The following is a 115,260-nucleotide window of genomic DNA, read 5'->3' as shown; positions in this document are numbered from 1 at the left end:
ACAGGAATTTTGTGTTTCTCTGGAATTGCTGAGAAGAAACACAGCTCTATTTAATTGTCCATAAATCTGTTTTTAATGATCGGCTGCATAATGCCTTCCAAGATACCTTCTTCTGGACAAATTCAAAGGCAGCCAGCATCACATGTAAACAGAAAGTCAATTTTCTGTGCAAATCTCCAGAAAATCACACAAATAATGCAGAGATAATCAACTTTACAGTTTGGAAAAGGTATTATTCTTATTTTCAGATTAGAGATAATCAAGTCAGTAAATGACAAACACAGTTAGTCACATGATAAGATATAAATGGACAAACTTAGAAACTTGAAAGATCTTATTTTTTCTTAACATGATGTGAGAATTTCAAGAGTAGAACAAGAACATAGAGATAATAATGTTAGCTTGTTTCTTCTTCTTTCTTATTTCTCATTTGCGAGTTTATATCTCGCAATTTGGGCTTCATAACCTGCAATTGCAAGTTACATCTCAAAATTCTAAGGAAAAAGGTCAGTTCCGAAATGCAAAATTGTGTGACAAGAGGTCGCAATACATTTTTATTCCGTGCATAAAAGAGAGAATGACACACAGGGACGTGATAGTGAATATCATTCTAAAGCCTAATGCAGTTTGGACTTCATGTGGAAATCTACTCATGTATACATCATAATACTGACTAAATTGGAATGAATTCATTACATCATTTCACTCGCTCAGCACGCAACACTCATAAACTCCTTAAATGCATGCAGGAGATTCCAGTGATGGTGCGTTATTCTGGTATATCAATAATTACAACTTAATTCAAAGGAAGAAGAATTTAATTTGAAACTGGACCACAATCGTGTTTCTGTGAGGTTCAGGTCGCTTACCGTTCAAGACTAAACTTTTATTTAAAAGTCCGCTTCGATGTCGTGTAAGATATACTAACCACTTAAAAATGACCAGGGTCAAAAACAGAGCTCACTTGAGCCCGCTGGTCAATGATTTTGAACTGGACAGAGAGTGAGCGCCACCTGTTGGATCAGTGGTGTCATTACACATCCACGCCTCAGAGCAGGCCCTCATCAAACACAGCTACTGAAGACCTGTAAACGTTTACCAGGGCTTTACATTTCATTTTAAACTCATTAAGATTAATTTTAAGATTATTTATTCTAGGTCGCCCCATGTTCTGCAAAAATAGGTCAGATGGGAGCTAGGGCTAGGCCATCACAATCTGACAAGTCACAGCTATTTCTGCATTGTCTATCCCTGAATCATCAAAAACATAGCAATAATATTAATATGATTAGCATATGCTGCAAAAAGAAGAAGAAAAAGAAATCAAATTTCCTCAGTCATATTTAATATTTTTGACTGTTAATTGACCAGTTGATTTCGCCGTTACACAAACTCGTCGCTTTTCGGCAAAATTCGCCGTTCTGACATGATCGAAAGGCCACATGATTTGGGCAAATCCAAGGACTTTTTATTTGAGGTTTACGAATACATATATGAAGGGAACAGGCTGTCTTCAGTAAAGTTTCATTTCATCTTACCTTCATATGTGTACAGAAGTACTCTTCTTTTCCATAAAGCACGTCCTCCTATTGTCAGAGAGTGAATTTGCATTTTCATTCAGCCCGTCTGCCGTTTTTGTTCATACCACTTAATTATATATTACATACAATCATTTATGAAGCTGAATTCTCAAAATGTGAGGCCATTTTTTATAAAAATGTAACGTTATAGCTCTGAGCACGGAGAGAAAAATACATTGCAGAGCAAAGAGGACACTGGCAACACGTCGACAGACAAGACAGCTTATGATATTAAACAAAGTCCCAGCTTTCAATTTTTAAATAAATTTGAACAATAAAAACCGTTTTGTGGCTCTTTAATGTGCCGTGACCAGGGTTCGTACACATTTTTACCAATAAAATTCCATGACTTTTCCATGACTTTTCCATGACTTTAAGTAAAATTTCATGACCTAATGTTTCATGAAATGTCTATGTATACATGTTAAATAAGAAGAAAATCCATGTTACACCCAGCATATTTTTACTAAAATAAATGACAAGCTTTGTAGTGTACAGTAGAATATGAAATATTTATTTAAATAACGCTTGCACACAGAACGCGTCTTTGCGTCTAAAAACGTGAGACGCGGCGCTCAGGAGTGGTTTTTAAAAAAGCGCAGCATAGAACGCGAGAGTCTCAAGACGCGCCTTTGAGACGTGATGCAATGATGGAAATAATAGAAATAGGCAAACTGCAGAATTTACAGATACAAGTTTTGACATGGAAAAAAAGAAAATAAGATAATAATGAGCGCCTCCTCCATGTTGCCATTATATAAAACAGTTGTCATGCCAACTCGCAACGCTTGCCCTGCTTCCGAGTTCTTCTGATTGGTCCACTGCGTGTAAAAGTTGAAATTCTTTTAACTTGACATGGCGTCTTAAAAACGCGGCGCTCATGTGAGAGGCGCTGCAAAAGACGCATGCACATCCGTCAAGCGCGTGTTTACATAGAAAAACAATAGGAAAGTAGCGCATTGGAATAGAAAAACGCGTTCTGTGTGAACGGCCCCAACAAAGTTTCATAACATAGGCTACATAAAACCCTGAGAACCGCTTAGAAATGGATTAACGTAATCCATGGGAGAAAATTAACATAAATCAAGGGGAAGCAACAATGTTAAACTAAAAAATAAATAAAAGTGTCCAGCAACACTGTTCCTGCACAGTAGCCTACCTCTGCAGTTAGGGTTTCGTTTCTGGATAAAGCACTCAAAATGGTCCCTTTGTTTTACAGTGGATGAGAGGGAAGCACCGCAGCTGGGAGCGGGTGTCACGTCAGTCGCACGGGTGAAAAAGCCAGCGATTGGGTTGGAAGCAGTCGAGCACGCAGCTGCATACTTTTCATCATGAAGCCATACATTTTTAAATCTGCATTTCCCTGGCATTGCTACACAATACTATTAGCTGAAACTGCGTTACCCCACGCAGAGAACATCACGTGACGGATAGTGCGAACGTTAACTATTGTAATTTAACTAATATTATCAACTATATTCGAATATACGGAGATTGTGAAACAAATTTCCATGACTTTTCCAAAACTTTGTGGGTTAATTCATTTTTCCAAAACTTTTCCAGGCCTGGAAATAGCCATTTTAAAATTCCATGACTTTTCCAGGTTTTTCATGACCATACGAACCCTGCGTGACAGATCGCTGTAGCGCCTCAGCTCAAGCGGCCCGTGAACTGATCATCTATTCCTACTAGTTAATTTAGCATCAAATAAACATGAATGAACATCAGAAGGAATGTTGTTTCAAATGCGGAAAGACGTCAATACACACCATTTTTGAAGTTCAAGTCCACCGAGGTTAATCTTTCTAACTCCTGACTGCTTTGTCGACAAAATGGCGGATTCGGCGTTATGATTGGTTAGATCGCCTGTCAGTCAAACTCCCCGCGAAGGGACCATTAAACAAACACATACCTAATTTTAAAAAATCTTTTTTTATGGACTAACTGTTATATAAAAGCAATAAGACCCATGAAGCCGTTGTTTACAGTGAATTTAAGGGGCGTTGTTAGGCACAACGTTGTCAAAACGTGTATTATTTGAAATGTAAAGTTGTTCAAATCGCAGTTTTAACCGCCATTTTACCGTTTAGACGTCAAAAAGCGTGCCACACGAGTCCTGAAAAGTAAAGCCAAAGAGTCTCGATTGCCCCCAGGTGGCTGGAAGCAGTATAGGTCATAAACACCGCCCTCTCCACGAAATATAATAGGACGCGAGACAAACTAAATCAAATATAAAATTACACTTTAAACATTTTTTTTCCAAAGACGGCTTCTGTCATTTTAGGCACCTTTTTTTAGCACACTGGTGTTAGTTTTCGTTCTTTAAATAAGTTTGGTTTTTGTTAGTTATTTGATACTATATATCGGGGGCGAGACGTCATGATTGACAGCTGAGATTGACAGCTTCTCTGTATGAGATAATTAAGTCAGTAAATGACAAACACAGTTAGTGTCACATGATAAGATATAAATGGACATACTAGGAAACTTGAAAGAGCTTATTTTTTTCTTAACAGGATGTGAGCATTTTAAGAGTAGAACAAGAACAGGAAGAAGAAGAAGAAGAACAGAGATAATGTTAGCTTCTTTTGTTTATATCTCGCAATTTGGACTTCATAACCTGCAATTGCGAGTTACATCTCAAAATTCTCAAGAAAAAGGTCAGAACTGAGTTGCAAAATTGTGTGGCAAGAGGTCGCAATTGGGTCATACCTGTTATACAGTGACTTTTACTGTCTCAATGATTTATTTAGCTACTCATATTTTCTCTAAAATGAGTCACATATTTTTAAGAAATGCCTTAAATTGTATATTTAGGTCTTCTTTATCACTTAAACAGAGATAATAGACATTAAAAAAATACTATTTTGTATTTTACACACCTTTTTATTGATGTATGCAGACTGTCAGCGTACTCTCAATAGGTAAATTATTTATTTCTTAAAATTTTAACATTCAAATTGTAATAATAATATAAAGATACTCATTGATGAAAATAAACTGTTATTAAAAAGGGTATTTATAACACTAGGTCCTACACAGAACTTTCAAAGCACAGTTCTTACAGAACCTTATAAAAAGAGCCAAAAAGGGTTCTGCTATTGTTACAAGCCGAAGATCCTTAATTTTGTACTTTTAGAACAATTTTTCTTAACTTAAAAGTCATTTTTAAAGCCTAATAAATGTCGAAATTGATCACAGTTATACTGTAATGTGAATCTCTATAATGTAAACAAACAATTTCATTATTTTCAACATCAGTACCAGTATTAGTTAGTATCAGTGATACTGGCCTTCATTTATGAAAAGATACAATTAAACAAATATTTAAACTGTTGTTATTTAAAAAAGGGCACTACTGTTCCTTCTTGTGATGGTTTTTGTGTTTGTTTGTTAATCTAGTTAATCCAAATGAATTACAGCATCTTTATTTTTAATCAAATATAAAGAAAAAAATAATTTATTATATCTGTCCTCTCTAATTTGTAATTATTTCTCTAGCCATCTGAACAGAGAATTGTTTTGCCACCATGATTGATTGTGATAAGGAACCACATAGCTATTTTTTGTGTCCCTCCCCCAAAGGAAATCTGGATTTTTTTATTTATATTTTATTTTTTGAATTGTTTTGAAACAATATTATATAGGTGCAATTCCACACATTACAGATGGCAAACCATGCGGGACAATGACGGAAAGCTCATCCACTGTTAACGCTGGTGTTCCACCCTGTAATGCTCCTTTCCACCCTGTTAGACAAGTCATTTTAAATAATAATTTGACAGCAACGTTAAATGTTTGGCATACTTTTGTCTTATTTTGTGAGGTGAGGAGCACTAACAGCATATATATGTTTTTGAGCAATTTTTTATTATTATTTGCCATCCTATTGGCAAAAATGGGCACAAAAAAGTACCTGTTCTTAATAATCAAGACATATTCTATTCATCAATAATTGATTTGTTATTGTTTCAAGAATAAAAAGTACTAAGATGACATAAATAATATCCAAGAAAAGCTCATTAATGTTTAACATTTACATTATTAACATGTTGTGATGACTATATGCCCCTAACAGGGTGGAATATTTTCATGGACAATCTACCCATAATTATTATTTTTCGAGTCCCTGCTTGACCAATATGCATTCCTAATAGATAAACGTGTCACTGTTTTGGTAGAATGCTAAAAACTTAAAAATCGCACATTTTTTCCAGCACTTATGAAGCCAAAATGTTACCGCACATGACCCATTTACATTTTTATTCCCTGCATAAAAGAGAGAATGACACACAGGGACGTGATAGTGAATATCATTCTAAAGCCTAATGCAGTTTGAACTTCATGTGGAAATCTACTCATGTATACATCATAATACTGACTAAATGTGCTTGGAATGAATTCATTACATCATTTCACTCGCTCAGCACGCAACACTCATAAACTCCTTAAATGCATGCAGGAGATTCCAGTGATGTTGCGTTATTCTGGTATATCAATAATTACAACTTAATTCAAAGGAAGAATTTAATTTGAAACTGGACCAAAATCTCGTTGCTGTGAGGTTCAGGTCGCTTAACGTTCAAGACTAAACTTTTATTTAAAAGTCCGCTTCGATGTCGTGTAAGATATACTAACCACTTAAAAATGACCAGGGTCAAAAACAGAGCCCACTTGAGCCCGCTGGTCAATGATTTTGAACTGGACAGAGAGTGAGCGCCACCTGTTGGTTCAGTGGTGTCATTGGTGTTGAGGAGGGTTTAAAGGACTGTCTTCAGTAAAGTTTATTTTCATCTTACCTTCATATGTGTACAGAAGTAACGTGTAACCACTCTTCTTTTCCATAAAGCGCATCCATATTGTCAGAGAGTGAATTTGCATTTTCATTCAGCCCGTCTGCCGTTTTTGTTCATACAAATTAATTATATATTACATACAATCATTTATGAGGCTGAATTTTCTAATTTATACATTTCCATAACAGTTTATTTCACACCGAATTAATGAGCTGTTCTGAGTGTGGGCGGGACCTTGATCAAAGAAGAGTATAGGCTATATAGAAACCAAGAGGCGAAACTCTGATCCTTTTTGGGTAACAGCCACTAGATGGCGCTCCAGTTGCGCGGCCGCCATTATGGGGTGAAAATACTAACTGGACCATTGAATCCTTCACATCTTACGCACCCAAAATCGAAGTTCACTGCCAAATCAGGAGCGCAATAGAACAGTTTTCAAATTAAGTCACCAGTAAATTGTATGGCTCCTACAGTAAATGTTGTATTGTCTTATATATGTTTTATTTTACCAGTTGTGGAATCCAACCATTCAACCATCTGAGGTAACGTAGTTAGCCTACTTTATTGAGTATTTCCATTTTATGCAACTTTACACATTTATTAATAGTAAATTAATAATGAATACATTTAAAGGGTTAGTTCACCCAAAAATGAAAATTCTGTCATTTATTACTCACCCTCATGCCGTTCCACACCCGTAAGACCTTCATTCATCTTCAGGACACAAATTAAGATATTTTTGTTGAAATCTGATGGCTCCGTGAGGCCTCCATAGCCAGCAATGACATCATGAAGCATCGGAGCACAAATGAATCGGTGTATTGAATCATGATTCAGATCGCGTGTCAAACTGCCAACGGCTGAAATCACGTGACTTTGGCGCTCTGAAACGCTGATTCGATACACTGATTCATTTGTGCTCCGATGCTTCCTGAAGCAGTGTTTTGAAATCGGCCATCACTAAATAAGTCGTTATTTTGTTTTTTTTGGTGCACCAAAAATATTCCCGATGCTTTATAATATTAATATTGAACCACTGTACTCACATGAACCGATTTAAATATGTTTTACATTAATGGATCTCGAGAGAGGAAATGTCATTGCTCCCTATGCAGGCCTCACGGAGCCATCAGATTTCAACAAAAATATCTTAATTTGTGTTCCAAAGATTAATGAAGGTCTTACAGGTGTGGAACGGCATGACGGTGAGTAATAAATGACAGAATTTTAATTTTTGGGTGAACTAACCCTTTAAGATCATCATGTTTGCAGCAAACAATATAGATCCTAATGTAGTAATAGTAGGGTACAACCATAGACTGTAAAAAAAAAAAAGGTAAAACGGGGCAAAAGCATAGGGTAAAAGGCGCCTTTGATTTTATTTTCCTCTAAACCACTAGATGGCACAAAAACTTGCCGCAGCACTTTCCTAAACATCACGTGCAAATTTGTCTGATCCTTGATGCAATCGTGGTCAGCAACGCAAAGTTGATTCTGAGCTAGTTTAGTGTAATATTTGATGTTTTTAAAATGTTGTTGATTTAAGTAGCAAATAAGAATCCTTTAAATCAATGTTTGTATTTTCAGACAAAGGTCTTCTTAGTGATTTTCAGTTTTGTTCAAGGTAATTCAAGCAATAGTTTTTCAATAACGGAAGAATATGTAAAAGTATGGTTTTTGGGGTAAAAAGCGCCCCTGATGTTGGGGCAAAAGGCACAATAATTAACATGATAATGAATAGCTGACTGACTTTTCCATTTGTTGACATGACATGGTTAGATTCACATAACAAATATCATATATCAAATTTGCTATCCATCTTACAGATAATATCCATATTTATAATGAAACAATCATATTTAAAAATATTATATTAATCATATAATAAAATATAATTTATTGTTACTACTATAAATCTATAATAAATATTATGGGATCTCCTTCAATGCTTTAAGAATCTTTACGTTTTAAAGTAATTTTGTTTCTGTATTTTTTTAAATATATTTTTATATTAACATAGGCCTATTTTAATGACAGTATATTTATTGAACAAAAATGAATTCTTTTATTTATCAAAGTAAACTGAAAATAGTACAAACTTTGCAAAACGTGTACAAACTGAAAAAAACAAAAATTTTTCTTAAGGTGTGCCTATAGCCCCGTTGTAGCCTTCCCTATGTAATAGTATCACTCCACTATGTCTGAATTGAAATATAGCCTATATATTGTACGTTTTAATGGATCACGCTACAAACATAATGATCTTATAATAGCCTACATGATGCATTGCGTCCTTTTGGACACTTTTACTTTAACATACAACACTGCAAAAACAAGCTGTTATTTTCTCTTATATATTTATTGTCCAACATTCCCAATTTTTCTAATGCATGTCCTTAATTTAATTTCATATGTTGGTATTAATTCAGTGTTTATAACGCTAATACTAGATCTTTTAAAGAATTTTAACCCAAACTGACAGGGTTTGTGAAAAAAGTGGAAGGCTTAAACACAAAGTGTGTAAAAAAACCTGTTAAAAGTATTTGATGATCACTAGTGATAGTATTTTATTCTGTGTTGTCATCATTCAGGTTGGATTTCAGCTTTAATGTATGTTTTTTTTTTTTAACAAAGCAGCTGATATTGCCATAGAAACTAGTGGACCAATGAGTCGCTTTCCCCACAAAATGGCGAAAACGCAGGGCTGCTGCTGGGCGCCGGTGTTTCTATGGAATGTTTCTATTGAGTTTCACTTCTTGTTAGTGTATATTCTTTGCCTTGATTTCGCAGCTCCACTTCATGCTCACTACTGCGCAGACTCGGGCTCCACGTTCACTATGCGCAGACTCGAGAATCAAGATGTCTGCGCCATATTGCCACACTGGTGGCTTCACTTACCATAAAGGAAGCCTCAAGTGCGTCGTCCATCTTTTTTTTTAGTCGGTGCGTCCCAATTCGCGTACTTATGTACTATTCTATGATGTTTTTAAGAACAAATAGTGTGAGTAGTGCGTTCACACAGAAAATTCCAAAAAGAAAAATTGCACTTTAAATACCCGGATGATGCACTAAATTAACGGAAAAAACGAAGTGTGGAATGTTAGACACTTCATGCACTCAACTGTCGCAGCTTTAATTATGTTGCAGAGGGGGAGGGTGGATCAAAATAAACGTTTAAAATTCATACACTACACAGTGTATAGTGTGTCATTTGGGATGCAACTTATGTTAGACAATGGTGTTGATTCAGAAGGACGTTGCTACCTAAATAACATATGCCAGTTCTATTCTAACATCAGAATATTCAAAATGATTTCAACTGCTGATTTCTGGACATTTCTGGACATTTTTTTGGGGGAAAAAATCCCCCTAAAAAGGCAACCTAAAAAACATTTTATTTTATTTTTTTTACATTGGAACACTGCAAAAAATGCTGTTCTTACTTAGAGTTTTTGTCTTGTTTCTAGTCAAAATATCTTTTTCTTGGCATTTTCTTGACAAGTCATTTTTTTTTTTCTTGTTTTCAGGAAAAATAAATCAAAATTAAGTGAGTTTTTCCTTAAAACAAGCAAAATTAACTGCCAATGGGTTAAGCAAAATAATCTTAATCCAAACTGAAAACAAGATTATCTTATTTTTGGTTTAAATTAAGATTATTTTTCTTACCCCATTGACAGATTATTTTTCTTGTTTTAAGGAAAAACTCACTTAATTTTGATTTATTTTTCCTGAAAACAAGAAAAAAAAAATTTTACTTGTCAAGAAAATGCCAAGAAAAAGATATTTTGACTAGAAACAAGACAAAAACTCTAAGTAAGAACAGCATTTTTTGCAGTGAAGTAGAACATTTGCAATATTATGTTGCTTATGAACTAGAATAAAAAGAGTAGTAAAGACCTCATACTCATATGTGTTGTATGAGAATACAACATATGAATAATGCTGTTGTTTGTGATCTTGCACAATATAGGCTTAACCCAGATCTCAAATATTTCCTGTAAGTTCATGAAAGGTTTCCCTTTTTTCACTAAGCTTAACATTGCACACACATGCTCTTCAATACACTTTAAACAGCTCTGATGTATAGGTTAGTTTACTCAGCAGCTTTCAGAACAGAAATAAACAGACGTATAATGAAAAGTCATAATGACTTTAGGACATTTCATACAATTTGTTTGCAGTTTTCTAGCAAAATGCAGTTTAAAATATTATTATTAACAATCATCAGTTGAGAGCAAATACTATTAAAACAAACAACTGGTGTGTAATATGTTTATTGTTGGTTGAATAGAAAACAAAAAAAAATTACACTACAGGGGCAAAAAATATTTTTCACATAAACACAAAATTACATTTCTAGCAGCTCAGCTTCAATAATCCTTTAAAATCCCTAATTTTTCATGATGATGATGAAGATTGACGGTCAGAAAACAAGTGCTACAGTTGTGTAAAGTGAGAACAGTTGAGTAGGAAAGAGAAAAACAATTAAAGAGGCTTTAATTCAGCTGGCGTTCTGCCTGCTGCACTTTACTGACCTGTTATGGTTGTTTTGAATGAGAAATGGCTGTTAATCGAAGCCCTATCGCCTGTATCAGGCTTTACAGCATGTGTCGCTATAGTACACGTAAGCACCGTGTGGGACAGACACTCTCCAGACACAATATATACAAGAGGTCACAGTGTTTGACCCCTCCCCGACCCCTAGAGGTCAACTCTGGTTTATCTGTGTATGCATATATGAGAAATGCACTTAAATGCAAGTACAGTTTTTGTTGTGTTGACAACTGTAAACGATATAATAGAGAAGCCTGGTGGAAATGCAGTTTAGTCACATCAGAGGATTTTGTGTGCAGGCACATCAGAAAGGGCAGAACGCGGTCAAAAGTATTGATCCTAAAGCTAAAGAGACCTTTACTATGTTTGTGCATCAGTTTAACATTTACAGAAAAATAAAGTTTGTTGTGTCCCCTAGATTAGATTCCTTTTGCAATATGCAGGAAAACAAACAGATAAATAAAAGTATAATATAATCTGGCCTTGAAATGAAACCTTGGACGGGACAAAAAGGCAGTGTTGTGAGGTAAGAAAAAGTTGTTTTTAATGGTCATACACCAAAGAGGAAAACGGTCATCATGAAACAGCATTCGCAACCTGTTTTCCTCAAGTGAGATCAACGAGTGAAACAGGATGAAAAATTATTTGATGCAAAAAAAACGTAATTTAATGGATCATAGAAAGTGAACATTGGGTGTTTGGAGGTTTAAAAATGAATGAGTTCTCACAAAAGCCTTAAGCTTTAAATGTCTAGAAGGTTAAACTAAACTAAAGCAAAACCAGAATAAAAGACAAGAGAGAGACAGACAAACAAACCACATTTCCTACATACAAGTTTGGCTGAAACCGGACAAAAGCATTAATGGAAGACATAAGCGGCATGAGTCTGTATCTATGGCAACATGAGCATCTGAAATGACTGTGAGCATGAATGCCACTCAATTATAATTTGTTTAAAGTACGCTTATTTTAGGACAATCAAGATTTCTGCATTGACATTATTTTCATTTTCTTAAATGAAGCATTTTTTTTTTTATCTAACATAAAAGTTTGTAAATATATATGTGTATGAATGTGTATCATTATATTTATTGGATTTTAAATATGACCTAGATGTGTTGTTTCATGAGATTCACCCAAATATTCAGGCTCCTAATTCCATTACCAATAAAATGTTACATAACAGAGATTTATGAATCCAGCGTGCAATAATACGCAGGTGATGATGAAAAACGAAAACCTTCTGCACTCCCTGAGTTTCTGAATGCGTCTGTCTGTCTCTCCCGTTCTTTGTCTCCGTCTCTCACTCGTATAAAAACACACCCATCAGTAAAGAATGGCACGATCAAAACTCTAAGGAAGGATTACTGTTTGGATGAGGATTCATTTCCAGGGCCTGCTATCATAAGCACGGATAATCACATGCTGATCAGGTAGAGAGACACAGGAATCATGGCTTTCAGATCCATGAATCTGCACAAACAAACCGCTGCAGGAGGCAAATGAATGCAAACTAAATGCACCAGGGTCTGACATATATCAGTATGAAACCATAAAACAGACTTCTGAGGTATGCACGATTTCTTCTTTTTCCAATAAAGACATCAATCAAGTCACCACATAACACAGTACTACAGTCTGAAGAGGTGTCTTGTGGTCTAGTTGCTCCTGGTTAAACCTGCAGGACTGAGGCAGTTTGGTTAAGATCGTGACCGTATCTTGTTTTTAAACAGGGCATCTAATGAGTTCTGAGGAAAATGTACCAGACACAAGCTTAATTAGCTCATACAGACAGATCTCCATGAAAACAGTGGTTAAAGGGCTTCTGGGAAATAGTTGACAAATAGACGGAGGAAAGTACAGCATACGTGCAAAAGAGAGAAACTATAGCTCTGTTCCAAATACTAGTGAGCTGCCTTGTTGCCTACTGAGACGGCATCCTTACCATCATACCACATCACACAAGACTGATGTGAAATGCTAGGCAAATAGTGCTCAATTCACAACTGATTTTTATAGTTTGATGTCAGCATGTTGCTAAAGTACGGAAGAGGATTAGGGCCAAGCAATAATAAAAAAATAAAACCATCTCGAGATTAAAGTTGTTCAATTACGAGAAAAAAGTCGAAATAAAATGTTGAGAATAAACTCGTTAAATTACGAGAAAAAACTCGTTAAATTTCAAGAAAAAAGTCGAGATAAAATGTTGAGAATAAAGTCATTAAATTATGAGAATAAAGTCATTAAATTACAAGAAAAAAGTCATTAAATTATGAGAACAAATTCGTAATTTAACGAATTTGTTCTCGTAATTTAACGACTTTTTTCTCATAATTTAATGACTTTATTCTCAACATTTTATCTCAACTTTTTTCTCGAAATTTAACGACATTTTTCTCGTAATTTAATGAGTTTATTCTCAACATTTTATCTCGACTTTTTTCTCGAAATTTAACGAGTTTTTTTCTTGTAATTTAATGACTTTATTCTCAACATTTTATCTCGACTTTTTTCTCGAAATTTAACGACATTTTTCTCGTAATTTAGCGAATTTGTTCTCGTAATTTAACGACTTTTTTCTCATAATTTAATGACTTTATTCTCAACATTTTATCTCGACTTTTTTCTCGAAATTTAACGAGTTTTTTTCTTGTAATTTAATGACTTTATTCTCAACATTTTATCTCGACTTTTTTCTCGAAATTTAACGACATTTTTCTCGTAATTTAGCGAATTTGTTCTCGTAATTTAACGACTTTTTTCTCGTAATTTAATTACTTTATTCTCAAAATTTTATCTCGACTTTTTTCTCGAAATGTAACGACATTTTTCTTATAATTTAACGAATTTGTTCTCTTAATTTAACGACTTTTTTCTCGTAATTTAATGAGTTTATTCTCAACATTTTATCTCGACTTTTTTCTCGAAATTTAACGACATTTTTCTCATAATTTAACGAATTTGTTCTTGTAATTTAATGACTTTTTTTCTCGTAATTTAATGAGTTTATTCTCAACATTTTATCTTGACTTTTTTCTCGAAATTTAACAACTTTAATCTCAAGATGGTTTTATTTTTTTATTATTGCTTGGCCCTAATCCTCTTCCGTACTAAAGCCCAATGTATACAGCCATCAGGATTTTTGTGTTGAGCATGCACAAGGTGAATGTCAAGACAGAAGAGTCCACTAGGTGGCAATACGCAGTTGTGATGTATTGTGCAGTAGTCAAAACAACACGCTGTTCCAAGAACAGTAAACAAAGTAGCATATCATCCTACATTTTTGTTTTGGTTCTTGTTCTAAAACTTTGCACACAATGGCAATGTCCTGTAAAGCCGCGTTTCCACCGCAGGAACTTTCCCCAGGAAATAGGGACTTGGTACTCGACCACAGGAACCAGGGTCTAAATGAAGTTCCGGGTAAAAATTTCTCCCTCAGAAAGTCCCTGCTCACGAGGTAGTACTTTTTCAAAGTTCAGGAACTTTCAGGGGTGGGACTTGGGCGCTGAAGTTCATTCAGCATTTTGATTGGTTGACTCCACGCAGCATTTTATTTCAACCAAGTCTGTTGCGTGCGTGCAGTAAGAGTTGTTTGTTATTCGTATCAACAATGGAGTTTAAAAATTTTGACAGATGGGCCGATGACGCAGTTCAGGCTTTATTAAGCTTATATGCGGAGGACGAAATCCAGCGGGAACTGGAAAGTCGCGCAATCCTACATCACCAGACTAATCTTCATGGGACTTTAGCGCATGATGGAAACACAGACAGCAACAGGTCTGGGGGGAAAAGTTCCCGGGACAAATTGTTGGTGGAAAAACGGCTTATATGACACGATTCAGTGCTGCCCTCTGATGTCTTGTAGAGTATAGAAAAGCAATGTACTGGGCATGTGTCGAAATCGCGGAAAAGTGCTTACCCGGTCAGCGATACTCTAATAAGCATGCACACACAAATGTAGAGTAAAACAGTCCATTTCTCTTGGATGAATTGTTTCATCTCACTAGTTTTTGGAACAGAGATTGAGGAAAAGCTAATGACTGCTCTCACCAAACACGTCAGACATGTGAATGTTATCGACAAAAAGACACAATCAAAAGAACAAACAGCTTCAAATGACATGTTCTTGACATAATAATTCATCAATACTCATAAACATGGCCCAGTCTGTATAACACTACTGTGTTGTTTTGCTTAGAGCAATCTGTTCTTTCCATTCTTAAACAGAATCACAGATGTGACATTTTTATAGTGTCGTCATTCAGTTCAGATCACGCTTTGATTGTCTTCATAAGAATCTCAAAGTCCGTTCAACTCAAATGCCAGATTTTTTTTCCAATTTAACAAACGAGACAACACATATAACCAAAATATAAATTTTTAAAAAAATATAATAAATGGGAGTCAAATATGGGAAAAAAAGACACACATATTTAGATTTTAAAAACATTTCTAGCAAATGTAGTGATTCTGTCCTTGAGTGGATCTCACAAAAAACTGTTAAAATATGTCTAGGTCATATTTTACCCTAAAAATTTGAAATTATATTTTGCATAAATGGTGCACTGAATGGTGTAGGATTTACTTTGAAACAATTTTCACTCAGAAATTACAAAGAAACGACAAGTAACACATTGAATTAAACATGAATTTTTTTAAGTAGAAAGAATAAAAAGTATTTTCTCCAGTAAGAACACACTCCAATAATCTTAGTAGGGATGCACGATCAGCCACCATATCGGTATCGGCCGATATATGTTCATTTTTACTGTAATCGTTATCGGCCCAATAAGAAAATTTGGCCGATATATTAAAGCTGATAAATAATGGATGCGAAACTGTCCACCATTATGGCTTTTTGGGACGTGTGTTTTTTATTTCATGTCTATGTAATCAGACTCTTAAAAAAGATTTAGATTTAGCGCTCAATATATCGGTTATCGGCTTTCAGACATAAAGATTTATCGGTTATCGGTATTGGCCAAAATATTCATATCGGTGCATCCCTAAATCTTAGTTTAAGTTACAACTTCAATTTAATTTTAAATTTAATTTAATTTTATACTGATTTATGTATTGACTTAGACTACAGATTACTGTATTATGATGATTGTTTTCGCGTGGAAAATGTGCTTAATTGTAATGAAAATTGTCGCAAAGCCAAAAAAAGAAGTCTTTATGCAAAATATAATTTCAAATTATTTCCTTTTGCAATTTTTTCATGAGATTCACCCATCTTATGAATATTGATTCTGGCTCAAAGGTCATGGCACAGTTTGTGAACTCATTAGTGCATAGCTGATCACTGAAATAAATCTAGCAGATATTATTAAGGACAGAGGATTAGCTTTTTTAAAAAAAATCATAAAAATTATTCCTCGTTTAATGTGCATTTCTACATAATTCATAAGCGATACACTAACAGCTGCGGTACGTTATGCTAAAAAAATCACGGTTGAGGTTATCACTGTCGATAGCAGAAAGTGCACGAAGAAAGACGGATTTTTCTCATAAAAGTTTCTGAAATCAAGTCTTACGCTATGGAGGATTTTTTAAAAATCGTATTATGAAATCATCTAAAGCATACAAATCTGATTTGCATAATCTAGAAAAAAAAATGGAAATAAAGATCTATTAAGCTCTTTTTCTCTGTGAAACACGTCAAATTAATGAAGGTTTTGTTTCCTTTTTAAAGGTCCTAATTTAACCGGTGGCTCCCGCACTACCTGAGCTCTCCGTTCAGTCTCTGCTCAGCTTCCCGAGAGAAACACACGAGCAGGTGATCTCGGCACAAATCCGCACGCGGAAGTCGTTCAGTCACTCGGGAGCTGGTGGAAACGGCAGCGCGGGCCACTGGAGGAGAGATTGGGCTCTTGACGGATGATCACATCTTCTCTCCAGCACAGAAGAAGAGCAAGGGGAAAAGCCTTGAGACCTCGAGTTTGATTAGAGCCAAGCAAAGAGGAAATACACCATCTCTAACACACACCACAAGCAGTGCTGGTGAGATCAATCCCTGAAAGAGAGGAACAACAGACGTCACACACAGGGTTGGGTGCCAGTTTTTCATATCACACATCAAATATTAAACTTGAGCAACCCTTCATCTATAGCTGTCCACAGTCTGGATCCAAAATTCACTTTTTGGCGAGAGAAAAGAGAAAATCACAAGCCACACACATTTCTAAGCATGCATAAAAAGTGCATTTTGCAATTTATTTATTTAGCATATAGTGGGCCGCATTGAAAATCAGCTTTTCAAAAAAAAAAAAAAAACAGGAATAAGTTTCAGGAATAAGAATTTTTGAACAATTTTGAAATGTTATTATGCAAAATTAGTTGTTTTTTATAATGTTTTATAATGAATGATTATGATTGCACGTTTTTAATTTTAGTTAGTGTGTAATGTTGCTGTTTGATCATAAATACAGCTGAAATAAAAAAAAAAAAACATAAATATTATTTGAAAAACTTAAAACTAAATGAAAATTATAAATGTTGCCTTGGCAATAAAGTTAAAGCACTAAAATTATTGACAAAAAAATAATTGGAAAAATAAATAAATAAACCTAAATAACAATAAAAAAAAACTAATAAAATGACAAAAGCACATAACAAAATTACTAAACTAAAAATGTAACTTAATTTTAACATGAAAACTAAAAATATAAAAATAATAGCCAATTAAAAAAAACTAAAATAACAGCTGGCAATTCACATTTTTTCCACTGTAAATTATAATTTGATGGGGGTTTTTTTCACTTCCTAAAGTTATTGCAAAATGTACCATTACATTTATTACAGTTTTTCCATCGTATACAGAATGAAAGGAAACTTATCCTTAACCAATTTACAGTCTTGTACTGTTCAAATTCCCTTAATGTGTAGCTATACCTTTGTGTGTCTGTGGGCTTCATATGTGTGTCTCCATGTCGGTGTATCCTGGCAGCATGTCTCCGTTAGAGCAGTTCTTCAGCATCTTGTCCATGCTGGGGTCGTTGGCCTTTTTCCGCCGTCGTTGCATGCGCCGGTGCACCAGAGGCACAAAAAACATCACGATACCCCCGACTATTGGAGGAACACCAGCCAGATAAAACGCTATGTGGTAGCTTCCAAAATAGTCACGAAGAAGGCCTGAGAAAGAAGATGGGATGTAGAAAAAGAACATATGAGAGATGAAACGGCATCAACAATACATTTTAGACAGAACAGAATGATCACTGAGGAAAAATGCAGACGTTGAAGGTCTAGTTCAGACTGAAGAGCATCTTAAATAACCTAATGACAATATGTTTGAGAAGAAAATGTTGTTAGGCTACTTACTATTATTATACTTACTGTTATCAAGTAATTCCAGAGGTCAGTCAAATACATATATATTTGTTCCACCTCTGTATATGTGTGTATGTATGTATATATATATATATATACAGGTGCTGGTCATATAATTAGAATATCGTGAAAAAGTTCATTTTTTTATTGTTAATTATTTTAAAAAATGAAACTTTCATTTATACTAGATTCCGTACATGTAAAGTAAAACATTTCAAAAGTTTTTTGTTTTTTTTTCTAAATGTGTTGATTAGAGCGTACAGCTAATGAAAGTCCAAAATCCAGTATCTCAAAATATTAGAATATTTACATTTGAGTTTCATTAAGTGACCATCCCTACAGTATAAATTCCGGGTATCTCTTGTTCTTTGAAACCACACTAATGGGGAAGACTGCTGACTTGGCAATGGTCCAGGAGACAATCATTGACACCCTCCACAAAGAGAGTAAGTGACAGAAGGTCATTACTGAATGGGGTGGCTGTTTACAGAGTGATGTATCAAAGCATATTAAATGCAAAGTTGACTAGAAGGAAGAAATTGGGTAGGCAAAGGTGCACAAGCAACAGGGATGAGCACAAGCTTGAGAATACTGTCAAGTTAAGCCGATTCAAACACTTGGGAGAGCTTCACAATGAGTCGAATGAAGCCGGAGTCAGCGCATCAAAAGTCACCACACTCAGACATCTTCAGGAAAAGGACTACCAAGCCACTTCTGAAACAGAAACAACGTCAGAAGCATCTTACCTGGGCTAAGGAGAAAAAGAACTGGACAGTGAACAGTGGTCGAAAGTCCTCTTTTCAGATAAAAGTAAATTTTGCATTTCATGTTGAAATCATGGTCCCAGAGTCTGAAGGAAGACTGGAGAGGCACAGAATCCAAGCTGCTTGAAGTCTAGTGGGAAGTTTCTGAAGTTAGTAATGATTTGGGGGGCCGTGACGTCTGCTGGTGTTGGTCCATTGTGTTTTATCAAGTGCAAAGTCAATGCAGCCATCTTCCAGGAGATTTTGGAGCACTTTATGCTTCCATCTGCTGACAAGCTTTATGGAGATGCTGATTTCCTTTTCCAGCAGGACTTTAGCACCTGCCCACAGTGCAAAAACCACTTCCAAGTGGTTTGCTGACCATGATATTACTGTGTTTTATTGGCCAGCCAACAAGCCTGACCCCTGAATCTATGGGATATTTTCAAGAGAAAGATGAGAAACAGTCGATCCAACAATATACAGATGATCTGAAGGCTCAATAGTGCCTCAGCAGTGCCACAGGCTGATCACTTCCATGCCACACTTCACTGACGCTGTAATTTGTGTTAGGAGCAAGTCATTTGCTGTAATATGTGCTGCCGACCAAGTATTGAGTGCACAAATGAACATACTTTAAAGAACTTGAACTTTTCTGTTTTGAAAATCCATTTTTTGATTGATCTTAGGAAATATTCTAATATTTTGAGATACTGGATTTTGGACTTTCATGAGCTGTACGCTCTAATCATCAAAATTTTTAAAAAAAACTTTTGAAATGTTTTACTTTACATGTAGGGAATCTAGAATATATGAAAGTTTCATTTTTAAAAATAATTTACAATAAAAAAATGAACTTTTTCACGATATTCTAATTATATGACCAGCACCTGTGTGTGTGTATATATATATATATATATACAGTCAAACCAAAATTTATTCAGACACCTTGAACATTACATTCATTATTACAGTTTATTCACTATAGTTTAAAAAAAAGTACAATAATATTATATATATATGTGCGCCCTGTTTAAAGAGCAAACTCTTTTTTTCTGTTACATGATTTATATTTTATATATTTCTTGCATATCCTTGTCATACCACATACTAGACAATTATTTTTTTGTGTGTGAAAATGAAGAATCAAAAGAATAACATACACTAACCGTTCACAATAAGACATGGACGAAAATAAATGGGGTCAGTTTTGATTTCATGTCGACTTTAAATGAAAAGACTGCTTTGAATGGAACTAATCCGATAAATTCAATTGAGACTCCCTGCTATGACCGCCACATTCATCTTCAAATGCTCTCGTTTCAACATCCTTCTCCAGGAGGAATTTCAATGAGGCTTGCAGTCTGGAGCGAATCTCAAGCAAAACAACGGCACAAGCTGTTTAGACTTTGGTAAGATGCTCCCCGGTCTCCAATACAAAAGATATAAGATCACTTGAAACTTAAATAAACATTTAGAAGTCAGATCATGGTTACAAGTATGTGAAATAACAGCATATGGCAGCCAATCCAAACCTAGTTGTAACGCCCCTGCCGAGAAGCCAACGTTTTGAAAAGAGATCCTATAAATAATGCTTCAATTTCTGGGATGAAGACTCTGCGTTCCTGAAACCGACCCGGAGTTCAAACAGGTAACGTCAGTATTTTACAAATGAACCTTCAGACCTGCAAGTATAAGGTCCATTTATTGGAGTACGAGTGTTCTTGTGGGTCTAATTCTTCAAAATGAAAGCTTGGATTTGGCGACTGAGGCTGCGGAACTGGAAACATATGGAGACCATCGCTGAACTAGAGCATTTATGTCAACAGTCCAAACTAAATGTGCGCACAGGGAGACCTTGGAATTTACCCATTCAAAATAAATCTCATTCCTGTCCACCAGACCCGTAAACTGGAAAAACACTTAGTCTGTTGTATGTGTGTGAGTCTTATCTGGGCAACGCAGCCAAGATCAGCATGGCTGATTAAATCACTATTTCCACATTTGTATACAAGTTTTATGTAAAGATTTCATTGTGTCTATAGATGGAGGTTACGCTCCGTGGAAGAGAGGAATTCACTAGCAGCGCAAATACACCAGACAATTGAGAAAAGAAAAAAAAACTATATATATATATATACACACACAAACACATACAGTATACAGTACCGGTCAAAAGTTTGGAAACATTACTATTTTTAATGTTTTTATGCTTATGCTCATCAAGCCTGCATTTATTTAATAAAACATACAGAAAAAACAGTAATATTGTGAAATATTATTACAATTTAAAATCATGGTTTTCTATTTTAATATACTTTAAAATATAATTTATATCCAGTGATCAAAGCTGAATTTTCAGCATCATTACTCCAGTCTTCAGTGTCACATGATCCTTCAGAAATCATTCTAGTATGCTGATTTATTATCAATGTTGGAAACATTTTTTGCTTAATATGTTTTTTATAACCTGAAATACTTTTTCCAGAATTCACTGATAAAAAGTTCACATCCTTGCTGAATAAAAGTATTGATTTCTTTCAAAAAAAAAGAAAGAAAGAAAGACAAGAAAATTACTGACCCAAAACTATATATTGTTACAAAAGATTTCTAAAAATATTAAGCAGCAAAAATGTTTCTAACATTGATAATAAATCAGCATATTAGAATTTTTCTGAAGGATCATGTGACACTGAAGACTGGAGTAATGATGCTGAAAATTCAAATTTGCATCACAGAAATAAATTATATTTTAAAGTATATTCAATTAGAAAACCATTATTTTAAATTGTAATAATATTTCACAATATTACTGTTTTTTTTCTGTATTTTTCATCAAATAAATGCAGCCTTAATGAGCAGAAAAGACTTCTTTCAAAAACCTTAAAAATAGTAATGTTTCCAAACTTTTGACTGGTATATACACATTACTATTATATAGAAGAGAAAATATGCTTTTCACTACTCTCAAAGTGTATGATTGCCGGAAAAATATATATGTTTGTATTGAACATTGATGGAGCAGCAGATTTTGTGTGAAAATAAATCATAAAAGTGGTTAATTTTGTTTAGAAAATCTTATAAATGTATGAGGTGGTGAGAGGAGCCATGCAGTATTCATACAAATGCTTTAGCTAAAATAATATGTTTTTAATAATGACTCAGTTAATATTTGTTCAAAAGAATCACTTTAGCAAAATTTGGACTATTTTCTGTTTATTTTGATAAATAAAATAATTAATTTGTGTTCAATAAATATACTGTCATTAAAATAGGCCTATGTTAATATAAAAATATATTTAAAAAAATAGAGAAACAAAATAACTTTAAAAAGTAAAGATTCTGAAAGCATTGAAGGAGATCCCATAATATTTAATGTAGATTTACAGTAACAATAAATTATATTTTATGATGATATGCTTAATATAATATTTTTAAATATGATTGTTTCATTAAATATGGGTATTATCTCTAAGATGGATACCCAGTTTGATATATGATATTTGCCATCTGAATCTAACCATGTCATGTCAACAAATGGAAAAGTCGGCCAGCTATTCATTATCATGTTAATTATTGTGCCTTTTGCCCCAACAGCAGGGGCGCTTTTTACCCCAAATACCATACTTTTACATATTCTCCCATTACTGAAAAACTGTTGAATTACCTTGAACAAAACTGAAAATACAAACATTGATTTAATGGATTCTTAAATCAACAACATTTTAAAAACATCAAATATTACACTAAACTAGCTCAGAATCAACCTTGCGTTGCTGCCCGCGATCGCATCAGGGATCAGACAAATTTACCCGCGCGTCTTGAAAAGCAGGTATTTAGGAAAGTGCTGCGGCAAGTTTTTGTGCCATCTAGTGGTTTAGAGGAAAATAAAATCAAAGGCGCCTTTTGCCCCGTTGTACCCTATTACTATTACATTCTATATATGCAAAGCATTCAAAGGACCTCTAAATGATCAAGTCATTTGGTTATCAAATATGGATCCTCACCTGCGATTGGTGGTCCCGCTGTCATTGGTATGGCCATGAGGCCGAGGAGGTAGCCGATGGCTTGAGACGCCTGCATTGGCCCGACCAACTCGAAGGCGATAGGGGCCATGATAGTGATGAAACAGCCGTCACAAAGACCCATCAATACAAAAACCACCACCAGACCTTCGAACGTGGCGCACAGAGGTATCATCATGGACATCAGACCCAGTAATATGAACGAAGCCACCTACACACACATAAACACACACAATCATCTATGGGCGTGGACTAATGCTGCGCTCCATCTGAAGTTTGATATCTCAGAAGGCATTCCATTGGTTGATGCCTGCTAAATTACTTCCAACAAAACTAAATGGTGTCAGAATTTAAAGGGTTAGTTCTCCCAAAAATTAAATTCTGTCATTTTTTACTCACCCTCATGTCGTTCCACACCCGTAAGACTTTTGTTCATCTTCGGAAATACAAATGAAGATATTTTTGATGAAATCTGAGAGATTTCTGTCCAATTGACATTCCAATTGATATATCGCTTTAGCATCGATATTGCAATGTGCTCATCCGCGATCGTCACACCGCAGGTTGTGCGATGTCAAGTATAGGGATCGTGTTTGATCTGTACGGACCAGGCACCGTGGTTCAAAACCCACGTAATACATGGATTAATTGCAAATTTAAACATTATAGAGTGAAAGTTTATCGTTTGCACGTGTTTTAGGACATGTCCATTTAAACATTCAAGCATTTTTACGCCATTCGAGCGCAGAAAGAGAACTCAATTCTGAACTCACACGCTGTTTTCTGTACACACACACACACACAGAGCCGAATCCCGTTCTCTTCCGCGTCTGTTTGAACGGACACGTACACGCAAAATTATGTCAAAATGCCCGTCTCTGTGAGTATCCTCATAAACACAGTCAGTTATGGCCTATGTGAATGTAAACAACTGAGAAAAAAAAACAGATGCATATCATATTCGATCCATGCATTCTGTCTTAAAGTGACAGCAGCCTAACAAACCTGCTGCTGTCTGTGTCATTAATCTTAATAAAACAACAAAATACAAAGAGAAAGTCACTTTTCTAGCTTTAACAAAGATTAATTATATTTAATTTATACAGTGAAGACTATGCAGTGTTATTTTACATTTGATTATTCGATTTATGTACCTGAATACTTAAAGGGTTAGTTCACCCAAAAATGAAAATAATGTCATTTATTACTCACCCTCATGTCGTTCCACACCCGTAAGACCTTCATTCATCTTCGGAACACAAATTAAGATATTTTTGATGAAATCCGATGGCTTAGTGAGGTCTGTAAGCAGGTAAGCCGTTTGATAGGAGAACCGAGGCACTAATTTGATTTGTAAAGCTCCGAAGCAGTGTTTTGAACTATATTGTTGTTATTTTGTTTTTTTGGTGCAAAAAAAGTATTCTCGTCGCTTTATAATATTAAGGTAGAACCACTGTACTCACATGAACTGATTTAAATATGTTAAATATTAATGGATCTTGAGAGAGGAAATGTCATTGCTGGCTATGCAGGCCTCACTGAGCCATCGGATTTCATCAATAATATCTTCATTTGTGTTCCAAAGATTAACAAAGGTCTTATGGGTGTAGAACGACATGAGGGTGATTAATTAATGACATTATTTTCATTTTTGGGTAAACTAACCCTTTAACTGAAAACATAAAGCACTCTTTATTTCATTTGTATCTATGTTCTATTGTATTTATTTTTAATTTGTTTATTATTTTCTATGCAGATTAACTCCCCTACAAAATCACCCCCAATAAGGTCAATAGAATGCCAGAATTCCTCCAGTCATGGAAATATTAATCACAAACATAAACAGTTACTGTTTGGCTTTTGTACCTGCATGTAGATTTTCTTTACTCCAGGAATGAGGTCTCCGATCTTCCCGAACAGCAGTCGACCGACCCCAGACGACGCTCCGATACACACGAGCAGAACCCATTCCCTCTGAGTGTCTTTAAACTGCTCCTTCACATAGTTCATCTGTCACGAAACAGGAAAAACATCAGATGACTAACATTACACATGCAAAATTATATATCCGTATATCTCTGTCTGTCTGTCCTTATCTAATTTGAAAAATAAAAATATGAAGCAGCTGTTTTCAACGTCGATAACAATCAGAAATGTTTCTTGAGCAGCAAATCAGCATATTAGAATGATTTCAGGAGTAATGATGCTGAAAATTCAGCTTTGATCACAGGAAAAAATGACATTTTAACTTTTTTTTTTTTTTTAAACTTGAGTGGCACAACCAAACATTGGTGGGCGGAGTTAGTGTAAATAACGAGTTAGTGTAAATAACGAGTTAGTGTAAATAACGAGTTAGTGTAAATAATGCTCTGCAAAGGTAATCTTGACAAATTGTCATTTTCTAGCTAGACTTAGTAGTATCTTGTACAAACACATAAACATTAGACTCTAGTTGACACAGAAGTGCTAGTTAAGTGTGACTCCCGTGACTTAAACCACTGCTGGACTGACTGCTGGCTTTGTACGGCCATCGTCTTCATCAAAGCTCTTTTTCTTCAGCCTTATGAATGACTGCATTAATGCCGCTGTGTGGTGGGAACACAGGAAAGGCAGCTATAAGTTGAATATTTCCGCTCATAGACGCCCTTGTTTCTAAGAAGGGAAGGGGGAGGTCATGGGGTTAAAAATAAAAAATCCTTTAGAAGCATTTCCTGACCCTAGAGATCACAGGCCTGAGGATTGAACGTCTTTTGAAAACGGCTTGAATGAGAAAACCTTGGGGGCACATCAAAAGCCATGAGATTTCACATTTAGGTTTAATGTGAAGGAAGGGCTTTCCTATTTCACCACCGAGCGCCAAGAGTCAAACGCATACACGCACACGTACAACAAAAGCCGGGACAAAGTGTTTACTTCTGGTCCGAAGCCTGAAAAAACACGGCTGTAGGTGGAAGAGTGAGACTGAGGCGAGGGGGGAAAGGTCTCTCTCATCAACTTTACACACACACACACACAAGAGCTCAGAAACACATCCGAAACACACACATGCAAATAAAGCAAATAAACACTTGCTTCAAACACATACCGACGTTTTGACATATATCAGCACAACACAATTGCAACAAATGCACACATAAACACACACACACTTCCAGTTTCCTTATATAACATCTATCTAAAGCCTGCAGTATATTTCACTACCGTAAGAAGTCTCTTCTGCTCAACACGGCTCAATTTAATTGATTAAAAATACAGTAATAACATTAAAATTGTGAAATATTTTTACAATTTAAAATATCTGTTTTCTATGTGAATATAATGTAAAATGTAATTTATTTCTTTGATCAAAGCTGAATTTTCAGCATCATCACTTCAGTCTTCAGTGTCACGTGATCCTTCAGAAATCATTCTGATATGCATTTCTGATTATCAATAAATTATTTCAGGATTCTTTGATGAATAGAAAGTTCTGCATTTATTTGAAATAAAAGTATTTTGTAAGATTATAAATGCCTACTGACTGTAAGTTTGCTGCTGCCCAACACTGTTAATTTGAGCACATCTCCATGAACAATTAAAGGTCTTGAATTACTGTTTGACAGTGAAAGAGAAGCACGTATGATGGATCCATTTGTGTCATGCTTTTCTTTCAGCAAACACCGAGACATCCTCTTATATAATCACATTTTATGCCCTGTTTACCACTAACTGTGACCCAACTCTATTCATGCACTCAGTCCAGCAGCTGGAAACTAATTCTAGCTTAATTTTGCTTTGAAAAGACCGTCTCTCCTTCAAAAACAAGAGACAGCGAGCAGCATTATGGCCATGGATGTCGGGTATCTAAGTAAAAGTATGTCCATCACTATGACAACAGAGAATGAGCGAGAAGGAAAGGTGAAACAAGGACAGAAATCCCCAGAGTCTGACCTGAGATGACACATGCCGAGTTAATAATTCATCATCAACATGTGTGGACTCATCACATAGACTTTCTGTCATGCAGAGTGCAGTAAATATTTCAGCTCGCAGAACCCTAAAACATTATTTATGCATGGGCCGAGCGCGCCGCTCCTATAGCCTCCTCTGTTTTCTGAATGTTAAACGCACATCGGCTTGACTCACTGTAAATCGGAGGCGTTTTGTTCGTTTGGTCTTTATAAAATGGTCGTCATCTTGTAAACAACAGCCTCTGCAATATAGCAAATGTCACGTTTCACATTCAGTTCAGAAATTAAAATGGACTTTTTTTATATTAACTAAGCTGCGTTAGCATGCCAACGAACAATAACTGCCAGAATTTTTTTTCACTCATGATTTATTGACTGCACTAATAAGGATTTGGCATTGTAAATATGCTAACTAGAAAAGAAGTAGAGCTACTGCAAGTTTTATATATAAATTATGTGCTAAAGCTGAAAAGTTGGTTCACTCAAAAACAAAAATTGTCATCATTTAGTCATCCTTTAGTCATTTTAAAACAATGTGGCACAAACACAAATGTACGGAAGAGGATTAGGGCCAAGCAATAATAAAAAAAATAAAACCATCTCGAGATTAAAGTTGTTAAATTTCGAGAAAAAACTCGTTAAATTTCGAGAAAAAAGTCGAGATAAAATATTGAGAATAAAGTCATTAAATTACGAGAAAAAATTAGTTAAATTATGAGAACAAATTCATTAAATTATGAGAAAAATGTCGTTAAATTTCGAGGAAAAACTCGAGATAAAATGTTGAGAATAAAGTCATTAAATTACGAGAAAAAAGTCGTTAAATTATGAGAACAAATTCGTTAAATTATGATAAAAATGTCGTTAAATTTCGAGAAAAAAGTTGAGATAAAATGTTGAGAATAAAGTCATTAAATTACGAGAAAAAAGTTGTTAAATTATGAGAACAAATTCATTAAATTATGAGAAAAATGTCGTTAAATTACGAGAAAAAACTTGTTAAATTTCGAGAAAAAAGTCGGGATAAAATGTTGAGAATAAAGTTATTAAATTACGAGAAAAAATTTGTTAAATTATGAGAACAAATTCGTTAAATTATGAGAAAAATGTCGTTAAATTTCGAGAAAAAAGTCGAGATAAAATGTTGAGAATAAAGTCATTAAATTACGAGAAAAAAGTCGTTAAATTATGAGAACAAATTCGTTAAATTATGAGAAAAATGTTGTTAAATTTCGAGAAAAAACTCGTTAAATTTCGAGAAAAAAGTAGAAATAAAAAGTTGAGAATAAAGTCATTAAATTACGAGAAAAAAGTCGTTAAATTGCGAGAACAAATTCGTTAAATTATGAGAAAAAAATCGTTAAATTTCGAGAAAAAATCAAGATAAAATGTTGAGAATAAAGTCATTAAATTACGAGAACAAATTAGTTAAATTATGAGAAAAATGTCGTTAAATTTCGAGAAAAAACTCGTTAAATTTCGAGAAAAAAGTCGAAATAAAATGTTGAGAATAAACTCGTTAAATTACGAGAAAAAAGTCGTTAAATTGCGAGAACAAATTCGTTAAATTATGAGAAAAATGTCGTTAAATTTCAAGAAAAAAGTCGAGATAAAATGTTGAGAATAAATTTGTTCTCGTAATTTAACTAATTTTTTCTCATAATTTAATGACTTTATTCTCAACATTTTATCTCGACTTTTTTCTTGAAATTTAACGAGTTTTTTCTCGTAATTTAATGAGTTTATTCTCAACATTTTATCTCGACTTTTTTCTCGAAATTTAACGAGTTTTTTCTCGAAATTTAACATCTTTAATCTCGAGATGGTTTTATTTTTTTATTATTGCTTGGCCCTAATCCGCTTCCATACAAATGAATAAGTGATGCGGAATAATACTCACACCTTTCTAGCAGCATTATTTTAGTATTATTTATATACTATTATAGTATTTATTAATATTTTATATTTATTTTACTTTACATTTTAGTAATTTTGTTTTTGCAAGTATTGTAATTTAGTTTTTTCTATTTAGCTTTAATTTCTTTTTATTTCAGTTTTGGTTTCAGTAATTTTACCATTAAAAATTAGTTATTTATTTTGTTAAGTTTTTTAACTTTAACTAAGTTTTTCATCAAATATTTATATTTTATTTTGTTTCAGCTAACAATTTCAATTAACTTCATAGCACTAAAACTGTGCTTGTTAAAATGACAAATGACTTCTAGCTTCTGATCTCAACACTATTTGATCTTAGTGCTGCGTTCAACACTATACATCATTATATACTCTTAGATCATTACAAAATTATTATTCGTATTCAGGGACAGGCATTAAGGTGGTTTAAATAATACCTATCTGACAGTACTGTTTTGTTTATTTAAATGGGAAATTATCCAAGTTAACCTCAGTGAATAATGGAGGGTCTGTTTTAGGCCCTCTGCTATTTTCAGTATGCATGCTGTCTCTTGGTAATATTATTATCAGAAAACATGGAATTAGTTTCCACTGTTATGCTGATTATAAATCCATATGAAATATGAAACATCTAAATTATTCAAGTGGACAGAGTGTGTTAAAGATATAAAATATAGATAAGACTGAGGTACTATTTATTGCAGTGGTTCCTAACCCCGTTCCTGGGAGGCGTCCAACACTGCACATTTTGCATCTCTCCTTTATCTGACACACCTATTTCAAATCTTGGAGGCTCTTCTAATGAGCTGATGATCTGAATCAGGTGTGTTTGATTAAGGAGACATGGAAAATGTGCAGTGTTGGGGGACCTCCAGGAACATGGTTGGGAACCTCTGATTTATTGGACCAAAAACGTGCACACGGAATCTCTTAAAATACAATTTGCATCTAGTGTCCTTTTGTACTGTATGTACTGTTACTTCATCCTCTACAGTTAAAGACCTGGGTGTTATATTAGACAGCAAATTGTTTGAAATCATGTCTTATACGTTAAAAAAGCAGCCTTCTTCCACCTCACAAACATTGCTACATTATCTGTTTCCGATGCAGGAAAGTTAGTTCATGCATTCATGACGTCTATTACTGTAATGCATTACTAGCTGGTTGTCCTGCATCCTCAATAAACAATCTACAACTACTCCAAAATGCAGCTGCTAGATTTCTGACCAGGTCACATAACCACAATCTCTACACTGGTTATCTATTATGTTCTGTATCGATTACAAAGTACTGCTATGAACCTATAAAGCCCTAAATGGTTTAGCTCCTGTGTATTTAACTGATCTTCTATTGCCCTACAATCCTTCACACTCTTTAAGCTCACTTTCATTGTAAGGAATTCTGCCTTTTGTGTTCTACTCATGTCCTCTTATCAGAATGCCAAGAGAAATAAATCAAGACATAATGCAGAATGAGTATCCTGAGGTCAGTATGATTTCAAATCATGACCTCAAATCTAATTAAATGCTATGAAGAAGAATTTGGGTCAGAGTGGGAGTTTTGCACAAAGACAGACTGACTACATTGAATAGATAATGAATGGCTCGATAAGATCTTCTTTATTGGACTGTAGTAATTTAATAAGCATAACATCATCCATCGCTTCAGCCAACTGCTCTCGTATTATTCTTAGAAACATCGAAAGTTCCATAATTGAAGTCTGTGGAATATACAGTATAGGCCTGGAGTGTATGTGATCCGTCATTATGATTTACTCAGCTTAGATCACACCAGCGCTTTGTGTTAAATGTGTGGAAAGTGAGATATTAATTATTCTCAAAATCTGGCACAAAAAAACTCCCTGTTGAGAGTGAGAACTGCTTTTCCACCTGCCGGGCCACATTGCGATTAAATATTCATCATTTTTTGTTACTGAATCACTGAAGTCATTTGATTTCAATTTCCTATGCAGTGAATGTTGGATTTGTGAGGGTAATTTATAATTAATCTAACTTGAGTAACATGCAGTTCATTTAAATTAGCATTCTGAAATACTCCTCACATTATTTTCATCTTGTTTTTCAGTAAAATATCTACATTAGTACAGATGCATACTTGAGATTGGAAACATAAGATATAGAGTCGTGTTTTCTGAAAAATGTATTAAAATTAAGCGACTTTATGCTTAAAACAAGAACAAATATCTGCCAGTGGGGACAGAAAAATAAAACTTGTTTTCCCTTTAAATAGAGTTTATTTTTCTGACCCCATTGGCAGATATTTTTCCTTGTTTTAAGCATAAACTCACTTCATTTTGGTAATTTTTCAGAAAATAAGACTTAATTGTTACACTTTATTTTACAGTGTCGTAGTTACATTGTAATTATTCAAATAAGTACTGAGTACTGTTAATTAACTACATGTACTTACAGGTAGGGTTAGGGTTTGGTTTAGGGTTAGTTACTTGTAATTATGCATAATTTACTGTTATTACTATAGTAAGTACATGTAGTAACGTGTAACTACGGCACTAAAATAAAGGAAAAGAAGTTTCGTCTGCTTACCAAGGTTACATTTATTTAATTAAAAATACAGTACAAACAGTAATATTGTGAAATAGTATTACAATTTAAAATAATTGTTTTCTATTGGAATGTAATATAAAATGTAATTTATTTCTGTGTTGGAAAAGCTGAATTTTCAGCATCGTTACTCCAGTCTTCAGTGTCACATGATCCTTCAGAAATCATTTTAATATGATGATTTGCTGCTCAAGAAACATTTATTATTATTATCAATGTTGAAAACAGTTGTATACTTTTTTTTTCAGGATTCCTTGATGAATAGAAAGTTCAAAAGAACAGCATTTATCTGAAATACAAAGCTTCTGTAGCATTATACACTACCGTTCAAAAGTTTGGGGTCAGTAAGAATTTTTTTATTTATTTTTTTTTTTTTGAGAAGAATTTAAAGAAATTAATATTTTTTTTCAGTAAGGATGCATTAAATCGATCAAAAGTGACAGCAAAGACATTTAAAATGTAACAAAAATTATATTTCAAATAAATGCTGTTCTTTTGAACTTTCTATTTATCAAAGAATCCTGAAAAAAAATATTGTACACAAATATTTTGTACATCTGTGCACAATAAATGTTTCTTGAGCAGCAAATCATCATATCAGAATGATTTCTGAAGGATCATGTGACACTGAAGACTGGAGTAATGATGCTACATTTTCAAATATTTTCAAAGAAAACAGTTATTTTAAATTGTAATAATATTTCACAATATTACTGATTTTACTGTATTTTTAATTAAATAAATGCAGCCTTGGTGAGCATAAGAGACTTCTTTTAAAGACATTAAAAATCTTACAGATCCCAAACTTTTGAACGGTAGTGTGTATATATATATATATATATAAATTTATTTTATTTTTTTACTAAAAATTAAAAATGTTGCCTTGGCAATAAATAAGTTGAAGTACTAAAATTATTAAAACTTCAAATAAAATTAAAATAAAAACTGAAACTATAAACTATGGCATTAAAAAAAAAAAAAAAAAAAAAAAAAAAAAACCTATAAAAATCACACAACAAAATTAATAAAACATTAAAGTGCCCCATTGTGCTTTTTCACATTTGCATAATGCCAGCCTACAGTCTTCATCGGCTTCATTACAATGTAACTACCTCAATCACTGTAGTTGTATCTGAGACTGGAAGAGTTTGGTTCGTGTCGTTCATGTCGAGAAGACGCTGTTTTCTGCTGCCAAAGTAAATCCACTTTGATGAGATTGATACGGTAAAACCGACGCCATCGTTACTGTTCGTATCGAGTGCTGAGGAAGAGCTGAGATTCAGATATGCTAATGAGCATTTGATTTCTGACCAATCACAACAGACTGAGCCATCTGACCAATCAGAGCAGAGCAGCTCTCAGAAAGGCGGGGTTTAGAGAGACCGAATCTTCGAACGAACCGTTTCAGACACTGAGAGAAAAGAGCTGATGCTGTAATGGATATTATGAGAAATTTAAATTGTTTTTGACCTTGGATGAATGTAAACCTGTTGTAGGAGACTCAAAACAACATTAGGAGCTTTAAAATAGCATAATCGAGGCACTTCAACTAAAATGAAAACGGAAAATAAAAAGTAATTCAAAATATGAATAAAAAATATAACAGTATCTCAAATATCACAGCACAAAACTCACCAGGTGCACGTACGGAACGAAGTATCCCAGCACCGCTGTGGCGACACCGAACGCCCACACCCGATAGGTCAGCACGCTGAACACTCGTACGTTAAAGTACTTTCTAATCTTGGCCAGGCCCTTCTGCCACCTGCTCGCCGACTCCAGGCCGGACGGGGGACCTCCGTCCATTCCCATGCCTGGCATCGGGCACATCCCGCTGGGCATGAGCGGTTTGAAGGTGAGGGCCAGCAGCGACTGGACCAGCATGAAGATGCTGAGGATCTGGAAGGTTCTGGGAAGGCCCAGCGGTCCCACCACTTTCTTCAGCAGCACCGGGAGCCCCATAGAAAACAGGCTGCTGCCTGCGGTCACCACGCCGTTGGCCAAGCCCAGTCTCTGTCGAAAATAATGCCCCAGGATCACCAGAGACGGCTGAAACGCAAACGAGGATCCGCAGCCGAACAGTATTCCGTATGTGAAGTATCGAAGACCCAGCGTGCTGAAGAGAGAGGAAGATCAACAGAGGAACAAACATGATGAAAGGTTGAAGGTTCAAGTTTCAATTTTTTACTCTTTTTTGATGTTGAAGCTATTTCTTCTATCCCAGATTAATGTGAAAAGGCTACAAGTAGGGCTGTCAAACGATTAATCGCGATTAATCGCATACAAAATAAAAGTTTGAGTTTGCATAATATATGTGTGTAAATAATATGTATATGTAAATACACACAAATTTATGTATATATTTAAGAGAAATATGTTATGTACAAAAAAAATTTATTTATATATAATATAAATTCTATAAAAATATAAATAAATACATATGCTTGTAAATATTTCTCAAGTATATACATGGATGTGTTTGTATTTATATATACATAATAATTACACACAGTACACACACATATATTAGGCAAACTCAAACTTTTATTTTGTATGCGATTAATGGTGATTAATCGTTTGACAGCCCTAGCTACAAGTATGTTTACGTACCCATTTGAAAGAGAAGTGCATCACTGACATACTATTAAAAACAACCCAAGTTGGGTTGAAAATTGACAATTTGGGTTGTTTTAACTCAGCGGTTGGGTCAAATGTTTAACCCAACCTGCTGGGTAGTTTTATTTAACTCAACTATTGTTTAAAAATTACTGTATTGCTTGCTTAAAATGAAATCAAAATATTTCAGAAATTAACATTTACTAATATGTTTAACAAATGAACATTTATTAATAATTAAATAATAAACATTAAATTGAATATTAATAAATGTTCACCTTTTGATTATTATTGTTGCCTCTAGAATTTATGTCTAAACCTATTTTGGGTTCATTTTAATCCAGTCATATAGCAATTTTTAAACAATAGTTGGATTAAATAAAACTACCCAGCAGGTTGGTCAAACATTTAACCCAACCACTGGGTCAAAACAACACAATCACTGAGTTTGTCCATATTTAACCCAACTTAGGTTGTTTTTTTGTGTGTACTGTTATAGTTTTTGTTAATATTTTGAATTAGATTGTATTTTTATATTTTCTGTTTAAGTTTTAGTAATTTTGCTGTTATTTTTATTCGTTTTTTAATTTTTTAAACACCGTTCTGAACACCGTTACTGACAATCCTCATTTTGGCTGCGTGAGATTCTCCAGCTTTGTTGTTGTTGAGCTGTTAAAGCTCCACCCCCTTCTGGAAAGGGGGCGGGAGCAGAAGCTCATTTGCATTTAAAGGGACACACACAAAAACGGCATGTTTTTGCTCACACCCAAATAGGGTCAAATTTAACAAGCTCTAATAAATGATCTGTGGGGGATTTTGAGCTGAAACTTCACACACACATTCTGGGACACCAGAGACTTACATTACATCTTGTGAAAGGGGCATTATAGGTCCTCTTTAATATCTGATGATTGCATTATAATACATGACCAAAAGCAATGCTTCTATTGCTTGTTTCTGCTTCTTCTTTACCTCTGTTTTGATCCAGAGATTCTGTACAGGGTTGCCAGATCTGTGCAACAAAAGTAGCCCAAAAATAGCTCAGTGCAGAATTTGTACGTCTGGGGGGTGTTTTTAATTCAGCCCACGGGAACCCATGGCAAGACATGTAATAGCGCCCCCTACTTTATAACAGTGAAAACATGGATTGTCAGAAAATTCCGTTGTGTCATAAATGATGAAAAATTCTGTCAATGGTCAGGAAATGGTCATTTGCTCAAATGATGGATTGTGTGTCCTTGCGAGATGGAATAGAGATCTCTAACCTGCAGGGGACACTTGTGTTCAAAGCCTGAGGAAGAAAGGCAGATAGTTTGTGTGAGTGTGTGTGCGTGTGTGTGTACGCACACACTTGTTAGCATTTGTGTTTGTTGAGTGTTTCAGGCTCTAAACACAGCAGGACCGTTTTTTTCCCAACCGTTTCTAACAACAGCAAGAGCTTTTTCAGCTTGGAATAAAACCAGAACTCTGTCCGACTGCACAAGGATCTCAGAAACAGGGCACTGTGAGAAAACAATGAGAACGAAGGAAAGAGGAGAAGAGAAAGAAAGCAAAGATTACACAAATGTTCTGCCGTACATGTCCTGCTGTCCTATGCGTTCTTCTTTTTGTTTGAGGACAGCTGGTGTGTTTCAATAAACACACTAAAGGAGGCTAAAGTGATTTGTCTTGTGAATTCGAACACACTCACTCACTGACATCTTACCAGTGCAAGAGAGAAACAGAGAAACGTGCTGCCTGCCTCACACTTTCAAACATTTCTGTCTGCAAGGTCAAATAAAAGTACAAAATATTACAAAATGGACAAAACCTGATCATCAAATATTTATTATTATAAGATTTTGTTCGTAGAAAAAGATTGTTTTTGGAAAAATGAACAAGAAACAAAATCATATAATAATAAATATTTAACAGAAAAAATATTGTTTTAGCAAAAATGCATAATAAAAAATATATAATATACATTTTACAGAAAAAAAAAATATTGCTTGTTTTTTTTTATTCAAAATGAAAAAAATCAAATAATAAATACTTTACAGAATAATATTGTTTTTGGAAAAATGCACAATAAAGAAATCATATAATAAATATTTTACAGAAAAATATTGTTTTGTTAAATAAAATTATTCAAAAGAAAAAAAATCATTTACAGTTTTTTTCAATTGCTAACATACATTTGTCCAAACTCTAGTCACGTTTTCAAAACTCTAAACACATCCATCTGTTGTGGCCATACCATTGACACAAATCATGTCATTTTCACACAAAATGCAGTCAATGAACACGTTTCTAAAATGTTTGATTTTCTTTTCATATAAGCTTACCCCATACCAAAATCATGGATCTTTCTCATCTTATTTGCAAATGCTTAAACACAGCAAGTCAGAAATGAAGCCCCAATGTTACAATCATTAAGTATAAAACCTATACTTTTGCAAAACCAGCAGCTCAAAAGTATTAAAAAAATATATCAAACAAATACTGAAACAATTGATAAGCATTTTTAATTAGCAGATCACTGAAATATTGAGAAATAGCAGATTCCAGTCTCAGTTGGAGGCATAGTCAGGTGTTGAAGTTCTTTGGACTTTGAATCAGATTTGTTCAGTGAGGATGAAGAACAACACAGAGGAGCAAAAAAAAAAAAAAAAATGTCTGGGTGAGAGGAATAGATGAAGGAGGAGAGGAGAAGTTGGATCAGGACAAGGGAGAAGAAGAGGTATGGGAGAGGAGGAAGAGTGTGTGCTGGATTGTGCATCTCTTTTTTTTTCACTTACACATGTGGAACCTATGAAAGCTTATTTCTGCCATGAATAGAAAATAAAAAAGGCAATTATGTCTTTTTATCACACAATTCTGGCTTTTTTTCTTTCTATTCCTATAGTTTATATATCACAATTCTGAGGGGAAAAAGTCAGAATTATAGAGATATAAACTTACAATTGAAAAAAAAAAAAAAATAGAATTGAGATAAAAAGTCACAATTACCTTTTATTCTTATTATTCTGTGGCAGAAAAAAAGCTTCAACAGTAACAAAAGGCCATGCATGTTGGATTTGTTGTTGATCAATGGCAGCAATTTCATGTTTTCATTTCAGTAAAATCTTCATGAAAAGCTTTTACTACAACGATTCCACTACCACTGTTCATATATGCAGAATATGTGGTCTGTGTAGGGCACTAAATAATGGGACACCATCGGGCACCATCAACACCACACACCCAGAATGAGATTTCAACCAAGAGGCCAACTGAAGTTCTGCTGCACATTATATAAAGTAATGACTCATTCACTTCTGTTGCCAAGAATGCACACATTCAACACTCGACTGAAAATGTAGAATGGCTTACATGTGAGCATTCTTCTCTATTCTATTGCTGCAGTAAAAGGAAACAGAATTATAAAAACTATAGATTTCATATTTTCTGCAGGTAGAACTGAAACATGACAGTAATGCAGTTTTCGTAATGCTGTTAGTATTTTGACAGTCATTGTGCTTTGACTGTATATGTTCATGATGGATAGAAAACTAGTGCTATATGTTTTGATAGAGTTAGTATGTGTTGAAAAAGGTTTTTAGCATTTTGAAATCTAGAGTTCGTGCTAATTTAACAAAATATGGTTTTGGGCAGAAAATGAACTTTTTGGCTAATTGTGTGATGTTTGTGTGTTGCTGTGTTAAGAGTTTAGGAAAAGTACTTTAAGTATTGGTAAACGCTTGTTAGCAATTGAAAAAAAAAACTAATAATAAATACTTCACAGACAAATGTTGTTTTTAGTAAAATGCACAAGAAAGAAACCATACACTCTAAAAAATGCTGGGTTGAAAATGGACAAACCCAGCGATTGGGTTGTTTTAACCCAGCGGTTGGGTTAAATGTTTGCCCAACCTGCTGAGTAGTTTTGTTTAAACCAACTATTGTTTAAAAATTGCTATATGGCTAGCTTAAAATGAACCCAAAATAGTTGGGAAATTAAAAACCAGATGCAATTAGAGGCAACAATAATAGACAAAAGGTGAATGTTTATTAATAAGCTTTAATATTTTATTAATATAAATTTAATAGTTTAATAGTTTATTAATATAAATGTATTAATAAGCAATTTAATAAATGTTTATTGTTTAATAATTATTCATTGAACATTAATAAATGTTCATTTCCAACATACTTTGGGTTAATTTTAATTAAGCAATACAGTAATTTTTAAACAATAGTTGAGTTAAATAAAACTACCCAGCAGGTTGGGTAAACATTTAACCCTACCGCTGGGTTAAAACAACCCAATTGCTGGGTTTGTCCATTTTCAACCCAACTTGGGTTGTTTTTAACCCAGCATTTTTTAGAGTGTATAGGCCTAATAATACATATTTTACTTACTAAACTTTTTTTTTTTCAATAAATATACAAGAAAATAAGTTCTATAATCATAAATATTTTACATAAAATTATTGTTTTTGGAATAATGTCTTACAATATTAAATATTTGGGGAAAATTATTGATTTCATTTTGTTCTGTATAGTTATGGCATGTTTGTCAGTTCAGTTCAACAGTTATGAAAATTAAAAAAAAAAAAAAAAGAATTCATAATATGGCCATCTTGAAATATAACTATTTTCTGTTTTTGAGCATTATCAAATGTTCAAAATGCAAATGTCAGTGCAGAAAGCATCGTTCAGCGCTCTGTGAGTTCTGATGCACACACCGTATATCTGTGCGGAGCTTACGCATCTTATGCAGAGTAGCAGTTCACATTCACACACATAAATATATAGACTACAAAGACTGCATGGAGCTGTGTACGTCATGGACAGCTAAATACAACACTTAAATTAAGTTTAGAAACATCTGCATCATAGAGAAATTCAAGGACAGACGCTGTGAAGAACATATGAATGATCACTGACTTCTTTGTCTAGTCCAGGATGACAGCGCTGAGCATTCTGGGTAAAATAAATGTGCTTTGGTAAGACTGAAAGAATTCAAGTAAACAAAATCCTAATGCAAGGGTCCTTCTCAGGAAATGATGTAATTTGTGTCACAGAACAGTCACATTATTTGATTGAGGTCGTTTTGTTCTGTGTGTAGAGTTATGGTATATTTGTCAGTTCAGTTCAACAGTTAAAGGAAAAATTATTATAAAATAATAAATATTTTACAGAAAAATATTGTTTCTGGAAAAATGCACAAGGAAAGAATAATTTAGATATTTTATAGAAAATTTTGACTTCATTTTGTCTTCATATATAGTTATGGTATATTCGTCAATTCAGCTCTACAGTTATAGAAAAACTTTTAATAATAAATATATTACATAAAATACTGTTTTTGGAAAAATGCACAAGGAAGAAATCATATAATAAATATTTTACAGAAAAATATTGTTTTTGGAAAAATGCACAAAGAAAAAATCATTTAATAGATATTTTATAGAAAAATATTAATTTAGGAAATATTTAATTTAATTTTGTTTGGAATATTCGTCAGTTCAGTTCAACAGTTATAGCAAAAAAAAAAAAAAATCAAATAAAAAATAAATATACAGACAAATATCCAGATAAATATTTTTTCTGAAAAATGCACAAGAAAAAATACAAAATATAGATTATGGAAAAATGTACAAGGAAGAAATCTTTTAATAATAAATATTTTTACAATATTTTACAGAAAATATTGTTTTTAGAAAAACGCACAATGAAAGGATCATTTAATAGATATTTTAAAGAAAAATATAATTTTTTTCTTAAATTTAAAGTGTATATAGTTATGGTATATTCATCAGTTGAGTTTAACAGTTAGTAAAAAAAATCAAATAAAAAAATATTTTTCTTCTGAAAAATGCACAAGTAAAAATAATATAATAAATATTTGACAGGAAAATATATTGTTTTTGGAAAAATTCATGAGAAAAGAATCATTTAATGATAGCGATATTATAGAAAAATATTGCTTTAGGAAATACTTTATTTCATTTTATTCTAAGTATATAGTTATGGTATATTTGTCAGTTCATTTCAACAGTTATTGTAACAAAAATCATAAATATAAAGAAATATTTTACAGATTTTTTCTTCTGAAAAAAGCACAAGAAAAATTAGTATAACAATAAATATTTACAGAAAAATGTTGTTTTTGGAAAAATGCACAAAAATATTGACTATAAATAATGTGGTGTGGTGCAAAGGCCAATATTAGGTGTTTTTGTTCTGATAACCAACATTCAATCCCAAATCTCTGTGAATATAACAGTGTACGCTCAAGAAATGGTTTTGGTGGTGTGTGTGTGTGTGTGTTTTGGTAATTTATAATTTAAAGCACATGTGAAAAGGCTAAAACAATGGAAAATAAAACACTGTACAAAGTGTTAAAAAGGAAAACTAAGAAAAGGAAGAAGGCATTACGTTGCGAAGGAACTGGTGAGAAGGCCGAGGAAGGCCACAAACGCTCCGCAGACGGCCGTCTTCCGGCATCCGAAGTGATCGGTGAACATACTGACCACCGGAGAGCAGAAAAATATCATCCCCATCGCCAGAGCTCCAACCCATGCTGAAGAAAGAGAGAGAAAAACATGTGATCAATTGATAACATACAGTACCAGAACTGTGCTATTCTGTTGCTAGGGCATTGCTATGTGGTTGCTAGTTCATTTCTTATGCTGTCTCTATGGCTCAGTGTAAGTCTGTGTGATATTTTTGCCCGTTTAATGGCTTAGTAAAGCAACAACACCTCTTTTCAACAAGTCACACAAACTATGCAAATCCCTAACCCTAAGAACGAGCAACAGAAAACCACTAATAAGATCATCGACCAAATAATCAGCTTTGAGATTCATTTGTGTGCATGAACTTTACTCATGTGATGAATGTGACGAATACTCCAGGGTTGCAATCAAACAGAGTATTTCACACATGCATGCACCCAAACTTGCGTTCTTTGTTCACGCAGATGAAAGTTCATCATCTGTGTATTTGGAGCACAGGCCGTCTCAATCCATGTCAAGCTCAGACAAACAAACACTGCATGTGTTTCATGGTTCAAAGGTAGTTTAATGTCTGCACAGAGTGTCTGGAGTCTGAGGACACTGGTTCAATATTTGACGCTGATCTGTCTGCGTGTGTGTGTGTGTGTGTGTGTGTGTGAGAGAGAGAGAGAGAGTGGGCGTGAGTGTGTGCATGAATTTGTGTGTGTGTGTGTGTGTATATATATATATATGTGTAATAGAGAGAGAGTGTGTGTGAGTGTGTGTGCATATGTATGGGTGTGAGTGTGTGTGTGTGTGTGTGTGTGTGTGTGTGTGAGCCCTCCTCGGCGAGTCATTCTTGGCTGAGGTTCAGTGGAAATGTGGCCCCATGATTCCAGAGAGGAAGCGGTACGTTAACAAACCAAGCGAACGAGTGTTTACCCGCAGAAGAACACAGGGTCAGGGTTCACACAAGGCCCTGCGACTCCCGCTGGCTTATGGAGTCGTACGAGACGTATGTTTTCCACAGGTTTCATAGTCAGGGTTTTGTTTGTTGTTTTGTTAGCTTTGCAAATGACCGATCTTTCTGTGATGTTCCGTTGGAACTACGAGTTCAGAACTTTAGAACAATGCAAAGAGTCTCTGTTTTGGAATAGAATGTTCTGGAAGCGGCAGATTCTAACGGCCCGGATAAAAGATCATGCAGAAAACATGAGGTGGATAAGTCTATGTGTGTGTGGGAGTCTGAGGATTAAACATTCCAGTGACTATTAGGAATGGATTACCTTACTTCTCCAAGAAAAATAAAGCACACAGAAAGCAGAAAATATCAGAGGACTTTAGATTAAACCCATCATAAATAATGCACAGCCGACACAAAACAAACCAGAGAAGGAGTCAGGACAAAGTTTGAATAGATTCATTGATGATGCAAACGTTTGGACCCAAACATACAAAGTCCAAAGAGAGGGTGGTGGAATCGAACCTGAACCGGTTTGGACAAAACAACAAAGGGTTTTATAATGGGTAAATATAGGGTAAATATAATGAATATATAAGCTAATATAGTGCATATATTAAGTGAAATGCTCCCTCTTGAGTTCATTTCTCTAGTCAACTAACATGCTGTGGACACTAAATGACTTTCCTGAGGTAAATGTAATGCTACATGAGATATTATTCTCAAGCTGTTTTACTGATGTCTTTCCGCAGTTGAAACACTGGTTGAGAGATTACACACATAGATATGATCATCTGTTCTTCTTCGTCTCCGCTTTTCCCTGTTGTGGCAGATAGCAAACAGCATTGCATTACCACGCGCGCCCCCATGTGGACTGGAGTGTGGATTGCCTGTGACTAACTGTATTCATCGTCTGACTGTATGCACCAAACCGTGAGATCCATACCGTATGGTTCGGGATGAATATATGTACCATTACACACCTAATTATTATTATTATTATTATTATATTATCTGTAAGAACAGTTGATGATTTGAAGTACACTACAATTGCACATTCAATACAATTAAGCACACTTGAATAGAAGTGTGCTTCCCTGTAAGGAGCTTGTTTAGAGTGTTGTAATGCTGTTCTGGGTGGCCGTGTCAAAAGAGTCCACCAATGAGAGAGAGAAACATGTCACACCATGTGACCCTCACTGTGGCCCATGTGTCTGACAGCTGAAACAGAGAACTGAAAAACAGGAGTGGACACATGGTTCTCTCCTGTCACCCTCTGACTGCTTTTGTAAGCAAAGGATTCGATTTGTTTACATTTTTTCGAAAGACAAATGCTTGAAAAATAAACCAGAGAAACCCAAAACTGCCAAACAAGGAAGGAGAAACTTCCTGAACCCACAGCTACAGTCGGAGGAACTGTTCTTTTTCAGTTTTTCGTCCTTTCTTTCTACTTCTAACATCCTCTCACCTTCCCTCTCATTTTATCCATTAAAATGAAGCTGAAATCACACAGACCTCTTCTTCTGAAGCATACATGTCAGTTGTCATTTAACATGTGTGACAGTGGGTAAACATGCATCACACAATTATTCAAAATAGGGCTGTAAAAATCGATTAATCGCGATTAATCGCCTCCAAATTATATGATCTTTGGTGCTGTCAAGCGATTAATCGTGATTAATCGCTAAAATATTTATATATGATATAAATGATATAAATATATATGCAGTATAAACATGCAAATATTTCTTAAATATATACATGGATGTGTGTATTTAAATATACATAATAATTATACACAGTACACACATATATTACATAAACTTTTATTTTGGATGCGATTAATCACGCTTAATTGTTTAAATATAAATATATATTACATAAATTTCTTAAATATATACATGCACGTGTGTGTATTCATATATAAATTTAAATATACGCAATACACACATATATTATGAACCCACAAACTTTTATTTTGGAGGCGATTAATCGTGATTAATCGATTTCACAGCACTAATCCAAAATATCTCAAAATGTCTCAAATCACCATTTATTCTGTGGTGGAAATGATGATTTAAACATTTCTTAAATATAAATTTGTCTTGCTAAAAGGCTAGCATTTCACACAATTACATAATTATTTTTTGCAGAATTTGACAATATTACTGCTTGACGCAAAATAAATAAAAATATATTCCGCTCAGATTATATTTATCGCGACAGCCAAAAATTCCATAAAATGTATGTAAAATACATTTATGTAAAATGTATGTAAATTTAAAAAAATGCTTATGTATATTTCAGTCTACTTTTAAACATCAAAATTCATATTTTTATAATACATTTTTTATATTTTAAGACTGAATGTCTTTTGAAATGCTGTAAATAAAGTCACATGAAACTAGTAAATCATAGTAAATGATGATGGCATGGAAAAAAGTATAGTTTTATGGGTTTCCGTGTACATTAGGAAAAAGTTGATTATGTTATTTTTTAACAAAAATCAACATAAAAAGTCCATAAACATGCCTGAAGTTGAGGAAATTGTTTAAAGGTGCCCAAGAATGCTTTTTCACAAGATGTAATATAAGTCTAAGGTGTCCCCTGAATGTGTCTGAAGTTTCAGCTCAAAATACCCCATAGATTTTTTTTAATAAATTTTTTTAACTGCCTATTTTGGGGCATCATTAACTATGCACTGATTTTTTCAGCGCGCCGCCCCTTTAATTCGCCTGCTCCCTGCCACACGAGCTCTCGATTATATTACAGCACATTTACAAAGTTCGCACAGCTAATATAACCCTCAAATGGATCTTTACAAGATGTTCGTCATGCATGCTGTATGCATGCTTCGAATTATGTGAGTAAAGTATTTATTTTGGTGTTTATATTTGATTCTCTATGAGTTTGAGGCTATGCTCCGTGGCTAACGGCTAATGCTACACTGTTGGAGAGATTTATAAAGAATGAAGTTGTGTTTATGAATTATACAGACTGCAAGTGTTTAAAAATGAAAATAGCGACGGCTCTTGTCACCGTGAATTCAGTAAGAAACGATGGTAACTTTAACCACATTTAACAGTACATTAGCAACATGCTAACGAAACATTTAGAAAGACAATTTACAAATATCACTAAAAATATCATGATATCATGGATCATGTCAGTTATTATTGCTCCATCTGCCATTTTCGCTGTTGTTCTTGCTTGCTTACCTAGTCTGTTGATTCACCTGTGCAGATCCAGACGTTACTGGCTGCCCTTGTCTAATGCCTTTCATAATGTTGGGAACATGGGCTGGCATATGCAAATATTGGGGCGTACACCCCGACAGTTACGTAACAGTCGGTGTTATGTTGAGATTCGCCTGTTCTTCGGAGGTCGTTTAAACAAATGAGATTTATATAAGAAGGAGGAAACAATGGAGTTTGAGACTCAGTGTATGTCTTTTCCATGTACTGAACTCTTGTTATTCAACTATGCCAAGGTAAATTCAAATTTTGAATCTAGGGCACCTTTAAAGTCAATTTCTCTATGGAGAAAATGAATGGGATTTTACCTAATGAAGTCGACTGTTGCACTCTATTCCTGCATTTTCACTCACACGCCTCTTTCTTTTATGCCTCCCCTCTCTGCTCTCCTTTGTTCCAAATCACTCCTAATTCTCACTAATGAGTCTGCTCCACATGTTTCATGATGGGATCATTTGTTAAATGAGGTAGAGAAAGACAGAAAGGACAGACGTGAAAGCAGCTTCCCTCTAGAACAGAAAGAAAAGAGGAAAGAAGGAAACGAGTGACCCACAAACACTGACAGATGCTCTCTGACAGATTGTGGATAAAGACACTCAGCCGCAGGGAAGCACGGATCACTCTCTCTGAACGCCCCTTTCTTCCTCTATTTTCTCTCTTTCTATCTCTGTTCATGCCCTCCTGTCCTTACAAGCTCCCTCATGTCTCTCTGTCAGGCCGAATCTCAGGAAACCTGTCAAGAACATGTCTGGGTTATATGTTACAAAAATCATAAGAATAGACCATAGATAACATTACAAATGTTTAAACGTCTATTTCAGGGAAGGCCTTGTGTATTTGAGCTCATTTTGTGCATAAAATTGTGAAATTTCTCAGTTTAAACATTTGTTATGTTATCTACGTTCTATTGTGAATAAAATATTGGCTCATGTGATTTGAAAGTCTTTTAGTTTTCATTTTATTCAGATTTAAAAAACGTCCCAACATTTCCGGAATTCGGGTTGTATTTCAGACCATAAATAAACAAACTGAAACTAAACAACCGTCCTGTACCAAGTGAGCTAGACATGCTTTGTGTCTGTCTTTATCTAGTATCCCATGTACAATTTTCCACTGAAGACCTCCTATTCGACTTTCAATGGGTCTTTTGTATAGGGAGCGCCAGCTTCCAGACACCAACACTGAAATCCATTTACTTTCCCTCAAGTCCTTAAAGCATTTATAATTGCATTTTTTTTTACACATATTCTATACAGGATCTTCTTAGTTCGAGTTCTGAAAAAACCCAACTCTGGAATTTTCATTGACACAAACTTCCTCCCAATCTTCCTCCTTCAAACTAATTTTGAGGTCAGGGAAACCAAATGACTGTGCAGGGCTTGACAGTATCAACCTATAAGAAGTCTCATTAAGATATGTTTTGATCAATCGGATCACAAGTGAACAACAAACCTTTTGAGCTTGTCCACTTTCGATCACTTCCAGAGGTAGTCGAAAACACATTCGACCGGATTGCTTTCATAGTGTAGACGCTCATGTGGTCAAATGTGTTCAAACAGCCACAAAAGTCTGCCTTTTGATCTAATGCGTAAACGTTATAGGAAGCGCTCTAGCCAGATGGGATTTAAACATTCTCGGCTGAAAACCCAAGTTTGGTTTGAAGATGAAAAATGTACCAAACACAATGTTCTCTCACCATTCCTGATTTCTAATATGCACTCACAGCATTCACCGTGGTCTTTGAGCAGAAATAAAAGTATGTTTTTCCGTCGTCTCCATGCGCGTTCATATGTAAATTGCATGAGCTTATTTTGTCCATTAGATCGAAAGAAAAAAAACATACATTTACCCGCCCACCAACCCTCCCCTTGTAGAAATCAGGACAGACGTGACTGAATGTGGGCAAAAGAGACGGATTAAAACACACAGCAAAATCTCCAGTACATATGGTCCCTCTCTAAATAGTGTTAAAATAACACTAAAGCAGAGTTAAAGTTAATGAGATAATTAAGCAATTAATTAAGTGATGATTGTGCATTAGTGATGAACACCTGCTGTTAACAAGCAGAATCACTGAAGAAAACAAACACAAGAACTACAACTGACTTCAGTCACAGCCCTATTAATTGCTTAATTATCTCATTAACTTTAACTCTGCTTCAGTGTTACTTTAACACAATTAAGAGAGGGACCATATGTACTCCTAGCAGAGTTGATTTAACTCTGGGGATTTTACTGTGCACCAGATGTAAACAGGAATGTGTCTCTCTTGTCTACTTGTGATACGATCGACCAAAACACATCTTAATACCAGGCGGAAACAGGGCCTAAATCATCTATCAAATGTTGGGTGATACCTACAGATCCGAAACCCGCTTTGTCAGCCAATTCTTCTACTTATATCCATTTGCATCCTCTTCTGAGATCACATATTTTTATAAAGAAATTCAAAAAATAAATGCTGTTTAGGCACTCTTTAATGTGCTCTCAGTTCAAGCGAAGAGGACTTAAATAAAACAGCTTGTAAACAATCTCACATAACATTACATTTACCTCAGAAAAGCCATTCACTGACTGTATAGTTGAACATAAAAATGAACAAGAGCAATTTGCTAAATAAATGCATGACATATTCATTATATTTTTATTTAACTGGCTGTCTTAATTACTTTTTATTTGAGTGTTGATTATTAAATAAATGTGATTCATTAATTGATTATTACAGTAAAAAAAAACCTTTATTTTCCAATTTGGTTTTTGGCTAATTGAAAACATTAATTATGGTTCCGTTGTTTTGGTAAAAAAATAAATAAAAAAATAATAATTTCTGTGCATCACTATTTGCAATACTTACTATCAGTTTACAACATCGTATCTCTACACAACAGAATTCAGCAAAATCAGAGAACACTAAAAAATGCTTTGTTTCTACCCAAATTTAGATAGACAAACCCAGCCTTGGGGTAAAAATGTAATTTAAAAATGTAACCCAAACGGTTGGGTTTGTCCATATTTGACCCAAATTTGGGTTGAAACAACCCAGCATTTTTAGAGTGTAGTTTTAACATCTGTGATGTATTCAGTACTGTGCAATATCTGTCATTATATCTTAAAATTCAAAAGGAAAAGATATGAAAATGTTTAAATAAATCAGTTAACACGTTCCCAGTATCTAGCCTGAATTACTTTTATTCAATCCCTCCTGGGTCATTGACATGCAGAGCTCAGATCCAAAGTGGAATATTTCACTATGGTGACACTGGCTTTGAAAACAACAGAGACGTGGCTGGGATCCATCCCTTCAGTCTTGTGCAGTGAACAATAGTCTTAAACATCCATGACCAGTCAACATTGATAATCAATATTACATGTGCAGAAGCAGGAGGGGAAACAGACACAGAGCGTCCATCAAATCCAGACAAAATATGATCGCCCTCAGCTCACACACACAATCCCCAGCTGCACATATTGAGGGTAAAATACTTTAATCATCAAATGACAGATTCAGAAACACTCATTTGGCAGCACGACGTACACAAATCTGTAACGCTGGCACACTCCATGCAGACTCTCACACTGCATTATTGCATAAAAGTGCATTGTGATCATCTAGTTATTGCATTAAGCAGAGTTTTATGAGATTTGTATGAATAAATGAAAGAAGTTCTTGTATTTAAATGTAATGCATCACTGTGAAAAACCCCTTTAGGAACCTTTATTTTTAAGGTATGGCTTTTCTTGCAAAAAAGACACCAGAGCAAAACAACTTCTGTAGTGTTATTTACATGCAAACATTTCTTCAAGCATATTTCCATTTAAACTATTTGCCTGTGTGTTATGATTTGCATATCAACCATTGCACAAAGTAATTAAATATACAGCCGTAAGTAGAAATTACAAAGCCAAACACACCTGTGGTGTACAAAGAAAGGTCAGTGTGGCAATGATGCATGTCAAAACATCCTTTGCTTTCAAATATATTGCTTTGCCATATCAAAAAGATTCAAATCACTTCTAACAAGAATCAATTTGAAACAGTGGAAAATCTAAAGAGTTGAACAGCATAAACAGAGGAAAAAAAATAATGTCATTTGATTTAAAAGTTGTAAGCAAAAAAGTCTAGAGGCTTACGAATAAACACAATAGGTGAATATGCATTACGCTTGTCAAACATATTCATAGACTTGCTGTCTCCATTTGTGCCTTGAATACACTGTGTTAACCAGCACTCAAAAACTATCAGTTACATGCCAGACAGCCAACGAACGCTTTCACCTTTCACCAACACTTGTCTACTGTTCTCAGACCTTCAACTCATTTCACCTGTGCAGCAAGGAAAGGCCTTTCAGCAGGATTGTGTATGCAGACGTTTAGTTACAACTAAATACTTTATAAATAATCTTATACAAATATAATGTCTGGTTTCAAGCACACTCAAATCGACCACTCAAACACATTTTATCACAATCATATTACTGCACATAAAGACTGCACAATTGTCATTTTTTCAGTGAGGCTCCTAAAATGTTTTTGACAAACGCACTGCATTATATTCATGTCACACAAGTTTCTTCAGCAGCCCATAATGCTCATGCACACTTTGGTCAGAGAGGAAGCGATTAAAGTGTTTACATGCCTGTTTATTGTGATTAAAATCGGCATGTGCCACAACTATGATTATGAGCTTAATCACATGAATTTGATTAAATATTTTGTTTACATAAGGTGAAGTTTAATCGCAATATTGCCTAAATCTCATAATCTCATTATGAGGGTGCATGTAAACATAGTCATTGTAACATGACTTGAAGGCAGCAAAACATGTACAATGATTTTTTTTTTCTCATAGTTTAAAGCTGAAGGACGTTTCCTCCACCTCTAGTGTGACCAAACAGAACTGCAAAAAATAATAATAATTTCCAAACATTCTTCCTGAACACTTCAAATGCCTGCCAAATTCTCTAACAAACAGAGCAAGGTGAAATTCTTGTCTCTGCAAAATAAGCTGGGATAAGAGAAATGGGTAACACTTTAGAATAATGGTCCGTCATTAATAATAACTATGCAGGAAGTAATGCAGGACAAATCAGTAGTGCTGCTTTAACACTTCAGCTACTATAACTTTTAAAATAATGTTCCAGATCGCTAGTAGTTACTGCATAGTGACTAGGTAAAATTTGAGTAATTAGTGATGCATTACTTCCTACATAGTTACTTATTAATGATGGACCATTATTCTAAAGTTACCGAGAAATGTATTCATATACACTTCACTTTTAAACCATGCTTTTGAGCCTCAAATCAAGATCTGAGCTGTATGTCAAGCCACTTTAGCTTAAAATGTTTCCCGCGTTACTCATCGTAATTGCATTTTTCTAGTAAGAATTACAATTAGAGAGCTCTCTAATCCAAATATTACTAGTACTAATTCAATTCTTACTAGTAAAAATGCAATTTCAGGTCTTTAATTGAATTTTTACTAGTAAGATATGTATCTGTAATTCAATTGGAGAGCTCTGCAATTGCATTCTTAATATAACAACTGAATTAGAGATCTCTAACTGAACTTGTACTACTAAAACTGCAATTACAAAGAGTAACACTGGGAACATTCCCAGTGTCTCATTGCCATAGTGCTGTGTCTTTTAGAAAAGTCTTTTATAACAGAGGCAAACTCTCTCTAAACAAGCATGAGATGCAGAAAGAGTGAGCGGAAACAGAGCAGAGAGCGTCCGAGTTCATGCGGTCCAGATATACATAGAGGTAACATGATCTATGCATTACCAGCAGTCCTTCTGTACAGGAGTGTGTGGACACATGGGGAGAGATAGTGAAAGACGGAAAATGTAAAACCGTGACGTTCAGGAAACTGTGTATGTGTATGTTAGCTACAGCTGAATTAAGGCTCAATGATGCTCATTTTCCCTTCCCATCTGCAGTTTTCTATGTTTTTTAAATTAAAGGGGTCATGAGTGGAGAAATCATATTTGCATTGATCTTTTGACATATAAGAGCTTAAAACATCGTCCTCATTATAAACAAGGTATTTATGTTTGTTCGGAGCATTTTATTTTGTCAGCGAGGCACAGTGTAATGGAGAGTTCGCAATCAAATCTATGCTGTCAGTAAGATTCTTTTAAAATAAATTAATACTTTTATTCAGCAAGAATGCATTAACTTGATCAAAAGTGACAGTAAAGACATTTATAATGTTCCAGAGAGTTTTATTTTAAATAAATGCTGTTCTGTTGAACTTCATATTCATCAAAGAATCGTGAAAAAAAATGCATCACGGTTTCCAGAAAAATATGAAGCAGCACAACTGTTCTACTTTACAATTTCATTATTATAAAAAATAAGGTAAAATACATTTCACAACTGCAGTGTCTCACTGTATGTAACTTATAAAAATTCAAAGATAACATTTGTAAAAACTATTTCCTATTCATTATCTCAGACAATCTTATTTGTTATTGTTAAACCAGCATGGCTGCATTAGGTCTAACGAATCTACCTATAAATGCCGAAGCAATCCTTCACAAAATGACCTAAAATGTTTCCAAGTTTATTTTTCTCCCAGCTGAGACAGAGCTCTTTTTGTATTAACCTACATGTGAAGTTGGGTGGGAGTGTCTGTTGTAATCCCCTATTGAGATTAAACATTGCTGTTTGTGCGTGTTCGGACAGGCCGAACCATTGTGAGCGAGGAGGGGGATGCTGGACACGCCCCCATGAACCCCTCATGGACCAATCAAATCCCCTATTACTTGGCAGCGGATTAAAGCGCTGTCACGCAGAGACGAATGAGAAAAAAAGAGAGAGTGTGAGTATTTTACCATAAATCATCAGTTTTGTGAAACAAGTGCAGAACCTGTTGGTCTTGTTATCTTTGAAGGGAAGACTTTTTTTAACATTTGCTCTGATTTCTGTAGAGGGGGAAAAAAAGGATGATAACTTAGTATCAGATGGCTTATTCTGCAAAATATGTATCATTTTTATCCATAATATATAGGTGTAAAAATGTAATTAATTTTTTTTAATCACATCAGAAAATAGAGAATTGGTTTCAAAACCTCGATCTCAAGACTTGCAAATAAAACTGTCAACCCTGATACCTTCATAAAGACATAATTATGTGCTAACATATACACATAAATACTATTTTAGTCTATTTTAGTGTTTCTACTTCAAGATTTTAAGTTTAATTCAATGTGATACTTGCCATTTCTTTTAAATTATTTGTGAAATTTACTAGCAAATAAGTTTTAAAATTAGCAAATTTACTAGTAATACCTATGTCATACCCATGTCATTATACAAATTTGTGTCCTGATATATCACAAAAACACACGCACACACGCACTGACACATACTCACTCACATGCACTCACGCACACACACACTATCTCTCTCACACAGACACACACACACTCATTCACTCACTCACTTACACAAACACACACACACTCACTGACACACACACTTGCACACACACTCACTCATTCACTCACACACACACACTCACTCACTCACTCACACTTATTCACTCACTCGCACAGACTCGTACTCACATGCTCAATCATACACACTCACTGACACACACACACTCACTCATTCACTCACACTCACTCACTCACTAACACACACACACACACACACTTACTGACACACACTCACTCACAGACACACACTCACAGACACAACCTCACAGACACAACCTCACACACACTCACTCATTCACTCACTCACTAACACACACACACTCACTGACACACACACTCACTGACGCACACACTCACATTTACTGACACACACACACACACACTCGCACACACACACACACACTCACTAACAAAACCACACACTCACATACACACTAACACACCCTTACTCATTCATTCACTCACTCACATACACACACACACTCACATACACACTAACACACACTTACTCACTCACACACACACACACTCACTGACATACACTCACATACACACTAACACACCCTTACTCTCTCATTCACTCACTCACACACACACACTCACTGACACACACTCACATGCACACGTACTCACAGACACACACTCGTACACACACACTCTCACACACACACTCACTGACACACACTCACTCACTCACACACACTCACTCACAGACACACACTCACCTACACACACTCATTCACTCACTCACTCACACACACACACACACTCTCATACACACACTCACTGACACACACTCATTCACTCACACACACACACACTCTCACACACACACTCACTGACACACACTCACTCACTCACACACACTCACTCACAGACACACACTCACCTACACACTCATTCACTCACTCACTAACACACACACACACACTTACTGACACACACTCACTCACAGACACACACTCACAGACACAACCTCACACACACACACTCACAGACACACACACACACTCACTGACACACACACTCACTGACGCACACACTCACATTTACTGACACACACACACACTCACACACACACACACACACACACTCACTAACAAAACCACACACTCACATACACACTAACACACCCTTACTCACTCATTCATTCACTCACTCACATACACACACACACACACACACACTCACATACACACTAACACACACTTACTCACTCACACACACACACTCACTGACATACACTCACATACACACTAACACACCCTTACTCTCTCATTCACTCTCTCACACACACACACACACACACACACACACTCACATACACTAACACACACTTACTCACTCACACACACACACACACACACTCACTGACACATACACACTAACACACACTTACTCACACACACACACACTCATTGACACACACACACTCACTGACACACACTCGTACACACACACTTGTACACACACACTCACACTCACTCATTCACTCAAACACACAAACAATCACAAACACTCACTGACACACACTCTCTCTCACACACACACAGAAAACAAGAGACACTGGCACAAATAATTCATGTTCATCCTTTCATTCTTCACAGCATCACTTCATCAGGCACAAGAGAGAAGACAAACTAACTCGCTCTCTCCATAACCCTCATTAGTTCTCTCCTCAAACACTCGTTTATCTTCCTCCTGCGGCGCCGATTCTACTCGTACTCAGAGGTAAACATCAAACACTGATGCTGTACAGTAGAGCGACAGTGTAAACATTCAGACGAACAGAGTATTGGTTGTAAAACTCCAGCACAGCATGGAAGACAGATGGCGATTTCCTGAAAAACAGCCAGAGGCCTGCGAGACATTTACGAGATTATTAGCATGTGGACTCTCTCCTGTTTTCTCTCACGTTGGTTCAGGCAGCAGATCAGGAGTGAGCTCAGGGGTTGATGGGTACACACAGGTTCAGGAGGGTTCGTGACAGATACTGCTTTCAACTGGAATTGATCTTGGTCTGGTTTACAGAACGAGAGAGCTGCTAACATGCTGCTTTAACATGTACTAGTGCACAATATATATTTAATATAAATAACTGGGAACGTTCAAATGATTAATCAGCAGCTCTGGGAGCGTTTGCATCATTCCGCTGTGTTTATTGTGATGATTGCTCGCAGCGAGGGTTCTCTGATGATGGGAGTGAGAAACAGAAAGCCAGAGGGAAGCGGAGTGATGATAAAACAAAGTAACTGCTGTTAAATCTTTACAATGAAGAGCAGAATAAAACTCAGAAACCTTTTGTAACAATGCAGAAAATCAGTAAGTCAGTTTATGAGAGCTGATGTCTATGAAACGCAAAACAAAGCCTGAGGCTGCTTTCTATGATGGTTTTTAAATAATTTAAGTAAACAACAACAGATCTTTCAAGGTGAATCCGTAAGGATAATAAGTTAGAACTCTTTCAAGAAACATCTATGACCCTTATTTTGGTGCCCTTATGTATAGTATTTTGGATGTAACGTGATAAAGTGATGGTAATTTGATATAAACCGTTGTTGGATATATGAACTAAAGACAATATGTTTATATAAATCTATAACATATATGAATTTTCAGCATCATTACTCCAGTCTTCAGTGTCACATGATCCTTCAGAAATCATTCTAATATGATGATTTGCTGCTCATGTTGAAAACAGTTGTGCAGCTTCATGTTTTTTTGGAAAGTTTGGTTTAAGTATGAATTTTTATTTTTATTTTCAAAAAAGCAAGGATGCATTAAATTGATCAAAAGTGAGAGTATAAAGTTACAAAAGATTTTGATTTTAATAAATGCTGTGCTTTGAACCTAATCCTGGAAAATGTATCACAATTAAAGAAAATATTAAGCAAAAACTGTTAATAAAATTGATAATAATAAGAACCACTACTAATAACTGAGCACCAATAATAAATGAGCAGCAAATCATCATATCAGAATGATTTCTGAAGGATCATGTGACACTGAAGACTGGAGTAATGATGCTGAAAATTCAGCTTTGATCACAGGAATAAATTACACTTTACTATATATTCACATAGAAAACAGTTCTTTTAAATTGTAATAATATTTCAAAGTATTTTTGATCAAATAAATGCACTTCATGTGATAAATGCACATCATTCCAAAGTTTTGACCAGCATATGCTTGAAAGAGTTTATTAAATTGATGTTCATTTATATATAATGGGGAAAAACGACTCCTACACTGATTAACATTTTTGACGCAGAACAATCACTTCAGAAGAGTAGCATGGCCTATTTTTAAGAGGCTTGACATCTGCGGTCACAAAGTCTTCAAAACTTTGTTCCAGTGAAAAATAACGTGATGATAAATTCCAGAAAAACGTTCCTGCTGATCTGGAAGCAGGTGTCGGTGATGTGTGGTGTGAGTGGGCGTCTCCCTCGAGCTGTGGCGGGTCCAGAGAGCAGCTCCAGGCGGCTGCCGCCAGGCTCTGAGGCTCTAAACACCAGGTTTGATCCCTTAAGCCTCTCAGGATCAAGTGTGCCTGGAATCTCCTTTCACATCACACACTTACAACACTTAGTAAAACAAATGGAAGACTCAACTCACCCACTTTAAACTGAGACGCCTGGTCCTTGAGTTCCTGATGGTCTTTCACCAGCATCATGTGCAGAATACCGAATGAGTTCTGTATGCCGAAAATCGAGCCGTTGCACCATGTAGCAGCGAACACGACGACCCAGCCGAACCCTCCCTCCGGGGGAACGAACCCCGGTCCCGGGTGTGCGCCGGGCGGCGTCTCCGGACGCTTGTCGGTGCAGCCGGTCTGTATCAGCTGCACCGTGCTGTCCTCCGGGGCGAGCTTGCGCTCCGGTTCCTCGTACTCCTGCGGGTCTTTGTGCTCCATCACAGGGGGCTCTTCAGTATGTCCAGCCAGCGGTTCAGCGGTCGATTCCTCCGAACCGGGTGTCCCACTGGCTGCTCCCGCGGGGGTTTCATTGCTTTCTGGGTGCATCCTATACAGAACGGATGCAAATATGTTTCCTGAATAACTATTGTATCATAAGCTTCAGCACGGGTGAAAAAAAAAGAACAGAAATAAATCCAGTCAAGAGTTTGTCAGAGATCTGAAACTAAGTGGAGCAATCTCGTGTCACTTTGCATGCATGATCACTCATATCCGATGGATAATGCCCAAATCCTCTCATAAAAGCACGGCTTCCACCAAACGTCCTCTGAAGAGAAAACAGAGAGCGCGCGCTTTAAACCGAGTCCAAAGCTCTCTGCTCTCGGTTCACATCCCTTTTATCGCGCACCGACTCCTCCTCTATCATTTGTTGAATATTTACACCGGATCCCGGTGGGCTGCTCTGCTCTGCTCACTTTTGCACTGTTACAGTGTAACAATTAAACGCTCGTTCTGCGAGAGCACTAATGTAACTAGCCTATTCAGCGTTCTAAACATCAGTGCGAATGTTACAATAGAACAGTTAAACGTTCTAAACAGTGCTCCGTCTGCGAGTGTGACAGTGTGTCAATGAAACGTTCTAAAAACAACAACGCGCATTCTGCGAATGTTACACTGAAACAATTACGCGTTGCAAAGAACAATGTAGCAGCTCCAGTAAACAATCTCCATTGAGCAGATCCCGCTGGAGGAACGGATTTAAAATTCCACCGGCGCAGGATTACGGAAAGAACCGGATACCGGAGACCACCCCCTCCTCTGTGCTTCAGCCCGTCCCGCAATTGGCCTGGAACGAGGAAGCGCGCGGGGAACTGTATAGGTGACGCGTGGACAGCAGATTTTCAGTTTTATGGGTGCCTCCTGGCACATTCACAACAGAGTCGTCCACTATAACACATGAAACCGAGCGCATCCGGTGAGCATTGCATTTGATTCCACGGCCGGTGCAGCTGCATTTGCAAAGGCAAGTGCACAATCCATCAATGCTAGTCATAAATCAGACAGTTCCCGATTATAAATAGGTCAAGGGCATCGTTCTGAACGCTCTCCAGGACCGCGGATGAGAGTTTTGTCGGTGTAGACGGCAGCGGGCGTGGAATCGGTGCATATAGAGGCGTGTTTGGGAAGCCATGACGGGTTATTATGGTATGGAGGGGGAGGATCCGTGACGCGCTTCCCTGTACAGTAATGCTTCTAATGTGACCAGAGGGATACATCCACACAACCTTCCGTGCATATATGTGCGCTTCCCACATGCAAACCGATATCCAGCTTCACAGTGCATTGTTTAGGCTACATTAGACAGATGTTTTTATCTGTCAAGTGTTTGAGCCTATACTTTTTTATTATTATTATTATTAAAATATACTTTTGCAAAAATTAGACCCACGCGTTTTGCATTGCACTATATAAATATGAATAGGCTACATGAGTTTTGGAAATACAACACCAGGTGCACTTAACAGGCTATAATGATCATTTGATTATTTGTTCGTTTGTATTTTTGCATACTGAAATGTATGTTTCCCCTCCAGCTGTTTGCTTCGTTTGATTTGTCGTGCATTAATCATACGTCAGTGACTAAAATCACAGGTGTTTATCAGATCCTATCGCTACCACCGCTGTTGACCACTAGAGTGCAGCACATATTAATATATGAGCCCTGATGATGAAACGCATGGACCGGTGACGACCCTTCAAAACAACCTGCATGAATAATGTCAGAGGAAGAGATGATGTGATAGCTCTTTTCCTGACTGGAATGATGACAGGAATACAACCGCTATCCTTAAATGATTTGTCCAGTAGGGGGCGCGATTCACCAAGAAAGTTTTTATTTGTCAAGGCAACACTCTTCAAACTTTATTAGGGTATTTATTATGGTTTCATCAAGATCCCCAAATCAAGATCAGGGTCTTAAACTATAACTTATTAGCTGACATTATTTTATTATGCTAATAACAGTCTTCTCTTGTATGTTATCTCATATAGGATATGAGATATGATATACAGTACAGTCCAAAAGTTTGGAACCACTAAGATTTTTAATGTTTTTAAAAGAAGTTTCGTCTGCTCACCAAGGCTATATTTATTTAATTAAAAATACAGTAAAAAACAGTAATATTGTGAAATATTATTACAATTTAAAATAACTGTGTACTATTTAAATATATTTGACAAAGTAATTTATTCCTGTGATGCAAAGCTGAATTTTCAGCATCGTTACTCCAGTCTTCAGTGTCACATGATCCTTCAGAAATCATTCTAATATGCTGATCTGCTGCTCAAGAAACATTTATGATTATTTTCAATGTTGAAAACAGTTGTGTACTTTTTTTTTTCAGGATTCCTTGATGAATAGAAAGTTCAAAAGAACAGCATTTATCTGAAATACAAAGCTTCTGTAGCATTATACACTACCGTTCAAAAGTTTGGGGTCAGTAAGAATTTTTATTTTTATTTTTTTGAAAAGAAATTAAAGAAATGAATACTTTTATTCAGCAAGGATGCATTAAATCAATCAAAAGTGGCAGTAAAGACATTTATAATGTTACAAAAGATTAGATTTCAGATAAACACTGTTCTTTTGAACTTTCTATTCATCAAATAATCCTGAAAAAAAATATTGTACACAAATATTTTGTACAATTGTACACATTAAATGTTTCTTGAGCAGCAGATCAGCATATTAGAATGATTTCTGAAGGATCATGTGACACTGAAGACTGGAGTAATGATGCTGAAAATTACTTTGTGAAATATATTCAAATAGAAAACAGTTATTTTAAATTGTAATAATATTTCACAATATTACTGTTTTTTTACTGTATTTTTAATTAAATAAATGTAGCCTTGGTGAGCAGACGAAACTTCTTTTAAAAACATTAAAAATCTTAGTGGTTCCAAACTTTTGGACTGTATGTATATATATATATATATATATATATATATATATATATATATATATATATATATATATATATATATATAAAAAACAGCCCTGACCTGTCAGACCTCTAGACCCCTGAAGGTGTGCTGTGGTATCTGCACCAAGATGTTTGCAGCAGATCCTTTAAGTCCTGTAAGTTGTGAGGTGGAGCCTCCATGGATCAGACTTGTTTGTTCAGCACATCCCACAGATGCTCCATTGGATTGAGATCTGGGGAATTTGGAGGCCAAGTCAACACCTCAAACTCATTGTTGTGCTCCTCAAACCATTCCTGAACCATTTTTGCTTTGTGTCAGGAGCATTATCCTGCTGAAAGAGGCCACAGCCACCAGAGAATACCGTTTCCATGAAAGGGTGTACATGGTCTGCAACAATGCTTAGGTAGGTGGTACGTGTCCGAATAACATCCACATGGATGGCAGGACCCAAGGTTTCCCAGCAGAACATTGTCTAAAGCATCACACTGCCTCTGCCGACTTGCCTTCTTCCCATAGTGCATCCTGGTGCCATGTGTTTCCCAGGTAAGTGATGCACACGCACCCGGCCATCCACTTGATGTAAAAGAAAACATGATTCATCAGACCAGGCCACCTTCTTCCATTGCTCCATGGTCCAGTTCTGATGCTCACATGCCCACTGTTGTCTCTTTCGGCGGTGGACAGGGGTCAGCATGGTCACCCTGACTGGTCTATGCAGCTCCATACACAACAAACTGATGCACTGTGTATTCTGACACCTTTCTATCAGAACCAGCATTAATTTCTTGAGCAATCTGAGATACAGGAGCCCGTCTGTTGGATCGAACCACACGGGCCAGCCTTCGCTCCCCACGTGTATCAATGAGTCTTGGCCGCCCATGACCCTGTCGCCGGTTCAACACTGTTCCTTCCTTGGAGCACATTGGACCAACACAGTGTCACCTGTCAGTGGTCATAATGTTATGCCTCATCGGTATATATCATAATATGGACAGTCCTATATTGTGTATTATTGTGTTTACTGATACGGAAACTAAATGCATAATTATGTCATAGACACTTTGAGGCAAGTTTCCATTTGATATAAGCTTCATCTATTTTCTGGAATTTAACCAGAGTTTCTCACTTACACCCTCTGACTAAATAAGGCAGGATTCTTTGAAAGTCTAAGCGTATTTGGATTTGAAATAAAACTATAAAACCTTAAAATGGGGAAGAGAAACTTACAATTGCATCTAGATGTTTTCCAATCTCCCTTTTTCATTTCTGCTTTTAGTAACATGAATGAAATGTAAATATGCACAGACTTCCAAGAAATATTTTCTGAAGTTCACACAAATCAAACTGGATACTTCACACAAAAAAATAACCTTTTTCAATTAAAAAAGACAGAAAGTCAAAACAGAAACTGGAGTGTCTTGGGAATGCTAATAATCCACTAACTCTGGCTCTGAAGTCAGGAACACTGTGAAAATGTACTTTGAACACTGTGAGAGAAGAACGTCATCCAGGAATATGCAAGAGAAGCATGAGAGAAACACTGTTTCTATGACTATGATTGTCAGGATGACATATTATTGGATTTTTAAATGTAAAGAATGTAAAGAAACAAATTTAGTATTTGACCTCAGTGATGGCTCATTATCAGGGGATTATTGATACACACCCATGAGTTAATGCTGGATCATTTATTCATAGAGCTGTGGGTGGATGTGTTAGTAATTCATGAGGGAAACTCTGAGACGAGCATTGCTTTACAGGGAACAATGCTATCTATCTATCTATCTATCTATCTATCTATCTATCTATCTATCTATCTATCTATCTATCTACAGTATGTATGTGAAAAAGTTGGACATATGTATATATCCAACTTTATACAAAGAGCTGGGTGATAATATAGTTAAATTTTGCGACAAAAAAAAATTAAGCAGTTGAGATTTGCTATTATACATCTGTCTTCTGTTCCACTGACTCTGTGAGTAAAAAATGGTTTCATACTCTGGCCAACAATATCATGACATGCGAGCTTTCTGAAATTTAAGACATGTTTTCTTTTCCTGTGACGTCTCTGTCTCTGAGGAATCAGAATGGAGTGTGAGACTGGAGCAAAGGTGAGGAGGTCATAAGGCCTGCTTATTCCCTATGGATTTACATTCTTTTAATAGTATGTAATGGAGAGAGAGAGCAAGAGACTGAATGATGGGGGTCTTCAGGAAGAAGTGGGTGGTGGAAAGAGACATTATGAACTTCACCACAGGAAAGAGAGAGAGAGAGAGACAGGGTGCCAGTGCCTTGTCACATGAAAGTCTGGTTTGGTGTGAGTATTTTGACTGACCCGTGAGCGAGACAATTGAGTGTCATCAAAGATAATCAGTCTGTTTGTCTGAGAACTTCACGTATAAAAACCACAACAACTTTACCATAGAAACCAGCGATGATTTTGTTTGCCCTGGTCTGTTTGGACCAGGGCATGTTGTCACATGGGGAAGAAGTCATGAGGGCTTTATGCCACTAACTAATATAAGTTGTATGTACCAGTATGTTTTGACTCAAAAAACAAGGTGCAAAATACAGTTTTTTTTATGGAAAGAAGTCTCGTTTGCTCACCAAGGCTGGATTTATTTGATCAAAAATACAGTAAAAACAGTGAAATATTATTACTATTTAAACTAGCTATGTTCTATTTGAATACATTTTTAAATGTAATTTATTCCTGTGATCAAAGCTGAATTTTCAGCATCATTACTCCAGTCTTCAGACACATGATCCTTCAGAAATCATTCTAATGATGATTTGCTGCTCAGTTGTTATCAGTCATTATAATAATCAATTAATATTTCAGAATATTACTGTACTTTTGATCAAATAAATCAACCTTGATGAGTGTAAAAGCTGCCTTTAAAAAACATTGACTGTTCCAAACTATTTTATGTTTAATTGATTGATTACAATTTCTGTTGGCCAAAACAATGGCTTGGTGTTTTTGCGTTGTTATCTTTGACATCGTTTCATGAATTGTTTTGCTTCATAATTATTTTATTGCTTTATGCTTTTATACTATGCTGTTTAATGGCTCGATCCCAGAACTGGACGTGTAACAAAAGGTCAGTGTGTGTTCAGTGTGTGTTTCTTGGGCAATAATGGTGAAAACAGCTTGTTTGTAGTCAAGGCTTTAAGGTTTGTTTCTATGCATAAATAAAACCACCCTGAGACGTATTCAACACCCTGAGTGTTAACAGAGACAATTATATATACGCAGGTTCTACGCACTGTCAACGTTCAGACAGTGAATATGTTTTGTCTTCCTGATCACACATGCAGACACACTGTGTTCACCTGACATGACCATGCATGCCTGACACAGATTTTTTCACCATGATAGTGTGAGTCACGTCGCTGTCGGAGATGTTTCTGAGTCAGGATGTGGGCGTGGAGAAGAACCAACAATCTCATTCTCATCTCCAGCATGACGGCATCCATAACCCTGCAACATGGACAATACTTTTAACAATTTACTTCTGAGTTTTGTAATTCTCAGGTTGATTCTTGTTAGATTCAGGATAGTCATTTTGACCATAAAATATATTCTTGAATAATTGAATATGCACAAGTTAAAGACTACCATGACAAATATTTTTACAATATGTTAAATTATGTGAATATTACTTCATATTTTAATATAATAATATATAATTCTTTTATATGATAATAACATACATTTATATTATAATATTGTCAGGCTTGGTTGCATTGATGGCAATCGAGGAAGACGAGTACAATCCAAAAAATGTGGTTTAAAAATCCAACTGAACAGGCAAGAAGGCAGCAACACAAACACATACCATTGACTAGACCGAACAGAGACTGAACGTGAGGGTAGAACTTTAGTAGTGCATATGATGATGAAACTGACGAGACACACCTGACACATATGAACTAATAATGATGGTAACCAGGGAGACAAATGAGTGGCAGGAAAACAGAACAAAGGAACATGTGATACAAACTGAAAGTCCAAATCAAACTGAAACGTGCCGTAACGTAACATCAAAAGGGATGGCTGAAGGGGGTTCGGGAGGTGGACGGGGAGGGTTGGTGACAGGAGATGACAGGTGAGTGATGTGAGGACGACGATCCCTTGGCGGTGATGGTTGGGATGGTCCACTAGCACAGACCCAGAGCTTCCCAGTGCCTACAGTCCACAGCGGAGTCGAGGGAGGGAGGAGCAGATGGATGACCGCAGGAGCCCAGAGACATCGAGGGTGAAGGAAGTCCAGGCGAAGTCTCGGTGACGAGCATCGCAGGCGGAGCCAGAGAATCTGAGGACAGGGGCGACGCTGGTGGGACCGGGGACAGAGGCGACCCAGAAGGGACGAAGGAGCCCACTGAATCTGAAGGGGAGGAGGGACAGAGCATATGTCCGTGGCATAGGTAGAGCGACGACAGACCAAGGTGGAGCCGGTGGGACGAGGGACCCCGTGACGTCACTTGGACAAGGGTTCCTGGAGGAGCCAGAAGTGGGAGGAGCCAGGGCGGAGCGCTGAGATGGAACAAGGGCTTCCAAGGCCAGAGGCGGAGCCACAGGATCTTCGATTATGGGCGCTGTTGATAGTTGCTTGACCTGCGGCATCTCCAGGGATGTTAGATATGGATGGATGGATGGATGGATGGATGGTTGGTTAGATATGGATGGATGGATGGATGGATGGATGGATGGATGGATGGATGGATGGATGGATGGTTGGTTGGTTAGAGATGGATGGATGGATGGTTAGATGAATGGATGGATGGTTGGATGGTTGGTTAGATGAATGGATGTTTGGATGGATGGATGGTTAGATGAATGGATGGTTGGATAGATAGATGTTGGATGAATGGATTGATGGTTGGTTGGTTAGATATGGATGGATGGTTGGTTAGAGATGGATGGATGGATGGATGGATGGATGGATGGATGGATGGTTGGTCAGATATGGATGGATGGTTGGTCAGATATGGATGGATGTTTGGATATATGGATGGATGGATGGATGGATGGATGGATGGATGGATGGATGGATGGATGGATGGTTGGATGGATGGATGGATGGATGGATGGATGTTTGGTTAGAGATGGATGGATGGATGGTTGGGTGTTTGGTTAGAGATGAATGGATGGTTGGATAGATAGATGTTGGATGAATGGATGGATGGTTGGATATATGGATGGATGGATGGATGGATGGTTGTTTAGATATGGATGGATGGATGGATGGATGGATGGATGTTTGGTTAGAGATGGATGGATGGATGGTTGGTTGTTTGGTTAGAGATGAATGGATGGTTGGATAGATAGATGTTGGATGAATGGATTGATGGTTGGTTGGTTGGTTAGATATGGATGGATGGTTGGTTAGAGATGGATGGATGGATGGATGGATGGATGGATGGATGGATGGATGGTTGGATATATGGATGGATGGATGGCAACTCTTGTCATTTTTGTCTACAATATGCATTAGACGTCGTATTTCAGCTCTTTCACCTGAGCTCAAGTGAAGGTTCGGGAGGCGTGTGGAGGTTGAGATCTGATTGATGAGGACGACAAACTGCCGCCACCCGCTTTCGTCCTTCCATTTTCTGAAGGAAATTCAAGCAGCGGCGGGGTTGGAGGACTGGCTGAGCTCTGGAATGGAGGTAAAAAGTAGGCATGACGATGGTCAGAAGTGTTAGTTCCACACACAGCAAAGAAATGAGCAAGTCAATCCATTTCACTCATTATGCAGTCCTTACATGTCGGTGAAGGTTCCTGACCAAGCACAGTACTGTCCATTAACAGCAATGAAGGTTCAAATACCGGATTGGAGTCGATGCTTCCTCGCTGAAGTCTATCAGCCAGTCCTCAGTTCCCAATCCCTGGAAACTGTCCTTTGATCCTCAGGCTCTGGCTCACCTGTCGTGATGGATGGTCCCTCAGCTGCGGGGTGCTCACGTGCGTTCTCAGCGGTCGAAGGCGGTATCTTCAGCTCTGGGTCTGGCTGTGCTCTGAATCAGGACACAACACTCTCCAGACACCTGATGACAGTCTCATTCCACTTCAGTCCTGTGGTGTCTGGGAGGTCGATTGGGTGATGGAATGTTGCCCTGATCCAGAACAGAGTCTTTAGGGTCTCGGCGTCGAGGAGGCTGGTGATGGCTAGACAACAGAAATTCTTGACGAATGAAAAAAAATCTTGGCTCTCCTGAGCCATTGTGATGAGCTTGGCCCGTTCATCCATAAGGGCGGTTCAGTCTTCTGTCAGGCTTGGTTGCATTGAAGGCAGACAAGGAATACGAGTACAATCCAAAAATGTAGTTTAATGTAGTGATGTTACGGTCTGTGCCGAGGCTTCGGAGCGTGTGTCGAGAAATCCCGGAAGCTTTCAGTGAAGCGCGTATCGAAGCTTGTATCGCTTTAGATCAGTGACGTCATTGATGACATTTGAAGCCTCGCTTCTGCCTGACTGGTTCCAATGGTTCGACTGGATGCGGTTCAAATCTTGGCGCGACATTTTGACAGATATATAAACCCATGGGATTCCCTCAGAATGTGTGCTTTTAGAATAATAATATCACCCCTCCTGCCTATTATGACCAAAGAATTTATTACACACATTTAATAGCCCCATTCATTTAAAAACCAATACGTTCATTACACAGTTATGTTATACAATCATTATATACAACCAGAAAATACACATTACATTCAAATAAATATATTGTGGAAATTGATTTTTTCTTCACCGTTATTTCTAAGCCTTAAATGCCGCAAAATAAAGTGTATCACATGATCACATCAGGTCATCTGTAATGTATCTACTTGTTTTACACTCTTTGACCACCAGGTGGTATTGTGAGCAAATGAAGCCTCGAGAAATGAACCCTTTTGTGAACCACTTGGCTGAAAAAGCTTCAATGCTTCATCTCGCCATCACTAGTTTAATGTATAAAGAACCAACTGAACAGGCAAGAAGGCAGCAACACAAACACATACCACTGACTAGACCAAACAGAGACTGAACGTGAGGGTAGAACTTTAGTAGTGCATATGATGATGAAACTGACGAGACACACCTGACACATATGAACTAATAATGATGGTAACCGGGGAGACAGACGAGTGGAGGGAAACAGAACAAAGGAACATGTGACAGATACAAACAAACTGAAAGTCCAATCAAACTGAACATCATGGTGACAAATATATTATTATTATTTATTTCACATTAAAGTAATGAGAATGTTGGTTTTTACCATTATGGTGGGGATAATTCAGTGGGAATACGTGCTTAAATCTCATGAAAAAAAAATGAAAAAAATAATAATGGGTCCACAATGTGGCTTGAACAAAATATTATATCTGTTAACACTTTACAATACATTAGTCATTAGTTAACATGAAGTAACAATGAAAATTACTTCTAAAACACTTCTTAATCTTAGTTAATGCTCTACATTTACTATCACATTTTTTAAAATCAAAAGTCGTATCTGTTTATATTAGTTAATGCACCGAACTGACACAAACAACTGTATTTTTATTATCTAACATTAACAAAGATCAATAAATGCTGTAAAATATATTGTGCATGCTAGTTCATGTTAACTAATGCATTAAGTAACATTAACAAATGAGATCTTACTGTAAAGTGTTACCTAATAGCTTCTGTGTTACTTCTTCTTTTGATTTGAGGCTGGAATGTGACTTTGTTCTTATGTCATGAGCTTCACGTGAATGTGTATGTGTGTGTATATGACTCTTAGTAAAGCTATCCGCTGAACAGTGAATAAGTCTAGTCGCTCTTAAAAGGTAAGAACCCCTCACAGCACACATGACCATATAAGGACGGGTTTCCTCTTCCCCTCCTCCTGGAAAACGCAACAATGAGGGTCAATAGAAATTAATATCAGCCATCTTGTTCTCTCTCTCACTGTCATGGATCACGCTCTGCTGGACATTTACAATTATATAGAGGAGAGGAATGTGTAACAGAGCAAATAATGAGCTGAGACTTTGTACATTGCAGCTTTTGTACTAAAAAGGGTTTTTAAAGGAACAGTTCTACCAAAAAAAGAACATTCTTTCAGTCAGTTTTTCCATATTTTTCACAAATAATTACAAAGAAACGACAAGTGATACATTGATATACATTTCACATTCAAAATGCACTAAAACTACCAAAACACTTTATACACGTTTTAAAGGAAACCTATTACGCCCCTTTTCACAAGATGTAATATAAGTCTCTGGTGTCCCAGAATGTGTCTGTGAAGTTTCAGCTCAAAATACCCCACAGATCATTTATTATAGCTTGTCAAATTTGCCCCTATTTGGGTGTGAGCAAAAACACGCCTTTTTTGTGTGTGTCCCTTTAAATGCAAATGAGCTGCTGCTCCCGCCCCCTTTCCAGAAGAGGGCGGAGCTTTAACAGCTCAACAACAACAAAGCTGGAGAATCTCACGCAGCCAAAATGAGGATTGTCAGTAACGGTGTTCAGCCTTACATTGTTCAAACCGGAGTCGACACTGATGGAGAGACTCAGGAAGAAGTTACAACTTTTAGAATGAAACTGGACGTTTCTGAATGGTTAGTGGATAAATTTATGTAGTTGCTGTGGAGTTGATTCAACTCATCCACTAGCATGTGTCGTCATGTTCATCTTTTGTGCAAATCCAGTGTTGAATTGACCCTCGTTTGTGAAGCAGTCCGGCGTAAAATGACGGCATCAACAACTCTCTACTACAACAACTCTTCCTCTTCTAAAGCAGCCCAACATGGCCCCGCCCCCTTTGTTGTGTGTTCTCGGGGGCGGGTTTATGTAAATGTTGTGGTTTGTGATGTCACTAACCCAGGAAGAAGCTTGTTGTAGTCCCTACCAGCCGTTTGTTGTAGTCCTTAGACAATCCTGTAAAAGAAAATATCTCCCTTTGCATTGAACTTTGAGTGTCGTAACTTTGCAGATGTTGTTTATGCTCAAACAGCAACATTACACACTTACTAAAGTTAACAAACTGAAATCATAATCAACCACCCCTTTAAATCAACTCATTCTTCCATTACACTGGCAAAGGTTTTTATCCAACAAACACACTTTGTCACTGAACTATTTCTTTAAAAGCCATATTTGCACATGCCTGCACATATACACACAGGAAGGGACAAACCAGATGAGTCCCAGCATGCCTCCTGTTGCTCCTGCTGGAGACATTAACATGCAGGGCAGCACAAAACTCAGTGGGACTCGCAAACAAACTTGAAAAGAACTGAGAGAGAGACGTGAGGAGGGGGAGGATAGTATTGAGGGGTGAAGAGAGTCCTGGAGAGAAAATGAACGCAGCAAGATGGAAATGTTGCAAGAAAAACGAGGGAGACAGGATGGTGGGAAGGCGGCAGACGAGTGAGGGGGTGTACGGAGGGAGGGGCTTTAAGAGAAAGAAAAAAGGGAAGGTGAAGGAGAAGAATTCATTAGACCAAGAGAAAATACACCAGAAGGCTGCTGGAGAGAAGATCTCATTCAAGACGTGAGCAGAAACCATTCAGACCGCCGTCAAACAGGTACGCCAGTCATTTTGACTCGAGTTTTATTGACGCTGAGGCTACAGGTTGACATGATGATCGGTGTAACTGTAGGAACTGTAATAGTAGACTAATGTGTTTTTACCATGGGAACCAGTTTACACCCAAACACTGGCTACTACAGCTATTAAGAAATAAATATATCCAAATTAATGTGTAATAAGTTTTAGAATATTTCTGTTATTTTGATTATTTGATTATTTCTTGATATAATTTATATTTTTAGTAACAATAACCATTTATTTTAGCATCATTGAGATACTATTATAGTTTTTTAATGTATTTTTTTGTATTTTCCTTTTTTTGTCATTTTTAGTTACATAGTTTTTAAGTATTTTATTTCAGTTTTAGTTTTAGCTATTTCAGTACATCAAATGAAACTAAATAAAATCATGGCCGAAGTAAGGTTATTTCAGTTAACATTCATTTTTAGTGCTATCAAATCGTGATTAATCGCATCCAGTTTATAAACATACATACTGTGTGTGTGTATATATATATATATATATATATATATATATATATATATATATATATATATATACATACTGTACATGCACACACACACATATATGTGTATATGTGTGTGTGTGTGTGTGTGTGTGTGTTTTATTTCAAGTAACAAAAATGTTGTTTTTATAGTTTTAATTTTAGTTTAGCTATGTATATAATAACTAATGATATCTTGATATTTATGCATAACTGGGTGATTGTCAGGGTGGTGCTAAGATAAAATGAGTTTTAGCATGTTGTTATGCAAGGATGTTTCTTAGTCACAAGAGTCAATCCTCAAATCTCTGTGATATTGGGGTCTATGCCTCGAGTCCCTTCAGTCTTAGTCTGTGAGTTTTATCATCTGTTTTATCAGCCAAAGATGAAAACTTGCCCCTGGAGTCTGGTCACTTAGAAAAGTAGCAGCAATAACTTTTTAAATTGTGAATTTTCAGCCAGCTGGCATCATTGAGAGGGAGGACGGTTTCTCATGAGGCTTTATTCAGGTTCCCACGGTAAACTGGCAGGCGGTTCGTTCCATTTCGATGTGTGTGAGCAGCACAGTGTGTGTCCTGTGTTAAAAATACACACTGATGTTCAGTTTGTTTCAGTTTGACTTTAATTCTGTCCAGAAGGAGCATTCAGGCTGTGTGCTCATGTGCTGAGAGACAGATAAACACTGTTCTTTTGAACTTTCTATTCATCAAATAATCCTGAAAAAAAATATTGTACACAAATATTTTGTACAATTGTACACATTAAATGTTTCTTGAGCAGCAGATCAGCATATTAGAATGATTTCTGAAGGATCATGTGACACTGAAGACTGGAGTAATGATGCTGAAAATTCAGCTTTGATCACAGGAATAAATTACTTTGTCAAATATATTCAAATATAAAACAGTTATTTTAAATTGTAATAATATTTCACAATATTACTGTTTTTTACTGTATTTTTAATTAAATAAATGTAGCCTTGGTGAGCAGACGAAACTTCTTTTAAAAACATTAAAAATCTTAGTGGTTCCAAACTTTTGGACTGTACTGTATATATAAATGCATACAATATATACACACATAACACAAACATTTATGTTAGATGTGATTACTCGTGATTAATCGATTTGACAGCACTTATATATATAAATTTCTAGCGCAGCATAACCTCACTTTTTTATTATATGCAAGAAAAAATGTTTAGAAAAAATAAGCTGAATCAGCTGAAAAGTCATTTTGTTTTGTTTTTTGTTTTTGTTTATATCAATAACATGCAATGATTATGAGGTCCTCAAACATGTGCTGAGATCCACACAACGTCAATTTTTATTTCATGTTCTTTCATTTGTTCATGTATCATAATAATATGAATGAATGAAGCTGGTAAAATGAACTTTACAGTAATTGCACCTTTATTTGTTGCAGGGTGAAGATGTTGCTGTGGTCACAGGTCACTTTCCTCCTTCTCCTCTGCGTGATGGAGTCGGTTCGTGCCACATCTGCCAGTCCTTCATCGCTTCGGCCTCCCCTCACACGTGTTCGCATTATCGAGGTCGAGGACGACTACGATGACGTGAATTCAAAAACGACAATCACGCCTCAGTTGCCCAGGGTCACCACCTCTGGTGTAATATGTGATTATGACCCCTGTGTGGTACAAACCACCCCCTGTGAAAAGATTTCCGCCCAGACGGGTTGCCTCTGTCCTGGGCTGACGGGCCCGGAGGAGAGACCTGGGGCCCCGGAGCTCCGTGAGGTGAAGCTGGGCAGCTCCGGGGAAGTGCTTGTGCATTGGTGCGCTCCCCGCTCCACCGTCACCCATTATGAAGTCACACTGAACGGCGGAAAAGAGCAGCTGAGTTTTGGAGAAAATTTAAGGAATGGTGCCATACCCGGACTGAAAATCGGGGAGACGGTGTGTGTGGCGGCCAGGAATCAAGCTGGGCTCAGTGAAAAGTCCTGTGCCCGATACGAGCCACCACAACCCGACCAAGTCGCCCTGAGCGCAGGGATCATCGCGGGGTCTGTCGGATTCCTGCTGCTGCTTTCGGTGCTCGCCGTTGTACTATGGAAACGAAGGACGTGTCGAAAGGGCGGGATGGGAGAAGCCGAGGGCCTCGGCAATCCTTCATACACCAGTGATGGAGCGCTGTGACCAGCAAACAGATGCAAACATTTCAAAAGCATGGAGAGAATGAAACAAGCTGCAAAAAGACTGAGATTTGTACTGGTCAAAAGTTTGGAATAATTATGTTTTTGAAAGAAGTCTTTTCTGCTCACCAAGGCTGCATTTATTTGGTCAAAAATACATTAAAATTGTGAAATATTATTACTATTTAAACTAGCTGTTTTCTATGTGAATATATTTTAAAATGTAATTTTTTTCCTGTGATCAAAGCTGAATTTTCAGCATCATTACTCCAGTCTTCAGTGTCACATGATCCTTCAGAAATCATTCTAATATTTTGATCCATCAATTCTTATTATTATCAATGTTGGAAACATAATTTTTGCTGCTAAATATTTTTGTGGAAACTGTGATACTTTTTTTCAGGATTGATGAAATAATATTTTGTAACATTATAAATGTCTTTACTGTCACTTTTGATAAAATGAATGTCTATTTTTCTTTTTAATCTTACTTACATATAAGTAACATGGTAGTGTATCACGGTTTCCACAAAAAATCTGAAGCAGCACAACTGTTTTCAACATTGATAGTTATTAGAAATATTTCTTGAGCAGCAAATCAGCATATTAGAATGATTTCTGAAGGATCATGTGACTCAGAAGACCGAAAATTCATCTTCACTCTATCAAATAAATGCAGGCTTGGTGAACATACTGTATAAGACTTCTTTCAACAATAATAAAAAAAAAAAATCATAATTTTTTCCAAACTTTTGACCGGTAGTGTATTAATAGAGCACAGTTGTTGTGCCTCTGACTGAAAATAATGCTCGTTATTTTAAGTTCACTACTAAACCCCTGTGATTGGTTCTGAATGATTTTTATTGTGAGATTGTGATTGGTTTGAATATTTAAAGTCAACATGGAATCTGAATCATCCCTGTTTACTTCCATAATCCACATTTGTGGTCTTATTGTGATCGATGCATAGGTGCATGTTACTCCAAAGAAATTTGGAATTTGCATTTGTAAATCTCTCATCAAAACAATAATTGCTTCACTTTCCAAAAAGCCTCTTTCAAAGTGAATGTATTCATGTTTAACTCATTAAAAACACTCACCTTTATAACATCACATCAATTCCTGATGGACAACATTTTTTCATCATTAAAATATCACATTATGGAAGTAACATGTGTTTTGATTGCCATTTCACGCCGACTTTAACACTACTAATGGTTCTTAGGAAGCCTGGTGCTTCATTAAGCTAGACAGGGTTTAAAGTATCTGTTGTACAGCTACTTAGAGAGTATGTGTAACTGCTGAAAATTATTGATGATGTTTTTAACTATTGAAAGTTTTTCAATAAAGCTATTTTAATTGCATTTGCTTGACTGAACTTGTTGTTGCCTCTTTAGAAAACTGACTGTTACCCAAATTGAAGAAGTGGTTGTTCTTGCAGTGTCATTGTTACATACTGCCTCTAGATATGAGTAAAGTGACTCTGTGGTAACATGGAAGGAAACTGTGTAGTCTGATGCAGTGGCTTCATTGAGCAATGATGAATCAAGAGTAACACATTCAGAGCTGGTTATTTTCCATCCAGCTTTGTCAATCACTGCTTCCCGTCGCTACCTACTAATCTCAGTTTATTGCCAGGCAGATATTTGCCTCCAGCGCAGACAGAGAGTGTTGTTTTCTTGGCAAAAGGGAGTGGTATTTATTACTCAGAAGTCATATATATGATAAATAAGGAAATACCTATAAACCAAAACAAGCAAAAATGTTTCAGATTCAGAGTGAAATACAAACATTTCACCATGCATTATATCAGGATATCTAAGAAAAACACATATAAAATATGATCACTGATGTAAAGATCAATAGTATAATGAACGCCATAAGTTTCAGCATAAAACCTGGTTGCATTGATCTGGATGTCCATGACTGGACTAATATGACTTAATATGATAAGGGAATAAATTGTATGGTGCAATCATTTATATTTGATCACAAAACCCTTATGAAATTGTGTTAAAGGGGACCCTTTTCACATGATGTAATATAAGTCTCTGGTGTCCCAGAATGTGTTTGTGAAGTTTCAGCTCAAAATACCCCACAGATCATTTATTATAGCTTGTCAAATTTGCCCCTATTTGGGTGTGAGCAAAAACACACTGTTTTTGTGTGTGTCCCTTTAAATGCAAATGAGCTCCACTTTCCAGAAGAGGGCAGAGCTTTAACAGCTCAACAACAACAAAGCTGGAGAATCTCACGCAGCCAAAATGAGGATTGTCAGTAACGGTGTTCAGCCTTACATTGTTCAAACCGCAGTCGACACTGATGGAGAGACTCAGGAAGAAGTTACAACTTTTAGAATGAAACTGGACGTTTCTGAATGGTTAGTGGATAAATTTATGTAGTTGCTGTGGAGTTGATTCAACTCATCTTCTAGCATGTGCCGTCATGTTCATCTTTTGTGCAAATCCAGTGCTGAATTGACCCTCGTTTGTGAAGCAGTCCGGTGTAAAATGACGGCATGGCAACAACACTCTACTACAGCAACTCTTCCTCTTCTCTAAAGCAGCCCAATATGGCCCCGCCCCCTTTGTTGTGTGTTCTCGGGGGCGGGGTTTATGTAAATGTTGGGGTTTGTGATGTCACCAACCCAGGAAGAAGCTCGTTGTAGTCCCTACCAGCCATTTGTTGTAGTCCTTAAAAAGCGATTTCTGTAAAAGAAAATATCTCCTTTGCATTGAACTTTGAGCGTCGTAACTTTGCAGATGTTGTTTATGCTCAAACAGCAACATTACACACTAACTAAATTTAAAAAAGTGAAATCATAATCAAGGACGCCTTTAATTGTGACGGCGTTTCTATCATTCCAATTCAGCATCATGGGGTTTGACCAATTCAATGAATCAAAAGGGAAGCAATTATTAAGCCTGCATTTTGGATTTTGCTTAATCCTGCTTGTAGCTTATAATAAGAGCCTACATATTAAGTTTTCATAACTAATTAACTTTACAACACCACCACTGTTATTTATTACAATGAAGTTGCTTTGAAACAATCTGTAAAGCACTAGGCTATATAAATGAATGTGAAAAAAATGTTTTAGTGAAGAGCACAGAATCTAAATCTGTCCACAGAGTAATGATGGATCAATTCCCTCAACATGAACTACCTGTACTTGTTCTACACCTGTACTAAAATTAATCTTTGAGTTTGAGGAAAAAAATGCTTTTTTCTTTCTCTTTTTTCTTTCACTGATCCCTTTATTTTTATTTGATTTAATCATATATGTATGTATGCATTATTTATTTTTGAAAAATAATAAAAAGAAAAGTCCACTTTATTTTTAGACTTTTATTTTGAAGAGCTGTCAGTGATGCCGCTGTTGATCCCTGGATTCACCGGCCCGTGATCATCATCACCGTTAGTCAGACAGACCCTCCGATCAGCTGTGGGCAGGTCGATGGAGACCCACAACTGGTGATAGCGGCGTTTATTTTTTATACTATCGAGGATCCGTTACCTCTCGGATAGAAATGTCCACACAGGGACACACGAATCCAAACTCGTCCGTGAATAATTACAGGATGAATTCAACACAAAACGGAGGCGGAGCGGCGGCAGCGGTGCCCTGTCAGAACGGTACGGGATTAAAGCGAAACCACCTGAGCTAACATGCTAAAGCTACCGCGAAATCACATTCAAAGCTAAGAAAACTGGCTAAGAGTTAGGCTAACGGCTAAACTAACGTGCTAAAATGCTAAAATCGCATTCACATCCACTTTGAAATGCTAAGATAAGTTAGCCAGCTAAAGGCCTAGAGATTGAGGCCGAGCTAAAGCACCTGTCATCTGCGTCTCTGGGGTGGAGACATCGACCGTTACAGATCACAATATACAATAAAACATTTCCCTGTACCTGTTATTAAAATCATATAGCAGTTGTCGATATGTTTTAATGAAGATTAATTTCAGTTAGTTTGTTGTCATCTGTCATTAGCCTGTTAGCGGCTAGTTTAGTTCAGGTAGCTCAGTTGTTATTTCTCTCGATTATTAATCTTTTAAGATTTTATCATCTGAATTAGGAACTGAAATATGTCATTGTCTTGATCAGATGTCTCATATTTGTTGTAAACTGAGCTTGCAGTATTGCGCAGAATAAATATGTGATAAATATTTATTAATTATTCCCAACAAACCAACAGTTCTCTTTTAATGTCTTAAGACTTGTCTTTACGGTAAGTTGCTAATGCCTTTTTATTGTTTTTACGAATGTAAGCTGTATTTTACATCATACTAATATAATCTGAACGTGTTTTTACCGTTAAAGTGCATAAAATGAAGTAATAACAATTTGTTTTGTATTTTCTTATGCGTTTTTTTCACATCACGTGACATATCGAATTGTCATTTAGTAATAAAATCAGAAAAAGTATGTCTAAAGAGTCTTTTGGACATGTTAATATATCACGGTAAATTTAAAAGTACCATGGATTACCATGCAGTGTTATTTTAGTATACATTGACTATTATTATTTTGAATATTTTTTTGTTTCCCGTATTTATTTTAATTTTAGTTAAAGTTTAGGTAATTTTGTGGTGTGTGTTTTAGTAATTTTTATTGTTTTTTATTTTTTTAATATGTCTGTTAACTTTTATTACATTAAAAATTAAACTAAATAATAATTTTCTTCGAAATAAAGTTATATATATACATTTTATTATTGATATACATATGTTTGTTTGTTTTTTTACATTTCAGCTAACATTTATTTTATTTCAGGTAACATGTTTTTCTGTGGTTTAAAGGGATAGTTCATCCAAAAATGAGAATTCTATCGTCATTTACTCACCCTCAAGAGGTTCAAAATTTGTATAATTTTATTTGTTATGTTGAACACAAAGGAAGATATTTTGAAGAATGTGTTAAACTGAACAGTTTTGGGGCACCATTGACTTCCATAGTAGTTTTTTTCCTACTGTGGAAGTCAATGGTGCCCCAAAATGGCCTGGTTACAAACTTTCTTCAAAATATCTTCCTTTGTGTTCAACAAAACAAAGAAAATTATACAGATTTTGAACCTCTTGTGAAGGTGAGTAAATGACGATAGAATTCTCATTTTTGGGTGAACTATCCCATTAAGTTACCTATAATAACTCTGTTACCATGTAAATACAGTGTATAAATATGATAATGATATGGTACTTATTTTACCATCACTAAACTTATTTGTAAGGGAAATGAAGATTGATGTGAGTTTAAACTGCTGTTGGTTTTTATAGGTCAATTTGTATAAAACTTGCGATTCGTCTAATGACAGACGTGCATTTGTGTCACATTTGCACGTCATTTGCATGGCAATCTCACAAATCAAATTGATGATGTTGTTTTTTACAGGTCCGGGACAGTCGTACCCTGCCGTGTATCCCGCATCCAGCTACTATAGTTCCGCTCCGCCCACTGGTTACATCACCATGGCGGGACACAGCGCTCCTCCCGCTGGCAAAATCCCAGTTTCGAGCACAGACTATAGTGGGAACTACTACCAGAACAGCTCAGGGCCGTCGCTGTACGCAGCACCACCTGGAACGCAGCCACCTGCCCATCAGTACTCCACCTCAAATGCCCCGGTACAGCCATTCCAGCAGACTGTGCCGTACACTATGTCAGCCGGATATTACGGACAGGCGTATAGTCACCCTTCACAGGGTCAAACTCAAGCCCAGCCTCAACCTCAGCCCAGCTTGGTGGCAGCGCCCAGCTTGGTGGCAGCACCCAGTGGCAACAACCTCAGCGCCCCGCTGTACCCCATCGTTTCTTACCCATCAGGCCCTGGGAGCAGTCAGTATGGCACTCTGAGATCCTCTCAAACTGGTGCTGGGCAGCCACCAGCTTCTACGGTAATGCCACCGCCACCTACCCAGAGTACTTTGCAACAGTATTCTCAAGGAAACGGAGCCACACCCACACCAACTCACCTGAGCTACGGAGCTCCGCCTCTTAGCCAAACAGCCGCTGTCAACGGCCAATCGAATGCAGGTTGGTTTGAATGCATTTCCTTCTGATGCATTATGTATGTTGATGCAACAGAATGGAATAAAACGCATGTAACATGCTCATATCAATTGTATTGATTTGTTTTATCCAATATATTTATAGTTCAACAACACTATGACCAAAACCTCCACAATCCCATGAGCCATCATTACGGTGGGGCCCCTCCCAACAAAGAGAGCCTTGATAAAGAGAGACCGCCCTCAGGAACCCCAGGCACGTCCGTGCATTCTTCACCACGACACCATCCAGGTACGAACGATCTACTTTCACGCGTGAATTGATAGTTTCATTTCTTCCAATAGTCTGTTTTTTGACATTATTTGTTTTTTTTTAATATCTTGTTTTGTTTATTATTAGAGCTGCAGCTATATTGATAAATAATTCAGCTGTCTGCTATTTTCAGCATTTATATATATATATATATATATATATATATATATATATATATATATATATATATAATGTGTGTGTTTTTTTTGTGCTTTTTTTTCCAGCATTTTATTTAAAAAAAATAAATAAATCTACATCTTTCTAGGGCTGCATGATTTGGGGAAATAAATCTAATTGTGATGATTCAGATAAAAATTGCAATTTAAAGTGCGTTTTTAAAAAAGCTCCAAGTTTGTTGGGCTGCACAATTTGGCCTAAATTTCTAGATTTAATGATCAATTATTATAATGTTATTAATAATAAAACGTATTATGTTGTTTTATTATCATTATTATTATTACTTAATACAAATATTAAACAAAATAAGAAATGTTATTATTGTAATATTTCCACAGGGAGTCCTTAAATCCTTGACTGTCACCGTTCCGTCAGCATTTATTTATTGCCTTTTTTTTTGCATCACATTTTTAATAATCATCATAAATTAGGTATAATTCATCATGTAAAAACTGTTTTGAAATTGGACATTGCGTTACCATGGAAAGGGTAAACCCTTTTATGGGCTCCTCCCCCTAGTGGGTGTTGTCATATTACAATTTATTTTAACTACTTTAGTCAAAACTTTTCTAATCTTGACAAAACACATATTGTCGGAAAGGTCTGAATCTCAAGCTTCCATATTTGGCGTCTGTTTTGTGTGATATTTGGACAGAAATTTGTTAATTTGTTACAGGACAATGCATCAAAAAATTTCAGCGGAAAGTGGATGACACCCGGTTGCTATTTTTGGTACAATGCCTAAAACAAAATCTCATGGGAACTTTAATTTTTGTGATCTCAAATTTAACTTGGTTATACATATAGCTTTGATTTTATCTCAATTTTAGAGCAAAAATTATTTTGTTAAATATATATTTTAGGTAAAATAAAAAAAGTACAGTAAATTTGATTTACAGTAAATTTAAAGTTCTATAACTTTTCATACTTTGATTTTTTTTTTTAAGCTTGCTTTCAATTCAGCAACAATCTGATGAGTGTCAGATTGGTCAAGACCAAACTTTGGTCTGTATTCAAAAGCTTTCTTGAATTACAATGATTTAAGTTTGGATAGGTCATTTTCACGTGTATGCTCAAAAAGGGGGGTGACAGTTAAGGGGTTAAAGCTTCTTTTGTTGACAACAGCTGGTTTATATGCAATTCTCTAGGGATGCACCGATACCGAAACTAGTATCGGTATCGGGCCCGATACCAAGCTCATGTACTTGTACTCGTAAAAACACCCCTGATACCAAAGACTGATACCTCACGTGATGCAACTGACAGAATTTTCCGCGCACAGAGACACCGGTGGCAGCAGCAGAAACAATGTCAGCCTCAGAGGTGTGGAAATACTTCAAAATTAATGATGACAACACACACATTGCAGACTGCATGCTTTCAATCACAATTCGTTATCAATTAGCGCTCTTTCTTTTTATATAACAACAATTATATATATTGGTAATTACGCCCTTTGAAGGTTATTGGACACTGTGAAATTTATTCTTAAAATAAAAATGAGTACTTTTTTCATTAGAGTAATAATAAAGAAGCTGTTCTACATTCTTTAGTCTCACTGTTTTGTGCTTGGAAAACTGCAACATCACCAAAAAAAAAATAAAAAAGAGAGAGATAAATTAATAAATGTATAGGTATCGGTATCTGCGAGTACTAGAAAACAAGTATCGGTACTCATACTCTGTCCTTAAAAAATGGTATCGGTGCATCCCTACAATTCTCATTACATTTGAGAAGATGGCTGCTGCATTTTACATTCTCAGTTGCATATTATAAGTGACCCAAGATGAAGTTTGAATGGAGCAGCATTTACTATAAACTCTCCGAGACACTGAAATCACCAGATCATGAGCTGCTCGTGTAAATAAACGGTGCTGCGTTTCTGTCTGACACATGCACAGCGCATATATTTAATTAAATCACAGCCTTTGTGATTTGATCATCACACTAAGCCTTATAACGATTTCGTGCAGCCCTACATCTTGCCTTCATATTATAAGAATATTATTTTACATCCCTGTGAAAAAACTGCATTAGCACTGTAAAGTGACGTTGTCAGCTACTGTCATTGTCTGTTTTTATTGATCAGTTATTGCAGCCCTCACTATGAATGTCGGTGTGTCATTCCTGACAGGTTGTGTCTCTTCTGATGATTCTTTAGCTCAAGATGTGTTCAAGATGTCTTCTTTTCATGCTTTTCTTATTGGTTCATCTCTTTCTTTGCATTTTCTTTCTCACATCATGTGCTGCTAGTTTTTGGGTTGTGTTAGTGTCGTCCTTGTGAGATTTGGGTAGGAGAAGCGCAGAACTCCAGCTCAGTTCTCGTCCTCTCTTTCTGTACTCAACCGTCTGTTTCTGATGGTTGCTGTATTTCAGGACTGCTGTACGGTGACCGTGGGGTGAATAACGCCGTTAGCTCGGCCGCGGGCGATCACTCCTCATCCAGTTCTGACCATGAGGAAGAGGATGAGGAGGATGAGGAAGCAGGTCTGCTTTCGCTTTTTCATTCTTCCATTCACTTCCCTTTCTCACGTAGCTGTTCCTTCATCCCTCCATCTCAGATTTGTCTTTTTCCATCCCTACGTCTTCCTCCCCTTTTTAAAATGATTAACATACACAAATATACACATGTTCTGCTGTATTTAAATGCTCCTCCAGATTTGTGTATCTCCTTCTTGCGAGTTATTCATTCACTTGAAGTCTACAATTCCCATAAACGTATACACACGTTCATACAGTCAGTTTATCCTGTTTTCTGGTGACCTTCATTGTGCAAGTGCACAAAAACATTACTAGCATACTGTATAGTATTTGCTTCATACTAATCAATACATAATATATATTTATGAATTCATACTATTCAATTCATAAATATACACATTTGTGTATTTATTTATAAATATGCAGTGGTAAATGTTTCAAGCCATAATATGCTTCATTTGTCACATGACCTCATTAAAATGCATGTTTAGTGGTGCATTCATATTACAGTTACTCTAATTACATGTTTCTGACTTTAATCATTCATCGCTCAATTATTTTTTTCATAGTGCTGACTTCTCACTTTATAGAAAAACAATCGAAATGCCAGCAGTTTCAAGTCATTAAATTTATATATATTAAACTTTTTTCACAATACACAAAATTATGATTTAAATGTTTATAATATTGTAATATCTGCATGCCTTATTAATTGCATTTAGCAAAATAGAGTATAATACATATATATTTTTAGTCAGTCATTCAGGCTGATATGGCCTTTTTACTTCTTTTCAGACTCTGCTTAACCCTGGGTTATTGTCATACTAAACCTTCTTTTAACTCTTTTTAATGTTTTTGAGCTAGTGCACACAAACATTACTGCTTTTATCTCTGGGTAAAGGAGTGTTTCACACTTGTAATTTAGAAGCGGGGTTAGCACTGCTTTTTACCCAGGGTAATGAAACCCTGCCCCAGAGCTTTTGCTCTGTTAACCCTGCATTGTGGTGCCAAATGTGTACAGTGTGAAACCATGCAGTGTTAGAATGCTATGACTAGATGCTCAGGAACAGTCCACCAATCACATACCTCGTGCTCACGTGCTTTGGACAGTCACAGAAACACTGTACATTTGTACAGTAAATAAACAGTCATTTCAGGGCTCAAGGGGGATAATGTCAAACAGCGATGGAAAACATATCAGTAGGAGGTGAAGACTTTTCGGACTGTTCTTACCTTTTATAGTCCAAAAAGTCTGTTCAGAAAACATTAATAGTACAGTCGGCAATGTGTCATATGAGGACGCGCAATGCCTCGAGCAGGTTGCATTCGTCAAATCTGTGATGCTGACACCGCATATATGCAAATAAGGATGTTAACTCAGTGTTTAGGAATATACGGTGTGAAACGTCAGTGTATGAATACTCAGGATTAATTGTTAACCTCGAGTAAAGTATGAGCAGTGTGAAATGTGAAGCAAGATAACACAGGATGCTGTTTACCCAGGGTGTGAGAAGCACTATAAACTGCTAAAACATCATGTACTGACATGCACACTCAATGCCAGCGTTCTGTTCCTGGGGGTCTTGATGTCCCTCTGTCTCCCTTTTGTCTGCTCATACACAGACCTGAAGAACAGCAATTGTTTTCACTTAAAGTTTACAAAATGTTGAATTTAAAAACACACTTCTCGCAGAACCAGTTTCAGGAATGATGAGAAATGCGTTTCCACTTCCCCCGACTCCTAATGCCATTCATCTGAGAGTCACACTCCCACTCTTTCTCTCTCTCTCTCTCTCTCTCTCACACACACACACACACTTTTCCTGCAAGAGGAAGTAGAATTTATTTTTAAATGTCCAGGCATTTTGTCAGTTCTTTTGAAATTCAACTATTTTAAATATCATATTTATTCGTTATAACTCCCAATTAGAGTCAGCTTCTTATGCCCTACAAACACTGAATTAAATGATTTTCAATCTTAAAATGTATACTATCAAAGGTTTGGAATAATTCATATTTTTTTAATGTTGTTGAAAGAAGTTTCTTCTGCTCTTTTCAGGATTCTTTGAATAGAAAGTTCAAAAGAACAGCATTTTTTTAAATAGAATCTTTTGTAACATTATAAATGTATTTACTGTCACTTTTGATCAATTTAATGTGTTCTTGCTCAAAAGTATTAATTTCTTCCTTTTTTTAAAGGGGGGGTGTATCACACAGTTTCTGCCAATCTCATGTTAATCTTGAGTACATATAGAGTAACAATGCATCCTTCATATCTCTGAAAAGTTTCGTTTTATCTATCTTTTATAAATACGATACGCTAAACCGAGTCTTTCCGATAAAAGCCGAGCTCCTGGAGGCGTGTCTGCTGTCAGTTCAGTGGGCGGAGCTAAAGAGTCACGAGCGCGCTCAGCTTTTGTGTGGAGATCGTCTGCTAGCTGTGACATCATTATAAATAAAAAGGGAACAAAAATGTTCGTGTTGTTTACATTATATGCACTTGCGCGCCGATTGCCAACAAAACACAGACATCTGATGCAGCTTTACTCACCGCCCGTGATCTGCAAATCCAGCGCCGAACTGGGACTTGTTTACAAAGTATTCGTCACCGAAATCCCAGGAACAAACAAACATACATACACAGCTCCGTTGCTACCCTGGAAAAACAAACTTCATCCACTGTTCCCTTAACGCTGGGTTCTTTGGGAAGCTGAAAAAGGTAATCTTTCCCTCACAACCAAAAACACACTCCTTTGGTGACAGGAGCTGCGTCTCATTTCAGAGGCTGCATCCTCCGGAGGTCGCATTTGAAGGCTGCATACTTCATCAAGGATGTCATATTTAAGAAAAGTAACCGTAATAAAATTGACTGATATTCATTGCGAGGTGTAAAATACTGTCATTTCTTTCTCACGTTGCAATCTAACAGTTATTTTTCTTAAATGAGGCTGCCTCGATGATGTATGCAGCCTTCAAAGGGTGCAGCCCCTGAATTGGGACACAGCCATTGTTGAAAAATCTTTCGGCTTCAGTATCCTGAACGAAGCGTGTTGATGGGCGTGATCTTGCTCTTGTTCTTTATGAACAAGAGCAGGGAGATATTCCGCTCTCTTTTGACGTCATACAGGACACACTTGGAAAAAAAACTTTGCGAAACCGGAAGTAGTGAATTTGGCACAGAAATACTCCGTTGTACGTCCAACTCGTGTTTTGAAACTTTGGCCATGTTTAGCATGAGAATGCAACTCTTTAACAGTATAAATAAGTCGTAATGCATGAAATAGCATTACACCCCCCCCCCCCTAAAAAAAATCTTACTCCACACTTTTGTAGTGTATTGTGGTAGTGTCACAATACACTACAAAAGTATGAAGCACCACAACTGTTTTCAACATTGATAATAATCATAAATGTTTCTTGAGCATCAAATCAGCATATTAGAATGATTCCTGAAGGATCATGTGACACTGAAGACTGGAGTAATGATGCGGAAAATTCAGCTTTGATCACAGGAATAAATTACATTTTACAATATATTCACAAAGTAAATGGCTATTTTAAATTGCAAAAATATTTCAAAATATTACTGTTTTTACAGTATTTTTTTGATCGAAAAAAAGCAGCCTTAGTGAGCAGAAGAGACTTCAAAAAATCTTAATTATTCCAAACTGCTGACCAATAGTGTGTTTGACAGTCTGTAACATCATTCAGCTCTGAAATCAAAGGAAACATGACCGGATCTGGTTTCCCAGATTCTCTGGACGAGCACCGGCACCATTTCAGTCTCCAGTAAATGGATTGGTAATCTTGGTAACCCTGTTTGCTTCTGCTTTATACAGAAGTGTGTGTGTGTGTGTGTGTCATGGGCAGATTCTATTTTTAGCTTTACATTATGAAGTGTGTCGGGGTGTTGTTTTCTCATGGGGAGTGTAGATGTGTCATGCTACTGATTACATGTACACACACTCCAGAGGTTTCATCAACCTTCGCTGAGTGTAACGTCTCCTTTCTTGGACTTCTTGTGCTTGAGAGGGTGTCTTGGGTTCGCATGTTGGGTCTCAGGAGGAAGTTGTTCTGCTCTTGACTGCTCGTTCCCTTCTTCTGAGGTTGAGCTGTAATCGTTGGCGAGCAACAGTTGTGCCGAAAATAACATTTCATGTGTCCAATTATATTCTACAGTTATAAAGTGTGGTGGATGTTTTATTCTCATCCGTTTTTGAGTTCAGACTGCTGATCCAGTGAGGTAACAGATTAAGCGTAGGATAAAAGGGGCTTAACCAATCACGGCCCCTCTCTCTCTCTCTCTCTCTCTCTCTCTCTCTCTCTCTCTCTCTCTCTCTCTCTCTGTGTCTCTCTGGTCTGGTTTCAGTAGTTGTGTTATGGAGGATTAGTGTTAGGTTAATCTGTGCTGAGGTTTATTACTCTGTCTTCTTCTCTGAGAGTCCTGATTCTGTGATATCACAGAATATCATAGCACAAATTAGACATGTAGCTTTAGCTTAAACACATCACACCATTAGAGCAGTTGAGTTTGTTCTGTGGTGTTGGTTGGGTTTGAGGGGTCTATTAAACAGATTATTATGGGTTTCACTGACCAATGAGTATCCACAACGACCATTAGCTGAGCAATATTGCTGAAACTCATCTCAATGTTTGATTGTTTATTCATTTAATTAAATATTTTGATATATAGATGTTTGTGTTGGCTCTGATGTGGCTCAAAAGAGAAATTATTATATTTATATTTTTGTTTTTATATATTATTTTTATCTGTTTTCTATTGTCTTCAGTGTCACATGATCTTTTAGAAATCATTCTAATATGCTGATTTGCTGCTTAAGAAACATTTCAAATAATTATCAATGTTGACAACAGTTGTGCTGCTTCATATTTATTATTAATAGAAAGCTAAAAAGAACAGCATACTTGAAATATAAATCTTTTGTAACATTATAAATGTCTTTACTGTCACCTTTGATAAATCTTTGATCAATTTAATGTGTCCTTACTGAATAAAAGTATTAATTTCTCTCTAAAAATATCTTGCTGACAACAAGCTTACATATTTTATATATATATATATATATATATATATATATATATATATATATATATATATATATATATAATATTTGATTATATGTCATTTCAAGGCATAATATGTCACACAGAGACCAATATTTATCAGCTGATTTTTGATCACACAAAATGGCCTTCTTGGTGAGTATTCTTGAAAACAAAGTCAATTATGCCTTAAATGAACGTAAACGGCTGAGAAATAAAATTATTGTGTAACAGTGTGTTGGATCCGTGCAGCTCTTAAAGTGACAGCAGCCTAATATACCTGCTGCGCTGCTGTCTGTGTTTTAATGTTATAAAGATTAGAAAATCACTCACTACTCTTGACTAAATAACTTCAATAAGGATTAATATGTATTTAATATACATTGAAGAATATGCAGTGTTGTTTTACGTTTTATTTCTGGTCCTGTAAACTACTGTTAAACCTACCTAAAAAGCACTGTTTATTTCATAAATTTTCATTTTCTTTTTGTTCCATTGCATTTATGTTGGCCTACTGAATGTTAAATGGGTCCATTCCATGTTCATTAGAAATTATTTAATAAACTAGATAGTATAACTTAATGCAACCTTGCTAATTTAAAACATGATCAAAACACTGTTTATTTTAATGACAAAACTTCAAATAAGCGAGCGAGTTACAAATATCGCTCGGCCAATTATTGTTTGTTTAAATTGGTATCAGTCCAAAAAAATCTTATCGATGCACCCCTAGTTGAAATAGTTCAAAAATATGCATTCCTGAGTTTTTGAGTAATTTACTGCATGCATAAAAATGAGAACGATCACAAACCACACGTCCCTCTCTTCTGTGTGTTTGTAAACTCTTGCAGGTGGAGACAGCTCGTCTACAACCACAGGCAGTGCCTCTCCGGTTCCCAACAGTTATGAGTCTCTGGAAGGCGGCAGTTACACGGGTACATCATCACAGCGCTCACTGTCACATCTCAATGCCAGATCTGCACGTGAATGACTTGCTGATACATATTCATCTCGTCTTTCTCTTCAGATCATGCAGCTCCTCCTGCCAGTGTTCCCACCAAGCAAGCTCCACCCTTCGGATACAATTACCCAACCATGCATCCTGCTTACCAACAAAACCCCGCCCCCAGGCCAGACTCCTCCCCCTCACAAGGAGGGTACAAAGCACCAGGATACCAGCCGTACTCACAGGTACCAGCAACGGTGCTAGTTTGTGATATTTCAGTGTCATTCAGTGTCAAAAACGGCTGTGTTTGTGTTTCCGTAGCCTTTCCCATCTCTGTCCGAGCTGTCGTCAGCTTTAGGAGGCCTCAGTGGCGTTCCTGAGCTGGATGTGGAAACCTTGAGACCAGTGAATCTACTCCAGGAGAGGAACATCCTTCCTACCCAACGGGCACCTCCACCTGAGCCCAACCTGAGCAACGACCTCCGCAAGGTCAACTGCAGCCCTGAGTAAGAGCACAGAGACGACGTGTGTGTAGGATGTTGTGGTTTCACACAACAGGTGCAAACATACAAACAGCTTTGTGATTTGTTTATCAGTTTCTTTTTCATTCTCTGTCTGTCTCTTCCAGCACGTTTCGCTGTACTCTCACTAACATTCCCCAGACTCAAGCTCTGTTGAATAAAGCTCGTCTGCCTCTTGGATTATTGCTGCATCCCTTCAGAGATTTAACGGTAGGATGTCACCTGAGCAGAAAGCACAAGTCAAACTCGATTCTTGGTCTATGCAATAGCTACCATTCAAAAAAAAAAAAAAAAGAGAATACTTTTATTCAAAAAGAACACATTAAATTGATCAAAAGTGACAAAGACATTTATGATGTTACGAAAGATTTCTATTTCATATAATTGCTGTTAACGGTTTCCACAAAAATATGAAGAAGCACAACTGTTTTCAACAGTTATAATAATCAGAAATGTTTCTTGAGCAGCAAATCATCATATTAGAATGATTTCTGAAGGATCATGTGACACTGAAGACTGGAGTAATGATCCTGAAAATTCAGTTTTGATCACAGGAATAAATTACTGTTTATAATATATTCATAAAGAAAACAATTCTTTTAAATTGTAATAATATTTCACTATATTACTGTTTAACTGTATTTTTATTCAATTAAATGTAGCCTTGGTGAGCAGAAGAGACTTCATGCAAAAACATTAAGAAATCTAACGATCTTTAACTTTTGAACAATAGTGTTCAGGCCTCTTGATTTGCTAAATTTTGATCATTTTCAAAGGTTTGTTCACCCAAAAATGAAAATTCTGTCATTAATTACTCACCCTCATGTCGTTCCACACCTGTAAGACCTTCGTTCATCTTCAGAACACAAATTAAGATATTTTTAATTATATTTTAGAGGTATCTGATCTCCGCAATTACCACATTCAAGGTCCTTAAAAGTAGCGAAAACATCGTTAAAATAGTCCACGTGACTACAGTGGTTCAGCCTTAATGTTATGAAGTGACGAGAATACTTTTTGTGTGCAAAAACAAAAAAAAAATAAAGATAACGACTTTTATTCAACAATTTTTTCACTTCTTCTCAGAATTTTCATTTTTGGGTGAACTAACCCTTTAGGATTAACAGTTGAGTCAAGATAAATTAAGTTATATTTTATGTGTTTCATATCTCTTATCAACATCGGCCATTGAAAAACCCTTGTCAGTCAAATAATACTCAGGCATTGAGCACATTTACATGCACCCTCATAATGCGATTATAATGGGATTTTGGCAATACTGCGATTAAACTTTACCTCGTGTAAACACAATACTTTGATTAAACTAATGCGATTAAGCTCATAATCGTAGTAACCATAATCGCAGTAAACTATATGGCTGTTTTAATCACAGTAAACAGGCATGTAAACACCTCACATTATTCCCGCTCTGACCAGAGTGTACGTGTGTTGTTCACACAGCTTCATGAATGAACTCCGTGACATTATTCTGAAGTTTTCCCTTTAATAGATTAATACGGTGGCCAGTAACAATACCTACTGAATGCGAGTTCATTATTTGTACTGTGCAGTATGCAAATAATGGTGGTAAAAATAACCACAGTTCTTAGTGAATAATCTGAATAATGAAAATTGCATGTAAACGGGACTAAAGAGGTTTGCTTGTCGTGTAAACATCTTACTGCGATTAAATCCTTCCTCTGATTATTGTTAAAAATCACATTATTGGTGACCAGGTAAACATAGTCATTAAAAACGTAAAGCTGTTGTCATAGTTATGACATCACAACACATAATGTAACAATTTTTTATCAGCTCTTGATAAAGGTGTCATAAATGTGTGTCATACACCTATTCGTTCTGTCTTATCTAGAGATTTACTGACATTAGATAATGATAATGCAAATACATTTTTTTTATATATATATATACAGTACAGTCCAAAAGTTTGGAACCACTAAGATTTTTTATGTTTTTAAAAGAAGTTTCATCTGCTCACCAAGGCTACATTTATTTAATTAAAAATACAGTAAAAACAGTAATATTGTGAAATATTACAATTTAAAATAACTGTAACTGTCTATTTGAATATATTTCACAAAGTAATTTATTCCTGTGATGCAAAGCTGAATTTTCAGCATCATTACTCCAGTCTTCAGTGTCACATGATCCTTCAGAAATCATTCTAATATGCTGATTTGCTGCTTAAGAAACATTTATGATTATTTTCAATGTTGAAAACAGTTGTGTACTTTTTTTTTCAGGATTCAAAAGAAGTTCAAAAGAACAGCATTTATCTGAAATACAAAGCTTCTGTAGCATTATACACTACCGTTCAAAAGTTTGGGGTCAGTAAGAATTTTTATTTTTATTTTTTTGAAAAGAAATTAAAGAAATGAATACTTTTATTCAGCAAGGATGCATTAAATCAATCAAAAGTGGCCGTAAAGACATTTATAATGTTACAAAAGATTAGATTTCAGATAAACACTGTTCTTTTGAACTTTCTATTCATCAAATAATCCTGAAAAAAAATATTGTACACAAATATTTTGTACAATTGTACACATTAAATGTTTCTTGAGCAGCAGATCAGCATATTAGAATGATTTCTGAAGGATCATGTGACACTGAAGACTGGAGTAATGATGCTGAAAATTCAGCTTTGCATCACAGGAATAAATTACTTTGTGAAATATATTCAAATAGAAAACAGTTATTTTAAATTGTAATAATATTTCACAACATTACTGTTTTTTACTGTATTTTTAATTAAATAAATGTAGCCTTGGTGAGCAGACGAAACTTCTTTTAAAAACATTAAAAATCTTAGTGGTTCCAAACTTTTGGACTGTACTATATATATATATATATATATATATATATATATATATATATATATATATATATATATATATATATATATATATATATATATATATATATATATATATATAATCATCTTTTCATTAACTCTCTCTCTCTTTGTCTCTGCAGCAGTTACCGGTCATCACCTCTAACACTATAGTTCGTTGTCGTTCGTGTCGGACGTATATAAACCCTTTCGTTTCGTTTTTGGACCAGCGCAGGTGGAAGTGTAATTTGTGTTACAGAGTCAATGATGGTAAGAGCCCTACTGGTTATATAAATAATTTTTCATATTTATGTATGTTAGCATATTATAGAGTCTCTTCTTCTCGATCAGTTCCTGACGAGTTCATGTATAATCCTGTTACTCGTTCATACGGTGAGCCCCACAAAAGACCAGAGGTCCAGAATTCAACCGTGGAGTTCATCGCCTCCTCTGATTACATGGTGAGTGTGAGTCTGTCTGTTCTTAAAAGAGCTTCAATGTTCCTGTTACGCTTGCGTATTCATGCATGTTTGCTTTCCTTGTCTAGCTGCGGCCTCCTCAGCCTGCTGTGTACCTGTTCGTGTTGGACGTATCCCATAATGCCGTGGAGTCAGGCTACCTGAATGTGTTTTGCCAGTCATTACTGGACAACCTAGAAAAGTGAGATATAAGCCTGGACTGAAATCGGATAGCGTGTTTATTTGCAGCCCTCAGATATGACGAGGCTTGTACGTGTTTCTGTCTCAGGTTGCCCGGAGATACACGTACACGCATCGGGTTTGTGACGTTTGACAGCACCGTCCACTTCTATAACTTGCAGGAGGGTCTTTCTCAGCCTCAGATGCTTGTGGTGTCTGATATTGATGGTAATCCTGTCTGATTCTCTTACTTTTCTTTCTCTGTGTTCACTGATTTTAGCTTTGCACATCAGGAGTGGCTTTTATCTAATTAATCAGCAAAGTTTTAGCACAAAAAATTGATAATAGCCACTTTCACACAAGATGTTATATTAGATCTGTTAATTAAATTGGCATAATTTTATCTGTTTTTACATGAGAAGCAGCTTTTCATATCTATATTGGCACACCACCACTAAAATCCATTCAGACTCTAATGTCATTTGTCAGAAATATAGTACTAATAGTCTGGAAAAAGTGGGAAAATGCATATAATTTGTATTATATAATTTGTATATTATATTAATATAAATTTTGGCCCTCACTTTTACTCATTCTTATAACAAGAAAATAAAATGTTTATTTCTGTGTATATATATATATATATATATATATATATATATATATATATATATATATATATATATATGTATATATATATATATATATATATATATATATATATATGTATGTGTATGTGTAACATTATATTATTTTATTTTATTTTTAATCCACAAAGCCTGAAATTTTCATGACAATATTTATGCATTTGCCACATGATTTGGTCAAAAATCATTTTGCAATTTGTACTGCAAAATTATATATAGAATATAGTCTCATATGTCTGCTGCTCCTTCAGTATCAGGACACTAGAAGTAGTTAAACATGGTAACTAGCAAGTGATGCTTTTTTGTCTTCAAATTAAGCTTGTTTTGCTCAAAAGTATGCTTGAAGTACATGTAGATCCCTTCAAACAAAAAACACCATGCTTTCACTTTGAAGCATGCAACAAATTAATATTATTGTATTTCATTAAATTTATTAATCACACAAGGTCATATTGCCTTTTAATTTTTAATTCAAATAACTGTGCAAAGAGATGCATTGTTCTTGTACTCAATCTGATGAGAGATTTGTTTTTGTCTTAGATGTTTTCATCCCAACACATGACAGTCTGCTGGTGAATCTCAAAGAGAGTAAAGAGGTTTGAATCTTATCATTCCCTCTCTGTATTTTAAGTCCTCATATCTTTGTGTGTGTGTGTGTGTCTGTGTGAGAGAGAGAGAGATCATCTCTGTGTTTGTGTTCCCATTTCCCGGCTTCATATCTCTGTACCACACAAGCTTTGATATGCGACACACCGTTTTTGCAGCTGCGTTATCTGTGTGTTTGTGCATGTGCTCGCAGCTGGTGAAGGACCTGCTGAACGCTCTGCCGGGGATGTTCACGCACACGCGTGAGACTCAGAGCGCTCTGGGTCCGGCTCTGCAGGCAGCATATAAACTCATGTCCCCGACCGGAGGCCGAGTGTCCGTGTTTCAGACCCAGCTGCCCACCCTCGGCGCTGGACTCCTGCAGTCGCGGGAAGACCCCAACCTCAGATCCAGCACCAAGGTAACTATCCTGAATCATCATTCAAGTTCAACAAACGCTGATCCTACATAAACACAAACATCATATCAGTGGATGCTCAGTGATTGGAACATGGGATGGTTTTCGAGCGATCATAAGGGAATTGGCATTTACAAGCTTAGAAATTGGCCTTCCAGTTAGAGTCATGACTGAAAAGCTGGATGGTTGTGGTTTGCTATTGGTGGATCTCATGTGAGTGACAGGTTGCCTCGTCATCAGAGAAGAGAAGAGATGTCGCTGCAAGAGAGAGTTATTTTGATTAAAGATTACAATGCATATGAATTTAAATCAATGATGTGCATGGATAATTCATTTATAATAAACACTGTCACTTTTAATTAATGGTTACTTTAAATGCTATAACAAAAGTCTTAATTATAATTTTAGAAGGTCTTAAATTTGAGGACTGAAAAACAGGAAGTAGTTCATAATGAACATGCCTAGTTATGCCAAGCAATTGCTTATGATATAGTGTTGATGAATTAATGACAATGTTTGCTTTATGGTGTTTCTATCGTAAGATGTGTAGATAGTTGTAAGAGTGCATATTTTATCTCTCTCATCTTTTTCAGTGAGCAGCTATAAATCATAGACATTTCAAAATACGAGTCCCAGTGTATTTTAGGCTTGTTTATAATTAAAAGTCCTGCGTTATGGATAACATTTTTCTGGATATTATTGGTATTGCGGTTGCTCAAACTGTATTTGCCATTTAATTCAACTCTTGTTGACTTCTTTCTGCGCCGCGCTGTCACAGGAAGCATAGAATAAGAACATTAATTAACACATTATATATAGAATCTGAGATATGATTTATTTTGAGATTGTAGGAGTTTGCTCTATATAGACATATGGTATTCATTTTATGTGTGCAGGTCTTAAAAAGTTTTGAAACCCTGATAATTCATCATGCTACTGTATGATGTTTGAGGGAATAGCGTTTTGAGTTGGTGATTTTGTTGGTTTGTGTCTAGAATGTCCAGCACTTGGGTCCTGCTACAGACTTTTACAAGAAACTGGCTCTGGATTGTTCTGGACAGCAGATTGGAGTGGATCTGTTCTTACTGAGCTCCCAATACTCAGACCTGGCTTCTTTAGGTACACATACACACACTCGATGTTCTTTCTCAGCTCTTATATGCGACAAAGTTTTGAGACGAGACCTTTCTTTCTTCTTGTGCAGCGTGCGTGTCCAAATACTCCGCCGGCAGTGTCTTCTACTACCCGTCCTTCCATCACGTTCACAATACAGCGCAGAGACAGAAATTCCAGAAGGATCTCCAGCGATACCTTACCAGAAAGATTGGATTTGAGGCCGTCATGAGGATCAGGTGCACCAAAGGTGAGGGGGAGGAGACACGCTGGCCAATCCTGTGTCGAGTTTACTTTGATCAACACTTCCGTTGACCAGTATCTGTTGGGCCTTGTGATTTCCGTTATGCAGGAAACGCGTAATTACGCAAACATGGAATTTACTATATAATGTATAGTGTTATGGAATTTGAAGGAGTAAATCAAAAGTAGGGCTGTGCAATATTGACTATCAAAAAACAGTATGGACTAGTATCTGAATATTACGCTGAAAAAAAACACACAGACTTCATCTGCAGAGCTGATCTTCACAAGCTTTTCACCATTTCATTTGATAAAACTATTGTCAAATACATAGAAACTCAAAGGTCTACACGACAACCCGCCAAAATAAAAGTTCGGTTTAACTTGAAGAAATTGTGACAAACATATTAGGATACTACTGTACAATAGAATGTACTTTTCTAAGTATTAATAATACCATTTATTAAAACATTATTTTTTTTTTTAAGGAATATTGCAAATTTTTTTGTTTTAATTTAAACAGTAAACCTCGTTGCAGCACTTTGCAAAAAAGGAAGTGTTAAATTTTCATTTGATTTACATTTTAAAGGATTAATTAATTTGTTAGTTTTATGCATTCATCTGATTACCACCATTTTTGATTATAAATTTGTATCAAAGAACACAGAATCATAAAAATAAAATAATTTCTGAACATTTCATTCATATTTTTTTGAATTCTGTTTATTAGACATGCTTTTTGATTATTGAAGTTCAATTAAACCATTTAAACTGAATCCAGAATAATTAAAACAGATTTCCTAGGGCCATATATCTCTGTAGAATTTAGAACAAGGCTGATGTGAGAAACAAGTACAAACATGCACATTGCACAATTTCTATATATCCTAATTATTGTTAATGTAATTCATTTTTCCAGGAGCTCATTGCTTCTACGTTCAGTTAAACTGCTAACAGTGATTGTAAAATTAATTGCCTAAATTATTACATTATTTGCTAACTGCATTCTTTAAATTGTGATGTTGACATGCATTCTCTGTAAAGCTGCTTTGAAATGATATGTATCGTGAAAAGCGCTATACAAATAAATGTGAATTGAATTGAATTGAATTGAACAAGTGTTTGAAAATGAGAGAATACTGTATGGTACTGTATCTTTTTTTAGTGACACTTTCTCTGATTGGTCAACAGGCTTGTCCATCCACACTTTCCATGGCAACTTCTTTGTGCGCTCCACTGATTTGCTGTCTCTGGCCAACGTGAACCCGGACTCTGGTTTCGCAGTGCAGATGTCCATCGAGGAGAGTTTAGCCGATACATCGCTTGCTTGTTTTCAAGCGGCTCTTCTTTACACATCAAGCAAAGGTAAATGAGTGTGTGCACATTTACTCTAGTCCAGTTTCGATATATAATCTATGGAATAGTTTTGGGTACTTGGATTCAGACTGCAATTATGAATGACCTCGGACGCAATCGGGTAGACTCGGACAATCGTTCTGAATACAGCTGAATCGAATTTATGTACAACATGAAAGATTAAAAAAATACGTAACAACAAAAATAAGATAACAAGACATTAATAAACATCTCCCACTCAAACTTGGACTTGGACCCGGACCCAACACTACTGTTGAAGTCTGTCAGCTAAATGAGATTTTGTCTGATTGATATATATTTATGATTGACAGGTAAACGTCGAATCCGAGTGCACACTCTGTGTCTGCCGGTGGTCAGTCAGTTGAGTGAAGTGTTTGCTGGAGCGGATATCCAGGCCATCTCATGCCTGCTGGCCAACATGGGTGAGTAGAACAAACACATTGACATTTTAAGTGCCGAATGCAATGTCAATACATCGTGAACAATGTTCTGTAGCTAGTATATGTATATTGAGTTTCTAGTATGTATGTATCAGTTTGACATCACACTGTATTTATGGTAGGACTGCAACTAACGATTACTATGATAATTGATTAATATGTCAATTAGGGGTGTGAAGAGACAGGTAGCTCACGAGACGAAACGCGAGGTTGAGTTCATGAGAACGAGATGATATTTTAACACATTTTAACACAATGATGAAATACATTACTGGAAAAAGAGTCTCCAGGTGCATTGTGAAATGTGAAACTAATCATCTTGTAATGAATGTCATTTCAGTTCTACTTTCTGAGTGTGAATTATCATATGCTGTAAAAGACAACAGTTTAGCTTAGTTTAGTTTAACTTTATTGTCAGATTTCCTAAACAGAAATTAATCTTTGACACTGGCATAGAAAATGCATTCTAACACACACACACACACACACACACACACACATATATATAAAAAAAAATAACAATAATAACAATAATACTACAAAAGATTTCTGTTTTGCTTGCTAGAAACATAACCTCTCTTCATGTGTCTCTTTGCAGCTATCGATCGCTCCATCTCCTCCAGCCTGTCTGATGCGAGAGACGCGTTAGTCAATGCTGTGGTGGATTGTTTAACAGCGTATCGCGCTAATGGCTCAAACATCCAGCCCTCCGGCCTGATCGCCCCCGCTGCCCTACGTCTGTTCCCTCTATATGTACTTTCCCTGCTCAAACAGGTGGGGGTGCTGTATGCACATACACAACCAGAGATTCAGTGACTAACCGCACTTCATTCAAAAGCAATTAAACGGATCTTAGAAATCTGTTCTTTAGGGGAAAAGTGTATTTAAAATGCTGTAAATTCTTGTTGTAAATTCAGTATATTTCATATGTTTTCTTGTTTCTTCCTACAGAAAGCTCTGCGAACTGGTACCAGCACCCGTCTGGACGAGCGAGTGTTTTCCATGTGTGAGTTCAAGAGTCAGCCGCTGCATCAGATCATGCGTATGGTTCATCCGGACCTGTACCGCATCGACAACATGACCGAACAGGTAACGCACATTCATACAGGTGTGGTTTATAATGGCACATGTGATTTACCAGGATGAGGTTGTAGAGTCCATCCCTCATAACTAATGCTCCTTATCACCATCTGTTACCACTGAACACATTTAATCCCGGATTATTCAAGGAGCGCTGACCCTTTAATTAGTTACAGTATTATTCATTTTCTGTAAATTGTTTTGTATGAAAAGCGTCACTATATGACTAACATGCATAGACATAACATACTCATACTACAATAATATTAGCATGAACATCAAACACATTTTTTCCTTAAAACCTTGAATAGATGATAATATTGATTTCCTTTTCCTCCTGTTAACATTTTCCACTATTTAGAAAGTTCTTAAATATCTACACTACCGAATTTATTTGATCAAAAATACAGTAAAAACAGTGATTTTGTGAAATATTACAATTTAAAAGAACTTGTTTCTATGTGAATATATTTTAAGATGTAATTTATTCCTGTGATCAAAGATTTTCAGCATCATTACTCTAGTCTTCAGTGTCACATGATCCTTCAGAAATCATTCTATTATGCTGATTATCAATGTTGAAAATGTTTTTTTTTCTGCTTATCTTTCTTTGTTTGGAAACTGTGATAAACTACCATTCAAAAGTTTGGGGTAAGAAAGTTAAAAAAAATGCATTTATTCAGCAAGAAAATGCATTAAATGTGACAGTAAAGACATTTATAATGTTACAAAAGATTTCTAATTAAAAAAAAAACTCTTCCTTTGAACGTTCTGTTCAGCAAAGAAAAAGATTCATCAAGCAGCAAGAACATTAATAAGATCAATTATTTATAATTGAGCACCAAATCAGCATATTAAAGTGGTGTTGGTTCAGTGAATCATTTAGAGACTTAATTATAGTTTTAGCTGGTGCACTGCAATAAACAAAAACAACTCAAGGAAATGTTTGCTTTATGCTTATTTCTATAATGCTTTTTCTTTAAGTGCTAACATCCTTTATCATTCTGATAAATCAACAAAATTGGCTGCCAGCAGGCAGTTTTTAAAAAATGGCCAGAAAGGGTGAAGTTTGAGTTTAGACTGAATAGATTGATGTGTTTTGTCTGTCCTCTAGGCGGCGCTGCATCTGAATGACTCTGTGATTCCTCAGCCTCCCTTACTGCAGCTCACAGCAGAGAAGCTCACTAGAGAGGGAGCGTTTCTCATGGACTGTGGCAGCGTGAGTATATCTCTACAAAGACAGAGCAATGTTGTGAAGCGAAATCTTCTCTCACTGTGATTTCTGCCCTTTGCTCTGTAGGTCATGTATTTGTGGGTGGGGAAGTGCTGTAACGAGATGTTCATACGTGATGTGTTGGGCTACCCCAATTATGCATCCTTACCGTCCAACATGGTGAGTGTCTCTCATTGGTGAACTTTTTGTTTTCCATTTCTCACATGCATCTTTTTTCACTCCGTTGTGTTAAAGGTGACTTATCATATGGGAAACAGGATTTTTCTTGCTCTTTTGTAAAAAGACATATACACACTTTCTTCTCGGACCATTTATTTGAAACTAAGCTCTTGAATAATCAGACATTTGATGTGCATCCTAAGATTAGCAAGTATTCAGACCTATTATTGATACCTGTTCAATATTCAGCGGCTTAATGAACGACAGCTTGAACTGTGCCAATCGTAGCAGAGGCCATTTATATATGGATGTCTTAAAGGTACAGTAGCACAAAGAGCCAGCTTAATTTTAGGGTGGTTCTTTTGGTCCAGACCAAAAAAGAAAATGATAGTTTTAGTCCTGGTTCGCTTAGTGTTCACACTGTCATTTTTAACACCAAACCTAAAGATACAAAAAAAGCAGCTTTTATTTTGCAACAGAACTCACCGAACATCCAAAACAATGCTGTGCGGTAGGTTTATGTGCTTACATACATTATGGTATTTTTACCAGCTGAGAGCTCGCAAAGAGCTTATAAAATTAGTAAATAAGTCAAAACAGCAGCAGGAATTCCTCCATCACACATACAAAGATCTACTGCGAGGAGATGCGGCTCCGACGCCTGTACCGCAACAAAGCTCCTCTGACGAGAAGAACCAGGCATTCTGTGATTTTTAGGGTCACATATTGTGACATCACATCCTGTTTTTGGTTCATTTAAATGTTTTTGGTCCATGTTGCATTCATATTTCAGTCGAATCACACCACAGTTTGTTTGGAAGCGAATCGACAGCCATCTTTCCCCCTTCAAAATTGCTTTTGTTTGGTGCACACCAAAGTTCAGATGACAGCGTTCACATTTATTCAAGTGACCCGCACTAACAGAGCAATCGCACCAGAGTTCATTAATATCGAATCAAAGGGTCAGAAAGAGATAGTCAGTGGTCCATGGTTATTACCGTTAACTAAATATTACTTAAAATAAAATAAACACTCACTGAAATAAAATTAAAAAAACTTTGAGTATGTTTACATGACAAAGATGTACTAAAAACAGAAATGTTTTCCTTTTGCGTTTTGCGCGTACAGATGACAACGTTGTCAAAACGATCCCCGTTCATACGGATCTGTGAAAACAACTAAAAACGCTGTATTCTGCTGCCAGGCCAGTAGATGGCAGTGTCACTTTGTAAAGAAACCGTACCTGCCTACAGGCTGAACACGTAACACGCATGAGCACGATGTCTCCGTTTTCACAAATTCACGTTTTTGCAGTTTACACGGAGACGATAACGGTACAGTTTTCGGAAACTTGTGCATTAAAACCTGTTTTCAAACGTTTGCATTTTCAGGCCCCCAAAACACTGTTGGCATGTAAATGAACGGCCAAAACACATAAAACATTTTGTTTTTAGTTGAAAACAGTGTCGTGTAAACAGCCCCTTAAACTTATTTAATTTCAGCTAGTTGCCAAGGAAAAATTTCTAATTTTCATTTAAATTGAAATACTAAATAAACTAAAACTCAATAAAAATCTATGTAGACATATTAAAAAATCAACAAAAGCTAATAAGAATGAAAAAAAAAAAATCAACAAAATTACTAAAACTTTCAATTGCAAAGATAAAAGCTCTTTCAAAATTTAAACAACTTTAATACTATTATATTAGAAAACACTGCAATGATCATGAAAAACATGATGATGGCTTTTTTTTTTTTTTTATGAAACATCAGGGAAAATACCGCAAACTCACACAGTGGCTCGTGTTTCTCAAACTCCTCTCTGTCCAAACGATCATATTCTTCGAGTTATGAAAGACAGAAGCTGCTTCTGATCAGCATTAGAACATGAACCAAAGTTGTTTTTCATTTTGAAATGCTGTCAGCTGACATTATCTCACCCTGGAGAGGCTTGTGGGCCCGTATCACCAAACCTCACATACTTCACTCCAGTTTCACACCAGAAACCACTGTCCTAAACATCTGAATATTCCAGACGCTTCATGCCCTATGAAATCTGTTCTGTTTTTCCTCAGTTCTGTTTCATGTTTTCCCAAATTTTAAGTCAATTTTAAGTTAAAATAAAATTTTTAGTAATCAAAAAGCATATTTAATTAATTGTATTCATGAAACTTATACAATTTAACTTTTTTTTTTCTTCTTTTTTTTTTTTTTTTTCAAAAAATAAATAAATAATAATTTTAGGACCCTAATGAAATCCATTTTATTTCTCCCCAAAATTCCATTTTATTTCCTCTAAATTCCATGTTTTCCATTTTAATTATTCTGGATTCCCTTTTAATAGTTTCATTAAATTCTAATAATAAAAAAAGCATGTTTAATCAATTGGGTTCATGAAACTTTAACAACCTAATATTTTTTTTTACAATAATAGGTCCCTGTGAATTTTTCCCCCAGAAATTCTGTTTATGATTTAATAACAAATTTGTTATCAAAAACAGTGGTAATCAAATGAAGGCATAAAACATGAACAATTACTCTTTTAATGAATAATCAAATGAAAAGAGCAGCACAACTGACGAAAACAGAAACATTTTGGGAATGAATAGAAAACATGTTTGTTGTTGTTGTTGTTTTACAGACTGAGATTCCAGAGCTGCAGACGACGTACTCGGAGCGAACTCGAGCCTTCATTTCTTGGCTGCTGGAGTCTAGAACCTTCCATCCTGCTTTTCATGTGGTCAAGTACGTCTGCTCTCTCTGTTTCTCCTAATTCCCTACAGCTTTCTTCCTCTCCATCTTTCCCAATCGCTTTATCTCTCCGTTTCCACCCCTGTTATTCATAGTCACAGGGCAGCATATTGTTCCTGAGGGAGGATGGTGTGTTTTTATACTATCCGCAAACTGCCTCCTCTCACAGTGGGAGTTACATTCCTTCGAAAGGGTTTATTTTAGATTGGTTAGTTATGAAATCTGTTTCTCTCAGATTTAATGTGTCTTAAGCTTATAAATCCTACTGTATCATATTTAATATGCACATTTCTAAGGCGTCTAAATAATCAACACCATCAAAACTTCTGATAAACCTGTGACACACAATCTCCTCCAGTCCTTTTTATGAAGCAAACATAAGAATAACTTAATATTGTTAGTAATGTTTAAAGATGAACACCTATTGGACTGAAGCAAGTTAGTTTTACTTGATTATCCATACATTATTTTAGAAACATCATGAGTATCAAATATGATCATCAGGCTTTTGAGGAAGGTTTATTTGTTCATCTGTCAATCATCATCTTTATGTATTGCATTATATGCTTTAAAACTACAGAGCTTTGATCATAAAACTAAGCATTTAAATATCATCTTACTAAGACATTATTGGCAGATATTGATATGTATGCATTTTATGTAAGTATCGTCTATACTGTTAGAAAGATTATATTGATTTACATTACAAGCATTAGGGTTGCACGATATGAACATTTTTGCCGATACCGATAATTCTTTATATTTGAAAGCCGATAACCGATATATCGGCCGATACATTTAATTCAAAATATTTTTGAGAGCCTTATTACAAAAACAAAAGTCTCACCATTAAAAGCCATGTCCCAAACACGATTGTAATATTATGTAGCCTATATGACAGACTTACGCTGTGCGTTGCACTGTATTTTCCTTTTTGAAGTGATTTCAATTATATTTCAAGCAATTTTCAAAACCATAATGGCGGACAGTGCGCATTTGAAGTGTCTCGGCTGAAGGAAATAATATTTATCGGTTTTAATATATCGGCCAAATCAGGCCGATAATGATAACATGAAAAATTAACACATATCAGCCGATATATCGTGCAAATTGGGCCTCTGAATGAAATTTTTCTTTCTCGACTTTGAGCTCCATATTCTCAATATATCACACTATATGAGCCTGATGTTTCAAATACGATACTCAACAAAAACCACATTTGCACATTTTGATAATAGATTAGAAGACACATGCATTATTGTATGATTCACAATTAAATATAGCAAAGTTTGATCTCATGTTGACTCATGGAGCATTGTCTTTCTCCAGGGACGACGCCTCGGCCAAGACCAGTTTTTTCCAGCACCTCGTGGAGGACCGCACTGAATCTGCCTTCTCTTATTACGAGTTCTTGCTTCACGTTCAGCAGCAGATGTCGAAGTAGAATGGAAGGACCCCCTAGAACCGGCCCCAGGGTTACAGCTAGCTTCTGTTCCGCGGCTCAGCTTTAGCAGGGAGTTCTTTGATTGGACCGCAGAGAGGCAGAGACACGCCCCCTGGCCCCACCGGCCAATCACAGCCTGTGGCTCGTCTGGGGGAGGGAGTGCTTAGAGACAATTAAGGGTAAAAGAAGTTAAAAAGTAAATGATTAATGGACTGTAATGGCAAAAAAGGAAGAGCATAGGACAAAGATGAAACGTAGTAGACTGGACTGCACATAGAGACACTGAACAAGCTGTTTTCAATCATTCCCACCTGCTTACTACCCGTTCATATTCAGCCATCATCATGAGTAGCCAGACGCAGCAGTGGACATTTTTTTCTGTGTTCATTTTTCTGTATGTTTCACACCAAATGATCGCGTTTGTTTCCGTCGGCAGAATCATTGTGAGCGTTTATTTGGGTTTTTAATACATGAAAACTTGTTTGTTGCATATTATGAATCACTCCACAGCATCCGCTCACTGTCGTTTTTTTATTTGCTTTGAGTCCTGATGTTCTCCTCATGTCACTCTCCCAATGTCCACCTTTCCTCTCCTTATAATGTGACTTGTGAAACCGTGTCCGTCGTGATGGTGTAATAATTCATCTGTCTTCATCCAGCGTAGACTCAACAGTGGCTGCTCGATTCTCCTCTCGTCTTCTCGTCATAAGCTGCTTGAAACGTTAATGAAGCTATGATGTTCCTCGCTGACAATGCATTGTTTTCTTTGGGAAAACGGATCAGGCCACCAACAAATGTTGCTATCCACTTTGTAACTCTCAACAAAAAATATTTTAATGTGCTATAATTTATGACCAGCTTATTGAATAAAATGAAATGATAATTCTAGTTGTGGGTGTTTGATTCATTTTCTGCTGTGTATTAATATTGTAATATTCTAATTTGCTTGTGCAATTAACCAGGCAAGACAGTATTTTCATTTTTGTAAGAAAACATAATGGAGACATAATTAATTTTGAAGGTTTATTAAGTGTTAACAATGAGATTGTTAAAAATTGTCATTTTTTTTACAAGGTGGACAAAATTTGTCACCAAAAAAGTCATTCAGTTTAACCAAGATTTCGGTTTTACCGAATGACACTTTTGGTTATACCGGATGACGATATTTTCAAGCAATTCTAATAGGCTGATATCTAGCTAGCAAAAGGACAATCAAACATTTTATATTTAGTACAAGTTTTTAAAATATTGCAACATTTTCCATGTTTTATAGCGGTTGTACCGAATGACCTGATGTTTCGGGACATGCTTATGAGCAAGTGAAAACATGAATTTTTCAAATAGTTGAGAGAGTTACTTTGTGACCATGTGGTCCTTTGCAGGTGTTTGAATGATGTCACATCCTGTCACATGATATTGACCACATGACTTGATCCAAAATGGTCCCTTTATATTGGTCACTCCAAATGACATCAATGAAATTAATTTTTCCAGACATTCTTTCTCATAACAAAGCAACAACTTCTACACACAATTTTAACACCATTTTGCACTATGTTGATATATGATGTTATAAAATCATGCCAGAATAAAAAAATATATATATACATTTATTTCATTTTAAGATATTTTAATCACAATTTTGACACTTCAGAATCTTTAAAATACCTTAATATGTAGCAAAATATAATTGAAACCTTTTATTATTAAAGCCTTTGGACAAAAAAAAAAGACCTGTCACATCATTGACCCATTTGCAATGACAGCCTAATTAAATTAAATTATATATTTAATTAATATATAAAAATGGAATTTTAAAATATCCAATCAGACTGCTCCATTTATAATAAAGCATTGTTATTACAGTATTATTTATATACTATTATAGTATTTTGTTTTAGTTTTGTATGTCATTTTGGCTTTTGTCATTTATTATTATTTTTTAAAATATTCTTTTATTTTTAATCATTTTAATTCTTGAACTTGTTTTATTTCAGTTAAATGATATATATTTTTCTGTTAAGCTCCAATATTTTTGTTTTATTTCAGCTTTATTTCAATAAAGAAAACAAATTTAATAGTTTCAGTTAACAATAACAACATTTTTAATTCATTTCCTCTGATGAAGCAGAAATGGGTGCACTTTTTTCTCTGTAATCACATCAGTATTCTTATTAAATATATCAAGTACCTAAATTAAAATTATGAACAGGGATTTCCCTCTGGCTGTGTGAAATATGATCAAAAAGAGGGTGAAAGCAAAACACTTTTCTTGTTTCCTGGTCTGAAAAGCCACTAAGAGTAGAGAAACAATGCAGGGAGGAAAATAAAATGCTTTTGTTTAGTCTTATCGAAGACGAAAGTGAGTGCATGATCATTATTCTTTCTATTCCCTATCAGCCACAACAAAGACAAAAAAAAAGGACATTACATCCTTCTTTGAGAATATTTCAACCGTTCTGGGACTCTGAATATCTTTCCAATGCTCAGGTTGTTATTGATTCATATTTGTGTGTAAAATTCTACTAAGTACAACTACAAATAAAGCCACAAGAATCCTGTGGAGTTAACCTGTCAATCCATCTTCATGATGCTATGAGGACAGGTGTGCTCTGACCAATGAGAAGACAGTCATGTGACTCACATTTAGGTACACTTTGAAAAGTTACCCTGTGAAAGTGAAATGCAACACTGTAACAGTTTAAGTCCCTGCTTTGGAACAAAACAAACGATCTACCATTTTGAAAACGCCATAAAACAGTGTCCCATGAAGGCCATCAAGAGTTTGTGATGAAGAGTGCTATAAGGGTCCATTCGTGATTCATGCAGTCATGGGTAATGCACCATGAACACTGGTCTCTCACACTGGTCCAAAACGCATGTGATGCTTCATTAAGATTGAAAATGAGACTCAAAAATGGCCTCAAGTGTCGACACAGTCCTGAAAAGTGACTAAAAAGATTATTGTTCTCATGCACATGGTGGGAATGTGAAAGAAAGCATGTGTTTAGGTCTTATCTAAGCTGACTATTGGCAGTCATGGATTTAAAATGTAAATCTAAAGGTTTGATGAATTGTGGGAGCACGCAGGAGGTTCATGGCTTGCTGTAGATGGAAAAACGTTTCCTCCCCTACAGAGTTTTAACACACACACACACACACACACACACACACACACACACGCACACACACACACTTTCCCTGTACAGAGGGTCTTTTATTTGCTGAGAGTGAGACACACCTATGGGACTCTCTGCAGGCTTGTTTAGTGACGGAGCGCATGTTCTAGGCTCAAAGTCATTGACAGACTGCATCACGTTATCAACGTATTTGTAAAGTTGAAGTTAAAGTTTAAAGACTTTTCTGATTAGCAAATACTATGATTGAACTAATGCAGAAAGTACATAAACTACACATAAAAGTATTTCTGTCATGACAACTCTGAGTGTTTGGCATGGTAACGGATATGATGGATGTCAGTGTTGATATGTTTGGTCTTGGTGGGATAGATCTGCTCTGCTGCTGCTGCTGCTGTTATTGCTGCTGCTGCTGCTGCTGCTGCTGTTTCTGTTTCTGCTGTTATTGCTGCTGCTGCTGCTGCTGCTGCTGTTTCTGTTTCTGCTGTTATTGCTGCTACTGCTTTTATTGCTGCTGCTGCTGTTATTGCTGCTGCTGCTGCTTTTATTGCTGCTGCTGTTATTGCTGCTGCTGCTTTTACTGCTGTTGCTTTTGCTGCTGTTGTTGGTTATTGCTGCTGCTGCTTTTATTGCTGCTGCTGCTTTCATTGCTGCTGCTCTTGCTGTTATTGCTGCTGCTGCTTTTATTGCTGCTGTTGCTGTTATTGCTGCTGCTGCTTTTATTGCTGCTGTTGCTGTTATTGCTGCTGCTGTTGGTTATTGCTGCTGCTGTTGCTGTTATTTCTGCTGCTGTTGGTTATTGCTGCTGCTGCTGCTGTTGCTGTTATTGCTGCTGCTGCTGTTGCTTTTATTGCTGCTGCTGTTGCTGTTATTGATGCTGCTGCTACTTTTATTGCTGTTGCTGCTGTTGCTGTTATTGCTGCTGCTGCTTTTATTGCTGCTGCTGCTGTTGCTGTTATTGCTGCTGCTGTTATTGCTGCTGCTGCTTTTATTGCTGCTGCTGATGTTGCTGTTATTGCTGCTGCTGCTTTTATTGCTGCTGCTGCTGCTGTTGCTGTTATTGCTGCTGCTGCTGTTGCTGTTATTGATGCTGCTGCTGTTGCTGTTATTGCTGCTGCTGCTGCTTTTATTGCTGCTGTTGCTGTTATTGCTGCTGCTGCTGCTGTTATTGCTGCTGCTCTTGCTGTTATTGCTGCTGCTGTTGCTGTTATTGCTGCTGCTGCTTTTATTGCTGCTGCTGCTTTCATTGCTGCTGCTCTTGCTGTTATTGCTGCTGCTGCTGTTGGTTATTGCTGCTGCTGCTGCTTTTATTGCTGCTGTTGCTGTAATTGCTGCTGCTGCTTTTATTGCTGCTGTTGCTGTTATTGCTGCTGCTGTTGGTTATTGCTGCTGCTGTTGCTGTTATTTCTGCTGCTGTTGGTTATTGCTGCTGCTGCTGTTGCTGTTATTGCTGCTGCTGCTGTTGCTTTTATTGCTGCTGCTGTTGCTGTTATTGATGCTGCTGCTACTTTTATTGCTGTTGCTGCTGTTGCTGTTATTGCTGCTGCTGCTTTTATTGCTGCTGCTGTTGCTGTTATTGCTGCTGCTGCTGTTGCTGTTATTGATGCTGCTGTTATTGCTGCTGTTGCTGTTATTACTGCTGCTGTTATTGCTGCTGCTGTTATTGCTGCTGCTGCTGCTTTTATTGTTATTGCTGTTATTGCTGCTGCTGTTGGTTATTGATGCTGCTGCTGCTGTTGCTGTTATTGCTGCTGCTGCTGTTGCTTTTATTGCTGCTGCTGCTACTTTTATTGCTGTTGCTGCTGTTGCTGTTATTGCTGCTGCTGCTTTTATTGCTGCTGCTGTTGCTGTTATTGCTGCTCCTGCTGCTGTTGCTGTTATTGATGCTGCTGCTGTTATTGATGCTGCTGTTATTGCTGCTGTTGCTGTTATTGCTGCTGCTACTGTTATTGCTGCTGCTGCTGCTTTTATTGTTATTGCTGTTATTGCTGCTGCTGTTGGTTATTGATGCTGCTGTTTTTGCTGCTGCTGTTGGTTATTGATGCTGCTGTTGTTATTGCTGCTGCTTCTGTTTCTGTTTCTGCTGTTATTGCTGCTGCTGCTATTGCTGCTGCTGTTGGTTATTGCTGCTGCTTTTATTGCTGCTGCTGCTGTTGCTGTTATTGCTTCTGCTGCTGCTGTTATTGCTGCTGTTGTTGGTTATTGCTGCTGCTGCTTGCTGCTGCTGATGTTGCTGTTATTGCTGCTGCTGATTTTATTGCTGCTGCTGTTATCGCTGCTGCTGCTGCTGCTGCTTTTATTGCTGCTGCTGTTGCTGTTATTGATGCTGCTGCTGCTGCTTTTATTGCTGCTGTTGGTTATTGCTGCTGCTGTTGGTTATTGTTGCTGCTGCTGTTTCTGTTTCTGCTGTTATTTCTGCTGCTGTTGGTTATTGCTGCTGCTGCTGTTTCTGTTTCTGCTGTTATTGCTGCTGCTGCTGTTGTTAGTTATTGCTGCTGCAGCAGAGCAAGTATGGGACTTGCTACTGCCAATACAAACACGACACACTGCTGTAAGCAAGTAGGACATGCTGCTGCTGTACAATATAGCATACACGAATTACCCGTAGCAGATCTATATAATGCTGACCAGTATTTGAAGGTTGAGTAGTGAGCTCATTGGCTACTGATACAGCAAGAATCAATCAGCTGTGCCCTATACAGAATGATGTGATTGCTTTGTATAAAAGCAGATATACAAATACAAATATGCAAAACATGCTCAAGAGTACAATACAAAAAAAGCTAATAATGGTTTGTAACAAAAATTTATCTGTATTATTTTCATTAAACAGTTTAAAAATAGTTGTTAAACAGTTGTTTTGTCCTTGCTTTAATTGAGGTCAGGTTTTTTTTTTTTTGTGAAGGGCTTGGGGATGATCTTTTCTTTTATTGTTCTTTTATTATTTTTATCAAGCAAGTGGTCATCTTGAGCAGGACAGACACTACTTACACACACACACACACACACACACACACACACACACACACACACACACACACACACACACACACACACACACACACACACATTCTTCTGTTGTTGGCCTCTTTTCTACTACAGAACTTTTTGATATTTCATGGGAATGATGTCACACATTTCCTCCTGCCCAGATAAATGACCACATTTTCCCTTTTCATGATCCAAGCATGTTTCTCCTCTCTCTGCTTCAAGTCTTGCAGCTTTGGATCTACAACTTGCAATTATGCATTAAGCTGACACTTATCCATAGCGCCTTACAAAAGAGGAACAAAAGCAATTCATCAGCAATATTCGTAATATTGGTCAGATTTATTAGACAACCAGATTAGGAAGTGAGCCAGAGAAGAGGAGAAATAATGTTCCAGCATTGTTCATGTATCATCTTTGATAGAAATGCAACATGACATGCACTGAGATCTCTGCAATTATTCAGTGGAACATTTTGCACCATATTTTGTTCTGTTGTTGGTGTTGTCTATACATAAAACACAGACACACAGGTTTATTTTAATTCCATAAAATGTATCGCTGGCCGCAAAAAAATGGGGGAATTTCCTGTCTGAGCACAATATGTATTGTTTGACAGGAAACGGGGGAGATTGCGGTATTCCTTACAACAGACAGATTACGCCTTAAAGGGTCAGTAAACACGGTTCCTGTTTCTTTAAACAAACCAAATTGTCAGTGGTTTCGTCAGATCCGCAATGGCATCTGTTTACAGTCTGTGCTTGGGATTGTTCTGAATAATATGTAAGAGATATTAGAAAGAATGCATTAAAAGTGACAGTAAAGACATTTATAATTTTACAAAAGATTTCTACATTTCTTTTGAACTTTCTATTCTTTAAAGAATCCTGGAAAAAAATGTATCATGGTTTCCACAAAAATATGAAGCAGCAGAACTGTTTTCAACATTGATAATAATCAGAAATGTTTCTTGAGCAGCAAATCATCATATTAGAATGATTTATGAAGGATCATGTGACACTGAAGACTGGAGTAATGATGCTGAAAATTCAACTTTGATCACCTGAATAAATTACATTTGAACAATATATTCACATAGAAAACAGCTGTTTTAAATTGTAATAATACTTCACATTTTTACCGTATTTTTAATCAAGTAAATGTAGCCTTGATGAGCAGAAGAGATTCAGCTCTGTGTTCAGCTTTGGTTTATTGATCTTTATCTGCATACCAACTGACTCATTGGTCACTAATGATCATGTGAGCACATCAGCAGTGTTTTTCCTACAGCAGAGAAACATTTAATGTACACAGATAGACAGACACACCTGTGTATACACAGACACACACACACACACACACACACGTTTATTTATGCATTACAAATCACTCATCAGAACAAAGACCAAAACAGGAATGTTTACACAGCTTTCCTGTTGTCCTTCTTAAAAATGAAGATGAAATGTTTTAATGGGCACTTGTACTTATGCATGCATTGTGCTGCTTTGGTTTGGTAGTGAAATCAAATTGGCTGAAATATATAATAAGTGAAGGGTCAGGGGTGTGTTCGGCTTTGTGAAGGCTGTTCTAATTGTGTGGAAATGTGTTGAGCTTTCTGAAACTGGATCTGTTTTCACTCAGATATTAGGAAAATCAACTAGAACTTTAAAGTCAACATGAAACAGAGGTTATGCAAGAGGTTATTGTGTCGTATATCCTAGTGAAACGGCTTCTGCAACAAGAACAAATGTAGGGCGGGGCTTGATTTTGTATGTGGGGAATTGATTGGATGGTTGTGGTTTGCTATTGGTGGATCTCATGTGAGTGACAGGTTGCCCCGCCCTCATCATCAGAGAAGAGAAGAGATGTCACGGCAAAGTTATTCTGTTTCAAGATAACGAGGAACATGAATTTAAAACAGTGATGTGCACTAATAAATACTGCAATATTCCATTAAAAAAAATTATTTTGATTTCAAAGTGACTTTAATCTAGAATCAAGTCTGTCTTTTCTCCACATAATACTTACATTAACACAAGCAAATGAGCAATAATGTATGTCAATCTCCATTTGTATCTTATAATTGAGTATCATGATATGTTGCATACACACACGCAAACACACTGCATCAATTAAACCTATTTATGTCACATGTAGCCTTTAATTACTTCCTGTTATTAACATGTCAACAAAGAGTGATTGACATTGTGCCTGTTAACTTCAAGATATTCATCTCTCTCTCTCTCTCTCTCTCTTCAGTATTTGGAGTCTCATTTCCTCTGGTCGGTTCTGGTTTGAGTTCCAGATGTGTTCAGTGGATCAGTGGAGGGAGGGGTGTGTGATTATGTAACAGCCATGTGTCGTTCGGTCTACACGTCTGCTGTCCGTCTGTCTTTTCTTAGGCTAGTATGTCATGTTTCCCACCAAAGCACTTTGACTTTAAGGACGCCTGACGGTTGTGGTGTGCTTGTGTCTGCTTCTGTTCAGGGACTCTAAATTGGGCTGGAATTTCAGTTTTCAAGCACCATGGCACATTTTTAAAAACTGGAGCTAAAGTTTAACAAGACCCAGGAATGCTGTTTATCCATCAAGTAAATGATGTAGGAAGTAAAAGATGAAGCAATGAAGGGTGATTTCTTTTCTTTGGAACACTCCGGATTTGAGTTTGTATGATAAAAATACTTATTTGAAAAAAAAAATGTTAAAGTTGGCATGAAACGGAAGTTGCGGAAGTCTTTTGTTCCCTATATTGTGACGTAAATCAGAGTGAAACGCTTCTGGAACAAGAACAAATGTCATCAGGGGAAGTTATTCTGATTCAAGATTCAGAGGAACATGAATTAAAAAAAAAAAATTATATATATATATATATATATATATATATATATATATATATATATATATATATATAAAATTTACAATAATACAATATTCCAAAAAAAAAAGAATTGTCAATACTGATTTCATAATAACTTTAACTAATTAGTTTATTATTAATGTAATAAATGATCTTCACACTGCTCATTTTTTGTAGCTTAAAATGTATCTTAAAGTCCTTATGTAAAGATGATCTTATCTTAATATATCTTATCTTATATATTTATAATTTCTAAAAATGAATGATTATATTTTTTATATTATAAATAATAATAATATATTTATTTTATTTATATATATTTACAAATTAGTTATAAATTAAATTATTAATTTGATTAATTACAATATTATATTTATTTGCTATATATATTATTTTATTTATAAGTTATTTTAGATTATTATATATATATATATATATATATATATATATATATATATATATATATATATATATATATATATATATATAATTTACAATAATACACTATTCCAAAAAAGAATAAGAATTGTCAATATTGATTTCATAATAACTTTAACTAATTAGTTTATTATTAATGTAATAAATGATCTTCACACTGCTCATTTTTTGTAGCTTAAAATGTATCTTAAAATCCTTATGTAAAGATGATCTTATCTTAATATATCTTATCTTATATATTTATAATTTCTAAAAATGAATGATTATATTTTATATATTTTAAATAATAATAATATATTTATTTTATTTATAGATATTTATAAATTAGTTATAAATTAAATTATTAATTTGATTAATTACAAATTATATTTATTTGCTATATTTTATTTATAGATATGTTATTTTAGATTATTAGATTAAATTATTGTCATTTAAAAATATTAATTAATATGTTAATAACATATTAATATAATAATAAATGTATTTTATATTAATATAATTATATGTTCTATTATAAATATTATTTTATTTTTTTTATTTATAGATATTTATAAATTATACCGAAGACTAAGTTTACTCTAAATTTATCTAGACAATAACTACTGACCTGCAAATAATAAAATTCACCATTAATTAATCAACCAGACAAATAAATCAATATATCATAATGAACAAGAAAGGCACAAAATCAACAATTGATAACCATCATTATCCTTAAAGTGATTCAAACTCACCTTTATATTTACTGTATATTGTGTCTGAACGTTTGTTGTTTACATGATCAGGTTTGAAATAAAATGCTGAACATGTGCTCTTCTCCTCCACCCTGCTGACTAATTATGTATCTGTAAACACACCTGATTATAATCATATTCTCTGTAAGTAACGTTGCCAAAGATTCATCCTGGATGTCCACACCTCATCTCCTCCCTATCCAAACATGTGACCTTTTTACAGTCAACACTTTAATACTGTTAAAACATGTGACCTTCAGTGTGACCTGGCTATATTCTTACAACATCATTTTAAGATACAGTGTCATGATTTTAGCAAATCAACAGCATTTCGACTCCTGAAAAACTCTCATTATATAATACAGGGCGTTTGAGCTCATTATATCGCAGTGCAGAAAATACCCCTCTGGGTGTGAGACGGGACAGAATGAAGGGCCTGTATTCACAGGAGCAAGTATGGACACTGTTACCTATTCAAAGAGATTCAGAAAAACCAAACTGTGAGTCATAAAAAACTCAACACCCTCTCCTCAGGCAGCAGAAAACACACCAGGCTAAAGGAGGTAGAAATCAAGCCAAAAGCACAGGAATCAATACAAAACTCCATGCCAATGGAAATATAAGACAGTATTTTGAGTCTGCTGCATTGATTCTGTTTTGTTCCAGTACAAAAGTGAAGGACAAGCATCAGTTTCATGGCCCATTTCGCACAGGTGTATCTCATTTGCATTTATCAGTTTAAAGGGGACCTATTATGCCCCTTTTCACAAGATGTAATATAAGTCTCTGGTGTCCCCAGAATGTGTCTGTGAAGTTTCAGCTCAAAATTCCCCACAGATCATTTATTATAGCTTGTCAAATTTGCCTCTATTTGGGTGTGAGCAAAAACACGCCGTTTTTGTGTGTGTCCCTTTAAATGCAAATGAGCTGCTGCTCCAGAAGAGGGCGGAGCTTTAACAGCTCAACAGCAACAAAGCTGGAGAATCTCACGCAGCAAAAATGAGGATTGTCAGTAACGGTGTTCAGCCTTACATTGTTCAAACCGGAGTCGACACTGATGGAGAGACTCAGGAAGAAGTTACAACTTTTAGACGTTTCTGAATGGTTAGTGGATAAATTTATGTAGTTGCTGTGGAGTTGATTCAACTCATCGACTAGCATGTGCCGTCATGTTCATATTTTGTGCAAATCCAGTGTTGAATTGACCCTCGTTTGTGAAGCAGTCCGGCGTAAAATGACGTCAACAACACTCTACTACAACAACTCTTCCTCTTCTCTAAAGCAGCCCAACATGGCCACACCCCCTTTGTTGTGTGTTCTCAGGGGCGGGGTTTATGTAAATTTTGCGGTTTGTGATGTCACCAACCCAGGAAGAAGCTTGTTGTAGTCCTTACCAGCCGTTTGTTGTAGTCCTTAAAAAGTGATTTCTATAAAGAAAATATCTTCCTTTAAGTTGACTTCGCATATGATTTTAATGCTCAAACAGCAACATTAAAAACTAACTAAAGTTAAAAAAGTGAAATCATAATCAAGGACCCCTTTAAACTTAAAAAAAAAAAATTACAAAATTAGAATTGGTGCCCTGACAACTAACTTAAATACGATAGGTTTAAGTTGATGTACTAAAATTACTAAAGCTGAAAAAGAATATATTAATTTACTATATATTTAATTTCTTTATAGATATTTATAAATTGAGGCCAGACCTATGAAAATAATAAAATTCACTATTAATTAATTAACCTGACAAATAAATTGCTCATAACTGGAACCTAAAACAAAAACTGAAAAAGAAATAAATAAAATATATAAATAGAAATATTTTAAGAACTAATAAAAAAGGGGGTGGGACTAAAATATACAGAGTCCTGCACATGACATGCAGGAAAAAAATTGTAGGCTAAATCATGTGCAAGTCGTTCCCTCGATTTATAAATGGTGCGAAATAGTAAATCGTGCATATGATTTAGCAAATCGCGGGAATGAAATAGTAAATCATGCGCAAGATTTATCAAATCGAGGGAACAAAATAGCAAATTGTGCAAAATAGTAAATCGTGCAAACGATTTTGCAAATTGAGGAAATGAAATAATAAATCGTGCGCAAGACTTAGCAAATAGAGGATTCGAAATAGTAAATCGTGCGCAAGATATATCAAATTGAGGGACCAAAATAGTAAATGGTGCGAAATAGTAAATCGTGCACAAGATATATCAAATTGAGGGATCAAAATAATAAATCATGCGAAATAATAAATCATGCGAAATAGTAAATCATGCGAAATAGTAAATCATGCGACATAGTAAATCGTGCGAAATAGTAAATCATGCGAAATAGTAAATCGTGCGAAATAGTAAATCATGCGAAATAATAAATCGTGCGAAATAGTAAATCATGCAAAATAGTAAATCATGCGAAATAATAAATCATGAGAAATAGTAAATCTTGCGAAATAGTAAATCGTGCGAAATAGTAAATCGTGCAAAATAGTAAATCATGCGAAATAATAAATCATGAGAAATAGTAAATCTTGCGAAATAGTAAATCGTGCAAAATAGTAAATCATGCGAAATAATAAATCATGAGAAATAGTAAATCTTGTGAAATAGTAAATCGTGCGAAATAGTAAATCGTGCAAAATAGTAAATCATGCGAAATAATAAATCATGCGAAATAGTAAATCTTGCAAAATAGTAAATCGTGCGAAATAGTAAATCGTGCGAAATAGTAAATCATGCGAAATAATAAACCGTGCGAAATAGTAAATCGTGCAAACGATTTAGCAAATAGAGGATTGGAAATAGTAAATCGTGCACAAGATATATCAAATTGAGGGACCAAAATAGTAAATCGTGCAAAATAGTAAATCGTGTGAGAACGATTTAGCAAATCAAGGAAATTAAATAGTAAATCGTGCAAAATAGTAAATCATGCGAAATAGTAAATCGTGTGAATGATTTAGCAAATCAAGGAAATTAAATAGTAAATCGTGCAAAATAGTAAATCATGCGAAATAGTAAATCGTGCAAATGATTTAGCAAATCGAGGATACGAAATAATAAATCATGCAAAATAGTAAATCATGCGAAATAGTAAATCATGCGAAATAGTAAATCGTGCAAATGATTTAGCAAATAGAGGATACAAAATAGTAAATCGTGCACAAGATTGATCAAATCGAGGAAACAAAATAGTAAATCGTGCGAACGATTTAGCAAATCGAAGGAAAGAAATAGTAAATTGTGCGAACAATTTAGCAAATTG

The 115,260-nt window shown here is 36.0% G+C and overlaps 3 protein-coding genes across 5 annotated transcripts; 2 read left to right on the top strand and 1 right to left on the bottom strand.

The window, feature by feature from the left end:
* Positions 1–15,036: 15,036 nt before the first annotated feature.
* Positions 15,037–57,284, bottom strand: slc16a2 (solute carrier family 16 member 2). Its single transcript, XM_048187954.1, has 7 exons — positions 55,826–57,284; positions 40,495–40,639; positions 33,112–33,592; positions 24,897–25,040; positions 23,013–23,241; positions 17,825–18,064; positions 15,037–16,946 (listed from the first exon to the last, which is right to left on the bottom strand). The coding sequence occupies exons 1-6, from the start codon at positions 56,229–56,231 to the stop codon at positions 17,844–17,846; spliced, it is 1,626 nt and encodes a 541-aa protein (XP_048043911.1). The 5' UTR covers positions 56,232–57,284; the 3' UTR covers positions 15,037–16,946; positions 17,825–17,843.
* An 11,250-nt stretch (positions 57,285–68,534) lies between these two features.
* On the top strand, positions 68,535–71,527 carry si:ch1073-303k11.2 (leucine-rich repeat neuronal protein 4). The gene is made up of 2 exons (XM_048187953.1): positions 68,535–68,688; positions 70,624–71,527. The coding sequence occupies exon 2, from the start codon at positions 70,631–70,633 to the stop codon at positions 71,351–71,353; it is 723 nt and encodes a 240-aa protein (XP_048043910.1). The 5' UTR covers positions 68,535–68,688; positions 70,624–70,630; the 3' UTR covers positions 71,354–71,527.
* A 3,195-nt stretch (positions 71,528–74,722) lies between these two features.
* On the top strand, positions 74,723–102,730 carry sec24b (SEC24 homolog B, COPII coat complex component). Of its 3 annotated transcripts, XM_048187952.1 has the most exons (25): positions 74,733–74,985; positions 75,548–75,580; positions 76,741–77,382; positions 77,503–77,649; positions 80,224–80,334; positions 86,244–86,327; positions 86,420–86,583; positions 86,660–86,844; positions 86,967–87,069; positions 89,857–89,983; positions 90,065–90,174; positions 90,261–90,373; positions 90,461–90,579; positions 91,539–91,594; positions 91,798–92,004; positions 92,997–93,120; positions 93,206–93,364; positions 94,549–94,722; positions 95,046–95,156; positions 95,773–95,948; positions 96,126–96,263; positions 97,369–97,473; positions 97,555–97,647; positions 100,289–100,392; positions 101,728–102,730. In XM_048187952.1, exons 3-25 carry the CDS (start codon positions 76,818–76,820, stop codon positions 101,840–101,842), a joined length of 3,390 nt encoding a protein of 1,129 aa, XP_048043909.1. In that variant the 5' UTR covers positions 74,733–74,985; positions 75,548–75,580; positions 76,741–76,817; the 3' UTR covers positions 101,843–102,730. The 3 variants fall into 3 exon arrangements, with proteins under 3 accessions (XP_048043907.1, XP_048043908.1, XP_048043909.1); XM_048187950.1 differs by lacking the exon at positions 75,548–75,580 and having other exon boundaries at positions 74,723–74,985; XM_048187951.1 differs by lacking the exons at positions 75,548–75,580; positions 80,224–80,334 and having other exon boundaries at positions 74,723–74,985.
* Positions 102,731–115,260: the final 12,530 nt, after the last annotated feature.

Source organism: Megalobrama amblycephala, linkage group LG4 (assembly GCF_018812025.1).
Source record: "Megalobrama amblycephala isolate DHTTF-2021 linkage group LG4, ASM1881202v1, whole genome shotgun sequence".
Taxonomy (NCBI): Eukaryota; Metazoa; Chordata; class Actinopteri; order Cypriniformes; family Xenocyprididae; genus Megalobrama; species Megalobrama amblycephala.
The sequence above is the reverse complement of the archived record's forward strand: the minus strand, read 5'-3'. Positions and strand labels throughout refer to the sequence as shown.

Excerpts from the sequence above, each read along its gene's own strand:
- sec24b (XM_048187950.1), top strand. The coding sequence starts at position 74,880 with ATGTCCACACAGGGACACACGAATCCAAACTCGTCCGTGAATAATTAC. Across the intron at positions 77,383-77,502 it reads CAACGGCCAATCGAATGCAG|TTCAACAACACTATGACCAA; the intron begins GTTGGTTTGAAT and ends ATATATTTATAG. Across the intron at positions 86,845-86,966 it reads AAGGTCAACTGCAGCCCTGA|CACGTTTCGCTGTACTCTCA; the intron begins GTAAGAGCACAG and ends TGTCTCTTCCAG.
- si:ch1073-303k11.2 (XM_048187953.1), top strand. The coding sequence starts at position 70,631 with ATGTTGCTGTGGTCACAGGTCACTTTCCTCCTTCTCCTCTGCGTGATG.
- slc16a2 (XM_048187954.1), bottom strand. The coding sequence starts at position 56,231 with ATGCACCCAGAAAGCAATGAAACCCCCGCGGGAGCAGCCAGTGGGACA. Across the intron at positions 40,640-55,825 it reads GGCGTCTCAGTTTAAAGTGG|CATGGGTTGGAGCTCTGGCG; the intron begins GTGAGTTGAGTC and ends CTCTTTCTTCAG. Across the intron at positions 25,041-33,111 it reads TCGTTCCGTACGTGCACCTG|ATGAACTATGTGAAGGAGCA; the intron begins GTGAGTTTTGTG and ends GTTTCGTGACAG.